This window comes from Tursiops truncatus, chromosome 3, assembly GCF_011762595.2.
Source record: "Tursiops truncatus isolate mTurTru1 chromosome 3, mTurTru1.mat.Y, whole genome shotgun sequence".
NCBI classification, from domain to species: domain Eukaryota; kingdom Metazoa; phylum Chordata; class Mammalia; order Artiodactyla; family Delphinidae; genus Tursiops; species Tursiops truncatus.
In genome coordinates this window covers 41,573,108-41,717,286 of record NC_047036.1, presented here as the reverse complement: position 1 = coordinate 41,717,286, position 144,179 = coordinate 41,573,108, and the positions used below count along the sequence as shown (strand labels likewise).

The 144,179-nt window shown below is 43.3% G+C and overlaps 2 protein-coding genes and 1 long non-coding RNA gene across 7 annotated transcripts; 1 reads left to right on the top strand and 2 right to left on the bottom strand.

Moving 5' to 3' along the window:
- Positions 1-23,428: 23,428 nt before the first annotated feature.
- SNX18 (sorting nexin 18) lies at positions 23,429-112,764 on the bottom strand. 5 transcript variants are annotated; one of them, XM_073802117.1, is made up of 2 exons: positions 110,934-112,761; positions 23,429-23,835 (listed from the first exon to the last, which is right to left on the bottom strand). In XM_073802117.1, the coding sequence occupies exons 1-2, from the start codon at positions 112,555-112,557 to the stop codon at positions 23,822-23,824; spliced, it is 1,638 nt and encodes a 545-aa protein (XP_073658218.1). In that variant the 5' UTR covers positions 112,558-112,761; the 3' UTR covers positions 23,429-23,821. The 5 variants fall into 5 exon arrangements, with proteins under 5 accessions (XP_073658218.1, XP_073658215.1, XP_073658217.1 ...); XM_073802114.1 differs by lacking the exon at positions 23,429-23,835 and adding an exon at positions 59,578-60,910 and having other exon boundaries at positions 110,934-112,764; XM_073802116.1 differs by lacking the exon at positions 23,429-23,835 and adding an exon at positions 62,489-62,962 and having other exon boundaries at positions 110,934-112,763.
- Positions 33,928-40,346, top strand: LOC141278274 (uncharacterized). Its single transcript, XR_012330673.1, has 3 exons — positions 33,928-34,185; positions 35,967-36,053; positions 39,751-40,346. It is a non-coding gene; the product is annotated as an uncharacterized lncRNA (long non-coding RNA).
- LOC101329544 (elongation factor 1-alpha 1) lies at positions 40,701-44,382 on the bottom strand. The gene has a single exon (XM_019929162.3). It carries the CDS (start codon positions 42,470-42,472, stop codon positions 41,084-41,086), a length of 1,389 nt encoding a protein of 462 aa, XP_019784721.2. The 5' UTR covers positions 42,473-44,382; the 3' UTR covers positions 40,701-41,083.
- Positions 112,765-144,179: the final 31,415 nt, after the last annotated feature.

Sequence of the window (144,179 nt, the reverse complement as noted above, 5' to 3'; positions counted from 1 at the left end):
TGCTTGAAGATATATCTACTTTGCAGCCTATCCCTGACTCTTTGCCAATTTTTTCAAAATCTTATACTTTATTTTTTAAAACATAAAATCAAGTGTTATTTTTAGTACGTTTGAAATCTTTCACTGGAAATACCCATCTTTTGATTTGATGTTGGAACCCATCAACACTGATTTTTTAAAATATACCACCATTTATTATTCTCAACCAGTATATAAAATCTACAGCTGGAGGGAGGTGGAATATCAAGGATGAAATGGCATTTATAAGAAAGTTTAGAATGTCTTGAAAACAGATGTTTCTTTTCCCACATGAATATGCAGTTTTTTTAAAAAAATAAAAGCATACAGTTTAAACAGTGAAGTAAAATAAATCAAACAGCATTCTACAAGTCTCCTAGAATACATGTGTTCAGTATTCCAGATCAGCAGGATGGTGGGTTCAGGAGAAGGTCAAAACTTAACTTTTCCAAAATCTGCTTTTTGTTTGTTGGTTATCACAACACTGCAATATTCTTTCTTTTGAATCAAAAATTGTTCTTACCTGTGATTTTTTTCAGTTTTAGTGAACTTAAATATCTACTGAAATGCTATGATGCACATTCTAACAACAGCCACCAGCATCATCCTTAGTCTTTTATATGTGCTGTTATTACTATGTCAGAAACGTAGACAGATATGGAAGGGGTGCAGTGTGCTGTCATCTCCTGGCGGCTCAGTGGATGATACAAAGGGTCAATAGGGATCAACCAGCACATGATGACGTTCAGACAGAGAGCAGTCAACCTATTGCTGGTGCCTCAGCAAGTGATGTGCTCTGGGGTCCACTTCCAAGGGATAAACCCAGCACCCCTGCCCAGCCTGCTATTCTTTATGAAGTGGCTACTCTCTATTTTTGTTTTATTTTTATTTTACTTGTTAATTTTAATATTCCTTATCTTTACCACAAAATCTTTTTAACTATAATATGTAAAAGATACCATCCTTCCTAATTTATTCTTTCCAAAGGCAACAAGTATTAAATGCTTCTTTGGGGTCTTTTCAGAATTGCCTTTCTATGTTTATAATGAATTATTGTATCAAATCATAATATACCATATCATATCTGTTTTCCCCTTGTGAATGGTCTACACTGTACACATTGTTGGACAATTTACATTTTTCACTTTGCTCTGTACCCTGGGCAACCTTCCGTGGTAGCAAGTCAGCATTTTGAAAGTGCCCCCTGCAGAATCGCAGACCTCATGGTTTCTCTGTGGTTCACTGCTTGTGTCTAAAGAAGAAAGTTACTGAAATGTGTCCAGACCACGGTTTTCAAGAGAAAAGAATCCATTGTATATGTAACAACTGACTTCATCCCAATGTATGGTTTTGCTTTGGCATTTAGCATATTATTTTCCTTATCACATCATCTGAGATAATTAAAGGACTTTGAAATATCGCCTTCGTTCCTCTTAAGGCTTGTGAACAAAACTCTCACAAGGCTTTCAAATTTGTCGTTTCGACAAGTATCCATTTTGAAGGCCCACATCAAGTAATTTCTCTAAGAGAATATGTAATAAAATGAGATACAACTTGAATCCATTACCATAAATTATGAAACAAAGGGGTCACCATGCTTGTCAATTTACAAAAGACTTAGAAAAAAATCGGTATGAATATTTTTTCATAAATCTAATAAGGCGATAATTTATTTGCTTTTAGTGGCATATGAAAACAGAGTGAGTTCTCCTAGTATATTCTATGATTCCCTCTTCAAAGAAGTACCGGCGACTTCAACTAAGGGATTAAATTAAGATTTCATCAAAATTGCATAAAGCATGGTTTCAAAAAGTGATGGATCTAAATAACGTCCAACAAGATAGTGAATTTTCCCATTTCCCCTTTAAGCAAAGCAGGCTTTGGTCTGGCCTTTGTGCTCTGAGGAGATAATATGACCCTCCATGGAAGACACATCGCCCAGAATACAGGAAGGCAGAACTGACATCACTTTGTTTCAGACCCTGGCCTTGGAACTTTTTATAACTAAATTGATAATATACGTACACTCTCCTAAACAAGAAAAATGTAAATGAGGACAATCCACTTTCTTGCTACCAGTTAAGCAAGATATTTCCTAGTATATATGGTATGTAGGCTTTATTATCAAGCAGACTTCTTTCATTTTATTTTATTTTGTAAAAGCTTTATTGAGATAAAATTTGCATACCATACAATTCCCCCACACTTAGTTTTTAGTTCAAGTTTCTCAACTTCACTAGGCCTTAGTCTTTTTATCTGTAATATGGGAATAGTAAGACCCACTGATTTGTGGTGCAAATTAATGTGTTCAGGCTGTTCCATGGCACATAGTAAGTGCTAAATAATGAAATCACAATAGAATAAGAAGATTCATTTTTGCACGCTCAACTTTGTCATTGAATTTATAATCAATCATGTCTCTGATTCTGATTTCCTACTTTGACAGGGGAACCTTAATCCTGTTCATTTACAGTAATTTCAGGTACTGAATTTAGCTCAATTCAGTACCTTAATTGCCTCTTCTGACTAGAAATGCAGTCAATGAACGACTCTTCTCCTCCCCTGTTTTGGGATACAGCTAGGTTCACCAGGGGCCCTTATGACATCATGGCTGGTCTGCACCCACTAGTACTGCTGCCGTGGAGACGCGCCTCTCTTCTCTTGGGATGGCAATGCAAGGAGATGGATGTCTGCAAGGGACCTTGATGGTCTCCTCTGCCATCCTGGGTCCAGAAGCCACTTGCTGCTACTTTGCTGCCCTCCAAGTGTTCGGTGGAGCTGGGGCATCTTCAGGGCTTCAGATCTCAGGAGACCAAGAGAGGAAGTGGAGCAGAGACTCACTGCCACCATTCAACTCCAAACTGCAAGCCCCTCACTGCACCCCGTGGAGGTAGGAGGGGAAATCAGGGTGCTCAGCCTGACTTTCTTCCTCTTTCCAATCTCGCTCTACTGTCCAATCCTGTTCATGTTCACTAGACAGAGAAGAAGCTAGGCTCTTCGTTCTACTTGTTTCCACTGGCATCCTATATCAATCCCCACTCCAACCCTGGGCAACTGGAGATCTGAAGGGATGGTGAGCCTGAGAAAGAAGATAGGACCATCCATGCAGGTCGGTGTGTCCAATGAGTCACTATAGGCATGAGGTATTCCGTATTAATCTATATCCCTCCCAGTCTAACCTTACCTCATCACCACCAAAACATCCTCCACTTCCTTCTCTGGGTGCAGGTTTGTTACTTCTCTCTCTTGAAAGATGAAATCTGAAGCGCTTCCCAATTCTAGGTTTACTTCTCTATGTCCTTGCTTCTTGCTTCCATTCTTTGGTCTCTGATACCTTGTACATGAAATGCTGCCCTAAGTGAAATGTTATAGGTTAAATAATTTTCCCTCCTCCCCAAAAGTTACATGTGGAAGTCCTAGCCCCCAGTACCTCAGAATGTGACCTTACTTGAGAAAAGGGGCACTGCAGATGGAATTAGTTAAGATGAAGTCATTCCATTAGGGTGGTCCCTAATCCAGTATGACTGGTGTCCTTATTAAAAGGGGAAATTTGGACACAGAACACACAGGGAGATAAAGGCAAGATTAGGATGATACTGGTACAAGCCAGGAATGCCAAAGACTGTCAGCAAACTACCTGAAGTTGGAGAGAGGCCTGGAACAGATTCTCTCTCATAGCCCTTAGAAAAAACCAACTCTGGGGAATTCCCTGGCGATCCAGTGGTTAGGACTCAGCTTTTCACTGCTAGGGCCCAGGTTCAATCCCTGGCCAGAGAACTAAGATCCCACAAGCCCCTCGGCTTGGCCAAAAGTAAAAAAAAAAAAACCAACTCTGTCGACACCATGATCTCGGACTTTTAGCCTCCAGAACTGCAAGACAATAAACTTCTCATGTTTAAGCCTCCTAGTTTGTGGTGCTTTGTTGCAGCAGCTCTAGGAAACTGATACATGGGACATATTGTATTGCGTTGTCTTTCCAGCCTGCCGTTGTTCTGGGAAATCTCCCTCCCTCCCCACCTCCCACAAGAGCAGCCATGTTGAACAATATGATCCCAATCCTGTCTGGAATTCACTGGGAACTTGCATTTGAGACCAGAGAACAAGTATCCAGTGACTGAAGCTGAAAAATATAAAACTTGGCAATGGCCAAAAACTGTGTTTTCCACAACAAAGAGAAAGCCAGTCTGCCACAGGACAAAGCTGGCACCCAGAGAAGCAGAGATGGGGCTGGAAGAACTGGAGGCTTTCCAGTCCTGGCTCTGTCGGTGCCCCAGGCTCTGGCTCTCTCGGGACCTGGCTGTGACTTGAATTCCAGGAGAATGCAGTGACTATCTGGTAAACTCTTTTTGCTCACGCTGATTTATATAAGGTTTGTGGCACTTGTTACTCAGACTTCGAGTTAATATATCCTCCAAAACTCATGCACTCTTATTTTTAATAATAAGCGGAAGATTACTGCTCTAAGTAAGAAACTATGTTCTTACCAGACATAGGTGCACAATTCAGAAGGGAGCCTTAATTAAAAATAAACTCAGTGAAAAAAGTATAGAGTAAGCTTTGGGCTTCCCTGGTGGCGCAGTGATTGAGAGTCTGCCTGCCGATGCAGGGGACATGGGTTCGTGCCCCAGTCCGCGAAGATCCCACATGCCGTGGAGTGGCTGGGCCCGTGAGCCATGGCCGCTGAGCCTGCACGTCTGGAGCCTGTGCTCCACAACGGGAGAGGCCACAACAGTGAGAGGCCCACGTACCGCAAAAAAAAAAAAAAAAAAAAAAGTATGAGTAAGTTTTGTTGGAACATTCTTTGTTCAATGAAACTTTAAGCCATTATAAACAGCAAGAAATTAGATTAATTTCTTTACCTTTTAGTTTAAAACAAAAAATATTTCAGTAACAGGCAACTCTTATCTTTCTTTATCATATTGGAGTGTTTGTTAACTGATAGACACAGCATAGTTCCTTCATTAATTAAAAGCCATTTTGCAGAGCTGACTGGGATGGCTGTGAAAGAGTCATTTTAACTATTATGTTTTCATTAGCTTTATTTTCCAAAGAATATATTAGTCCTGTGATAAGTTTCAAGTGCCTGGCATTTTGCCTGAGAAAATATTTGCTACTTAGTGTATTAACAATAAGCTCTTTTCCTGTCTACCCATTACTACATTTTATAAAATTTCAGAAAAAAATTACTTAGTTTTAATCCTGATTTACACACCCAATGGCTTCTGTGTCCTAGGGATATAATCTCAAAGGCTACCAGCTTTATGTGAGAAAAGGAGAAGAAAATGAAATTTGATGTTGGAAATTAAGAAATAAATTCGGTAATTCTTATGCTATTTTGCATACTGATTGGGGAATATATTAGTTTTCTGTTGCTGCATAACAGTTAACTCCAGAACTTAGTGGCTTCAAATGGCATTAAATATTTATTATCTCACACAGTTTCTGTGGGTTAGGCATTTGAGAGTGGCTTAAATGGGTAGCTCGGGCTCAGAGTTTTGCATGAGGTTTCAGTCAACATGTCAGCCAGGGTTACAGTCATCTGAAGGCTCGACTGGGGCTGAGACATTCACTTTCCCAGGGGGGACTACTCATATGGCTGGCAAATTGATGCTGGCTGTAGTCAGGAGGCCTCAGTCCTCAACACCTGATCTCCTCACAGTTCTGGTTATGTGTCCTCATGACATAACAGCTGGCTTCCCCTAGAGTGAGTCATCCAAGAGAGAGCAAGGTGGAAGATGCAACTTTTATGATCTAACCCTGGGTTACACACTGTTAATTCCACAATATCCTGTTACATGGGCCAACCCTATTCAATGTGGGAGGGTGAAAATACTGAGAGGTAAAAATCACTTGGACCCTCCAATCATCTTAGAGAACTTCCTATTTTATTACAAGTATTCATGAGGAAAATAAAATCTTTGTAAAAAAGAAGTACAGAAAATTCTTTTCAAAATGAGCCTATTTAAGAAAATATTTTAAATATTTATAATGTATAATAATTTATAATAGAGCCACAGAATTTTAGAATCCGAAAGAAAATTGGATATCAACCACTCTAACTTGGTCATGGAGACTGAGACCCAGAAAGGCAATGATGCTTTTCTAACTTCACATAGCAAATAAGTGACTGAATCAGGGTTAGATCCAGGTCTCTTTACTGTTAGGGCTTGTGATGAATAACCTGGCCTGGAAATCAATATCCATTGCAACCTCCTTCCAATATGCCTTCCTACTGCAAAAACGGGAAAACCTAAACACTAACCCCAACACCTTTGCAGCTAGAGTTCTGGATATGATTTGATTCAGGCAATCAGATTGCTGACTTGAGATCTGGAAATTGGAAGTGATAGAGAGAATGGGCTGTTTGCAACTTGTGCTGCTTCTGTTGGCAAAGGTGGCTGCAGAAGAGTTGCATTGTCCCATGGCCGAGGTAGCAGAGGTACCCATGCTCTGGTCACCAGCATGGTAAGAGCCAAGAGGCAGGGCTCAAATGAGTTAGAATGCACCGAGCAGATGTGACATGGTTTCAAAGCTGAGAAGTTGCAGCAATGGCTTCCTGATCTCTGAAGAGTACATAAGCTAACATATTCTTGGAGTGAACAACTTCAGTAGCGATTGCTACAACCAGGAAGGTGGGGAATTAAGTGGTTAGCAGCTCCCCTGGAGAACTAGTTCAGTGGGGTGATTCTTGAAGTTGTTCCTGGATTCTAAGCCCAGAACCATTACTTCAGTTCATCCAACAATTTTGTAAGCACCCAGTTCCCTGTATTAATTCTCATTCTCTTAAAATGGCTCAGTGCCTGTTATCTGCACCTAAATTCTATTATAGAGCATGTTAATACATAAGAATGAAAAAAGCAGGGCTTCCCTGGTGGCGCAGTGGTTGAGAGTCTGCCTGCCGATGCAGGGGACACGGGTTCGTGCCCCGGTCCAGGAAGATCCCACATGCCGCGGAGCGGCTGGGCCCGTGAGCCATGGCTGCTGAGCCTGCGCGTCCAGAGCCTGTGCTCCGCAACGGGAGAGGCCACAACAGTGAGAGGCCCACGTACCGCAAAAAAAAAAAAAAAAAAAAAAATGAAAAAAGCAGCCTGACATGGAAACTGGGCTGACACTTACAGCTACATTTCACAGTTGTTAGGAACTGACCTGGCATTTACAGATAAGCCATGTGTTCTCCAATTGAATGTAAATAATTTCTCAGAACATCAGCTTCAGACAAGGTCCCTCTGTTGACTTTGATGGATCAACATAAAGACCACTCTGTGTCATGTCTGAACGTGGACAAATTATGAACATTGTCCGTATCACAAAAATGACCAAACATGCCCCTATTCTTGCTCATCTGAGTGACTGCTGCTCTTTTCCAGTGATAACCTTAGCACTTCCTCTTCCTGGATAGGATTTATTAAGATGCCCAATCATAGATTTGCTCCTCTTCCTGACAGCTTTCAATCCAAACACAAGCCCTGTTTCCTTTGCCTTCCCCATGTCAGCTAACACAAGCCCAAGTCCTCCAACTCCTTTGGAACCCCCTCTTACTGCTGCATGGTCTGTTTCCCTGCAACAAGTCATAAACCCAACAGATGTGTTCCTGCTGATCTTTAGCTGAAAGGCATTGACATGCATAATTTGGTTTGAACACCTCATGCTGTTCTAGTGGTATGGACTATTTATACTGGTTACTTGCTATGAATAAGTACTTTCTATGAATAAATGAATGACTTGATGTAGAATTAGTATTCCTTTTCTGCTTTTTCCTCCCTTGTGCCTCCTTATGAAAGCCAAAAAATGCCATGGTAACAGTTTTATGTCACCAAAAGCCCAGAAATTATATGTATCAAATGATAAAAAGAAAATCATGAAAGAAAGAATAGACAGTAAGCGTACAAGGCAATTGAACATTAGAGATAAGCAATTATATAGTGAATTGGATGATAATACAATTTCTTGAATGCCCATAACATGCCAGACACTTGTGACAGTAATTTATTATCATTGACATCACAGCTATACTACAAAGTAGGAATTTTTTTAATTCCCATTCCATACAGGAGGAAAACTAAGGCCCTGGAGCCTAATGACCTGCTTGGTACAGTGCTCCCACCTACCAAGTAGTGCTGGTATCCAAACTTGGGCTGCTAAAGATCATGTGTTTCCAGGGCTTCCCGGGTGACACAGTGGTTGAGAATCTGCCTGCCAATGCAGGGGACACGGGTTCGAGCTCTGGTCTGGGAAGATCCCATATGCCGGGGAGTGGCTGGGCCTGTGCGCCACAACTACTGAGCCTACGCGTCTGGAGCCTGTGCTCCCACAACAAGAGAGGCCGTGACAGAGAGAGGCCCGTGCACCGTGATGAAGAGTAGCCCCCGCTCGCCACAACTTGTGAAAGCCCTCGCACAGAAACGAAGACCCAACACAGCCAAAAGTAAAAATAAATTAATTAATTAATAAACATCATGTGTTTCCACAACAGAACTAGAGATAATGTGGACATTCCTGAATGAAAACAAACGACCATTCTTTTCTAAGTATTAGGTCTTTGGCTTTGGTGTTATTTGTCAGAATAGAAAACATCTATTAAATTATTTGAATGTGTTTTAAGAATCCCTGATTGAGTGCCCATTTCCTATCTATGGCTGAAAGCCTCACCATAGAGTTAATGATTTTTCACCTTCGTCTTGGGAAAAATATAAAATCTATAAACTGAGAACAGTTACACAAAAAATTGCATGCATCTTTCCTAAAAGATAAATTTCACATGAAGTGGAAGATAATGTACCCCCTAAAGAAAAGAGAGTGATTTACTAGATGGAGGAAATTCCCTTAATACATATAATGTTGAGTCCATGATTGAATGTTGTTACTACCGATCATTTCTGCCTTAGAAGAGGTTATAAAAGAGGTTAGGTACTTCTGACTCTTTGACATAGTCACCCGGTTGTGAGTAAAAGCCTCTGTAACGAACCCCTCAAATTTGAAAGAGGAGGAGAATATCCAGGTCAGCTCAGATATTTGGGAGAAAAAGATTTTTACAGACAGAACAAGGAAACCAGCACAATTAATATTTGAACTTTGCATTTTTATGTTGAGAAAGAAGCATGATTATCTTTTGACTGACTCTTGTTATCCTGAGACAATAGGACTTGTTCAAGGAGCTACTGGCAATTCAGTGTGACTGGAGGGAAAGGAGAATGTGTGGAATTGTGATGTATTACTTTGGTTGTAAGTGACAGAAATCCACTTGCTCTGGCTTAGGCAAAAAGGGGGGGGGGGGTTATTGGTGATAAAATCAATAAAAGGGTAGCAACAAACTAAGATGCCAAGAAAGCAGGGATGCTAATGAACTTCAGGAACAACTGAACTAGCACCTGGAACATAGTAACATTCAATAAATATTTACTGAATGAAAGAATAAACTAGAAATTGGAATAATGCTAAGACTCTGCCTGACATCTTCTAGCCTGGGAGAAAATATGGCCATTGACAGATAACAAGGCTTCCATCTTACGGTTTCCGCTATCAGAGAGGACTAATATCAAGCTCTCTTGGTTTCACGTGGAAAAATTCCAGAAAAGCGTTTGGATTGAGCTGTCTGGGGTCAGATGCCTGCTTCCAGATTGATTAGCTGTGGTCAGCATGGCAAGGTCACATAAGAATATCAAAGTTCCCACAATTGTCATGTGAATTCGGGTGGAAGGTGGGAAAGGAGGAGGTGTGTACCTTAGGGTGATGTAATCTGCCTGCGAAGAGGAATGCCATTAGATATATCCCTTAGGAAACTCATAACTGTGTCTGTATTATTTTGGTAAGGCTGCCATGACAAAGTGCTGCAGACTGGGTGGCTTACACATGAGAAATTTATTTCCTTACATTTCCAGAGGCCAAAAGTCCAACACCAGGGTGTCGGCAGGGTTGGTTTCTTCTAACGCCTCTCTCCTTGGCTGCCTCTTGTCTTCACGTGTTTTTCCCTCTGAGCGTATGTCCCAATCTCCTCTTCCTCTAAGGACACCAGTTATACTGAATTAGGCTCCACCCTAATGGTCTCATTTTAACTTAGTTACTTTCTAAAAGACCCTGTCTCCAAATACAGTCACATTTTGAGACACTTGGAGGTTAGGACTTCAACATATAAATTTAAAGGGCACACAACTCAGCCCATAATAATTTCTAATAAGAATATTTTTGAGGCTGTTCATTACATAGTATTTTCTTTCTGATCTGGGTATCAGAAAAATTGTGTGGCTTATTTTTAGATTATTGTCATTTGGTTTACCAGATGGTCATGTTTTCTCTTTCTTCATAGCTTTTCTGATGCTTGTTGACTGATAAGTGACCCATTTGGAGGACTTCACAGTATCAATTTCTTTTTAGTCCTAATTTCCACAAAACATATGTTTTATGTTCTTAACTGTGTTTCCTTTTCTCTTTCTCATCTATTTATAATTTGTGTTATCTTGTTATATGATGTGAGTCTCTGTATACTCTGAATGTATCCATAATTGTATTCCATATGTTTGATAGATAAATAAGCTCTTACTTCATCAGCTGTATTTATATAAGTAGAACATCATCAAGGAAAAGCAGAGGAAGCTTACATGCTAATAATAAATGTCCTTTGTAATAAATCATCTCAAATCCTCAAATCTTTTTTTGGAAAGAAGCAGAGCCTATAAAAGAATATATAAATTGGGTAAAAGCAAGATGTGTCACAAAACTTTTTTTTTAATCCAACAGTAATTAGGCAAATCAATGCTTAAATTAGCACAAACTCATGAAAATAAGCATCCTTAAACTGATTTTTCCATTTATTTGCCCAGAGGCAGACACAGTATAGGAGGAGTTGGGTTGTTGCCAGACCTAAAGCATTTTTCTGAGCTCTGTCAACTTCTATTAATGGGCAGTGACGCCATTCTGGCCCTGAGCCAGCCGGCTCAGGCACTTAGATTTGTTCAACAGGCTGGCTGGAGGCAAGCATTGCATCAGAAATGTGGACCACACACACCACTGATTCAAAACAAACACCTCCAAAGAGAACTGACTTCCTGTGACGCCAGCAGAGAGCAAATGGCCTCTGTCCAGGTACCCTCGTGCTGAGGAGGGGTGAACAGCCAGCAGCCCCTCCCCAGGTCTCCACAGGGCCTCTGAGTCACAGAACACCCTATGCTGTGAACAGCCAACATAGACATTGACCCAAAGAGCCTGGGTGACTTTAGTTCCATTTCATTTAATTAATGTGGTGAACTCACAAATGTATTTTTAAAGGTACGTTGCCCCTTTCTGAATTGTCTGCTTCCCCACTCTCCTAAAGTCCATTCAGTGGGTTTTCCCAGCATTAATTCCGTAGTGGCATGTGCCCAAAGTGCTCCTAGGGTAGCAAAGGTATCAGTGCCCCTAAGCTGCCGTGGGCCTGTGTGCTAGACATCCACTTTCCGTTAGAGCATGGGAGAAAGGAGGGAGAAAGGGATGAAGTGAACACGATGTGACACAGGCTTCTTAGACCTGAAAAACTTACATGTAAGGGATGAGATGGAGCGTTACATCCCTAAGTCCACGAAGATTTTTAAATGCAGAGTAAAATATACCTCCAATAGGCTCATGGAACAGAAAAGGGACATTAGGGAAAAACCAAGAAAATCTGAATAAAATATGGACTGTATGGTTAATAATGTATCAATGTTGGTTCGTTAATTATCACAAATGTAATTACTAGTGTAAAATGTTAATGATAGGGGAAACTGGGTATTTAGATTTTAAAGAAATCTAAATTCTTTAGATTTAAAACTTTCAAAATAAAAAGTTTATGTAAAAAAATATATTTTAGGGAATTCCCCGACGGTCCAGTCGTCAGGACTCTATGCTCTCAGTGCCAAGGGCCTGAGTTCGATCCCTGGTCAGGGAGGTAAGATCCCACAAGCCATGCAGTGCAGCCAAAAAATAAAATAAAATAAAAATTAAAAATATATTTTATATATATAATTATGTAATATTTTATACACTACATATGTAGTATATTTAATCTTCAATAGATTTGTTTCAAAATAATCTATAATCTGAGGGACAGGGGGATATTGGCGGCAGTATAGAGGAAATAAAATTGGCTATAACTTAATAATTGCTGGAATTGGGTGATGGATACAAGGATGGGTATATTATATTATCCCTTCTACTCTACTTTCATATATGCTTAAAATCCTCCATAATAAAAAGTTCAAAAATATATACACTCATGACCAGTTTGCAGGGCAGAAATAGAGACACAGATGTAGAGAACAAACGTATGGACACCAACCGGAGGAAGTAGGGGGGGAGGGGGGGCTGGGTGGGATGAACTGGGAGATTGGGATTGACATGTATACACTAGTATGTATAAAATGGATAACTAATAAGAGCCTGCTGTATAAAAAATAAATAAAATTCTAAAACTCAAAAAAATATATACACTCATTAAATTGAGAACTTAGAAGAAGAATTATAAAGTATATAAACTGTAGTCCTGGCCTCTTTTTTACTCTGTGAGTGTACACATAACTTGCAGTTGAAGGGTAGCATGTTTTATTAGTGCTAAAGAGTGTGGTCTTCCCATTATGTAGGGTAAGTCAATGGTATTGACGTGTGTCACAGCATGTGCTTCCGAGGCTTTCCTTTCAGGGGGATGCATTATGTCAGGCTGACCCACCAACCCACTGCCCCCTACGAGCAATGGCAGACACTGCCTTCTCCAGACTGGGTCAGAGCCAACGGAGCCATAGTTTTGGAAGGATATTTTTCTCTGTGTGATGATAGAGTAGGCAGCTCAAGTTCTGGGTCTGATCTGGGTAAAAATTCTTCAGTCATCTGTGACATGAAGTGGGGACTGATAAGCTCCTCTGCACTTTGCCTGCCACACCTCCCACTGCTGCCAAAACAGTACCATAAACAGACGGTAGCCATTGGTAAGACAGCGCCCAGCATTCTTCCTCTGAGAGTACCCCCATTAAGCACCTCTTCCCCCTGCATCCCTCTTAAGTGAAAAGTACCGGCAACCATCCAGGATCCCAAACAAGACGCCCTGGAGCCATTCATCCTTAACACCCAAATCTCTTCCTCTTCTAGAATCCCACCAATTCCCAGATTCTACCACCTTCTGCAGATCCTACCACCTTTTCTTCTCTCAAATCTATTCTCACCTCTTCAGCCCTGTTGCCTGTTGAAAGTTCAAACACACTCTCCATCACCTGGACTATTTCATGGTCTCCTACTGCTGTTTTCAACACCTGCAACCCATTCTGATGCTGCCATGAGGATGAGTAATGTGATCGTCTCACTTGTTTTCTGGGAACCCCTTCAATGTTGCCCTACAACCTTCAGAATGAAGGATTTTCTTCTTAGTTTGGAACACAGGGTCGATTACAACCAGGCCTCTGCCTACCTCTCCTTCCTTTTATGCCCCGTCCCACCAAGTTCAACTGCTTGTAGTACCAGGACTGTGCCAGGTGGTGTCATATCTATTTACCTTTGCTCCACGGTCCCCTCCTCCTGGCATGCTGTTTATACCTGTCCTCTCAGCAGACACCTCCATATCTTTCAAGACTGAGCTCAAGCACCACCCCTGAAGAAAACTGTCCTGATCAGGACTTGCTGCAGAGGTGAGTGTGGCGTCAACACAGCCCATACTCCACTCACCAAATCCCATGTTCTGGGGTAGAGAATACCTGAGCCCAGAGGATGTGGGTCTGATTTACAAAAAAGTACTGTATGTACTAGCTGCAACCCTTCTGCATAAGTGGAATCTACTACTCCCTTTTTTGCATTCCCACTATACTCCCTACATACCAGCGGTCACTTACTGAACTTGTAGTTTAGTGGAGAGAGGGGAGACGGAGATTTGAATCCTTGGCCCACTTAGGACAATGCCATCTCTCTTCTGACTTGTAACTGCTGCACGTAGCACAGAGCCTGGCCCATATTAGGCCCTTAATAAACGATTATTGAGTAAATGAAGCCATAAATAATGCACTAGTTCAGAGCACTGTATTGTTTTATATTTTATCAGCATATTTATTTAAGGCACAATCTGCAAACAAGCAATGTGTTAGAACATTAGAATTTCACATCTGACAAAGCACGACCTGGTTCAGTGAGCCATGTTGGTAAATCTCCAGCTCGTGACTAATGATCTCAAGATCCTCGTTAGAGGCGTCCTCGGGAAGAGGCAGAGGCCACGGCTTCGAACCACCAGTCCCCAGCTCACTTTCAGAAAGGCAGCACAGCCGGGAGGACTCATAACAGGAGGCCTGTTGAAAACGAGCTGTGGTTTCACCCTGTGTTTGGATTTCTGTGCAGGGAAGGGCACTTCCTCTTGCATTTGTTAGAGCCAAATAACACATTCTGGGTAGAAAGGACTGCGGGTGTAAACCTAGTGCTGGACATAGGAAAAGGTGGCACCGTCCTAGAACTGGCTGAATACGTAGCTTGGAACAAGAACTTGTGTGGCAGACAACCAAGGATTGGGGATTGCTTTTGCTACACCATTTTCTGCTGGGATTGCAATATGAGGGAGGCCTTGTTGACTTGTGTATAGTTTGTTATGCTTGGCAATACCCTCTAGTTAGCACTGGTTGAATACTTGCTAACTTGTGAATTCTTCAGAAGAGAGGAGAATATAAAAATATCCCAAGGCTCTCCTGTCTTCCCCTCGTTGCAGTTAACTTAGGGCAGTGAGAAGCAGTGAGCTGTGGACCCAGGCACTGTCTAGAGAAGTAGACAGACCATGAGTGTGAGGCAAGCTGAGTCCTTGTCTGTTTCACTTCCATGATGGTATTCCCCAACAAGGCTATTTTAGTCTATTTTAAGGAAGAAGAAAATCAGACCCTAGAAAACCATTTCAGAAAAGTAGCCGGAAAAAAGGAAAAAAAAAAAAAAAGGATTAAAGTCACATCTCTTGGAGAGAGAAATAAAAATTTGGGTTTTGTTAGAAACAATGTTCCCTTTCCCAATACTGTCAAATCCATAAAAATTGGGAGAAAAAAAAATCTTTCTGGGTTTTTGCATGCACAGGGCATTTATTCTCCCTCCCATTTCTTAATTTGGCATTTTGTTTCTTCAAGTACCAAATCCAGTAAATGTTCTTTAAATGGAAAGAAAAAAAGCATTAATGAATGCCAGAAAACAGTTTCCCAGCTAGCCAGCCAAACCACAAATATCCAAAAATGTGATTTCATTTTAAAAAATGTAATGAACTGAAGAATATCAAATAGAAATATAAAGAAAAGGGGAAAATGTATTCTAAATACCTGTTAAAAGGATTTCCAACTTCAGATTATACAGAAATACAGATGAAGAGAGATAGCTAATCAACAATGGAAATCAAAACCCAGTGTTGACAAAATTGAGATGATATCAGTGGTCAATGAACGCTGAAACCTCATATGGGCTTAATCCGTCACCTACTCTGAGTTTCTTGAAATACACTCACTATTCAGTGTCTGCATTTTCCTCGACCGTAAAATGGAGTCAAGGAGTCCATATTATGAACCAACCGAGAAACTAAAGGTGGCATACATTGAAGACATTAGTGTTGGAATCTGTGTTTCTAAGCATCAACTCTTCCTCTGGGGAGGCTGGTAGGCTTCCTTAAGTCCAAAGAGGATGGCCTCTGCATCCCTGAAGCTGGGAGAAGAAGCAAGATCACCCATAACTACTTGGGTGACTTCTCTTCCAAGAAGTTTTCTCTGATATGCTCCATGGCCCAGGAGGGAAGGCTTAGCCTCCTAGTCTGTTTTCCCCAAACACCTGGGCATATCTCTCTTGTTGCATGTAAACAGTTATTGTAATGCAATGCTTACATGTATCCATTGTTAGATATCTCTGGTGCCAAAAGTAGTGGCTGGAACATGAATTAACTAATTTACACAAAAGCTTCATTTCTTTGTATGCAAAGAGCTCAAGTCTCTTTAGTTGTTCTACCCCATGATTATGTAATTCTAACTATGTTTTAGTACTAGCAAGTAGGATGCATTATTCTTATATCTCTTATAAACAGAGAAACTGGGGTACATATACCAACTACATCTGGATTGGTGTTTCTCCAACTTCAGTGTGTGTGCAAAGCATGTGGGGATTTTGTTAAATGCAGATTCTGATTGAGTTGGACTGGGGAGGGGCCTGAGATCCTGCCTTTCTAACAAGCTCCCAGGTGATGCCAAAGCTCTTGGTCCACAAGGCAACAGTGAGTTGGTTGAGCCAGACGGAATTTACTGTTCTCTCCTGCAAGTTAAGTCCAGAGATGAGCAGCTGACGCTGCTTTGGAGGTTCTGCTATGTTATCACCTTCTATCTCCTTTACTATCCCCGGTGTGCTTTACAACCCCAAGGTCTCCTCTTGTCCTAAGATGGCAGCTGCCACTCTGGCCATCACATTAATACTATAACCAGGAGAGAAGAGGAAGCACCAAGGACAAACAGGTGATGGTTATCGGTGATGGATTCAACCTCCCAGCCCCTGTCCCCACCCCTGAGGTTAGGGGTGGGACTGAAAGTTCCAACCCTCTAATCACAGGGTTTGTTCCCCTGCAACCAGCCCCCATCCTTAGGTGTGGTCCAAAAGTCACCTCATTCACATAAACTCAGGTGTGGTTGAAGGGGGTTTCTTATGAATATCAAGACACCTTTATCACTTAGGAAATTTCAAGGGTTTTAGGAGCTCTGTGCCAGAAATGGGGATGAAAACCAAATATATATATTTCTTAATATAAATCACAACATCACATTCACCTACATGTCAATGGCCAAAACAGCGTAGCCACCTGTGTAGAGGAAGATCGAAATGTGGTTTATCAGCTGCGTACACTGCTGATAACACTGAATTGAGGTTCTCTTAGTAAGGAAGGAGGGGAAGTGGATGCCAGGCAGGTAGCAGCAGCCTCTACTAAAGTCATATGAGATCATCATGGATCCCCTGTTAGTCACCCATAGCTTTAACCTCTGCTGTTACCCTGCTCAGGTACACATGAAAAGTCAGCTATCTTTGTGGCAAGTTCTGCCTTATATGCTCCCTGACTTCACTTCTTGACTGAAGCCATCATCATGCTTGGCTCTAAAACTTGAAGAAAGTTGGGGGGAATCAGCTCTTCATACTTCTGCTGCTTCACCTTTGGAATAACATTAATATTCAATGTTTCATTTGGTTCGGCCTTTTTTTACATTGGTTCTCAGGTGCTAGGGAAGCACTGTTACTGTGACATCAGCCGAGATGCTGGCTCAAGGATACTGTCAGGCCCTCCAGCTATTGTCCCTGAGGTTATGGCTTATAAATCAAGGAATGAATCCAAAGGGGATGTGCCGTCTTCCCTACTCAGTGCCAATGCAGTTCATTCCTTGAGTAGAGTCACCCAAGGAGAAGAAATGCCAGGCCATTGATTTTCGCCTGAGCAATCACATTCTTTTCCTGACTCTTTGCCCAGGACCTCCAGGGAGAAGGCAGGGGCCAAGAAGCAATATACATTCCTGGGCTTCCCTGGTGGCGCAGTGGTTGAGAGTCCACCTGCCGATGCAGGGGACGCGGGTTCGTGCCCTGGTCCGGGAGGATCCCACATGCCGCGGAGCGGCTGGGCCCGTGAGCCATGGCCGCTGAGCCTGCGCGTCTGGAGCCTGTGCTCCGCAACGGGAGAGGCCACAACAGTGAGAGACCCGTGTACCACAAAAAAAACAAAAACAAAAGCAAAAAACAAAAAAATATATACATTCCTGAAAGGGAGGTTTCTTGTGTGAATAAAATGATGCCACCTGTTGATGGCTCAAGGCAACGATAGAGGACACAGGTGGGCTGCTCTCCGAGATGCCTATCTCAAGGAGTTAACTCCTCCAAAATTTCAGTCTTCGGATAGTGAATAGCTATCGTGTGTTCATCTATTACTACTAGTGTTACTAGGACTTCATTCCTTAAAAATAATTTATGCAAATTAACCAAAAGCAGCTTTTATTTATAAATGTAATATGATCTATCTGTATTTGTTCCACCATCAGATTTGGGTGGGGGATGGGAGAGGGGAAGAGAGTAGTCCATGAATCTATGTTTGTGTCAAGCATTGTTATAAATCAAATGTTTTTCATATATACTTATTACTATTTTTCAAGTGCTATAGATGTAGTTTTGAGTAATAAAATGCAAATTTATTTTTAAATGTGACTGAATTTTTAATTGAGAAAATATATTATGGCAAAAAGCAATGACTGGATACTAAACATACAACAACCATTATGTGACAATATGCCAAACTTTGAATATTAAACAGACATCCTTATACTTGGACATGTTGGGACCCTCTATTCTGTACTATCAGGGAATTAACATCTCTACACATTTTAGGGATTTTTTTTTTTTTTTTTTGTATTGAGTTGGATCTAAAAGTTGGTCTTTCTGTCCCATTCATCTCAAAGAATGTGGAGTAGATTGGTGGACCCTAGTAAAGGTATCTACAGCTGAGAAAAAAAAATGTTTAAAGTTTGGAAAGTCAAAGAAGTTGATACCTGATTCCTTTTGGCCCATGGGCCTGAATTTCACAAAGGATTTGCAGAGAAGCATACTTCATACATTCATAAACTAGTTATTGAGTGTGTACCACTTACAAGGTATTGTTCTAGATGCCTAGAATACAACAGGGAATAAAAGAGACAAAAATGCCTACATTCCTGGAGGATAAAGTCTTTTTATGACTTGGTAGGTGAGAAAAAATGCTAACCAAGCACTCTTCATATGATGTTTCCCAGCTAAATCACCTCTCCAACTTTGGCAGTAAGGTGAAGACTTTAGGACCAGAAAATGTTTACACATGACTGAAGGATTCTGCAAACCCATTGCTAAATCTTGGCATGCGATAGCCAGCTGTCATCTTATTCATTTATCCCTCAAAAAATAATAAAACTAACTCTGAACACCTAGAATCACTGGAAATCTCATCACCCCCCTCCAGAATGACGTTAGACACCATCAGATGAAATATTCATTTCTGAAGACAACACTAATTTTTTTTAAAAAGTTCACCTTTATTCTCAGAAACTTGCTACAGACATTTTACTTTGAAAAATATCCCATAGGGTCTTGTGAGGAAGTCCATGAGAGCCTTTCAGAGTGAGCAGTGACTTGGGGCAACTACCCTACATTCTACCACATGGGGACTCCTGGCAGGAGTTCCAAGAGGTATTTTGTGATGATAGAGGATCCAGAGAGCTGGTTCTTGAATGGAAGAAAGAAAAGAAGAAAGAAAGAAAGAAAGAAAGAAAGAAAGAAAGAAAGAAAGAAAGAAAGAAAGAAAGAAAGGAAAGAAGGAAGGAAGGAAGGAAGGAAGGAAGGAAGGAAGGAAGGAAGAAAGAAAGAGAAAGAAAGAGAGAAAGAAAGAGAAAGAAAGGGAGAGAGAAAGAGAGAAAGAGAGAGAGAAAGAGAAAGAAAGAAAGGAAGGAAGGAAGGAAGAAAGAAAGAAAGGAAGGAAGGAAGGAAGAAAGAGAAAGAAAGAAAGAAAGGAAGAAAGAAAGAAAGAAAGGAAGAAAGAAAGAAAGGAAGAAAGAAAGGAAGAAAGACTTGAGGTTCAGGGACAAATACACGACCAGCCCATTAATTAGCATCAGTATCAGTCATCAACCATAGAAGGAAGAATGACAAACAGTTCATAGAAAATAGGTTTGTTGCCCACTAGCTTCTCCTATACTTAAAGACATTCACTTTTTATTTTTATTTTTTAAAAAAATTTTTTAACATCTTTATTGGAGTATAATTGCTCTACAATGGTGTGTCAGTTTCTGCTTTATAACAAAGTGAATCAGCTATACATATACATATATCCCCATATCTCACCCCTCTTGCATCTCCCTCCCACCCTCCCTAACCCACCCCTCTAGGTGGTCACAAAGCACCGAGCTGATCTCCCTGTGCTATGTGGCTGCTTCCCACTAGCTATTTTACATTTGGTAGTGTATATATGTTTTAAAGACATTCTTCATCCCCACCCTGAAGTCCCCGCCCTATTGCCAAAGAATGTAGATGTAACTGCCCCATTCCTTTCTTCTTCCCCACTTCATTCAACAAGTGCTGAACAGTCCAGGCCTTGGGCTAGGCCTGGGGATACAGGAGCCCAAAACAAAGGATGGGTCTTCCCTCAGAGAATTTTCATTCCCTGCTGTCTCTTCAGGGATGACCCTCCTGGGATGTCCCCAATTCCAGCCCTGCCTAACTCCCCTTCCCGCCACCTCCCCTGCCCCCCACCCCGCCCTTGCATCTAGAGAGCTCCCCTTTACTTTCTGTGCTGAGGTTTCAGACATGATTTCATTCAGGGAAAAAAAATGTTCTGCTTTTAAATAATATTATTGAGGGACTTCCCTGGTGGTGCAGTAGTTAAGAATCCATCTGCCAATGCAGGGAACACGGATTCAAGCCCTGGTCCAGGAATATCCCACATGCCATGGAGCAACTAAGCCCGTGTGCCACAACAATTGAGCCTGAGCTCTAGAGCCCGCGAGCCACAACTAGTGAGCCCGCATGCACAACTACTGAAGCCTGTGCGCCTAGAGCCCACGCTCCGCAACAAGAGGAGCCACCACAATGAGAAGCCTGCGCACCGCTACGAAGAGTAGCCCCTGCTTGCCACAACTAGAGAAAGCCCCCACGCAGCAACAAAGACCCAACACAGCCAAAACTTAAAATAAATTTTAAAAACTGTAAAAAAAAAAAAAAAAGATCATCTGAAATGTCTTTTAAAAAAATATGCTATTGAAAGCCTCTGGTCTTTTTTATAACCCTTGGATTTGAGGGATATATATACACACATAGTGTTTTCATAGATAATATAATATATAAACAATAGTATTATTAATATATTATATATAACATATAAATAATAGTATTATTAATGTATTATATATATTATATATAATATATAAATAATATTGTACATAATATATAACAATAGTGTTATTTATAATAATACATCAGGACACAACAGTAATTCTGAGCCAAAGTGGACACTGTGCAGGCCACACCTGTGGAAGGACCCACCTGCACTGCCCTGGCCTGACACTGGTGAGGAGCAAGGTGGTGTTGAACCCCTGGATGAAGTCTCATGACAAGAAGCAGAGTGGTGGATGTACACTGGGCTCTGGGACTGCTTTGTATTTTTGCCTGATTTTTTTTTAATCAACCTGATTTGAATGGACAGATTTCCAGGTTTTAATTACACATCCCCACCCCACCCCTGGAGGGCTTTGGGAGAACCTTCTCTTGGGTTGCCACCACAAGTTCCTTTCTGTCATTATGACAGTCAAGGAGAAGCTGGGAGACTTTATGAATCTTTTTTAAAGTCCATCCAGATGGTTTCCTGCTGGGAGGTACTTTTGCCGTGTCTGGATTGTTCTGGGCAATCCAGGACCTCCTAGAGGGCCAGTACCTAAGATAGGACACCCTATTTCTACTGACAGTGGTGATCCTTCTTCTCCCAAGGCTGGGCCTTATAACTCAAGGAGGTGTTTGAGGTTGGGCTTCTCTTACCTTCTCATTCTGCCGGGGTACATATTGGACACCATATTGAATTTAGATACTGACAACTGAGGCCCATAATCACCATATTCCAAGTTTCATTCACTTTTTTTTTCCCCTCCCCTCATCCACTTTTAAAAGCATATTTCCAATTGGATTCCCTACAGAACTCTGACAAAGGAGCACCACCTCCATCAGCCACAGGAAGTGACAACTCCCTTAGTCCCCAGCCTGGCCACAGCCCATCCTCACTCATGGCCCAACGTCATTTTGCCCTTGCATAACCTCATTGGTCAGCCTCATCACTAGACTCCAAGAGGCCCCTCCAGAATGCCTGCAGACCACTTTTTTTCTGGGAGTGACTAAACAGAGCTTAATCAGGCCCAGATGAGCTTTGTTTCTTGGAGGGGACTTGTCCCGGTGGATCCCAGGATAAGCCCCAGGCTATAGGGCCCAAGTTTAAATCGTGGGTATACAACTTACTTTGAGTAAGTGTGAAATATCTTTGGTCCCTGTATTCTTCTCTACAAAATAAAGATTAAAAGTAGTCCTTACTTCCAAGGGTTGCTTGAGGGTTTGAATGAGTGAGTGTGCTATATATTGAAGCTATACCTGACACATAACAAGTCATCAATAAATATTAGATATTGCTGTCTTGGCCAGTGCTGGTATTGACATTGGCTTTGCCAAACTCATTCATCCATCTGCTTATTTAAAATGTATTTAGGGAATTCCCTGATCCCGGCACTTCCACTGCAGGGGGGCCCCGGGTTCGATCCCTGGTTGGGCAACTAAAATCCCACAAGCCGCGTTGCATGGCCGAAAAACAAAACCAAAAAAATGTATTTATTGAGCACCTACAATAAGCCAGCTGTTACGATCAGCCAAAAATTAAGGACAGCCATTTTACATAAATTATAAATACATATACAGATTCTAAAGTGTTAGTTTTTCTGAAGGTTTTTTTTAACATGATAAGGCCTGCAAAAAACCTGGAGTTTTAAAATGCTCACCTCTCAGTTTCCTGCTTTTAAAGTTTTATTTCCTTGGTTAGGAAAGCCTCTGGTAGCCAACCCACCATGACTTCTGAGAGCAAATTTTCACTGTCAGCCTCAAGAGGACCGAGTTAGGAAATTCGTGGCAGGACTTTTAAAATTTTGTTTCCAAATTAGATTTTCCAAAATGTAGACATGATTTTTGTCCACATTTATATTCCCCTCTATTGAGATGAGTACTGTCTAAAATGAGACGTATAAAAATAAAAGGTAAAAAGATATTTAAAAAACAGACATTATATCTGGACAGATTTACTGCTCTGGCAGCTGGTCTGGGGGGAGGAGAGAGTCCCCACTCCTGGCCTTCAAGGGACTCTCACGATTATGAAGTCAGGCCCTAGAGGGATGTGACGGGGTTCAAATCCCAGCTTCTGCCATTCTTCCCAGATGACCTTAGGGAAGTTGCTGACTCTATGCTCCTGTTTTCCTGAGCTATACGGGTGGGAAATAAAAATACCTACCCTGCAAGATTGTTATGAGGCTGAAATGAAGTAATACATCTATCTAAAGCATCAGTAAATGTGTAATAAATATTACCTGTCAATGCCAGCCACTGATCAATAATTCTTCCCCATGAGCCAGTCTTGTAGATAGATTTCCTCCTAAAAAGAAATCTTTACTTTTTTAAAAAGATTACCAGGTAATGTCAACTGTCCTGTCCTGACCCTCACTCTACCCCTGCTTATGTCCTCATTTGTCATTTTTGTTGAAACCTGGGGCCTAGTATGTGCTGTTTGTACGATAGTTTTCATCTCCCCTTCCTCCATTCCCTATCCCTGAACCTAGCCCACCTCCCCCTACCCCACTCATTCCTCATTGCTGGTGTCAACCAGAAAAATCTAAATGTATTAGGAAACTTCTTTCAGTAAATTATCTGAAAACCCACTCTTCTGAACCACAGGGGTATTTGATTAAAGTGGGTTTCTTACCAAACCAAACTTGGGTCTGCTTGCCCACTTGCAGTAAAATCAATCTACTGACCCCAGGTTGTGGTGACAGAAAGGGCAGCGTTTATTGCAGGGCGCCAGGCAAGGAGTCCAGACAGCTAGTGTTTAAAAGACCCAAACTCCCTGAAGGCTTTCAGGGAAAGATTTTTAAAGACAGGGTGAGGGAGGGAGGTTGTGGAATGTGTGGTCAGCTCGTGGACACTCTTCTGATTGGTTGGTGGTGAGGTAATCGGTAGTCAGCATCATCAATCTTCTGGTTCCAACCAGTCTGGGGTCTACATGCTTGTCGGCAGCATACAGTTAACTTCTTCTACCTGGTGGGGGCAGAGGGTGAGGTTCAGTATCTATCAGACAGCTCAAAGGACATGACTCAGAATTTTCTCTATAGTCCTCGAGGAGGAATGAAAGGTCCTTGACTTTTTTTAATGGCTGAATTATTATTATTTTGTATTCTGACTGCTTTCCTTTCTTTCTGCATTTTCTCACTTCTCTATTTAAATATATTCTTTGACTAAAGTTTTTCTACAGACAAAAGGCAGGCGGAGGAGGGCCTGGGGGGAGGTCAGTTGTGGGAAGGCACCATAGGGTCCTGCTCAGTTACAAATTCTGATATCAAACATTTTATTCATGATGAATTCATAAGAAAATTATAATGAGATTCCTCTCTGATAGTTCTGCCTTTGTATTCCATTTCCAGGCTCAAAAGTCTCAGATTTCTTCTCTCAGTCCTCGTACATTTAAGCACTCTCTATGGTGTTTCTTCTCCACAGATGTTCTGCTCATATTCTTAGTGTTTTCCAGATTGGACAAATAAAGTTCATTTATTAATTGCCCCATGTCAGCTGCTCCACAGTGAATTCCACTTGCATCTATCAGTGAGTAGATTTAATCAAGTTGTATATTTGGACATTGCCTTTCATTAATCCATCTTAAACTCTATATTTAAGGTAAAAAATAATGCATTTGGGGCTTCCCTGGTGGCGCAGTGGTTGAGAGTCTGCCTGCCGGTGCAGGGGACACGGGTTTGTGCCCCGGTCCGGGAAGATCCCACATGCTGCGGAGCGGCTGGGCCCGTGAGCCATGGCCGCTGAGCCTGCGCGTCCAGAGCCTGTGCTCCGCAACGGGAGAGGAGAGGCCACAACAGTGAGAGGCCCGCGTACCGCAAAATAAATAAATAAATAAAAAATAATGCATCTGGTGACATCCTCACCATCTGATTTGAGGACACATGTGCAGGTGACACAGTGGTTAGGAACACAGTCTGGCTGGGTCTGAAGCATAGCCCCAACCCACTTGCATTGCAAAGTAATATTAGGCAAACTGTTTAACCTCTTTGTGCCTCAGTATGTTGTGAGGATTAAGTGAGTTAACATACGCAAATATATTACACATTATATATAACAAATACAAATACATTACACATGTTTATCACATGTGTCAGGTATTCTCTCAAGTGAGATACATATATATGCCATCATTTTTGTCAATTTAAAATTGTCTGTTTAGTGCACTGTTTAGATGGACACTTCACTTAAGTAATAATAAACTGTTGTTTTATCTTTTCTGTCTTTATTTTTTCCGTAACCCTAAGAACAGGGGTTGTGGTTGGCAACAGAGGCAGGTTTGGGACGAGCAGCAGAGTAGAGTTGGGGAAAGGTGCGGGGTTGAGGTATGAATGATGCACATGTTTATTCGGTAGTTTTGTCAAAGTGCTCCTAGGAGAGAAAATGAGACATGAGTTGATCTTTCTGTCGTGCACATTACTCAGAATTTTTTCCCTGAAAGTTTGATTTTTTGATTTTTTCCCCAGGCCAAAATGTCCCAGAGTCAAAACGGCTGCACCAAGAAGACCTCATCAAAATGTCACGTGCCCCATTCTTTAACAGGCGAGGTACTGTTATAGTGTGAAAGTATGAAGTTGAAATGGGTAGATTCAGAAATCCACATCCTAGTGCGGGCCCACGTGTGAGTGTACATGCTGGTGCAAAAGGCTGGGAGCAGAGCATGCCCCAGCCTGGGTCATCAGCAAAAGCTCCAAGACCTAGAAAGTCTAAACACAGGCTTCCCTTAGACCAGCTTATTTTATGAATGAGTCAATAATTTTTTTAATATTCCTAAACGGAGTGTATTTATAAAATGGGTTACAATGTATCATGTGTGTTTCAGAATTGCAGTGCATTTTATTCCAGTCTGAAGTTTGATTCCCTTTTTTCATCCCAATGTTTGCAGGTTTTACGTGTGTAATTCTGAGTGAAGTTGCTGAGTGAAGTAGGTGCTCAGAAACGGTTTTACCCTCTGGGACTGTGGCCTAAATTGTTTACAGGCTCCAATCTACTAAAAACAAACAAACAAAGGGAAACAAGTACCTCCATGAGAAAGAGCCCCGAGGCTCTGCCTCTCCTTCTTGAGCCTCAATTCTATGCCAAGGCCATCCTCTCAGAAGTCCTAATTTGCAGGAAAAAGCCAGATCTTGGATTTCTTCCTCCACACCACCCTCTACACCCAGCAGAACCTGATTTAATGACAGCTTCCTGAGGAAGTTCAAATAGTTAGAATAGACATCTTCTGATTGGAGGAAGTGTGTTCATGTGTACTTGGAGGAGGGACAGGGAGACCCTTATGTTCATTTCACTTCCCCGCTTGGCTTCTAAGGGCCTCCAGAGAACCCCACAAGTCACTGAGTATTGAAAACCACTCTCCTAAATACTGCCTGCTTTTTGCACAGGACTGTTGTCAGGATCAAAATGAGATTCTGCCATGAAAGCAAAGGAAAAAGGATTCGAAGGATTAACAGATTCTTCCTTTGTTCAGAGTTCTTTGTACAATTACAGGCAAGGAAACCAACAATAAAATGCCTATCTCCCAACAAGACTAATAGCTGCGTGAAGGCAAAGTATATGCCTTTCCTCTGCACCTTTGTACCAGGTAAAGCCTTAGTAAATATTTGTTGACTCTAAAAGAACATAGCATACTATCCCAGCACATGTAGTAAAATGTACTTTCAAGCCCTAGGGAAGGTCTCAGTGATTAAGCTGGAAGGTCTTCCAAAGGATCATCTGTAAAACGCGAAATGCATACTAAAGCCAACATTTGTTGAGTGTTTCTACCAGGCAGGTGAGATTCTAAGTTCTTTACATGCTTGTAACACCTGGGAGGAATATCTAATTATTATATTCCCTTTTAGATGAGAAAATTGAGACATAGAGATGTTAAGTAACTTGCCCAAAGTCATACAGCTAATGGGTGTCAGAGTTTGGTTTCAAACAGGAAGGTCTTGCATCAAAGCCTAGTTTCTCAACCACTAAACCTCAGCAAAATAAAAGCAGATGCTGGTCACTGGCTCCTGGAGCCCATTTCCCTTGATGGGGGTCCTCTGTTCAACCCAGACAAAACCGGAAGAATTCTTGGTTCCAATTGCATTCAACCAGTCAACTCTACCCTTTTGAAAATGCAAAAACAGAAGCTCAGATGTATAAATTGTCTTGCAACAATTTGTCGGGCAACTAGCTGAGGTAGGCTGGTACCACTGCAGTCACTGAACTATTTAGTATCTAAATTATCACAGGGTCTCAGCTTCAGGATCTAAATATGTTTGGGGAAGTGAATGAATGTCTTGAATTTCATTTAGGTCTTCTGGAAGCCACCATCACTGCTTGGTATACAAAACCCAAGCTTCACAGTCCTTCTATTTGTAACTAGAGGCAGGATTTTTACTTATCTAGGGCAAAGGACTCACATGGGGCACGCGTTAAACTTTGCAAATTTCCCAAATTATCTCAGATTCAAGTTCACCAGGCCTGAAGTTTTTAGCTTTTTTAGCTAGCAAACCAAGTGATTCCAGTATCAGAAAGACACTGCCCTGAATTTGGAAGGGATACTTCTTATCTGCCTAAGGCTTGGCTAAATAGAAAGAACTTGTGTGTTTTCTTTTTAAAGAAACCAGGACAAGTCTCCTTATTCCTCCCTGGCCTGAAGCAGCACACAGCTCAGCTCCCCCTGTGACTCAGTCCCCTTCTCCATCGTTTGGCTGGGCTCCTGGGAAAGGCCACACCACTGAGAGGGAGCCCCACAGCATCCTGCATCCAGCCCTCATTCATCCTACACATGTGCCAGGTTTGAATGCATCCCAGACAAGCTGGGATTCAGTTTGCAAGGCCCGGTTTCCATCCCCCGCTGGTGCCAACAGCTCACTGTAGTCATAACCCTCTGGATTCATTCAGAGGAAGCCACTTATCTACTACACTTCCTTTGTTCTTCAAGGCTCTATCTTGGCATCTCCGCCAAGGACATGTTTTGGCTGGATCCACTACCCTGGCCTCTGCATGTCTCTGGGAAGCTGAGCTAAGAGAAACATGACCCAGGAGGTAGAAGGAGAGGGGTGGTGCGGGGGAACTGTCTGCTTGAATGCAGGACCCTACAAGGGAAATGTGCTCCAGGGACCAGGTGCTCATTGGACCAGTGACCAGCATCTTCCCAAGATTACCGTGAGCCTCCCTCAACCTTTTCAGAGACCAGACTGCTGGCCAGAGCAAGGACATGCCAGCCTTCTCGGGATCTCTGGTTAACTTCTCCCTGTGCAACAGGAGAGAGGTAGGAGTGAGGGGTCTTCTTGTCTCTGTTAAAGAGGGTCAATGTACAGTGCATTCTGTGCTGACTCTGTTTGGGTTCTGCAGTGGGAGCTGAAACTTACAGGCCACAGCCTTCATTGACAATGAATAGCTACGGTGAATATGGCTGCTCCCCCAAGTGCTTGTACAGCATAATCAATCATGTGCGGCTCTGCAGATGTCACATCTACTCAGGAAAGTCCTGCACGTCATTTTAAGTCCGGTTCCAATCTCTCTCCTCTCAGATACCTCCTCTGACCCCTAGAGGTTCCTTCAGCTAGCAGTGATTATCGCATGGCTTGTTCAGATATTTTATATGTGGTGGTACCTTCCCAATATCTTCTACAGAAGAGAAGGAGTGTCTTTTTCACCTTTCCATTCACCATAGCATCCAAAATTGAGCCTTACATGCAGTAGGTACTCAATAAAATTTACATTAATAACAGCCTTGTGTAGAGGAGAAGAGACTCAGTCATGTGCACTATAATATTCAGCATTTATTTACTGGCAGAGAGACAAGTGAAAAAGGAATTGGTCGGATTGTTTAATTTGGAGCCCTTCTAAACATATACTAAGTGAAACATCCACTGAAACAATAACCTGGTTTAATGATAATGAACTTTGACTCCGTGATAACCGATTACCCTTAAAACCATCCTGGATTTGTTTCCCTACAGAAGAGCTGGAGACTGAGCACAGTTCCATGAAACATTCCTTAGAGAGATTTCTCAGCACTAAATAAAAGAGTGGCTTCTTAAAGTTGCAAAAGAAGTCCAGCTGTTAGTTTTGGCCGGGGACAAGCACTGAGCTGGCTCCAGTCGGAGAGGGCAGGAAAAGGTAAACATGGCTGTATGATGTCACTGAAATGGCCTTATTTTCATCAGAAGCTAAATTCAAATACCCTCAGGGAGATGGGTTGTTTTGTTTTGTTTTGAATTACTACAGCTTTCTAAAATTCATTTTTACCTCTGTAGGCAGTGGAATTGTCCAATGGATTCCAAGTTCCATGAAGAGAAGCTTGGAAACCTGTACTCCTCTGGGTGCCTGGAAAGAGTGCTCACCAATGACTGTGAAGCAATAGATTCGCAGTCTGAGCCCTGCTTCCTGTACCATATCTTGACTGGTATGTCTTTCAAAAGGCAATGAGGTTCTGGATTCAAGTGTGGTAAATCAGAGGTGGCACTTGGTTCTCAGCAGAGTCAAGGAATCCAGACCAGAGAACTCAGTATTTCTAGTGACTAAAGAAATGGTAGGTGAGCTTTCAAAATGAGAAGAAACTCTAAGAAGAGTAGTGAGGGTGCAGGGTCCCCCCAAAGTATCTCCTTTCTCACCCATCACCCCCCAACACATACATGTAGGTCTACTCCACCTCTCTCCAAAACCCAAATCCATCTTGTGTAAGCAGTCTGGGGATCCTAACTTTAGAAGGAGAGCTAATCCAGATTATCACGTCAATTCTCCCACCCATGTTCACAGAACAGGGACTGGGGGTCTCAAAGCAAAGCAGAGCTGGGGCAGATTTGGCAAAACATTCATCTGCCAAGGTAAGACCTGATGATGCTATCATCAGACACTGCCTGGTTTACAGAATGGGTTAACTGAGTGGAATAGGAAGTCAACTCTCTGAATTCAAATCCTGCTGCTGCCACTCCTCTGATTCTGCTTTTTTGTGCTTTAGTTTCTTCCTTCATAAAATGTGATTACAAATCCTAACCTCAAGGGACTCTCTAAAGGATTACATGAAGTATTCCTTGTAAAGTGCTTAACATGGAAAGAGCTTAATAAATGTTGAATTATGTTATTTCTTACTTGGTCTTAAAGGAAAGTTTAATTTTCCTCCATAATGCAAGGATGGATTGATCTCTCAACTGAGAGTTGATCTTGCCTTTCTATGCTCCTAGTTTCTAGTCGTCTCTTTTAGTGATTTGGACTAGTATTTTAGTCCTACTATAATAGGGGGGTTAGATGTTCACAAACTATTCCAGGGAGAGCCAAGCTTTATACAACTTGGATAACACAAACCACTGTGTTAGTTGCTGTGGAAAACACACAATAAGCATTTAATCAATGTTTTAATTAAATTATCTCCTAGTTTCAACAAGAAGGAGACTCACCAAAGGTAAATGTAGCACCCTGGGCACAGTGGCTATAATAATCACATCACAGATGGCTTTATCTATGTGAAAGATTCTAACACAGTGACAAGAATCCAGTTGTCCTTTGGCTTTGTTAAACTGTATAAGTGTGATACATTCAAATTCGTTTCAAACAGTACAGTGATGTACATTCTACACAGACAACACCTGAATCTGAGTGAATGGAAAAGTGGAAACTGAAATTTTAATTTGGTTAATGGTGATATAAAGTTATCAGTTTTGTCACATAGCACTTGCACTTGTTACTTATGTAAATAGTCATTTTTCTCTCTCTCTGTTAGAGAAGCAGCTTGAAGACAGGAAGAAGAACATGGACTTTAATTCACAAATAAGTATGATTATACCCTGATATATCAGGACACTAGGTTCAAAGATATGGAGGGACTTTCTCCATATCTTTGAGCCAGGATGCAAGTCTCAGAAAAAAGTGTTTTAAGTGAGGCAATGTTTTTGAAAGTACTTTGCGAGCAGCAAAGTACAAAACAGCATCTTGTAAACCACAGGCATTTAATAAGCAGCTACTCTGCCCTAGTGGCCATTTGGGCACTGTAGGTTGAAGACATCCTGGCCTTGAAAAAGTTTCCAGTGTAGAGGACACAGGTGGACTGAAGAAGTGTGTTCAGGACACCGCAGGGTGCTGAGGTGGGAGTGGCCACTTCTAGAAGGTGAAAGTAGAGGGTTTTCTCAAGAAAAACCCTCACATGAGCTGACTCATAAAGATGAATAGCTAGATGTTCATCAGAAGGACAAGGTGGAGGAAAAGAGCAACAGAGCAAAGGAGTGGCATGGGTTGGGGAACAGCATAATCAGACTTGTGGTTTCATATTCTTTGGGGAAGCTGCCTAGAGAAGGGATTGAAAGCAGGGCTACACTTCACTGTAATATACCAGCCAACAGATGAGGCGGTGGACTGAGGTGGTGAGGTCTTCAGGGTGAGGAGGCAAAGATGGTAAAAGAGGGTGTTAAAGAGGTAGAGTTGACAGAATTTGGTCACTCTTTAAGCTTGGAGGGGAGAGAGAAATGGGGGTCAAGGATGACATCCAGGTTTCCAGCTTGAAGATGGGTGACTAGTGGTGTCATTCACTAAGAAGGAAATCCCAGGAGGGGAAAATCATAATATAGTTGGCTCAATAATGTCCTCAGGTAGCTTTCCTAGAACTGAGACATTAAGGATGACTTCTCAGAACTCATCTTTTTGATTCAGGGTAGTTTCCTTTCACTCACCTTGCCAGGATCTTAAGTAATAATTAACTGCAAGAGGGGAAACACAACATCTCAGCTCTATTTTCCAAATGATTAACCTGCAGTAAAACCAAAGGCAACATGAACGTCAAGTGGAAGACACAGGTGCATGCTCTTAGCGAAGTGTCCACGTAATTTGTATTTCAGTACATGTCACGGCCTAAGAAGCACCTGCTATATTTTTATGGTTGGGTAGTAGGATTTAACAGGACCCTGCTGAGATGAAAATTATACTGCCTGTGAACCCAGACTGTAGGTGTAGATAATGGAAACCTGCAATAAGGCCTGGGCTCCAGGAGCTCAGGGACATCTGCATGCAGGTTGAAAAATTTCTATCAGACAGCCTTAAGGCAGCTTAGGTAGGAGACCTCATGATGTCTGCTAACCTCTGTTGAAGTCAGGGGCTTTCCTGCTATCAGAATGTAGCTCCACAGGGAGCATGGCTTGGCTAATTGTCAGTGTCTTTGGTGAACATAGCTCTGGGTCAAGCACACAGCTTGGGACAGAGTGCTTGGGCTGGATTCTAGCCCCATTGGTCCCCTCATGTGTACCCTGATGCTTGATACAACTGGCCACCACCGTGCAAGGCAGCCCTGGAACCTTGGATAACTGTCTTTAACCCTCCTACAGTCCCCAGCCTGCAAGAGGGAGTAGGAGAACATATTATTGGCCATTGCAGAATCTCTTATAACAAAGCACGGTGTAAGGGGTATTGAATACCCACTGTGTGCTAGGCACTTTGGGGAATATGCAAGCATTTACTGAATTAATGAATAACAAATGAAAGAACATGTCTCTATTTATGGCAGTCCTATATGGGGCTTAAAACACATCCCTGGGAAGGGATGGAAGCAGAGAAGCTAAATACCATCTGATCATACAAAAACTAGATTTCTTACTAGTACAAAGAGTAGGGTTATGTTTTTATTCCCGGTTTTTCCCTTCAAATCCTAATGTCATAGATTAAAATACTAATTGCCCCATTTTCCAGCTAGAAGAAAAAGCCCTTAATCTTTAAATTCAGGATCTCGACGTAGAGTTGTGTCTGTAAGCATGATGTGGAACCAAATCCCACCAGAAATCCTAAATAATTTTCTGTCATTACTCAGCATCTCAGAACATCCTGAAATGGAAATCTTTCTGTTAGAACAGAACAGAGCATGCAAATATATGCCTAAGGACTCCATTTTTAAACAGTTTTGAAAAAAGCATTAGATCCCATTCTCTGTTGTATTACTTTCCAAGCTTTAGGGTCCACCATGGGAGGCAGGAGGAAGACAGACTCTCCTCCAAGTCAATACATTCTGACATCTTCAAGCTTGAACCCTCTTGTATTATTATTTAACCAGGAAAAAACTAACACCATCTTTGAGTGTAATTTGCTAAGTCACCCACAGATGGTTTAGAGCAGGATTTCTCAACCTCAGCACTACAGAGATTTTAGGTTAGGTAGTTCTTTGTTGGGGTTGGGGGGAGGTAGTAGTCCTGTACATTGTAGAAAGTTTAGCAGCATCCCTGACCTCTACCCGTTAGATGACAGTAGCACATCTGCCCCTTTAGTTGTGACAACCAAAAATGTCTCTAGAATTGCCAAATCACCCCTGGTTGAGAAACACATTCAGAGTAGCACTACCTCTCAAACCCAAGTTCAGTCAGACGCAAGGAGCCAGATGAGCATCTGAAGAGCAACAGAGAACTACTCTACTTGCTGTTGTGATGACAAGGACTTAGGACAAGTGAGTTAAAACTCTCTTATTGGTCCAGGTCCCATAAATTTAAGGTACTGAGCAAATAGTTTACTACAAATATAAGAAGTGATTTGATCTATCAACACTGCCCAACTCTAAGATCTTGCTGGTTCTTTTTTACCAGGTAGAAATTTCTAAAAACAATTATAGTGTCTTTTCATAATATATCTGTCTATCAGTAGTCTTAGTAGCAAGTGACAGAAACCGAATTCAAAGCGGCTTAAGCAAAAAAGAGAAGCTTTTCATTGGGTTTCATGTAACACGAAGTCCAGGGATAGAATTGTATTTAAATACATCTGGATCGAGGTATTCAAACAATGACACCAAGAATATTTCACTTTCATCTTTTAGTTTTATTTTTCTCTGTGTTGGCTTTATTTTCAAGATGCTTTCCCAAGATGGTGACAGAGACAGCCACTGAAGGTGGTTTCTCTTAGAAACCGCCAGTGGAGAGAGAAGGTCTCTTTCCCAAGTGTTCTGGCCAAAATTCCAGGGTTAAAAGTCTCATTGGCCTGACTTAGATCAGGTATCCATCGATGAGCCAATCATTGTGGCCAGAGAAATAGAACACTCCACATGATTTCCCAGGCTTGTAAGCACACACTGTGGTACACAGCCTCTAAGACGGCCTCCATTGGTTCCTGTCTCCTGGTTTTCCTGACGTCATGTATTCTCCCCTTCTTGAATATATGCTGGACTCACTTCTAATGAATAGAATTCAGCAAAAATGATAAGATGTCACTTCCAAGATTGTTACAAAAAGACCGACTTCTGTCTCATTCACGCTGGCACATTGTGAACTGCACTATGAAGAGGCTGAAGTGGCAAGAAATTGATGGCTGTAAGAGTCATCTAGGACTCAACACCTGCCAGCAACCATGTGGGCGAGCTTAGAAGCAGATCACCCCCAGGTGAGCCTTAAGCTGTTTTTAACACTGACTAACATCTTACTGTCTTGAGAGAGATCTTGAGGCAAAGAGAGACAGAAAAAGCTACACTCGAATTCCTGACCCTTAGAAGCTATGAGATAGTGTTTTTTGTTCTAAGCCATTAAGTTGGGTTATTTGTTACATAGCAATAGATAACTAATACACACATACACACCCCTAGGAATACATGATGGGGACCTTTTCACCAAACACCGTGGCCTGAGATTGGGTGAGACCATAGCTCCAAAGGAATTCTGGTGCTCAAAAATACATATTCATTATAACATCCAACGTAGACTGCATTGATTGAACATATAAGCTTCAAAATAGAAAAAGAAAGCCCTCTTCTAACCCCCTAGCCTTAGAGGGAAAACTCATAGGCTTTCAAATGACTATCAGGAATCAGTTTGTCCTGACCTGGCTCACAAGAGACTTTGCAAAGCCACATGTCCTGGGGGCAGCAGGGGCAGCCCAGTGTTGACAGCTATTTTTTCCTCCATTAACCCTGGAGATGGAAACTGCTGGAGAGAAAGTTTAAGTGGAATTTTTCTATTGTTTTAGACCTGTCTGTTCTGGATTTTTAGTTTCCATTATCACATAAGCTCTGAAGTCTCCCTGTTGACAAAGACAGTTTTTGTTCCCATTAAACAGGAAATTGAACAGCCTAAGAAGAAGCTGACATATCGATGAATCGTCTGCCACAGTATCGTACATTTGTAGTTCAATTTTGAAATAGTGGCATTGAGGTCTTGATTGAAAATTTTCTTCCAAAATGTCCTGGAAGCACTAAAAGAAGTTACTTGTAAGGCTCTGAATTGCTTCAGGTTCTCCAGCAAACATGATATGTGGAACAGAATTCTTCTTTTCTCACTTCTATGTCCTAGTTTACCATTCCTGGTTCATGGTAAATACCTTGGAAAAAATAACCCCCCTGTCCAGCATTTGATCACAGTAAGAGTGAAAGTTAAATAAAGTACTAAGGAGACAATGACTGGCTAATGATAACCCACTGGAGCCCAAGACTCTCTAAATTGCCCATGATGAAAAGTCACATAGTGGAGAGAGTTTAGGAAGTGACTTGAATACTGGGAGAACTCAATGTCAAGTACTATTAGAACCATTCGAAGTATATTATTTTATGTAGCTTCTACAGAGTGTGGTATTTGATTGATACTATATTGCATGATTAATTTATTTTTGAATAGTTTGATCTAGTAAAATGCTGAGCATAACATTGAGGGATTTAGTCAATGTGTGTTTTCAGATTAATAGCTGCTCAATGGGCTACTGGATGTCTGTAATCCTTCCATTAGCATTGAGATTTTTACTAACCACATTTCTTTATAATGAACTGAGCAGTTTTTTTTTTTTTTTTTTTTTGGCTGTGTTGGGTCTTCACTACTGCATGCGGGCTTTCTCTAGTTGCTGCAAGTGGGGGCTACTCTTCTTTGCAGTGCGTGGGCTTCTCATTGCGGTGGCTTCTCTTGTGGAGCATGGGCTCTAGGCATGAGAGCTCAGTAGTTGTGGCTCACGGGCTTTAGAGCGCAGGCTCAGTAGTTGTGGTGCACGGGCTTAGTTGCTCTGCCGCATGTGGGATCTTCCTGGACCAGGGATCAAACCCGTGTCTCCTGCGTTGGCAGGCGGATTCTTAACCACTGCACTGCCAGGGAAGTCCCATGAACTGAGCATACTTTTAAAGATCTGCTTACTCATAGGTGAGGTTAAAAAAAAATTTCTGTTCCGTTCCTATGACATAACTTTAGTGAAAGTTCCAGATGCTAAAAATCGGGGAGAAGAAAGGTGTATCAGATGAGATCTTTGAAGTGCCAAGCTTTCCATCCAAGGCCCAGGTAAGAAAGAGTCTTATTTGTCTTTCTCAAAAAAAAAAAAAAAAAAAACTGAAAAACTTTTTTTTTAAGTGTATTTTCTTAATTTACACTGATCTGCATTTCCCAAGACCATCATAGTCTCAGTAATGTCAGCAGGACAGTATTTCTCTAGCTCCAACCTACTCACACATTTTTGGGGAGTCTAGCTCCCTCTGAATTCTCCCAAGTAGCTGAGGAAGTTCCTGGGTGTATTAAGTGAATGTAGGACTGGAGATGATTTGATTATGAATAGAAAGAACCATTCCCTCCTGCAAGTTCTTTTTTTTAAAAATTATTTATTTATTTATTTTTATTGACGTATAGTTGATTTAAAATATCATGTTAGTTTCAGGTGTACAGCACAGTGATTCAGGTGGATAAATAGAGAGATAATAGATAGATAGATAGGTAGGTAGATAGACAGATAGAGATAGCTATATTCCTTTTCAGAGTCGTTTCCCTTATAGGTTATTACAAAATATTGAGTATAGTTCCCTGAGCTGTAGGTCCTTGTTGGTTATCCCTGCAAGTTTTTGTAGTTGCAGCATGTAACCTGCTGGTTCCTTCTCTCCTGCTTTGAAGACTGCTGCCTCAGTGTCAGATAGGACAGATCCCACCTGCCCCGTTCCAGAGACATGCTGGCCTCTGTGTCATATGCTCCAGCGGTTCCCTCACTGAAGTACAGCAGTGCCTTCTGCTTTCAAGCTCCTACAGAGACGAGCAAAAAGGCCCCTGGCTCTTTTAGTTTTACTACTTCATCTCCCTAGGACTCTGGCACATGTTCTGGGGGATCTGGAAAATGAGCAAATCCCAAAAGTTGTAATTGAGCTTTCTCCTGAAGCTGGCTTCTCATCCTTGAGCCAAGTTTGTGTAGAGGACTCTCTCTGCCCTAAAGGGTGAGTCCTGCCACCCCACTGGCCATCCAGACTTGTCTGCAAACCTAAGATACAAGCTTAGACACCCCAAGTTCTCACACCAGGTGGTAAGCACTGTAGATATGAGTTAAGTAAGACTGAGCCCACATGTGAAATATAACACAGTGTGTTTGGGGATATCCAAAACCATTTTCTTATATTTCTGGTATTGATCTTAATGACAGAAAACTCAGGAAACAATTCGCCTTGACTATGGAGTATAAGCAAACTAATTAAAGAATTTAATACTTATTTTTCTCTGCTACAAACATGGCCTAACTTTAAAGTATTTTAGCTTGTCACGAAGAACCAGGCTATGAAATCAAACCACCACTGGGAAGCTATGTAAATTCACCTTGTCACGTAATCTCCCAGAGCCTCAGTTTCCCAAATTGCAGAATGGGGATAACACAGCCATTATCGCATTGTATTATTATCAGGATTATGTGAGCTAATGAACATAAACAGAGCACAGCACATGGCATAGAGTAAGCACCCAGCCAAGCTTTCAGCTGTTATGTGTATGGCTTGTGTGTGGACATCGAAATGTCTTTATATTATAATACAGACGTTTAAAAGCATTTTCATAGTCCCACAAGGTCAAAGTATTTATGAAAAGGCTTGTTGCTATTTTAGAAAACCGACCTCAATGCTTGATGAAGAGTGACATTTCTAATTTTTCCTGCTGGTCTGTAAATAGCACAAAATTCCCACAAATAAATAGCCTCATTTTGTATAAACATTCCTAGCTTTCTCTGCAGTGGAGGGCAGCTCCTCACAAATTCTGAGAATGCTCTGGCTTGTCCCAGAATCAATACCTGCTGAGTTTACTATTCAGACCAGATTATTACCAGGCAGTTAGAGTGGTCAAATTCCCACAGCCAATTTTCTATAAAAATCCCAAGTAATTGAAATGGGAGGAAGGTACCCAATAAAAGTCAGTGTGAATAATTTAGCACAGTAGCTGTCTGCAGCCTCTGAGGTAACACATTCAAGGCATTTTATTAGAGGAAGCCACTGTTGTCTCCAGAGCCTCCTGGCTGCAACCCACCCATCTCATGAAGAACAAAGAGAGTGGGGAAACAAGCAAGCCTGGGGGGTGTAGGATTAATCCTTCTCTGATACCTGAGAGATCCTGTGAATGTCGAATGTGAACAGTGATGTTGTACATAATATTTTTCTAAAGGTCAGTGTTGAGAAGCAGCACGACTGGCTGCAGTGGTCACTAAACAAGGGCCCTGTGTCCCTCCCTGGCTCTGTCGATCCCTTCAAGGGGTGGACACATCTGCTGGGGACAGAGATAGGCTGGTTGCTGTTTCATAAAACTAGCCTCAAATCTTGATTAAGAGTGACATTTCTGGGAATTCCCTGACAGTCCAGTGGTTAGGACTCAGCGCTTTCACTGCTGGGGACCAGGTTCAATCTCTGGTCGGGGAACTAAGATCCTGCAAGCTGCATGGTGTGACCAAAAAAAGAAAAGAAAGGGAGATTTCTAATTTTCTCCTGCTCCTAAGTAACTAGAACAAAATTCTCACAAATAAATGCCCTATAACCCTAGTCAGGACCAGTCAGAAGTTGGGGACACAAATGGCAGGAACCCAACTTAAATTCAGTAAAAAGGGAACTTGACATGTACTACTTATAAGAATAGAAAGTTACTCACAGGACTGAATGAATCTCTAGGTTAGAATAAAGTTCACTGGTATGGAATGAGTTTACTTTAAAAAAAAAAAAAAAAGAAGTTCACTGGATCTGATACCTGGAAATCAAGGACCCAGGTCAGAGTCTCCATGTCTCAAGGCCTGTGGTCAGAGGGGCAGAGATGGACATCCAATGCCAGAAAAAGGTGTTTGGAAGAATAATGTGATGAGCAATGAAATCAAAATGAGAGGCTCTGGATATTCTGTGAGCTATTCCAATTACCTACATGTTCACAGAAGCCATTTAAAGTTGGTATAGGGGACTTCCCTGGTGGTCCAGTGGTTAAGACTCCAAGCTCCCAATGCAGGGGGCCCAGCTTCAATCCCTGGTCCGATCCCTTGTCAGGGAACTAGATCCCGCATGCCACAACTAAGATCCTGCATGCCCCAACTAAAAAGATCCCCCACATGGCAACGAAGACCCGGCTTGCCACGACTAAGACCCAGCACAGCCAAATAAATAAATATATTTTTTAAAAAGTTGGTATAAAGCATATTGCCAACTGTTATGGATTGAATTATGCCCCCACCCCCCCCACAACGTTCATCTGTTGAAGCTTTAACTTTCTCTGTCCTTCTGAGTTCTTGGCTGAGACCCTGTAATAAAAGATGAACAACAGAAGAAACAAACAGAAGTTTATTGACTTGTATACATCATGTATATGTGGGAGATACCCAGTGAAAAAGGAGTAACTCTCCAAGGTGGCTTAGAACTCCAGCTTAAATTCCATCTTCATCTAACAACAAAAGAAAGAAAGATGTGGGAGGAGGCCAGTTCTGGGAAGTTATCTGGAAAAGCAAGGTCAACAGGAAATAGTTTGTTGTACAGATTTAAGCAGACACCTTCTCCATCCGTAAGGTTCTCCTGTGATTCAGTCATCCTTCTCTTCCTAACACAGAGAGGGAGATGCCCTTACAATGGAGAGTTCCTTTATAAATGCAAATGTTCCTTACAAAAGGCTAACTTCTACTTCTGTGCTTGCTGTTTCTCAAAATAATCCTTATGCCAAAGAGGCATATTCTGCTACCCTTCAATATTTATTCCCCTAACTCTTTTCCTGCAAGGTCACCTTAGGCTGACTGTGCCCCTCAACCAAAGATTACATCTTCTCTCAAGGCAGTTTGTTCCTACATGACGCTCTCCTCCCCTCAAAGCCACAGGCTTACGATGGAAACAGCTCTGCTGGTAGCAGCCCTGGGACACTGTACTATCTCTTCTGCTTTTTTTGTGACCACACTTCTGCAAATAAACCCTTTCCAAATCATCCTAATTTGAGTGTGACATCTGCTTCTCAGACTGATAGAGCTCTCTATAAAACAGAGGTGGAGAAACTGAAGGACAAAACCTTCTTTTCCCCTCCACCCAGAAAAGGATCACAGATAGTGTCTACAGTACACTGGGCCCTAACACATAAAGTTCATGTCAGATGAGAAAATTTTTTAAATGTGCCGTCTGTCATCAGAAATCACTTACTTAAATAATAATGTAGGCATTTTAATTGCTTTGGGGGGTCTTTTTCACCTTTGTTTTCTAATTATACTTATATCTTAGAATCTGTGGCCGCAGTATTGAGGTCAGCTCATTAACTGGAACCCATCTTTGTCCGTAATTTTTTTTTTTTTTTAGTTTCCAGCATCTTTTGTTTTTCCTAGAATCTGGATACAATAACTCTAGCAGGGCGGTGCTCAATACTATTTAGGCTTCACATTTTAGGTTAATTACTTGAATATTGTAAATGTGAATGCACTTTCCCATAACTGGGAAACTAAAATTTGACGTAACTCATTTACTCAATACTTACGTAACCATGCAAAATTTTATACGCAACATGAGCTTTCATATTATAGAATTTGACCTTCTTACAAACTGGCTTACATAACAGTTACTTTGCTTATCTGTCCTAACCTGTGAAGTGTTGTACCAACGCTTTTCTATGATGTACTTAAACAGGTGAATTCTCCTTACATAAGAGTAAGAAACCTGAAGCTCCAACCCAGAAATATAAAATTCTTTTGTTTCAGCAGACTTAATACCAGAAACAGATTATGGGCAACTCTTACCTAAGTAGTAAGTACTATAGGAAGTTACAGTGTTGACCAAAAGAAAACACAGGCTTCTCATTAAACTTTTTAATAGGTCTCAAATTCTGTGACAGATTTTTGGTCAAGTTGTTTCCATGAAAAAGTACTGATTCTAAAAACTAATAACTTAAAACTGCCACACACAAAACAAATGGTCCACAACACAGTCTCCTTTCCTTCTGAAGGTTTTACGATGCATTGTTATCATTAACCAGTCTTTTGCTATTAAACTTAAATGGTCAATTGAGACAAACAGTCCTGAGACCGTTCTTCCACCACTGATTAAGACTGGGGTGGCAGGTATTGGGGATAATATTCATTTAGCCTTCTGAGCTTTCTGGGCAGACTTGGTGACCTTGCCAGCTCCAGCTGCCTTCTTGTCCACTGCTTTGATGACACCCACAGCAACCGTCTGTCTCATGTCATGAACAGCAAAGTGGCCCAGAGGAGGATAGTCAGAGAAGCTCTCAACACACATGGGTTTGCCAGGAACCATATTAAAGATGGCAGCATCAGCAGATTTTAAGAATTTGGGGCCATCTTCCAGCTTTTTCCCAGAACGACGATCAATCTTCTCCTTCAGCTCAGCAAACGTGCAGGCAATGTGAGCTGTGTGACAATCCAGCACAGGTGCACAGCCAGCACTGACTTGGCCTGGATGGTTCAAGATAATCACCTGAGCTGTGAAGCCAGCTGCTTCCATCGGTGGGTCATTCTTGCTGTCACCAGCCACATTGCCACGACGAACATCTTTGACAGACACGTTCTTGACATTGAAGCCCACATTGTCCCCAGGAAGGGCTTCACTCAAAGCTTCATGGTGCATTTCAACAGACTTCACTTCAGTTGTCGCGTTGACTGGAGCAAAGGTGACCACCATGCCAGGTTTGAGAATACCAGTCTCCACTCGACCCACAGGGACAGTGCCAATACCACCAATTTTGTAGACGTCCTGGAGGGGCAAACGCATGGGTCTGTCAGTTGGGTGAGTTGGTGGCAGGATGCAATCCAGAGCTTCAAGCAGTGTGGTTCCTCTGTCGTTGCCATCTTTACGGGTGACTCTCCATCCCTTGAACCACGGCACGTTAGCACTTGGCTCCAGCATGTTTTCACGGTTCCAGCCAGAAATTGGCACAAATGCTACTGTGTCGGGGTTGTAGCCAACTTTCTTAATGTAGGTGCTGACTTCTTTTACAATTTCCTCGTATCTCTTCTGGCTGTAGGGTGGCTCGGTGGAATCCATTTTGTTAACTCCAGCAATTAGCTGTTTCACACCCAGAGTGTAGGCCAGAAGGGCATGCTCACGGGTCTGCCCATTCTCGGAAATACCTGCTTCAAATCCACCAACACCAGCAGCAACAATCAGGACAGCACAGTCAGCCTGGGATGTGCCTGTAATCATATTTTTGATGAAGTCTCTGTGTCCTGGGGCATCAATGATGGTCACATAGTACTTGCTGCTCTCGAACTTCCATAGGGAGATATCAATGGTGATACCACGCTCGCGTTCAGCTTTCAGTTTGTCCAAGACCCAGGCATACTTGAAGGAGCCCTTCCCCATCTCGGCAGCCTCCTTCTCGAACTTTTCAATGGTTCTCTTGTGGATCCCACCACATTTGTAGATCAGATGGCCAGTAGGGGTGGACTTCCCCGAATCTACGTGTCCAATGACAACGATGTTGATGTGGGTCTTCTCCTTTCCCATTTTTGCTTAGGTTTAGCGGTGGTTTTCACGACACCTGTGTCCTGGCAGCAAACCCGTTGCGAAAAAGCTGTCCATAATTTTGACTGCTCAGGATTTCCATCTGTGACATGGTCAGCAATGTGTCATGCTTTTATTTTTGTTTTTTCAGAGTTTAATATCTGAAAAGTAAAGAAGTCTTCTCTACAGTGGTGAGGATTTAATCTCCTGGGGAAGCACTACAAGGTTTAAAAATTTGGGATTCCTGGGGTTCCCTTTCCTTTTGCCAGTGACCTCAACTCCTTCTCTCATTTCACCAGCTTCACATTTAATCATTCTGTACTTCAAAGGCAAATTGCCCATTTGTTTAATGCCTACTATCTACAAGGCACTGCACATGATTTTCCTTCTTAGAGCAACCAACCCTATGAGCCACATCTAATCATCCCATTTTTATAACCAAGGAGACAAGCTTAGGAAGGTGATCCCTTCAATATGACCCAACTTGTGAGTGGCAAAGGATGGGAAGGCACCAGGTCTAAGTGATCGCTGAGAGCATGATCCACGCCACCTGGGATTCTGCTGCTGCCTGCTGCCCTTTGACCCGCTCACTCCTCCCACCATGTACCTTCACCTGAATCTGTAATACTTCACCTGGAATGCTGTGCCCACCGTGATCCTCCCCTCCCCCTGATTTAGACCTCACCTCCAGCATTTCCTCCATGGCTGACTTTACCTAACGGTGGGGCATGGCTACTGGCAGATTAATACACAGAGATACGAACAAATGCCTTCCAGAATTCACTCAGAGATATAATCATCTTGTCTGTGGGGTATTTTTGTCTCCTAAGCTAGAACTTCTGTTTCTTGGGCACCTCCACCTCACCCTCCCCACAATCTATTTCGGTCCTCTGCACACAGGACATCCTCAACAGATGCCACTGACTGACCGGAGAATTAAAACACTGGAAATTTCGAAAAGTCTTGCTTGTGAAGGGGAAGTACACCATTCCTCCCCTGCTTTTTAAAGAAATATTTTCTGAAGAATACTGTATTTTCCCTTGTGATATTTTCCCTTGTGATTTCCCTGAGGAACTAAACAGGAGCTGTCAGAACTGCTGGCGGAGAGATTTATTTGCACTCAGTGCTCTGTTCTGTCTGTCTGTTGTGCTTTATGAATTTTAAAGGAAAGGAAAGGAAACCTTTAGGCCGGGAATTCACCTGTTGAAAGGCTTTGTGCTACAGCCTACGGGAAGGAGAGGCCTTGTGGCTTCATCAGGAGTCAGAACGCTGCTCCTGTGTTTTGCCTGATCACTGGCTTTCTTAGAAGGGGGCTTTGGCAGGGTCGTTTACTCTCACTCTATGCCTCAATATTTGAATCTCGAAATGAAGAGAGCTCCTTCTTGTCTAAGGACATGGGGTGCAGGGCAAAGGGAGTCTGCTCCTCAAAAATACAGCCAGCTTAATGTGATCGGAAGGACCCTGGAGAGATTTCCCAGCCCCCCAATATCTCCCGTTGGCTCGCTCCAGGACAGATAAAGGAGCCTCACGTTTACCTCATCTCCATTTAGGCAGTGAGAGCCTGGTTAAAATACAAATGTGTCATCTAGGAAAACGTGATACTGTTTTGTTTTTATTCCATGATGCACATTTCACCCACATTTTAATGTTTCTGCATCGAGATGCGTTTTTACAATCGCTGTGACTCTGCAATGTAGTAGCTCTTCTTTAGTCCCCCTGAATTGTTAAGTTCATTGCTATTAAATATATAAGAACCTCTAGAAAACTTGCTAAAACTTGAGACACCTGGGACCCACAGGAACAGGTGCCAATTCAGGAGGTCTGGAAAGTGATGAGGAATTTGCATTTGCGACAAGCGCCCCGGGTGATTCTGAGCAGGGAGCCCTGCTTCGAGAGTCCCCAGTCATTTCCTTAGTTCAAAGAATACGATCTTTATGGATCTTAGTATTTCGTAAGGTGTGTCCTATGGAGGCTGCCTGGGTCCTCAGTCACTGGGTGTGCAATTCAGAACCAGGCCCTGGGGAGAGAGCCGCCCTTTAAGCATGGCAAGCATGGGTCCTGCATTTTCTCAGTTCCGCTATGCTCTGCCATTTTTCCCTGAAATGCTCATATTTTGACATCTAAACTCCATCTCCCAGATGCCTTTCACTTTCAGACATTTCACAGATACTTCCATAAATTAGGTAAGTTTCTGCCCTTGAGAAACTCACACTCTAGTGAGTGGGTCTTGCAAACTGACCTGAGCAGGATTACTGGTGCTAAAATGGGAGCCATCCAGGAATTGTTCAATCAAGGGTCAGCTACTCTCCTCTACAACTGTGTTACCTGATCGTGATCAAAGCAAGCCACCGGCAAAATTCCGCTGCACTACAGACACTTACTAATAAGATTATGCAACCTCGCATGCAAGGTTCTCTCAAAACAATTACCAGAATTCCAGAGGCGGGATCCTGTCACCAGTATAGCCACCATGGGGCAACTAGAATCCTCCAAAGTTCATGGCTGGACCCAAAACCAAGTAAAGTCTTACCTCAGGCAGCATTCTAAGGGTACAGGCTATAATTCTAGCTGAATGTGTATATCCTGTTCATGCACGAGTGGAAGGTTTCTAAACTATTTTAACTTAGGCACTTATCTTGAATATCTTTATATTCGTCAAGGAGATCCCGTTTCTAACTTTCATCATGTTAATCAAATGCCACCAATTTCACCAATAAAAAAAAAATTCTGACACAAACTATGCTAATTGGCAAAGTACCCATATTGATGGAGATGTGAATAACAGAAGTTCTATGCCTCTGTATTATACATTCTTGATTAGAGTCCAGAAACATTTGGTTAGAACCTAAACTAGGTGGCACACACATAAGACAGCACTGTATATTCAGAAGTCTTTAATAACAGATCTCTTAAGACTGCATCAGACTCACACACACATCGTGGTACAAAGCAACAATGCCTCTTGGGAGAAGTATGTAACGGAGCTCTGAGGACACACACAAGAGAGTGACTAATTCTATCTGGCAGATGGGAAGTGAGGGGGTAAGGACAGAATATCCTCACAGAAGAGATGGCTGAAGCTGAGTTTGTTTAAATGGGTAGGAATGTATCAATCAGGCAGATTCGGGGTACACCCAGCAAAGGGAAACAGCGCAGGCCTAGCACAGAGTCTTGAGAAGTTACACACCTCACATGGGGCACCTGATGGGGAAGATGGGCTAGAACTGTAGCCAGGAACTAGACAACAAAGAACCTTCTAGATCCTGCTCCGGGTTTGCTCTTTGCCTAGTGGGCATCCAGATGTGAGACAGCAATCTCTTATCTATTCCAAGTTTGTTTTGTTTTTTTGTTGTTTTTTTAAAATTTTTGGCTGCACTGCACGGCATGTGGGATCTTAGTTCCCCGACCAGGGATAGAACCCACACCCCCTGCATTGGAAGGCAGAGTCTTAACCACTGGACTGCAGGGGAAGTCCCCTTACCTACTCCACCTTTGGTTCAGAACATAGAATCAACCTGGTTGGTTGAGACCAGCATAGATCCAACATGGGTCAGGCTTCTTCCCAAGCCTTTCTAACTGAAGTCCCAGAGGCCTGAATATCTACTCCATCCATACTGTTTTTTTCCATAAAAATCCAAGTAGAAAGACCAGGTCCCTAGAGTCATTTACTGGTTGGTTGAAAGGGTGACTTGAGCAAGTTTCTTTATCTCTCTGACCCTCAGTGTCCTCATCTGTAAAATGGGGGTAATTATACCTACTTCTAAGGATTGTTATGAAGATCAAGACAGAGCCTGATAGAGAGGAGATGCTCAAGTAATTTTATTTTTAGTGTCTATGTCTTTTAAATCTTTATCATTATTTTTCCTTGTTTATGAATTCTTAGAAGGAATAAGATCTATGTTATACAAGTAGTATTTTATCTCAGTATAACTGGAGATTACCACTCACTGACCTTGTGCCATAAATCTCACTCTAAACCCTTTAAAATCTAGACAATTAGTCCTAAGGCTCCCAACCCTACTAAATTCCATAAACCTCTCTTATCTGTCTATTGGTCTTATCAGGGTGAGGCTCTCTTGTTGTTTCCAGAGAAAACAACAAGAACTATTTTCTATTTCTAGTCCCAAATGCAAAAGAAGATCACAGATACCAGCTCTCAAGCTCTTTTTCCTTCCTGTTTTTGTGTCTATTCATATATATAACAGCTCTAAGCTTTGAGAATCATGATGGCCAGTGGGCTGGCAGGGCTGCCTTCCACTATCTTAACAAAGTTTAACCTCAATGCCCTTGGCAATTTTTCCTGCGGGAGGAGCATCTCCTTTTCTAAGGACACCTCATTAGCCCTAACAGGACTTTCAAAAGAAGGTCAGAAATTTCCCCCACTCACAGTCTCATCATCGCTTACAGCCCCTCCCCTCAACAAAACAAACTTGGATGATTGAAACAGGGCTATGTCCTTTTCTCTTACTGATCTGATTCTGAGCAGGATTTTAAAGATCCACTTTTCTGCTTTCCTTAAAGAGATTAACACTTTAATCCAGGGCAGCAAACTGCAACCACAAGCATTTTGAATCAAATTTAAATTCTGAGGGCTTTTGCTGCTCCTCAATTTGCCATTGGCTCTCCTCAGCCCTCCCAATTCTGGTACAGCCCTGCACCACACAGTTACCCACCTGCTCTTGAAGCCATCTGACCAACCCCCATCCCAAGCTCTAGTCATTATAACCCTTGCCACATTACAGGCCCCTTACCCCATTAACTAGTTAGTTGTCAAGGCCAGGAATGTTCATCCCATAATGGAAGTTTCTTTGTGGGGGGAGATGATAAGGGGAAGAGCAAAATTCTCTGACTGTAGGCCTGGATTAGGAGCTCTCGGGTAGGGAAACCAGTGGCTGGGGCCCGAGAAACGCTGGTGTGTGGAATGTCACTGACTGAGCAAAATGATGACAGATGGCTTCCATCACCTTCCCCAGAGGCACTGCTTGCCCTGGCGAAAACTGTAACAAAGACAGCCTTTGTCATAGCCAGTGTTCAGGGACAGGAGAAGGAAGAGGGACCATGGCACAGGGCTCTGGGAAAAACAGAAACGTGATTCACCACTCCTTGCACCCTTGAAATTAAGAGGACATTGTTTTGTTTTCTGGTATTTATGACACACATAAACCCCAGGGCATTTGCTAATAAGGCCCAAGTTTAAAATCCCAGCTTCCAAGAGGAGAAGTTAGAAAAGAATCCTCTCATCAATTGCTCTTCCACCAAGACAGTAACCTGGACTGTCCTTATTAGAAATGTCTCATTACTGCCAATAATAGTAATAATCACAATATTAAGTAATGACTAAAGAATAAGTACAAGCAGACTCCTTGTTCATAGTGGCTCCTGGTGATAACTGTCTCTGATAATCAAAGCTGAGGATCCACATTTCATGATGGGCTGCTCCAGAGACGCTGCCTCACCCCCAGCGTTGTAACAATCCACACTCAAGCGGCTTGAGTTTGATTCTTTTGCAGGTTGGGGCAGACAGAACAGATTCGTGGCTCTTTCTGTCTTTTTTGAAAATTAATACCATCGTAGAGGTTGTGTGATATCACCACACACCTATCAGAATGACTAAAATGAAAAATAGTGACAATGGACTTCCCTGGTGGCGGAGTGGTTAAGAATCCACCTGCCAATGCAGGGCACACGGGTTTGAGCCATGGTCTGGGAAGATCCCATATGCCACGGAGCAGCTAAGCCCGTGCACCACAACTGCTGAGCCTGCGCTCTAGAGCCCGTGAGCCACAACTACTGAGCCAGTGTGCCACAACTACTGAAGCCCACGCGTCTAGAGCCTGTGCTCTGCAACAAGAGAAGCCACCGCAATGAGAAGACTGCGCACCACACGAAAGGCAGCCCCAGCTCGCAGCAACTAAAGAAAGCCCACGCGCAGCAACAAAGACCCAATGCAGCCAAAAATAACTAAATAAATTTATTAAAAAAAAGAAAATAGTGACAACACCAAGGTGTCTAGTGGTTACGGCTCAGCGCTCTCACTGCTGAGGGCCTGGGAACTAAGATCTCGCAAGCCATGTGACAAGCCAAACACACAGACACACACACACACACACACACACACACCATCGACTTCTTGGATGATGATTGCTATATGACTCATACATACATCCATCATTGGTTCGCTGTGAAAAGTACAGCCACATTTTTCTAAGACCTTCAAATGAAATCTTTTTTAAAAAATGTCTAGGGCTTCCCTGGTGGCGCAGTGGTTGAGAGTCCGCCTGCCGATGCAGGGGACACGGGTTCGTGACCCGGTCCGGGAAGATCCCACATGCAGCGGAGCGGCTGGGCCCGTGAACCATGATCGCTGAGCCTGCGCGTCTGGAGCCTGTGCTCCGCAATGGGAGAGGCCACAACAGTGAAAGGCCCGCGTACCGCAAAAAAAAAAAAAAAAATGTCTGAACTCCAACTTTGAGTCTTTGCTCATACTACTCCTTCCATCCGGAACACTTTCCTCAGCCTTTCTCCCCATGAATCTCTAGCTATGGCTTAAGTCCCAAGTAAAACGCTACCTCCATAAATCCATCTCAAACTTTCTGAGTCAGAATGTATTTCCCCCTTCTCTATATCCTTAAACCTACCTCTATTTTAGTTGTTATCCTCCCACTTAGGTACACAAGTAACTCTCAGAAGGAACGTGTGTACATGCCTAATAGTTTAGAAACACGATGGTTGTTTCCATCTTCCAGGTATGCTTTTCCTTCTGATTGCCCGTTGTTTGCTTCTTATTCTTGATGTTCAAATCTTAGCTTAGATAGCACCTCCTCAGAAAGGCCATCTCTGGCCACCCAACCTAAAGTCAATATCCAGTCACTCTCTTGCCCTCTTTAAGTTATCAGTATGGCATTTTTTTTGTTTCTTTGTTAGTTTATTTATTGTGGTAAAATATACATAATATAAAATTTACCATTTCAACCATTAAAAAAATTTATTTATTTTATTTTTGGCTGCATTGGGACTTCATTGCTGTGCGCAGGCTTTCTCTAGTTGTGGCGAGCGGGGGCTACTCTTTGTTGCAGTGCGTGGGCTTCTCATGGCGGTGGCTTCTCTTGCTGCGGAGTACAGGCTCTAAGCATGCGGGCTTCAGTAGTTGTGGCACATGGGCTCAGTAGTTGTGGCTCACGGGCTCTAGTGCAGGCTCAGTAGTTGTGGCACATGGGCTTAGTTGCTCCACAGCATGTGGTATCTTCCCAGACCAGGGCTCTAACCCATGTCCCCTGCATTAGCAGGCGGATTCTTAACCACTGCGCCCCCAGGGAAGCCCTCAACTATTTTTAAGTATACAATTCAGTGGCATTAGGCACATTCACAGTGTTGCACAAGGATCACCACTATCCATTTCCAAGATTTTTTCATCTTCCCAAACAGAATTGCTGCACTCATTAAACAGTAACTCCCCATTACCCCTCTCCCCCGCCCCTGGTAACCTCTGTTACGCACTCTGTCTCTACAAATTTGCCTACTCTAGGTCACCTCATATAAAGTGGGATCATACAATATTTGTTCCTTTGTGTTTGGCTTATTTCACTTAGCATAATGTTTTTAAGGTTCATCCACGTTGTAGCATGTGTCAGAACTTCATTCCTTTTTAAGACTGAATAATATTCCACTGTATGTATATACCACATTTATCCATTCATGCATCAAAAGACGCTGTGCTGTTTCCACCTTTTGCCTACTGTGAATAATGCTGCTGTGAAGATGGGTGCATATATATCTGTTTAAGTCTCTGCTTTTAATTCTTTGGGGGTTTATACCTAGAAGCGAAATCGCTGTATCACATGGTAATTTTATGTTTAACTTTTTGAGAAACCACCATACTGTCAGCCTGGCATATTTAAAATGCATTTGTGTGTCTGCTCCACTGAAATGAAACCTTCACGAGAGCAGGGATCACATTTGTCTTTTCCCCCCCTGCATTCCCAGCACCTAAAATAATTCTGGCACACAACGGACACTCAGAAGCTTTTGCTGAGTGAATGAATGAAGTAGGTCCTCAGCAATTGTTAGTGTTCTGTCTCCTTTATACTCTTAAATCAATCGCAAACTACCTGAGGGCAGGGCTAGGTCTCATCATCTGTGTGACCTCAGCACTTAACACACTGAAGACACCCAATAAATACTTGTAGAGCTGAAGTATCAATAAATCCCCATTATTTGCTTACAGTTTGGTTTTCTCAGTTGAGTTCTCTAGATTCAGGCTGATGATTATGGATTAGGAGGAATGGAAGGCTTTCCCCTGGCTTTTTAGGGAGCAAAAGAAAAGGCCCACTGAGGCCCACATGCCAGTGCCTCCTAGGCTTCTCTGCCTCACTTTTTCTCTCATCCTTTTCCCTTTGATTTCTGGATTCTAGCACTTGCCAGAGCCAGGACTAAAGGAAGCAGGATCAACTGAGAAATCCATTAAATTACATCATCTGCCTCTGAGAATTGAGGCATGCTGGCTGAGTCTTTGGTTCAGATAAAATACAAGTTCTGATATCCCAAGACTTCCTAAAATTTCAAGCAACGTTCTTTGGAATAAAAATTGTAATGACTTTCAAGTAGTTCTGAGCCTGGTAATTCTGATTATATATGCCATATACAGATAACTAGTACATTTTACCACCCTGTATAATATATAATAAATTACACACACACTGCACATTGCACTTTATGTATAATAATGGGTCACTACATGGGGATGGCAAAACCCAAGTAAAAACGCCCCTGGTACCGGGAACCATTTCCATGGATTTTCTCCCCAAATCCTGTCAGCCTCCTTTACTATTAGGAACACTCTTGTTTCAGCCAGCAGTTTTCGAAACAAAGGAGGATAAGAGAAACCTCCTAGAATCCCAACAACAGTAGGCTCCAAAAGGCTGCCAGACTACAACTATTTTCCCAGTGGCTCCACCAACCCTCCCAGCTCTCTCCTGCCCTCTGCATCGGGGCCACTGGCCTTCACCCAGGTCCCGCCTCCATAGTCTGCTGCCTGCGTGATTCCCAGACAGGCGGCCTCAGGTCAACCTTCGATTATAGATCCTCAATCGCCCCTCCATTTCTGCATCTCCCCACATTAAAAAACTTCTTAAGGCTTTATCACTGCCTGGGCTCTGCCTCAGGTGAAGGCCATTCTAGTGGGGCCGTGATTCTTGGGGGGCTTTGCTCACTTGAGGAGCACTAAGTCTTGGGTGTGAGGAGGGTGAGTAAGATTACTGTCTAACCAAAGGAAATGCTGGATTCAGAAACTTGGCTCACAGTTAGACAGAGAATAGGGAGTTTTATAAAACTCCAGCCGTGCATTGAAACCACACCCAAAATCTGTCTCCAAATCCCTAGTTTCCAATGTGCTCTTTTTTCTTTAAAAAAATAGTTTGAGGATAAAGAAGATGTGGCACATATATGCAATGGAATATTACTCAGCCATAAAAAGAAACGAAATTGAGTTATTTGTAGTGAGGTGGATGGACCTAGAGTCTGTCATACAGAGTGAAGTAAGTCAGAAAGAGAAAGACAAATACCGTATGCTAACACATATATATGGAATCTAAAAAAAAAAAAAAAAAGTTCTGAAGAACCTAGGGGCAGGACAGCAATAAAGACGCAGATGTAGAGAATGGACTTGAGAACACGGGGAGGGGGAAGGGTAAGCTGGGACAAAGTGAGAGAGTGGCATGGACATATATACACTACCAAATGTCAAATAGATAGCTAGTGGGAAGCAGCCACATAGCACAGGGAGATCAGCTCGGTGCTATGTGACCACCTGGGGGGGGATGGGGAGGGTGGGAGGGAGACGCAAGAGGGAGGGGATATGGGGATATATGTATGTGTAGAGCTGATTCACTTTGTTATACGGCAGAAACTAACACACCATTGTAAAGCAATTATACTCCAATAAAGATGTTTTAAAAAAAAATTGTTTGCAGGGAATTCCCTGGTGGCCCAGTGGTTAGGGCTTGGGGGCTTTCACTGCCAGGGTCCAGGTTCGATCCCTGGTTGGGGAACTGAGATCCTGCAAGCCAGTGGCGCAGCCAAAAAAATAAAAACTGGTGTGCAACTTTTTCCCAATCAATCATGTGTCACCTTTATTACCTCCTGCTGGAGCAGGCAGATGAGGGAAGAGGGAAGTGGACCACGTCTCAGCTGACAGATGAGTGAGAAGGAAGTGAGCAGAGTGAGAAGGTCAAAGTCAAGAGGAGCAGAAGGCAGAGGTGGAAACCAAGTGGGAGCATGACCCCAGGTGAACTTCATCTGCCGTCTCTCCTCCCCTGTCAGTCCTTTCTGCTGCTGCCAGTTACTGGTTACTAAGTGTCCTGGAGCAAAGGCTCTCTAATAGGAACAGGACAGAAGGGTGCTCAGAACTCTCCTGTCAGGCCAGGCTGCTCCCTGCCCCCAGGCCACATGTAGGTTCTGGTCAAATTATAAGGACAGAAATGCCTGCCAGGATGTCCCAAAGGAAGGGCTAAAACAAAGACTGTCCTCAGGCTCTCTCACTGCTAGAGCCTAGCAAGTGCTCAGGCCCAGAGGAGAGATACAAAGGGCCTCAGAGTGCCTGGGTACCCAGTTCATATGTGTCAGATGAATGCATTGAGAGAGACAAGCCATATTGGGTTGGCCAGAAAGTTCGTTCCGGCTTTTCCATAGCATTGTAAGAGCAGAAAAACCAGAACAGACTTTTTGGCCAACCCAATACATACATACATACATGTGTACATACATACATACACACGCAGATAGATACAGAGATGATGGATGGATAATAGGAAGTTTCCATAGTTCATCCCTTTTTGACCTACTCACTTGAGTCTGATCTAGGGCTGTTTCCAGTCACCGGTTCCAGCTATTCATTCATACCCAAGTACACACTACTCAGGTCGCCACTGCAGGAATGGGAGGGGAAGGGGCACAGCCATTCCTATTAGAAGCTCCTCACTGTGATGGCAGCAGTCCCATAAAAACCTGTACAGAGGATAGAGTAGGTGTTATCTGCCCCAACTGCAGATAAAAGTGAGACACAGAAAGTAGGCTGTGACCATAGAACAGGCAGTTGGTGGCTGCAGAAGGTCTTAGAACCCAGGACATCTGGCCCCTAAGCTGGAACACTCTCCCACAGCCGGCCTCCACTGCCATGGGACAGAGCGAATGTGAACTTGACTTCACTTATGAATCATCCAGCCTCCACTATCTCTCACTGTTGGGGGAAGAGCTCTTTCCTGCTTGTTGTCCTAAGGAGGGCAAACAACAACCAAATTAGCCAAACAGGCCAGCCCTGAACAAAGTTCCAAAGCGAAGGCCTTTGTTTGCTTGCTGGCTGGCTTTCAGCCTGTCCCAGGACCCTTCATGTCCATCAGGAATGCTCTCCTAATTCCTGAAGAGTCTTTTTGGTAGAGATAGTGGAGGAAAGAGAGAGCACTGGCCCTCAGGCAGAGATGCCTCTAATCAACTCATTCATGTTGCTGCACAGTTTCCTTTAAATTAGGCAACATCCTAAGAGAAGTCTTAAACTGGGTAAATGATTGTATCCTCTTTTTCACAGGCATTTGCATTTCAAAAGCGGAAGACCAAGATTCTGGAATGGCCTTCTCCAATAGCAGTGCTATAGGCATGACCCAGGGAAGAGAAGGGACAGAGGTCAGAGGTGGAGGTCAGAGACCTTTCCAGCTACTGGTTGCCACCTACTCCAACCACAAGGCCAGTCTAGCAGCCCAAAGCTTTGGGAAGCAGGAGGGGAAGAGGGCGCCCACTGATAGAAGCATCGCACTGGGGAGTGTCACCTTCCCAACTTAATCGCTCTGACATGCATCCTGGTTGGGGTGGGAGGTAGGTGGAGTGGAGCAAAAACACTTTGAGAGAAGGCCGAGGATCTATCTTGCTTTCTGAAATCAAAACTGAAGCTGACAACATTCAGTTAAGAGGAAAAAAAAAAGGAACATGGCCGTTAACTGATTTCTTCTGAATCGCTGACGAGCCACAGGTTCTTTCTCACCCCTCCTCGCCTTCAGTTTTCTGGAGGCTGTCTGCTTGTGTCTTATCTCTTCTCCCTGCATCCAGAGACAGTGCTTGCTTTGCACAATTCTTGACTCCTGACCAAAGCTGGGTGGAATGCATACTGCTGAGAAAAGCCCCTCTTTGGACCTAGGACAAAGCCCTGCACCGGGGATAGGCTCCTCCCCCGGCCCCTGCTACCTGCCCCCGCAAGCCTGAGATGACAGTGTCAGCCCCTGACGCAAGTGAGGCCAGCCTGACGGTCCCTTGCTGCCTGCTCCATGGGCCAGTTCTCTTTGCTCTTTCTTCAAACTGCCTCACGAGGTTTGCTATTAAACTCTCCATGATTTTAGTATCACCTGTTGCCAACAAATGTGAGACAGGAATAAAGTTGACCAACAGTTCCAGCCTTTGTCACTGAATTTCAACCAGGAGTTGGTCCCAAGTCCAGTGAGAGGTGTCCTTCTAAAATACACAGAGGAGAGACGGGCACAGAGAAGAGGAGGAGGAAACGTGACCATGGAGGCAGTGATCGGAGTGATACAATGGCAGATCCAGGAAACCACCAGACACTGGAAGAGACAAGGAATGGAATCTCCCCTAGAAGCCTCTGGAGGAAGCGTAATCCTACTTTGTCCTTATTTCCAACTTCTGGCCTCCAGGACTATAAGGGAATCAATCTCTGTTGTTTTAAGCCACCCAGATTGTGGTAATCGGTTGTTCTGATAAAATACAAGTAAAAGATGGTACCGTTGCCCAATCTGAATCCAAGGTTTGAGAAGCTGTGTGGTGCCCCACAGATACACACATCTCACTAGTAAGTGATGGTAGTTATTTAAGAATGAAATAAGAGTATCTTTATTTGTACTGGTTTTTCAGGTGGTGTCTATGTTGTTAGGACCTAAGTACATATTAAATTATTTGGATACAACTACTTAATAAATCGAATTTTTAAGCCTTTCTTTCTGGCCTAGGGATACTGTGAAGAAATCCCTGAGACAGTGTGCTGTGAAATAAGGGGAAGTGTAGGACACTGGGTGCTGGTGTCAGAAACTCAGTTCCCTGGATTTTGCTGCTTTGCATCCCTAGCAGGTTGCCTTCTTACAAATAGTCCAAGAGGCCCTCTACCATGAAAGGGAAAGGGGCAAAGGAGGGCATACTCCTTCTCTTTAAGGGCACATCCTGGCAGATGGCTCATCACATTTGTTCCCAATGCATTGGCCAGAATGAAGTCACATGGCCATGCCTAGCTGCAAGGGAAGCAGGGACATGCAAACTGTCCCCTAGGGGCCATGTGCCAGATAACAATGGGGGGTTTATTAATGTGCACAAGAAGCAGAGAATGAGTATAGGGGATAAACTTGCAGCCTCTGGCTCTGACATGAATGGAAAGTACGGAGCTGTATTCCTTCTCTCTCAATAAGTGGTGATGTTACCCACAGTAATATTCATCGCTCACTGGTCTGAAAGAGAGCAGGAGACTCTGGGAGCAAGGAAGGGCACAATAAAACAGGTTGGAACCCTGGCAACACCAATAAAGAAGGCACACGGCGTGCAGGTGCATGTAGTAGGCACCGTGTAGAGACAGCACAGTAAGAGTTTTATTGTTTTAGTTTTGTTTTTTGTCTCTTAGAAGTTATAAACAGTCTTCCATCTACAGAGGTAAGAACATTTTGGAGAACAGCCCTTTGTTCTCATAAGAGCTACTCCCTTTTTTAGGGCAAGACAGTAATAGATTGTAGCTTTGGTTTGACCAGGCTTGCTATTACTATTAACTGCTTCCCTAACCACTTGTTTACATGCCAGTTTTAACATAAGAACAAACAATTCCCTTCTTTTCTTTTTTGAGACTTAAAATTATTAAAAATATTGGATGGACTACGATAGCCTAGACCAAAACTTGATGACAGGGTAAGGCAGTGGGTTATCAGATTTTAAAAATTCATTATGAGAGTAGAGGTTGACTGGATGAGTAGGTTGGCTGTTCCACTAGCATTTGGATACCCAAGGGGACCATTTGTCTGGATGGGGGAGGCTTCAACCCTACCACCTGGAACACGCTTCCCCACTAGAAGAGGCGCTGCAGTCAAAATAGTTGGCCATCACCTTACAAAGTCCCCTCCTTTTTCCCCAGCAAGGGTCCCTTCCTCCGCTCTATTTGCGCCACATGCATATATGTCTGTTCACACGCCACACAACTACGCTTCTATATCATAGGCTCCTTCCAGCCTTGGCTTCCCCTGGATTTGCTGCTGGCCTCACAGACGGGTGACATGGGCAAGCTACGTCCCGTGACCAGCTCTGTCCCTTATTTCCCCACAGCCAGACTGTAGATGTAGATAGTTACTAGTGAAGGGTTTGGGAGTGGCTGAAGGACATTACAGTGTAAAAGAACTTACAGCCTGACACAAAACTTGGCCATTTCCAGAGTCCCAGGTCATGAGACCTTTGTTTATGCTCCTGTTACACTCACATCCTTACTAAATAATTTGTCCCTCACTCTAGGGACATTCTCCTACCAATCCCTCACAAGCTGGGCTCAGCAAATCACTCACAGTGGTCATCTAACTCAGGGGAAGTCCCATGTCCTTTTTAAAAAAATATTTCTTTATTTATTTTTGGTTGTGTTGGGTCTTCGTTGCTGCGCATGGGCTTTCTCTAGTTGCGGCAAGCAGGGGCTACTCGTCGTTGCAGTGCACAGGCTTCTCATTGCGATGGCTTCTCTTGTTGCAGAGCACAGGCTCTAGGCACGCAGGCTTAGTTGCTCCACGGCATGTGGGATCTCCCCAGACCAGGGCTCGAACCCATGTCCCCCGCATTGGTAGGCGGATTCTTAACCACTGCGCCACCAGGGAAGCCTCCATGTCCCTTTTACTTAAGATCACAGAGGCCAGTGTGACAGAAGACCAAGAGCGTGGAACAAGGCCTCTGGCTCCCACCCCACCTCAACCACCCAGCACAAAAGGATGCACAACCTTTGAGCCTTTCTGCTGCCTGATCCTGTGTGGCCAATTCCCCAGGCAGTCTCCCAAGTAGAAAGCAGGAAGCTCGTCAGGAAATGTAGATCATCATATGACTGCTTTACCTTCTTACAAAGGCTCAGGTACATAATCGAAGAAATGTGCCAGCCTCCCAGCCTGGCCTGTCTGGCCCAGGAAATACGGTCTCGAGTAACTGAGGCATTTCCACAGCACAGCCTGGGATGGGTCTTAGTTCTTGGGGTTTGGTCACCTTCCAAAACAACCCACTCGTGTGAGGAAAAGCTGGGCACCCTCGTTCTTCTGGTGGTTAGCTACTGGAGCACACACATAAAGCTCCCAGTTCTAAAGAAGAGAAACATTTTTCCTAAGTGCCATATAATCTGTAACGATTCCCCTACCTGTGGAAAAGCTAGGGACAGCTTTTTATTGTTGTTCTTGCTGTTTCTGTTGATATTTCTGTATCCCAAACCCACATGTCCACTTCCTAATCTGGACATGTGGGCTCTCAAGTGGCATATCCAGAGGCAGCGGGTGGAATTGCATTACCTACATACCAACTGGTGAAGTGGGACATATGGTTCTACATAATTTATTTTATTCCTGAAAAAATGTTATGAGGTGGTACTATTTTTATTCCCATTTTATACACAAGGAAAGTACAATTTAGTAAAGTAGCTTGTCCAATGCCACACAGCTAATAAGTGAGCAAAATTAGATCTGAGCCTAGGTTGCTGACTGTTCTTAACCAGTATGCCCCCCTGCCGGTCGTGGCTGTCAACAAGGAATGATTGGCATCATCATGACCTACCTCCACATGTCCAGCTGGACCACACTGAGCCCGAGCTTCCCCCTGCAGTAAAGGGAAGACCCAGAGCCAGACCTGGCTCCTGAAATGAGCCCCACTTAGATGCTCAATAGTATTTTCTTTCAAAAAGTGCTGATCAAATACACTGAGTGCTGATGCACTCAGGAACATGCTCAGCTTTTAGGAAATAACAGGATCCATGCTTTCTAAAATACCTTGCCATCTGGTTGGGGGAAACAGGAGCAGCACATATAATGGTAAATGATACAGTTTACAAGGAAGGACTAAATTGTATGGTACTGACTATAATTTTTATAGCTGTTCAGAAAAGAAAGAGGTGAATTTGGCTGTTTTAGAAAAGGCTTTATAAAGAAGAGACTTGAACCAAACTCTCAAGGACAGATGAGATTTGGAAGGATTGGAAACATAAGCACCGTTACTAACCCTCTCCCCTACAACCAGATATCATGGCTGGTTTTTTCTTTTAAAGCCAGTGATAATAAGTTATGTATTTTGCTTTTCTTTTTTCAACTTCTAAGTAGATTCTACATTTAGAACAAAATGATATAAACACAAAATTTTTAAAAAACACGTTACCATTGAAACCATATAACTTTGTGTCCTGAACTTTTCTAGTTAATGCTCATGGGATGTCTTGTGATTTCTGACCCAGTCACAAATAATTTCAATTTAAGACACAGGCAACTGCTGCCTTCTAAGAGATTTTTTAAAACATAATAAATGATACAGGATTAAGGTGTCTAGTTCCAGGGGCCTGTTCACTTTCCTAATTTTTAACAAGAAGACCAGAAGCTTTGAAAGCTTTGAAAGCAGAGTTTTAGCCATGACCTGAGTTTTACTCCACAAAGCTCTCTACTTCCCATTTCTATGGAGGCCCTGTGCCCAGGCCTCGGCAAACTCTCACAGGCAACCTGAACAATGTGTTGGCTTTCTTGGCTCTCAGATCCCTGAATGATGCCCTACAAAGAGCCGGAAATGGCACTGCCTTGGCAATGGCCCTGAGCTCAGTCTGGTGAGTAAGTGCTGGCTGGAGGTGATTGTGGTGGTGTCTCTGGGTTTGTCTCTTAACACAGCATGCTCTGCATCTTTAGATCCAAACAGGCATTGACAGTTGGATGTTTTGCTATGTTGGCGATAGTAACTGAACAGAGATTGGGTTAAATAAAACTACCACCACCCGGGCCTTCCCTGGTGGTGCAGTGGGTAACACTCCACGCTCCCAATGCAGGGGCCCCGGGTTCAATCCCTGGTCAGGGAACTAGATCCCACATGCATGCTGCAGCTAAGAGTTTGCACGCCACAACTAAGAAGCCCACATGCCGCAACTAAGACCTGGAGGAGCATAAATAAATAAATGAATATTTTAAAAATAAATAAATAAAACCACCACCACCCGCATGGAGGACTTTGATAGGGAAGATGGACAAGAGATCTGTCTGGACAAGAGATCCCCAAATGGCCAGCTGCCCACAAGTCTTGCTAGCCTTTACCAGACTGGGGATCTTTTTTTGTTGATTGTTGATTGGTGTAAGCAGGAAGCTGCCCATGCACCCCAGTCCCCTGTACAAGGGAGGGAGAAGGGAGCCCTGGGAGCAGGGGGTAAGCCCACAGCGCAGAGGAGAGCCTGGGAAGAAGCAGACGAGACATCCATCCTCATTTACACCCAAGTGGACCCAGGCCAGGCCATATTCTTTAAATTTCCCCTTTCAGCATGATGTTGTTTTGGAATCTATAACCCCAGAGTGAGAAAGCAATCCCAGCCAATTTCCTAAAACACTCACTCCTTTCCTAGACAATTGCTCCTAGATGGTCCCCACCGCCCACCTCTAGTGTCTTTCTCATTCTGATCTTCCTACACAGCGAAACCAGATTCGTCTTCCCAAATATAACTCTATTTATTCAGGGTTTATTCACATTACACCTTGGCACAGAGAGGATATAGAAGAGAACTGAAGTGGACTCTAGGCCATGGAATACAAAGATACACCACAACCTTCATTGGCCGAACAGGCCGCTCTAATCTGATCTCCCACAATACTCTTTAAACAACCCTCTGCTTCCTTGGGACTAGGGGGTCAGCTTTTTTGATAGGCCTTTACCCTTTCTCTCTGCTTTCCTAGCTCCAATGCTTCCTTAGTATCCTTTCTGAGTTCCACCTCCTCCATTAAGCCCCCTGCATGGCCCTTTCCTGGGGAACCGCTGGCCCCAGCTTCACACCGCTTAGGACAGTCAGTACTCACTTTTGAGCAAAGTTTCCCCCAAAGCAAAAGTCAAAAGTTCTAAGCTATCTTCTACTGTGTCATGGGAAATTGGTTTTTGAATGTCCCCAAGAAACACGTCATACTTCTACCTTGTCAGAATGCCCTGCTCATGAGTTCCCTGCAGTCAGAAGTGCTTGGCTCTAGGAGCTTTAAAATCATGAACATGGGGCTTCCTCGTGGAGCAGTGGTTGAGAGTCCGCCTGCCGATGCAGGGGACGCAAGTTCATGCCCCGGTCCGGGAGGATCCCACGTGCCACGGGGCGGCTGGGCCCGTGAGCCATGGCCGCTGGGCCTGCGTGTCTGGAGCCTGTGTTCCGCAGTGGGAGAGGCTGTAGCGGTGAGAGGCCTGCGTACCACAAAAACAAAATAAAACACACAAAAAAATCATGAACATAAATCATAAATTGTAAAAGTAGGCTCCTAAGAAAAATGAGAGAGCAAGAGAGCAAGTGCAGTCCTGCTGAAAAGCCAATTAGCCCATCACTTTCTTAATCTATAAATTCAGACTTTTTTTATAAGTACCATCAAAAAAAACCCTTTTGAGACCTTCTGCTAAATGTGGCAATCCTTCAAAAATGAATATAAAATTCAAATGTAAGTCCAAGCTTAAGAAGGGGAAATGACAGAGGCTAGCATTTGTTAAAGCTGTACTTTGCAGAGCTGTTCTGTAAATGCTTTTTATTTTATTGACCAGTTTTATAATCCCCATCAGGCAAATGCCTACCTTGGAACTCTGTGTGTGTGTGGTATGTGTGTGTGTGTTTTGTGTGTATGTGTGTTCTAGCCAGTGTAACCTGAGCCAGACTGTATGAACTCGTTAAATAATTAAATGTGTCTACATGTGGACAAACAAATGCATTATTGACAGACGACTATTGAGTCCATCTGGCAAATGCAAAATCATATCTTGTTCAGAAGGACAACATATTTCTTTTGTTCAACTCCTATAGTTAGAAACTACTGTTTCTTTGTTTTTCAAGAAAAATAATTTCTTGAAAGGGAGGAAAATGCACTTTGCAATACTCCTAAGGCCAGCCACACATACACCCTAGCTACACCCAGGACCTTACCAGTGAGTCCTCTTGGGAACAATCTGAGGTTGTTCCCCATCTTTGATTAATTTCCCTTTCCAATCCAGAGTCCTTCTAGTTTCTCAGTATCATTGATTTCACTCCTAAAATCCTCACATGGGTACCTTCCTCTGCATCCTACTAACTAGACCCTTATATCACCTTCCATTTGGGGAGTTGCAGGAAGCTTGAATTGGTTTAGCTTCTCCCAAGCTCTCCAACTCCAAGCCACTCAAACCAGATGGATTAAGTGAACCAGTGACTGATAAATGGATGAATGAAGGAGGGAATAAGTAAAATTTGCATTTATTAAATAACTGGATTGGCTCTTGATTCTGTAATCACTTTTTTTGCTATTTAAGAAAAAAAAAAGTTATTATAATTATTGGCTAAAATACGTCTGATACTGTCCCAGTCACCATTAGGGGGTGCAAAAATTATATATGACATGGTTTTTGACATCAGGCCATTTTCAGTCCAGTTAGAGAGTAAAGATGAACAAACTTTGAATAATTAGTAAATAATAAACTGGTTAAATGATATTGTAAGTGAAACAGGACGGTAGATAAGTGTGGGTGTACTTATGAAGGAACAAAAGACATGGAGGTTATTTCAAAGGGATCAATTAGCTACCTTATGTTGATCATTCTTTTTTTTTTTTTTTTTTTTGCAGTACGCGGGCCTCTCACTGTTGTGGGCTCTCCCGTTGTAGAGCACAGGCTCCGGATGCGCAGGCTCAGCAGCCATGACTCACGGGCCCAGCCACTCCGCAGCATGTGGGATCTTCCCGGACCGGGGCACGAACCCATGTCCCCTGCATCAGCAGGCGGACTCTCAACCACTGCGCCACCAGGGAAGCCCGATGTTGATCATTCTTGACTCTCTCCAGAGAGCCTGGAATTGCACGCAGTAGGCATCTTAGTAAAGAAAAACATTTGGTTGCAGGAGATAGAAACCTCTCAAGCTCATAGAAATGAGGAGGAAATTATTCTAAGCGTTCAGGGACATCTTGCAGGACCAGAGCAGGAAGTACAGCAAGCCTCGAGGGAAGCATCTGCAACCAGGTAACTTCTCTCCATCACCGTCTCTCGCCCTGGGGCAGTAGCACCTCTCGCTGCTGCTGTACAACTGATTCATTCTGGTCTCTCCGGAGATCAGTCAAAAATGCAGCTTCAGCTCCTTGGTCTACATGGCTTTCAGCTCACTGCTTATCGCTTCCTATTCCCAAGTACACACACAGCTGGAGAATCGGCTGGGCTCCCCAAGGGCTGACCAGCTGCTGCTTTGGAGGCAGGGTGGTCGGGGCCTTGGGGCCTCTGCTGTGGGTCCTAGGAGCAGAGAAGAAATGATTGGCATCTCCAGCACAGAAGCCAGTCAACACTCTCAGATCCTATCTTCTGTCTCCGGTTTTACAAGGGAGAATGTTTCTGTTTAGAGAAAGGCTTAATTCTCCTTTCTTCTCTGGGCTAACTCCCCTGGCACTTGGGAAGTGGAAATGTTTGTGATGTATCACTTTGCAACGGATGTGTTTGTTCCTAAAGTAAATTAAGTCATCAGACTTGATTAATGGGCTTAGGTTGAAGAGTTGAGAGGCATGGAGCTCACCTGACATCCAGAAATACCGCATTGATTTTCCACCAGCCATAGACCCAGCCCCTCCTGAAGAGCTTTAATTACAGATGGGAAGGAGGTGGGACCCAGCAAGCCTGGGAGCAAAACAGGGCATTTTGTGTAACAACTTGCAGATCTGTGGCATTCTTTCTGCTTTGTGTCAGGCTTGGATCTGACCCAGTTTACTTCACACCATGGGCTCTCAAAATTCATGGGAGTTTCAACAAGCACACATGGTGTTGTAGCCACTTGCTCAGTTCCTGCACACAAAACTCAGAAGGAGACGGAAGGAAACAACTATGTGTAACTCCTTCCCCTTCCTCCTGGCCTTTCCAGAACTTCAGCCACCCTGTCTCAGTTTTGCACTTGCCTTCAGGAAGGCCAAGCCCTCAGCTCTTACAGGATCCCACTTCATCCCTACATCTGCTTTAACCTCTTGCATCCCTTCTCCTGAATTACTTTGTGCAGCTTAATGTGGCTGAAAGAACAACAAGGACTTAAATACAAATCCTAGCCCTCCCATAAATTAGCTGTGTGACTATGGGCAAGTTGCTTAATCTCTCTGGGCTCCAATTTTCTTCTCCATAAAAATGAGGCCCTACCAAAAGCAAAGTCCTAGCCCTAGGATTCTGCTCTGTCTCCCCTGAGCTAGTTTCGATTTGCCCTTTCCAGAATACATTGCCTCTTAAGTTTTCTCCTGCCATTGCTAGAGCAGTAGGAGGTGGGAGAGGGGCAGAGTCTATTTTAATATGGATTCACGAAACATCTAAATGTTCCTCATCCTCATACTAATTCTGTGCACGGGTTTTCTCATCTCCCTTCTTACAGATGGGAAACACTTTCTGAGAAGATGAATGACTTGCCAAGGTGTCCTGGCTTAGCCTTGATGGAGTTAGAGGACTGAGGTTTAAAATCAAGCTCAGAATCGAATCCTCATTTAGAACAACACAGCTATTTGCTCCACACCAAATAAACACCAGGCTCCAGGGCTGCTGTGGCCCCATTAGGAGGAAGGGGAATGATCCTTGCGTCGTTCGGCCATGGTTTGAAGTTCATGCTGCTACTCTGATGAATTAGATGCTACTCTGAGGATCAGAAAGGGAGGATGGTGCTGAAGCAGCCAAAAGTCGTCAACAAACTGTTCTGTCCTTGGTCCTCACCAGTACCATCAGGGCAAAGGCTAATGATCCCAGCGGGCTGAGGTCTATTCTGATTGAACCCAGCCACCTAGTCCAGATGCGGAATCAGAGGCTGTGAAACTCTCCAGGGACTTCATTCCCACTGGCCACTCTGCTGAGAGGAGTCCAAACTACTACATCCCAAGGACTCCAAGCCTCAGGGATACCTGCAACCCACAGTTGCCTTGTGTTCCAGTCACTATGGTTACATAACCCATCCCCACAAAACTTAGTGGCATGGACCAACCACTCATGAGGCCCATGGAGTCCATGGGCCAGGACTATACACGTGGGGAGGTGGCTTGTCTCTGACGTACCTTGTCTACAGCCTCGACTGGCAGACTCGAAGCAGGGGGGTGGGTGGCTGGAATCATCCTAGGACTCGTCCACTCAGACATTTAGCACCAGGACTAGGGAGACTCAGACAGCTGGGTTCACTGGGCACCCCTCTCTTTCCCCCCAGCACAGCGGCTGCAGGGTGGCTGGACCGCTCACAGGACACCTCGGGACTCCAAAGGCATGTGTCCCAGGAGAACCAGAGCCAGGTGGCAGCCAGAGCACCTTTCATGACCCTGCTCCAGGAGTCACACAGGATCACGTCCACCACATTCAGTTCATCAAGCAGTGACAAAGTTGGAGGGGCGGGGGCGGTGAGGGGCTTGAGGAGCAGATAGGGCTGAAAGTCTTGCTGAGACCAGTCTCATAAACTACAATCTGCTATCCTTAAGATCAAGATTCTGGGCTTCCCTGGTGGCGCAGTGGTTGAGAGTCCGCCTGCCGATGCAGGGGACACGGGTTCGTGCCCCGGTCCGGGAAGATCCCACATGCCATGGAGCGGCTGGGCCCGTGAGCCTATGGCCACTGAGCCTGCGCGTCCGGAGCCTGTGCTCCGCAACGGGAGAGGCCACGACAGTGAGAGGCCCGCGTACAGCAAAAAAAAAAAAAAAAAAAAAAAGATCAAGATTCTTCTGAACAGTTACATGGCCACCTCTACAGGAGGCTGGCAACATGAATAAATCAATCACCTAGGGCTGAACAGGTTGTCATCTCCATCCACCCACACACACACAAATTAGGGCTCTATTAGCAAAGAAAGGAGACTAGATCTTGGGGAGGCACTTAGTGACTTCCCTCCAGCCGGCTTGGTTAACTGTTTGATCCTAGGGTGTGATACAGAGTAGGGGCCCAACAAACACTCAGCTATCATTTGCAGGGGAGTAGAAAGGGCAAGTGTGCAGCACCCAGTCTCCCTCCTCACCCTCCCACCCCACCCAAACACAGCCTCACAAGGAGGGACTTCCGGCCTGCTGGGAGCCAGCACAGTGGTGAGCCACAGGGGAGGCCCTGCCCAACCAGACACAGAACTCAGCCTCTGGGAGCAGCAAAAAGAACTCTCCATCCAGGTAGCAGATACATTTCCATTTGCCCCGAGGGAAATGGGGAGGTCTCTCTGGGGGCATTTCCCGAGGACACCACCTCCCAGATATTCAGAAAATGTGAACATTTCAACCCATTCCAATCAGGTAGCCCTCAATGAGCACCTACGTGTGCAGCACGATTTTCTTTGGATTTCCATACTGAGCTAAGGATTCAGGGCAGTTTTTGTTGCGCTCCAAACAGTTGTCCAGACCGTTGTGTTCAGAGAAGCTAAAGACTTCTGGAAAATAGCAAAAGCACTGCCAAGCATCTTAGAGTTAAAACAGGCTTTATTTTTTTTCCCTACAGGCACTTTTGGAGAAGACTCGTGGTCTATGGAAGAAAAGAAAAGAGGAGCTTGGAAGGGCATGCAGCCTCGTAATTTACAGAAATAAGCACTCCACCTGCTGCTCTGACTTGACACCGTGAGGGACAAGGAGGGTCACCGTGGTTCCCTTCCAGGTTTGCCCCGTGCCCGCCCTTCTGCGTAGAGGAAGTCACAAATGGAGCTAAGAAACAAACAGAGAACTGAACTCGAGAAGGAAAACACAGGAGGCCTCATCCAACCCAGAAGTCATAAAGAAGCAGCAGAAAAGGTCTAGAACGCACAGGGTACCTTTCTTTAGTCGTCTGCCAGGATTACATTTGAGTCATTTCTTAACACTTGGCAAAGAGGCTTAGATGTTTAAAACTCCTTTTGTGGCTGGGGAACTGGAAGGATCACATCAGTAAAGAGCAATGGGATTTAACCTTTTCGTACTACAATCACTTTCACTTCAAAATATTTGATGTTTTATAGGAGTGCTCTGTTAGGTTGAAGCTTTAACCTGTTCCTCCAGTCACCTAACCGAGCAGTTTTCCAGAAGGGACAGGACTTTCCTGAAATCCTTAATATCCTTAATATTTGGAATCCTTTAATATAATACTTGTAGGTGATCAAACTTTGTATTTTCTGGTACTCTCTTGCTGGTGATTACAAATTAATTGATATGTATTGAATGCTAGGTCCCTGTGGAGGAAACAAAGTAAGTCTGTGAGAGAGATTATGTCACCCACTTATTTGCATAGACTATAATCTCATGCTAATTATTATTATTATTTTTTAACTTCATCGTTTTTTTTTTTTTCTATTTTTATTTATTTTTGGCTGCGTTGGGTCTTTGTTGCTGCAGGCGGGCTTTCTCTAGTTGCGGCAAGCAGGGGCTACTCTTCATTGCGGTGGCTTCTCTTGTTGCAGAGCACAGGCTCCAGAGCACAGGCTCAGTAGTTGTGGCGCACGGGCTTAGTTGCTCCGCAGCATGTGGGACCTTCCCAGACCAGGGCTCAAACCTGTGTCCCCTGTACTGGCAGGCAGATTCTTAACCGCTGCGCCACCAGGGAAGCCCCATGCTAATTATTGAACGAAATTTCTTAGACCTATCAAAGATTGATTAAGTAAATGATGATTAAGCGTTCTATGGTTACTGTGCAACTATGAAATTATGATGCAGATTTATGTCGATATGGGTAACTGCGTTTTCTTCCTAGGGTTGTTGTAACAAAGTACTTGTCATAAACTTTGGTGGCTTAAAACAACAGACATTTATCCTCTTACAGCTCTAGAGGACAGAAATCCAAAATCAAGGTGTCAGCAGGAGCTTGTTCTCTCTGAAGGTTCTAGGGGACGGTCCTTCCTGGGCTCTTTCCAGCTTTGGGTGGTTGCTGGCAATCCCTGATATTCCTTGGCTAATAGATATATCACCCCCATCTTTGCCTCCATCTTAACATGGCATACTCCCCCTGTGGCTGTGTGCCTGGGTCCAAATTTCTCTCTTCTCATAAGGACATCAATCATTAGATTCGTCATTCGCTTCAACTACCCTGCATCTATCATGTTGTGAGGAAGCGCAAGCCACATGGAAAAGTCACATGCATGTACTTTTGTCAACAATTGCAGCTGAGTTCAAAATCTCACTGAGCCCAAACCAGGTGCTAGCTCTGTGAGCGAAGAAAGAAGCCTCTAGGTATTTCCAGACCCCGGATGTTCCAGTTACTCCCAGCCATTTGAGTTTTCCCAGCTGATGCCCTGGACTTCATGGAGCAGAGGCAAGATATCCCAGCTATGTCCACTCCAAACTCCTCACCTAGAGAATTCATGAGCTGTAATAAAATGGTTGCTCTTTTATACCTCTAAGTTTTAGGTTGGTTTTGTGTGGCAATCGATCAGATGGTTTACAAAACATCATGAATGGTACAGTCACATTTTTTTTTTAAGTATGAATGTATGTGCATGCATAGGAAAAGCCTAGAAAGTTTGACCCCCCAAACTGTTAACCAAGATTATTTGAGGGCAGGGGTGGGGATGGATACCCTCTTCTTTACACCCTTCTGTATTTTCTCAATTCTTTCTACGATGAGTTCATATTACTTAGACAATCAGGAAAAAAGAAGACACTTTTTGTTTAGAAAAAATGTACCACTTAAATATGGGGGTTGTGTTTCCAGCCACAAGTAATGAAGGTGGAGGCCTCTCTGTACCATAACCATAATCAACACCCAAATTATTTTGCAACCAAAGCTCGTTTTAGCTAAGTCACTTGGCACTCCCACGGCTAAGTCTAGTCTCTTCAGGGCTGGGTTATACGGAGGTAGCAGGAACTAAAAAAGAGGTTTGGGCACTTTCGTGGGCACTGTCCTCCTTCAGACCCACAGCTCCCCCTCCTTTGGGAATGGGGAGGGCAGTGGTTGTGCAGAAGTTTGGGGTGGAGAGAAGGTGGAAAGGACAACAAGAGAAGTGGGAGTGTCCACTGAGGGCCTGCCGATGGAGACCAGGTGATGTGGCAAGGGCACAGCTCATGCATCTCCATGGCTCGGCATGGGGTTGCCCACACATGCCACGGAACCGGGCCTGTGTACTGCTGTTATTTCTACCACCGCCAACAAAGTCTCTAACATAAAGTGTGTCACTAGAGCACATCAATTTCCTTCAGAGATGTAGTATTGAAAGGTTAACAACAAGTCCTGCCAAGAGCACAGACACAAATCTTGGCTTGACAAATGAGGCCTTGGCCCTCTTGAATGGTCACACTTTGGAGACCGAGGGAATGCGGGGAGAAGCAAAAGGCCACAATTAAAAAGAAGAGTTCTTGTGACTTCCACAAAAAATGTGTCAGGATGGGGCCAAGGGTGAGTTCAGTATTATATGCATGGTTTCTAAGGAAACTTTAAAAGCAAATAGTACATTAGGGAGGAAGGCACTCATTACACACAGGAGAAGTTCCCAAACCCAGGGACCAACATTCCCTTCCAGCAGCAACTCCCCACTTCCACAGAATATTCCACGCAGAGATCCCAGGCATAACTGGCACCCAGCGGCCTCCACAGACGTGGAGGGAGCCCCAAGACACCAGGCAAGAAGTGGGTGCCAAGGTGCTCTGAGAGGCTGGGCCAGCATGGGATACTTCCCGAGTATCCTCCAGGGTGCCACCACTCTGTTACAGCCAATAGCCGCTTCTGCTAAATCTGTGATCTTGTCTGTACTCACTTGCCTATTAGCAGATACTCTGGTGGTTTAGAGTGAACTACTTAAGTGGCTCTGGTTTCTATAAAGAGAGTAGGACATGCAGTGCAAAGCAAAACACATCCTCCCAGCACCTTCCTTTTGTTCTTCCCTGCCTTTCCTTTTGTTCATCACATTGCCCTGACGTTTTCATAAGAACAAAGGGAAACATCCTCATCTCCCAGCCAAGGCAGTTTAGGGCTGGGGAAAGCCCTAAATCTGCCTACTTCAAAATTTATATGATACTCTCTGCCTGCTTCAGGTCTCCCTCTGTTTGGCCTTCACTGTACATACAGCTCCGACAGGATCCTTCACACTCTACTCTTCCCCAACCTTTCCTGGGCCAGAAAATCCTCACTCTAGTTCATTTCCCAGTGACCTTTGTCCTCACACACAATTCCTGAGGACCAAAGCACACCATACACACACACACACACACACACACACACACAATAAAATCCATGCTTCTGCTTAAAAAAGGCTAAGTCACCTTTGTTCCCAAGTCAGCAAAATTTGATTGTACTTGCCCAAGTTTGACAAATCTAAAGAAAGAGTGTGGGGTGGAATGGAATGTTTTGTCAAATCCTAGAGAAGAAAACTAGAGAAGCAAAATTATTTCTTTTCCCAAGAGTATAACAACATTCCAATAAATGTTCATCTTAAATGTTGATGGTTTATGTTTTGTAAATAAATCTGATCGTAAGGATTTATAATTTTTTAAGGATTATAATTTGTTTTTTTTCAAACAGGAAGCAAATTGGTCCCAATTTATTTATGAATAATGATATCTTTTCTGCAATGATTTGAGGACCTTCTTTTGCATCTACATGTTTCCTTTAAAATTAAAATCTATTTCTAGACTTCATATTCTGTTCCATTGATCTGTTTAGTTCTGTCTCCATATCATACTATTGTAATTAGTGTAATTTTATAATAAGGCTCGATATCTAGAAGTCGAAGAAATTTCTTTTGTACTCCTCTAGGATAGCACACTTTAATTACTAGATAAAGTTTAGCATCACTTTAATAATTTTCTTCAAAAATTTACTGGAGTTTTGATTGTGTTTATATTGAATGTAGAGACCAGAGGAAAGTTGTATTATTTTTAAGAGTCTATACTTTAAAAAAAATTATATCTCTCCATTTATTCACCCTCTGTAATAGTCTCATAAAACTTCATAGCTTATTTTTATGTGTTTAATGTTTTTTCCTATGTGTTCAATTTTTGCTACTATTGTGAATGCTGTATTTTTTCTCTCTGTTTTATAACTGATTATTATTTGAATATAAGGAAGCTGTGTTGAATTTCTTTGATAATAGGTTTTTTTCCATCACAACTGTTATCTTCCAAACCACAGTTGGGGAATGCTACAGAGAGTTTCAGAAAGAGATTATTAGATGTGGTGACAGTATAATTCTTTATAAAAATATGAATTCATAGTAGAAAAATCTGCTTTATTACACATTTTGATACATTACACTATAAGTTTCTCTGAGCTTGAAACAGCTACTGTTTTCTTATTACAGAACACACCATCCATTTTCATAGTGTAAACACAACATTAAGATCTAATAATGGAGTTGCATATCTCTTTAGAGACTGAACTTCTTTCAGTATGCCTTTGCACCTACAAAAAACGGAATCCTAATGCACTCATGCTTGTAAGTAAAAAAAGAGAGGGTCTCTATATGGTCCATCATTCACTAAAATAAAATAAACCTTAATTGTGGCTATTTTCGAACATATAGAACTTCTAGATCAGAGATAGTATATTTATTTACCCACACCAATCCTATTTCGAAAACCTATGAGGAGATCAGAAGAACGTGCACAGTATACTACCATTTATGTAAAAAGGAGGGACACATCTACACATGTGCTTATAAATGTATGGAATATCTCTACAATGATATATAAAAACCTGGCATCAGTGGTTGCCTCTGGAGGATACAGGTAAGCAGGAGACTTACTTTGCACTGTGTACTCTTTTGTAGCGTTTGAATTTTCTATCACATGCGGGTGTTGTATTTATTAATCTCCGATGTTAGAAAGACGTTGAGGAACAGTAATACTCCATGCTAGCAATACTGTGGTGAGAATGAGATGGGAATTTTTCAAATTTGTAAATGGGATATAAGTTGGTACAATTATATTCGACATGTCAGAAGCTTTAACATTTTCCTTTATCTGCATCTCTGCTTCTTTCTGCTGGATGGACTCCTCAAAGCAGAATTATTGCATGTGGTAGGCGGAATCATGTTTCTCCCAAATGGTCCCCGCACATCCTAATTCCTAGAACCTGTGAATATGTTATGTTACATGGCAGGGAGTCAGGCTGCAGGTGGAACTGAGGTTGCTGATCAGATGACTTTGAGACAGAGAGATTATCAACGATTACCTAGGTAGACCCAGTGTAATCACTAGGGTCTTATAAGTGAAAGAAGGGGACAGGAGAGTCAGTGTCAGAGTTATGCAGTGTAAGAAGGATTCAACCAGCCATTGTTGTCTTTGAAGATGGAAGGGTCCAGGAGCCAATGAATGTGGGCAGCCTCAAGAAGCTGGAAAAGGCAAAGAAACAGATCCTCCCCTAGAACCTCCAGCATGAATGCAGTCCTGCCAACACCTAGAATTCAGCCCAGTGAGGGTCATTTTGGACTTCTGGCTTCCCAGACTTCAAGGTAAGTTTGTGTTGTGTTAAGCCATCAGGTCTATAGCCATCTGTTACACCAGCAATAGAAAACTAATGCACTATGTCAAAAAAACTACTCATTTATAAGTGTAAAAATATGAAAAGAATCTAAATGTCCATTAATAAAGGAATAGAAGATAAATGATGCTACATTTATATGAAGGAATATCATACAACTAGTGAACACTTAATTGTAAAATTTGTTAAAAGTTATGAGAAAACAGTAAGTTGAAAAAAGCAATTTGTAAACCTGTATCTGCTTTCAAGTATAAAAATTATATATGCATATAATAGTTATGTCACATAAGTCCAGGCTTCAGCTCCAGAAAAGAGAAATTATTCAAGCTATTTCAAACAGAAAGGGAAATATAAAAAATCAGACCCATACAAAATCATGGGGGAAACTGTAGGAGTGGACTTGCAAGGGGTCTCCTAAAAGGTCAAACCAGCCCTGCCAGGGTTAGCACTACCTCGACATGGATCACAAAGGGGGAGCGTCAGGTAGAGTCCTAGCCTGAGATCGTGCAGCCAAAAGGCAGGGGAGGGACTTCCCTGGTGGTCCAGGGGTTAAGAATCTGCCTTCCAATGCAGGAGACATGAGTTCAATCCCTGGTCAGGGAACTAAGATCCCACATGCCGCGGGGCAACTAGGCCCACGTGCCACTAGAGAGAAGCCCACACGCCACAACTAGAGAGGAGCCCATGCACCACAACGAAAGATCCCACGTGCCACAACTAAGACCTCCTGACACAGCCAAAAATAAATAAATAAATAAATATTTTTTAAAAAGGCAGGGGAGAGGAGATGGTCCCTTTTCTTATCGCTCCCTTTCTCATGACCATTCTACTCAAATGGTATAAAGAATATTTAAATCTAACGCAAAATTTTTCTGCCTTTATAATATTTTTAGAAGACAAGCCAGAAAGAAACACCAGAGACTCTATTATCATTAAGAACACAGGTTCTGGAGTTAGATGACCTGGATTTAAATCCCTCTGGCCAGTTACCTCACTCATGGTGCCTGAGCACCTTTGCCAGTAAACGGAGTAATATCAGTGCCTACCCCGCAGGGCCGTCAGGAGGGAATGAGCTCATTGTTACCAAGCACTGAGCAGGGAGCTTCATCCGTAAAGGAAAACTGCTCAATAAATGGGAGCGATTGTCTTTATAATACTTATACTTATCAGGTATTACTTATCATGTATTAATTTTATCATCAGAAAAACAAAAACCTCATTTCAGAAAAATCCAAGCTGGATGTTAAGCTTCCCCAAATAATCATGGTCTGATGAAAAAAATATATAAATTTTAAAACTTGTTGCCTTGTATCAGGTTCTTTCCTTTGTATATCTGCTTCCTGTTGATAAGGGGAATAATAAAGACACACAAGGTCTATTTAAAAGTCAAGATTCAAAAGACCCTGAGTATTTTCATTCTCAAGGCCATTAATTCTATCCAACAAATGTCACTCTCTGTTTGTTGCATTAAAAGCAGCCTATTTCAGCATTTGACAATGAATGAATAAGTTTTGGGGGACAAAGGGAAAAGTTCTGATAATCAAAGGGGGTAAAGGAGATGATCGGTTTTCAGTGAAGGTTGAGTTACTAGTTTGACTCTTGATCATAGAGCCATCTAACTATGGACACTTATAACTGATTAAATGTAAACTTCTTAGAGGCCATCCTCTTGGTAGTGGCTACTGAATAAGCAGCCTGGTCTCCTAATGAAGAGCACAAATTCGGGCTCCACTCTCCCTCCTTATGGGACAGGGACCCTGAAGGAACATGCTTGATGGTTCACACTTTCACATAGAGATTTGTCATTCGGTGCCACGGCCTCCCTTTGGGAGAGGCAGCTCCAGATTCATGAGTAAGGAATCCATGATTCTCACTGAATTTCAGCATGTCATGTTTAATGGCTTGTTCTTTTTCTACATCACACAATCTCATGGTCCCCAGGGACAAAAAAAAGCGTCCAAGTACATGAACTTTAAGGGACCTAAGTGTAAACTCCAATAGGAAGTGATTTTACTTTTATTCCTAAATTCCATTACACACAAGTAAAGGAAGTAAGGCTAATAATTTAGTCAGAATTAGAGATAAGGACCAAGCAGGAAATGACTTTTTATGTGATATCATCCAGGGCCCACATTAGGGGAGGAATGGGCAGGGCAAGCCCTTTGTCCCTTACAGATCTTTCCAGCCCTCTCTGAATGAAAGAATGGTACGGGCAGGGGCAACTTTAATGATAAGTTACCTCAACATAGGTTGTACTGCTCTGTGTGACCGTGATGTAGACATTACTCTAATACTGAAACAAAAAAAGAATGAAAAGAGGGAAGGAGGGAAGAAAGGAAGGGAATTAAAATCCTAATTGTTTAGTAAGATAAACCTCAGCTGGGGAAGCCAGTGAATGTTTCTAGGAATTTTATATTCCAGTTAAGTAATTGTGTCCTTGTGTCACTTTTAATATGGGCATGTCTACCTTAGAGAATATTTGGGATGGTGTTCACAGTGCAAAACACTTTCATCTCACTCACGCATCTTTAATTATTGGGCATGAGGGCGCAGGAGAAAGATAAATCTGGCTCAAATCCCAGCTTGTGTGACTTTGGGCAAGTTACTTAGTCTTTTCACCTATGAAATAGATCAATTAATACCTATCACAGAGGGTTGTTGGGAGAATTAAACAAGGTGATGCATGGAAGTGCCCAACAGAGTTGGCACTCAATAAATGTTTGCAGTAAATTTCTCCTATGACTGCTTAGTAGATAACTATTTTTTAGACTTTTTAAAGTTGTGGTAAAATACACATAACATAAAATTTACTGTCTCAGTAATTTTTGAGCGTACAGTTTAGTAGTATTTAGTACCTTCCCCTTGTTCTACAGCTGTTCTCCAGAACTCTATTCATCTAGCAAAACTGAAACTCCATAACCATTAAACAAGTCCTATTTCCCCCTCTCCCCAGCCCAGCAACCACCATTCTACTTTCTGTCTCTATGAATCTGACTACTCTAGGTACCTCCTATAAGTGGAATTTGTCTTTTTGTGACCGGCTTATATTAGAAAATCAAGTTTTTAGATTATTTTTTGAGACAACAAATTTTTAAGAAACAAAAGTTTTGGCAACTGCATGTAATATTGATACATTGCCTGAATATCTAACTATTTAGGTAAAATCATAAAGTTTTCCAAAATAAAGGTGATCTATTATAATGTTAAATCATATAAATTGCAATGGATGAATTTTACACAAGTACAGTCAATTCTCAAATCTCCTACCATGTACTGGCACTTGTGTCTTATCCTTTTTACTGTTTTGGAAATTCTTGGAAGTCAGGTAGTACCTGGCATGCATTAAGAGTATATTAAATACTAATGGACTAATTAATAAACCAATGGCTTCAGATCCTATTTTATGAATTGCTAGCAAGAAAATGTCCATCATAGGGTATTTCCCTTCCCATTGATTCTGTGCCACATCTTTACTCACTGACTGATGGTACTTAGAGAATGCAAAACTATTTAAATATTAACCTAAGCAAAACACAGTTACAAAGATGAAGTAGATGAAAAACACCTGCATTAGTCCTTTGAAATGCAAACTCAATCAACTTTTGGATCAAAAACACTTTTGTGTCCCATCAGCTTCTTTTCATTAAAATATTTTTTTTATTTGTTGGCTGTGTTGGGTCTTCGTTGCTGCATACAGGCTTTCTCTAGTTGCGGCGAGCAGGGGCTACTGTTCACGCAGTGCACAGGCTTCTCACTGCAGTGGCTTCTCTTGTTGCAGAGCACACGCTCTAGGTGTGCGTGCTTCAGTAGTTGTGGCATACAGGCTCAGTAGCTGTGGCTCGCAGGCTCTAGAGCTCAGCCTCATTAGTTGTGGTGCACAGGCTTAGTTGCTCGGTGGCATGTGGGATCTTCCCAGACCAGGGCTCGAACCCGTGTCCCCTGCCTTGGCAGGTGGATTCTTAACCACTGCACCACCAGGGAACTCCCCATCAGCTTCTTAATGTCAATGCACATGCCAGATTTGCTCAGTTTTCAAATTCTGTAGTACTAATTGACTTTTAACAGTAGGATTGGCAAATATTTAAAACAAAATATTCAGGCCTTGGGAATTCCCTGGCGGTCCAGTGGTTAGGACTCCAGGCTTTCACTACCAAGAGCCCAGGTTCAATCCCTGGTCAGGGAACTAAGATCCCACAAGCCACATGGCACACAGCCAAAAAAAAAACAAAAACCAGTACTGGTTAGGGTGAGGGCAATAAGGGCATGCTAGGGGAAATCTAAACCTTTAAGAGGGCAATTAAAAATTTTTGTGCATTCTCCCCCCACCTTGCTCCCCCCAGCCCTGCAAGTTCATTTCTAGTTAATTTATTGCACAAAGACAGTCATACAAATGTTCAAAGATATGTAGCTGTAGTAAGGTAAACAATGGTCACCCAAAGATGCCTACAATTTAATCCCCAGAACCTGAGTACCTGTGAATATCTCATGTTCACGGCAGGAGGTGATAAAGGCTGCACATGGAATGAAGGTTGCTAATCAGCTGACCTTAATATGATGCTCCTGGATGATACCAGACGGGCCCAATGAAATCCCAGAGGTCATTTAAATGTGGACGAGCGGCAGCAGCACAGTCAGTGTAGGAGTGATTCGATGCTGGTGTGGGAAAGACTCAATCAACATTTGCTGGTTTTGAAGAATGGAAGGGAGCCGGGAGCCAAGGAAGGAAGCAACTTTTAGAAGCTGGAAAAGGCAAGAGAAAGGATTCTCCCCTAGAGTCTCCACAGAAAAATGCCGCCCAGCTGATACCTTAATTTTAGCTCAATGAAATCTGTTTTGGGTTTCTGATCCCCAAAACTGTAAGGTAATATATTTACGTTTCAAGCCACCAAGTTTGCGATAAATTTGTTACAGCAACGATAGGAAACTAATGCAATGACTAAAGAAGCTCACTGCAGCATCATTTGTGACTACCCCCCCCAAACTGTAAACCACCTAAACACCCATTAATAAAAGCCTGACAAAATATTGCATCATTACCACGGATGTTGAAGACTTTAGGCTTTCATCAAAGAGAGAGCTGCGGGAGATAACCTCTCTTTCTGCTTTCGTGAGGGCTTGCCAATCAATTTAAAGTAAAAGGGAGGGAAAATATAGCAAAGAGATTCCAGTCAATAAATTATAAATGCATAGCAAATAGAACACAACACTGAGATTATAGTACTTTGGGGTCACCCAGTCTTATTTCCTTCTCACCATCAACCTATAAATATGCCAAGCACTGTGCTAAACACTGGAAAATATAGAGAAAAGCAGCTCACTGACTAGAGGAGAAGAAGCAAGAGAAGTATACCAAGTGCAAGACATGGCAAAGCAGAGGAAAGCATGGGTACCTCGCACAGGGAGCTTCTCATGCGGGAAGTCAGGGTGGGAAGGCGGGACAGGACAGCTGCCAGGAGGAAATGCCTGAACCCAGTCTCAGGGGAGAAGCGGGATATTCAGCCAGACAAAGAAGACTTGGAAGGCCGTCCGGGGGGAAGAAACAGCTTACACTAGGCTAGTTGGTATGATGTCCAATGTGGGTGGGGTAGCATCTGAAAAAACCAGAAAACTTTAAAACCCTACACAAGGACTTTTACATAATTAGCTTTTTTACATTCTCTGAACCTCAGTTTCCCCACCTTCATCATAGAATCATAACATCTTCTTTTCAGGAGAGAATGAAGGGATCAGCGTCTCAGGGCCAGAAAAGGAAGACCTGGCTCCTGGAAGTCCCTGCCCTGTCCTCTTCCCTCCAGGCCGAAGCCCCTCAGCCCCAGGTAGGCTGGAGCCACTTCTGGTTCTTTAAAGCCCTGATGCATTAAAGAAGGAAAACCATTTTGTGGTATATTTTAATCATTTATATTTAACAGATCGTTCCTTTTAACACATACAAAATACAATGAAATAAAATTATGTATTCATTCAAAGTTCAGGACAGAGCATGTGTTCTGGAACTGAAACAGAGATTTGAATTTATATAATGAAGGTTTTCTTCCTTCAATCCCTTCCCTGGTTATGACTCTGTAAGACCTCATGTAGAGGGAAACTTTGAGTGCCTTGGTGAATGAGAAGCTGCAACAGCCTGCCGGTGCCAGGCCCTGTTTATGTTGACGGGAAGAAAGAAAGCCAAGTTGTGCATCAAAATCATCTGGGGAGCTTTTAAAACAGGCTGAAGCCTGTGCCCCACTCTCTAGATTCTGATTCATTTGGTCTAGAGTGGGGTCCAGGCTTCTTAACACTTTTTAAAGTTCCTCAAGTGATGATAATGTAAAACCAGGGTCAAAAAATACCATAAATGAAAGTAGGAGAGACTGAGACAGAAATCCCTTCAAGTTTTATCAACTCATGTACAGATATTTATTAAAAGACAAACAATGGTAAAAAACGAAAACAAAAGACAAAGGAACAAATGGGAGCCAAAGGAAGCTTCAGTAAAAAGGCTCACCAAGGACAGACAGTGGTACTGCAGGGGCACCCTGGGCACCCGGTGGGCAGAGCACAGAGCACGGTGCAGGCCCAACCATGAAGAGCAATGCACGCAGTGTTTGCACATAGTTGCGTAGTGGGAAGGAATCCAAAAGAATTGTGAACAGTCTGTTAAAGTTTGTCAATTCAGTTTGCAAATATCACGTGACAGCATCCTGACCAGGCAGTTAGGAGGTCCCCAGGGTGGATGGAGAGGCAAGCGCTCGGTCCTCAACCCCTATGTTGGAGACACCAGCACTGGTCAGAGGTAGCCACCATGGTGACCAGGCAGACATCACGGTACTGAGAGAGACAAGATTCTCAGGCCGTGACCAGGATAGCCAACCTACTGCTGTAATACAGATGCATGCACCCAGAACCATGGAAGTCAATTTTCTGTGTCAGACCTCTAGTCAGGCTCTTATACTTGGGGACAGTGATGGAGGGGCCCCTAGGGACTTAAATCTTATACTTAAGATATACTTATACTTAAATATAAATATATATATATATATTTATATATATATTTATATAAATATAATTATACTTAAATCTTATACTTAAACACTCTTATTTAAGAGTGTTCTCTGAGAGCTGAGTTACAAAATCAATGCTTAATAGAAGAGCCATGCTAAGGAGAATGAACGGTCCTGAAATCAGAGCAAGGCAGATGGTGAAATTATAGAGTAAGCAGTTATCTAATTAGAAGGGGTGGTCATCCACCATATGGGGGCATAGGAAACAAGGAAGACACTGTTCCTGGGCTTGCTAAGCTCTGTACTGGTGATGTGGCGCCCTGGTCAGGAGACTCAACCCAACTGTCCTCAGCCTCCGCTGCCTCCATTTTACTGTGGCCCCCAGTGTGTCTGGATTATCACAAAGCCTCCTAACTGGCCTCTCTGCTTCTGCCTTTGCTGGCCCCAGCGAGCAGCTAAGTTACCCTGTCAAAACATGAGGCGGATCATGCTCTTTTCCCCTCAAACCCTTCATTGGCTCCCATCTCACTCAGAGTAAAAGCCAAAGTCCTCCCAACAGGGCTTCCCTGGTGGCGCAGTGGTTGGGAGTCCGCCTGCCGATGCGGGGGACGCGGGTTCGTGCCCCGGTCCGGGAAGATCCCACATACCGCGGAGCGGCTGGGCCCGTGAGCCATGGCCGCTGAGCCTGCGCGTCCAGAGCCTGTGCTCCGCAACGGGAGAGGCCACAACAGTGAGAGGCCCTGTTGATGCTCTGGAATGTTCTTCCCCTACGTATCCACAGGGCTCACTCTCAAGTCCTTCAGGTCTTTGCTTCAGGTTGGGAGGTCTGTCCTGGCCACCCATATTTAAAATAACAAATTCTCCCACCTCACACGACTCATTCCCAACCCCACTTTTTCTTTCTCCATGCCACTTATAATCATCTAAATATCCTATATTTCACTAATACATGTGATAATTATGTCTCCCCCACTAGAATGTAAATTCATGAGGGCAGGGATTTTGGATGGTTTTTGTTAACTGCTGTATTCCCAGCGCCTAGAACAGTGCCTGGAAAATAGGCATTCAGTAAATATTTGTTCAAACAAATGAATAAGCATCCAGGATATCTCTATTGTACCAATGGCTTCATCAAGTTTTCGAAGGTAAGTGATTCAAAGGTGTGTTGATGTTGGGGTTAACTACCTTTTTCACAGCAACCTTTTGATGATGATTTGGTTTCCCACAGAGTAAAGGAGAGAGGATGTGCTGGTCAGAAGGCATGTGGTCTGGTTCCATTCAAAGTTTTCGTATTGAAGGAGTGAAAGAACCAGCATGGCAACTGGTGACTTGTTCATCTTATTTAGGGCTTCAGACTCCCAACAGCTTCCATGATGGTGAGTTCCTGGTCTTGACCTGTGAGACCCCCTTGGCCATCCACTCGGAGGACAGCTTTCCTCTTGATTCCTGGAGCTCAGCTTGTGCCTTTCAAGCTCTGCCAGTTGTGTTTAGGGAGAACACACAGCAGCAACCTGGCATATGTGGATCTGAGAGTCAAAACGATGGCTGATCACAAAGGGCTGGGTAGGGAGTGACATGCGACCATGGGTCCTGCTGCCCAGGTGCTGATTCGAATTGGACGGGCTGCGTGGAAGCAGGCCCGCAGCTGAGCAGAGCCGGTCCGCCTGCGGCCGACACCTCTGTTCTCCTGGAACCAGAACACAGGTCTGTCTTTGTGGAAAACAGCCCTCACAAGAAGGCCCACTGCTTGCGCTGGTGGTGCGAACGCAGAGTTTTGGCCTTTCCTTTCTTTCATAAGATGCTATTTAGTGTGATTCACAAACCTGGCGAGTCCCAGAGGTCCTGTTCTCCAAGCACAGTCCTCCTGCACTTAACTTCCCAGGCCTCGATCACGGCCAGGTCCCGAGGCAGTGAGGACAGGGGACAGGGCTGGTTCTCAGAGGGAATATCACCGCCACCTCCTCCTCGGCTCAAGCACTTGTGCCTCTGTTCTCAAATAGGAGTAACCCAAGCTGTGGGGTCAGCTGACCTGGGTTCAAATCCCAACTCTGCCTCTTTCTGGCTGTTGCAACCGTCATGGAATGTCTGGAAGCCTCAGTTTCCTTGTTTGTGAAATGGTTTTGTAATTGAGTTCTGTAGATAAAATAATGTACGTAACGGCCAGTTATAGTACCATACCTAGAGCAGAATACACACTTGAAATCTAAGTGGTAGGAAAAAGAAATCCATCTCAGCCCAGGATCCATGCGTGCTTAGTTGCTAAATGTCATCACAGAAGTGACAGGGGTGCAGAGAAGGGACCAGACACAGGGATCAGAGCATTGTGGAAGGTTTCACAGGGCAGGGAGGAAGACAAAAAGAGTAACCTGTACCACAGAAAACAAGACTACGGTTTGGTCATACATTTCTCGACAGTCAACTTTACCCATTCTGGTAACAGTACACTTCCTAATAATGCTGTTGGATTTCAACAAGGAATAACACAATGAAGATTGATTTGCTCACTACTGTGAGTCCACTGTTCACATGCGATCGTTCGTTCTACGTTTGGATAACCTGCTTCCGGGTCTCAGAGGCGCTGGCACAGAGCTATGGCTCTATCCTCCTTTGTATATCTTTTTTTTTTTTTTTTGGCTAGTCCCTCTGTCAATTTTAAAATTTATCCTTATTTTTATTTTTAAAACAAAAAATACATTCAATCATTCAAATTCAAACATATACAAAGGCATGTAAATAAAAATCTCCCTCCCACCCCTAACCCCCTGCTGCCCAGTTCCCAGAACCCAAAGCAAACAATGTTACCTTGTTACTAATTGTTTGTCTCTACTTTTAGAAATAATCCAGGCATATATAAGCAAACATAATTGTTTTCTCTTTTATTCAAAGGGTAGCATATAAAATATGATTCTGCCCTTTTCTTTTTGTCATGTAATTTTTCTTGGGAAAATTCTATATTGGTATCTGAAAATCTTTGGGTTTTTTTTAGATGATTGACACCTACAGTTTTTAATCCTTCAGATAACTGTGCAATTTATCATGGGATCACCTGTCAGCATGGGTACCTAAAAAGTCAAATTTTCTTCCCATGGATTCTAGAATAGGAGCTATTACAAAGCACCACATGTTAAGAAAACTGCCTATTTCCCCAGGATTACAGGTTTCACTTTCCTCATGGGTATTTTTGTTCAAATACAGGACAGCAGACGTCAATAAAATCATTATTAATTTGGTAAGCAAAAACAGAATTCCAAGCTGTCTTCAGATATTCTGGTAGAGAACAACTTCCTGAACATACTGGTATTTAAACTCTTTAAGAGCAAGTTGGGAGCCTTATGGAAAAGGGCTGATCTCTGGAGAGCTGAGCCCCTGCCCACCCCAGCAGGAGAAACTTGGTCGGTCTGAGCAGCAGTGAATTAGGCTTCGAGTCAGAATATGCAAGGATGCTGTGCCAGGGTTCTGGAACCAGGATGGGGGTTTGGACCTGAGGCCGGGCTGGATGGGGAGAGCTGGCCAAGACAGGTGCCAAGGTGAGAGCGCCGTGGCTGACAGTGGGACCTCCCGCCTGACGGGGACTGGAGCGTGGATTCCTTACAGCTGATGAGAAGTTCTTATTATTTAAACCCTTCATCTCATCCCTTCTCACGTAATCACAGGGGATCTTTATTGTTCTTACTCTTGCCATGCATTGGGCTCAGGGCGTTTCATATGTCATTCAATTCTTGCAGTATTTCTGAGAAGCAGATACTCTATCCCACTATGGATAGAAAACTGGCTCAGAGAGATTAAGTGACTAGCTCAAGATCACACAACGTTTGGGAACATTGCTATCATTTATTAAGTACCTACTTCTGGAATTTTTATCACTTCCTATGGTTATTCAGAGAGGGAGTACTGCCAAATAGTTAAGGACTGTACATACTAGTTAATCTAATACTCTCTAATAAAATCTAAGTAGGCCTATCATACAAATGAGGAAACTGAGGCTCAGAGATGGGTTGGTGAGTTGCCTGAGGTCATTCAGAGAGTAGACAAGCTAGAATATGACCCCTGGCTCCAATGTGTTGCCTTTCTCACCGATATGCTGGGTCAGCTTCCCCACTATGCTCACAGAGAAGTCCAGCAACTCAGCAGTTGGTTAAGTCCTGAAAGCCATTTCCTCGAGTGACTGAAAATTTAAACCACTAGAAAAATAAGATCTGATGCGTCTGACCATTTCAAACTTAGAAATCATTTCCAGATAGGCTGATGGGACCCACAGCAAAGGAATACCATACACACACCTTGTGTGTTTCTAAGCCTCTTACAAGTTGAACTGCCTTTAATAAAAGAGGCCACTTTTGGAAGCTCCATCTCTGCCACTGGAATGATGGGATTGGGACATCCTAGGGTCGGGACCAAGTAGGAGGAACTGATGGTCCCTAGAAAGGCTTTAGCTATGATCCAATCCTAGATTAACTGCCCACCAACTCAGAGGCCTGGGATAGACGTGAATCCTCAGCTGGGTTTTCCCATGTTCCTGCCCCCAGACCCCTAGCATGGCACCCTTCTGCACTCTGCCTAGAAATCTACTCCACCCACCTCAGACTCACCAGAGCCTACCGCGTGGAGCATTGTTAGAATTCTAACAATGCTCCACGTGGTAGGTAGAAGCAACCTGTGACCAAGGGGAACTTGTCATGGCTGATTCTGACCCTGACCAAGTGGAATTAAACCTTTGACTTGACATTAGCTCCTGTGGTTTCCTTTCTTCCCTCAAACACCCTCTAAGAGAACCTCTCCTTCTCATGCCCCACCCCCTAATCCCAGGCCACAGCTGATTTGTCCAGCTTGGGTCAGGTGTCCGCCACTGGCCCAAGGAAACTTATGAACTGCAAGATGGCTTGGCCGTTTTAGATGTATTAGAAGGTGCTGAGAAAGCCTAGCCACAGGAGAAGAATAAAATAGACCCATAAAGAAAAGAAATTGACAAATTAAAAAGCCCCACGTAGAGGGCAAGCTTAGTTCTTGTTCTTAGTACTTAGTCCCAAAAGATGGGACTTTTGGCCCCGTGTGGGGTTCGCCAGGTTCCGGTACCCACCCGTGACCCTTTACATTCTGGATCAGGCTGGTTTGAGCTGGCAGCCAACAGCATCAGTTTCCAATGGAGACAGCGTGTGAAGTGCTTTCCTTACGTACCTACTATGCGTCAGGTGCTGGGCTCACGACAACTATTATTTCAAAACGTCTCACTCACAATTTATTGCTATAAGCTTAATAGTTACTGAAGTTACTAACATAAGCAGATACTCAGTGGGACCGCCCAAATGGCTTATAGATTTAAATTAATCAAATTTACTACAGAATTTCATGAACAATTTATATGGCAACTGCAGATGGAAGCTTAAGACAGTGAACTCACTCTTCTATCTTTCTGTTTAAGTCTTTCACATTAAATAAATGCCTCCTTGACTACTGGAGAAAAAATAATTATAATATTCCATTGAAGCTGAGAAATAAAGCAACCTTCGTTTATTTTTAAAAGATAAACATGGCTGATCTGCACTAATCGTAACATTTTGAAGGAAAAAAACAATATTCAAGATTTTTAGCCTGTAAATAAATAGTATCCTGTTTTACTTATTCTGTTAGCCAAAGATAAGGTTGGAAATGAGAAAACTGGATAATGCTTATGGATTTAAAAGTATCAGACATGGTATTCGATTCTGAGGAAATAAGGGCATAAATGGAAAAAATGGCTTAGTAAATGAATAGAAAAAATGAACTTAGGAAAGAATGACATTTAAAAGTTTATACAATAAACTTTACATGCTTGACTTGAGAGACTAAAACATTTTTTCAAGTCCTTAATGATGAGAACAGCAGCAAAATTCAAGACAATTAAAAATCGGCATTTAAGAATCTGCTGTATTGTCGTGAATAAATCTAAGACGACTGTATCAGTGAAGCCTAAGAAAATCCCAATTATGACTCTATTCAAGCCAAGGAGCACTGACTTTCCGTTTCATTTTCAAATGTGTTCCCTTATTCCAGTTTTAAACTGTACCTTCAGATACAAAAGCCTCGAAGAGAAACAGGGTTCCAATGCACGGCTGTAGAACCAGTCTCGCTGCATTAGACTTGCAGCATATAAACGACTCTGTCTCTAATTAAAATAGCAAAGCCAAGCTCAAGTGCATGCCCTCCTGTTCTAAATACATCATATATCTGAAGTATAAATTATAGAAATAAAGACAAATAATGGCATGAAGGGCATGATAGTTTATTTTAAAAAACTGTACCACACTGATCATAATGACCAGCATACACATTATGATGGCTTTTCTCTTGGGTATTAACATTGCAGTATTTTTGTATACTGAAATGTTTCAATAGGACCAAGAACGTTAGAGATATAAAGATCTTAGATGAAAATGAACACTAATAATTCCGGTGTCCTACCCCACAGAATTAATTTAAACCCCTTATGAATCAGTGGCATTATAATGTTATATAGTTATGAAGGATGAAAGTTTTCTTCTAAATAGGCAGCATGAACTTATACTTCCTTTTTCTTTAATCTTTAGTTTTTATAATTTAAGCTATGTCCACCCTGGCCAAAGCACAATCATACAAGACACCTCAGATAATTTCAATGCTACCATTGCAAAGTTTAGTGATTTTTACTTAAACAAACAAACAAAATCAAACCACTGCCAAAAAAGGAGGCAAGTAAAACTGATTTTCCAATCATTTGAAAAGCATAGTGCTTATTTGTCCAATACAGACTCAAACTTAAATTAAATGCTATCATTATAATCTCCAAACTTCTGCAATAAAATTAACATTTATATATATATATATATACACACACATATATATATATATATATATACACACACATATATATATACACACACACATATATATATATATATGGGTTTTGTTTATAGAACTGTATTTTGCAATCAACAAGAGAAAGTTATTTTTTAAAGAACAATATATTTGGTTACAGTTCCACATGTTGGTAGTAGAGACAAAGCCACATGATGTTAAATCTGGCTCTAAGTTACCTAAGATATAAAATTTTGATCAAAATTATGATACTCTGATCTTAAAAATTCAACCCATGTGAGATTACTTTTTAGAGTAAATGTGCTGTTGAGTAATCATTTCAATAACCTTCTCTTTGTATGACTATCTGCAAATTGACCCTTTTCTTTAATCAATGTGACTCACCAGCATTTCAAACTGACCTCTTTACTTCTATGTTACCATTTTTATACCCAGGGATTTCTGAGGCAGCATAAGTTTGACTTCATTAAAAACAGTAAATACTTTAACCTTTCAGTGACAGTTTTTAAATCTGTAAACTCAAGAATCACATTATTGAGCTCAGCAACTAGAAAAACATTGAGATTTTGGCATTTCTAACCAGAATCTCTTTGTGCTTTTTAAATTAAGCTGCTTTTGAATCGTTTTGGTATTTATCAGCCATCGTATTTCCCTTATAATAATAAAAGAATATACTTAAGGTAATTTTTAAGGTTAAATGTTCTGGGGGCTTATCAATACTTAAAAACAGAAACAAAAACAAATACTTTTTTCCGTCAGCATTTGGAATAGTAGAAATTATTTCTGGTCCCTCCTTAGATCAACCAACACTACTTTTCATCACGTATAACACTGAATTTTACAGACATCCCTGAAAAGTTTTTGATAAGTAAACGAGTGAATCACAGTGGAGTCTCCATCAGTTAACAGTGTAGATCCAGTAACAAAACAAAACAAAACAAAAATTACACTGAATGTTAAAAGAAAATCTTCAAGCTAAAAAAAAGAAAAGAAAAGAAAACCCTCCTTAGAATTAAAACCGAGTGTGTGTTGTCACTGATTCTGTGCTCGTGTCTCCAATTGATTAGACTCCTTCTCTGGGTTATAAGACATGTTCGATGAAATCTCCACACCAAGTTTCCAGGACACTTGAGTGAAGAGGCTATGCTACTGTAGCATCTAAGGGAACAGAGTGGCACCGTTTTCTTCCCTAACAGACACCACATCCAAAGATGAGCATGCGTGTCCCTCCACTGTGCTCACCAGCATGTATCAGGAGACAAAACTTGCTGGGCAAACTGATGACAGCTGATCCTCCCACCCCACCCCCCCAGCATCAACAGGAGGTTCCCAGCAGTTTGTCATTATGTGCACTGGCCTTTCACTCTTTCAGTCAGAAAAGTTGTGGTTACTTTAAAAAGGGGGTGGGGGGGTGGAGAAATGAAAAAACCAAGAGTCTAAAGGCACAAAGTCGCATAGCTGCTCTAGTTGGAGTTTGTAAACAGAGAATAAGTTGAATTTAGGTAATCCCAATCTGTGAGAGTAAAAAGGCATCCGCAGCAGGCTTTTATCCAGCCAGCTTCTTTGAGACCCTTCATGGGTTTTGAGGTCTACAAAGTATGCACTAAAATACCCATACTTCAAAAAGCAATAAGGCAAATAGTATAATCATTATTCCAAAAGTTACAATGGTAGTGTAGGCATACATAGTATAATTTAGTTACAATGTGTGGTACTGTTTCTATTATATAACCATATTAACTGCTTCTTTCCTACATAATTATATATTCAGCCGAGTTTCAGTTGAACACAAAACCATCCTTGTACCACTGCTGACAGTTGGCAATAGCTCTTTGATAGCAGTTTTTATTCTGCTGTAGAAATTATCCTTGAACTGAAAAAAAGTCCATAATCCAACCTCCAGTCATTAAACACTATCATATTTGTGAAGAGCCTCTTCCAACTTCTGCGTCACTTTTTGGAAAAATATTATTTGTTGTTGTAAGAAATGCTGCATCTGTGATTTAAAGTCTCTTACTCGAATTTGATGGAAGTGGTGAATTTCTGCCAAAGTGGCAAAAGAAATAGTGTTACAGCGATCCTGAATGCCATCAGCCTTTTGGATCTCCATCTTCCCTTCTTCCACGTGTCGCCTACTCTCCTTTACTTTGGTAAGAGCTCCTGTAGTTAAGACAAAAATTAATTAAAAAATATGTATGTATCCCAGTGGTTCAGCTACATAGTAAACAGAATGCTGGGCATTATAAATACTTGCCTGAACTATTTTAAAGTCCTTTGGCGTTTAAAGGGTTGGCCATAATCACTTATTAAAAAAGAAGAAATCTGGTAAAGTTCCTGAAAACACCTCCATTGCTGCAACTTCAGTTATCAAAACCAGCTTTTGCCATTGACCAAGTAGCTATAGCATGTTTCATCTCTTGCAGGCAGAGAAACTATAAATGACAGATATCAAACTCCAAGGAATTGTCCCTAAAAAGACAAACTAAGCAACTTCGCAGTTTTAACATTCTTAAGAGAAAAGGTGTGACACCATTATATATGCATATATTAAGAGAGACATTTATAAAGGGGAGAATACTGCATGCATGCCTGGTTTTGACTCCACATTCTATCAGGAGACCCGTACCTGCAGCATAATGGCCCTGTGAAGTAAAAATTTGCCTCCTTTTCTTTCTTTTCTTTTTTTTTTTTTTTGGCCATGTGGCATGTGGGATCTTAGTTCTCCAACCAGGGATCAAACCTGTGCTCTGAGCTTCATTAGAAGCTCAGAGTCCTAACCACTGGACCGCCAGGGAAGTCCCTCGCCTCCTTTTCTTTAGGAGCTGTAAAGATCAGTGAGTTTTGAGTCTGCCCTAGTGATGATCTGGGAATGAAGCCAGAAGGTGTCATAGCCTCCAGTCAAGAAATGTCTCACCAGAGGGTGTGTGCAAGGAGGAGGGAAAAGCACGGTCTCTGTGGCAGGTGCCACATGAGGGCAGACCCTCCCCTAGAAGCATAGTCATATGAAAACACAAAAGGTTGAGGATGCTTAGGGGGTAGGAAAAATAAAGACTATTCATGGGTTCGTAAAAATGATAAAGCTCAGATCACTTGAGCACAGCCAGCTCAAGAATTCAGAATACCTGACTCCACCTGGCACCCATTCTACTAAACCATGATGAAAGAGAGAAACGTCTAGGACACCTGGCTTGGAGGTCTGCGGACATGGTGATGCTACAGGGGGGGAAAGGTAGCCTGTTTAGAAGGCAGTGGGAAAGCTGAGCAACTTTGTTGTGGAAATGTTCAGTTTTAGCTGATGGTGAAATACACAGGGGAAAAGCCCTATATCTAAATTTCTTCAAATCTACAAAATAATATAGAGTAAACCTAGTATTAAATACAGCGCCTTTCAGAGCCTAAACAGCGTCTTTTTTTTTGGCACAGCTCAAAGACCCGAGAAATTAAAACCCACCGACAACAAATGTTATAGCTACGTATGTATGTATGTATATTTTCATTTATTTATTCTAAAGAAGATCTTTACCTGAAAAGCAGGTGAGCCCTGGAGTAGAGAAAATGCCCTGCTTCCCCTGTGACCACACAGCGGAGATGCCGTTCGTGTTAGCAGAGCTACAGGAAGACCCCTGACCCATTCCCCTAAGAAGCCATCGCCCTGAAAATACAGCGCTCTTAACATTTTCCCCATGGCGGACGGGACTCGGGAAGCAGTGAAACCTGCCTGCTTGTGGTCTCAATACTAAACAGAGAAAGGGTGCTCCCCCTCAGAGAGAGAAAATAATTTTTTGTAGCAAACTTATGTTCATTATATTTGTACAAGTGTCCTGTCCCGGTTTATATGTAAAAATTGAAATTGAAGAGACCAGGAAAGTATGAGACAGAAAACTAAAAAAGAAAAGAAAAATATTTCAAAAAGATGGCTGAGAATATGAAATTTATGTTTCAAATGGTTGAGGGTGAGAACAAGAAGTCAAGAGAGCCAAGTCTCAGGAGATCTGACTGTTCATGTGATTCGGGGCCGAGGTGCGGGGCCCACCGTGCGAACACAGAGGACAGGCGCCGGCGCCCTGCTCCCGCAGACCCCCGGGCAGCTGTGCAGCAGCTGTGGCCTGTCCTGCGAATATGCTGCAGGTATTACTTGTTCTAGTCACTAGAGTCCAGCACAGAGGAGCTCAGAAACCTGGCCCTGAGCTGTGCCAATGTCAATGAACCTGCAGCTTGTCAGACTCCAGATGAGATCGCCATATTCTCAGAAATGACATTCTATTACACAGAACTGCAGACTGCAGACGTGCATCCATGAAACCAACTTACAAATGAACAAGACTGAAGTTTTCACAACCTGAATCACATCGGCATACATTTTCAAAACTCCTGGACACGGTACGAGTATTAAATCTCTGCAAGGTCTGAAGGCCTTTTGGCATTTGACACCTTTAAGCTTTCTGAGTGTACATACTAAAGGAGCCGAGAATTTAAGACTCACTTTTCTCCCAACTATAAGTTTATTTACTAAATAACACAGAGCCCCAAACAGTTGGGCTCTGGGGCTAGAATCTCAGCTTTACCAACATTTATGGAGGGTCTAGTGTAGAGCACAGAGCTGGCACACGGAGAAACTCACAAGAAATGTTCAAGTCCCCACCCTCCGGAAGCTCTCGAGGAAATCACCTTGCAAAGCACACTGAGGACAGGCACACAACCATGACATGAAGTGAAACAGGACCACAAAGCACAGAATTCTGCATAGGAGCTGAATATGGCTTTCTCCAAGATAACGTGATCGTGTCACAAGGGAAAATGCTCGGAGGGCCTGCTACGTGCCAAGCAGTGCTGTGGACAAAGGGGGGAGGAAGGGCGAGAGGCAGGGAACAGGCGTAGATAACAGTAAATGGTAGCAGCCAAAAATAGTCACAATATAGGCGAGGCACTTTCCGTGTACCAACTCTCACCCTGCTGCTACTTTGCAACAGACATTGCTACTATTTTATGACAAGGGAACTGAGAAAGCCACCCAACCTCTTCGAGCCTCAAAGTCAGCGGTAACCCAGTAAGAGGCAGAGGAGATGGGATCTGAGTGTACAATGACTTCAAAGCAAACACTACAAATATTCAGAAAAGAAACTGGAGCCTGAATAGGCAAAAAAGCAAGGTGGGCGCTGGTGAGCAGGGTGCAGGGGATAAGGGCTGGGCCACTGAGGATCAGCTATCCCCTCTCCTCCCCTTGACCCCAGGTCTCCCCACCCCCTGCCCCAGAGCTGGGGCTCCCGCACTGCCCTTCTCCCTTCCCACCTTCCTTGCAGGTCCCGGACTTTTATTCTGACATGCAAGTCAGAAGACCTTGTGAGTATGTAAAATAAACCATATAGGTTTTGAAAATTTCCCTCTGGAATCTTACGAACCTCATTCAATTCACTAATTGTACCTGCAAAGCCTTTTAATATTTATAAGATGTCTGATTTTAATATTTATAAGATGTCTGATTTTCTTATCTTTGTAGCATATGATTAGGATGCCACAAAACATCGAAAAAGCAGTACATATTTCATTATTTTGAAAATGTAAGCTCAGACCTACATGGGGGAGGGGGGCCTCTCTTCCCCTGCCTCTCTCCCCCCCGACTTAGATCTTACTGGAAAGTTATATAAATTAAGAACTACCACCAAAAATAGTAACATACAACCCCTGGATGGGCTTTGCCTTTGTTTGCTCTAGTGCAGTTGGACATCCCAGCAAAAAATTATTTTGCAAACTAGGAAGGACAGAAAAAAATACTGAGGAGAGTAAGCACCCAAAGGCCAATTTTACTTGGAATTTTGGGTTAACGCACTTAATGCAATTCAAATCCATTAGCATAATGCATCAGGATTGCAAGTAGCAAGGAAATAGGAGGAGATATAAGATATGTTTTTTAAGAAGAGACATACTTCCTATCTTAGGGACTATTTTTTGATGTGACAAGATTTACATGCCTGAAACCATTAAAAAGCTATACAAGGCAGCATATGTATCAAACAGCATTCTATGAATGTACAAACTCTGGTAGAAGAGTGAGTGCTAGGTGTAATCAAAGAAGATCACGTCTCCACAAAACGGGACCCACGAATTTAGAGCAAGTTTTAAAATAACAACAGCAACAACCTCTTTTAACTAAAATGTAGCTAAACTGATTTTCCCCCAGATCCACCTTCAGAACAAAAATGATTAACAATAAAACAGGCTGATAGCAGTATAGTTTTTGGGGGGGGTGGGGCTGCACTGGGTCTTTGTTGCTGCGCGCGGGCTTTCTCTAGTTGTGGCGAGCAGGGGCTACTCTTCATTGCGGTGCGCGGTCTTCTCATTGCGGTGGCTTCTCTTGGTGCGGGGCACGGGCTCTAGGCGCGCGGGCTCAGTAGTTGTGGTGCGTGGGCTCTAGAGCGCAGGCTCAGTAGTTGTGGCACACGGGCTTAGTTGCTCCGTGGCATGTAAGATCTTCCTAGACCAGGGCTCGAACCCGTGTCCCCTGCATTGGCAGGCAGATTCCTAACCGCTGCACCACCAGGGAAGTCCCAGCAATATACTTTTTGAAAAATCATAAGAGTTCCTGAGTTGAGACAGCAGTCCAGTTCTTCTCTAAGCAGCTGGCTGTTAAAGTTCAGGATGACAACCCCAAAGACCTTCAACGCCAAACCCCCCAAAAAGGAAGTTATCTTTTGTAAAATATTATTCAAAGTTTAAAAAATTATTTCCTTTAAGAAGAAAACCATTTTGCTTTTAAATATTCACCTTACAATCCTCTGGTTAGTTCTTCCTATACATTTTAACACTATACATTAACACTTCCTATACATTAAACACTAAGGGTTTAGTGTGTTTGCTTTCTTATGAGAAAGATAAAGTCAAGTCCTTCAGTAAAGCTAATTATGGAAGTTAATTAACTGGTTTACTGTCTGAGAGTGAACAGGAAAAAAAAAAAAGTGACATCCTTTAAACAGCTCAAGCTATCCATCTGAACAAACAGCATGGGTGTTTAAACACTTGGGGATTGACAAACAGAACTATTGGGTTGGGCAAAAAGTTCACTCGGGTTTTCAGTAACATCTTAAGAAAAAACCCAAACGAACTTTTTGGCCAATCCAGTACTTTCTGGAGTTTCCCTGAAGCTTCCCTCTTACCCCCCTTCTACCCACTGCATCTCTAAATTCTGGGTTCTCTCAAGATCAAAGTGGGTACATACTTTTCCAATAGAAATTATATTACAAACATTGGTTTAGATGTAAGAAAAATAGTTTAAGTAATAGAACTAGCACTTGGGTTTTGTCACAAATGGCGTATTCTCGCAGTTTGCCGATTCTCAAACTGGGAATTATCTGTACACACTTCTACGCTTCACATATTTTCATACTTAAAATATTAAGTATCACAAGGAAGGCAGAGATAGCCACATTTTCAATCAGGTTTAGCTTCTAAGGAGTGAGAGTTGGAGAAAGAAAACTACTGGAGCAGAGTTAGATCACTACAGACTTGCTACTTCTAAGATAGCTTAAAAAATTAATTTGTAGCTTAAGAAACAACTGCAGAGGTACAATATAACCAGCTGTAGAGTTGTAACAAAGCATTACAGCATATTTTTAAGTACTCTCTCAGCCGTACTGCATTTTTTACCAAACCCAAGAGGAGTGTAAATAAAAGCTAAAACCATGGCCCAGAATCTAAAGAGCAGAGGGAACACACATTTTTATCATGCAATTGATAAAAAAACAGGCAAGGGTTTTCAAAACCTGTACTTTTTATGTGGCTAATTTAGAAGGTATCTATCCCCTGCCAGGTCTCTCCTCTCATAAACATCACATTGCTATCTTGCTTTCATAACAGAAAAGGAAAAACAAAGAATTAAGGGAGAGAAATGATAAAATAAAGCCTAAGAGGAAAAGTAGTTGCTGTTGTATTAAACAGAAGTCCCCAAAACACTCATGGGTAGGGCAGTGATTTTAAAATGAAAGAAAATTAGTGTCAAACACATAGCTAGTGGGAAGCAGCCACACAGCACAGGGAGATCAGCTTGGTGCTCTGTGACCACCTAGAGGGGTGGGATAGGGATGGTGGGAGGGACATACAAGAGGGAGGGGATATGGGGATATACGTATATGTATGGTTGATTCACTTTGTTACACAGCAGAAACTAACACACCATTGTAAAGCAGTTATACTCCAATAAAGATGTTTAAAAAAATTAAAGAAAATTAAAAATAGGAGAGATCAGAGGGAAACACATTTTAGAATGGGAACCTAAGTACATAACTGTAAAACTGTCTCTCAGGCTAAAAGACAGACATTATATGGAATAATATATGGGCAAAATAAGATTTTACTATGAAAAGAAAATGGTGGAGGCAAGTATTAAATTCTGACATTAAATAAGAAGGGGCTGACAACACAAAGCAGTATTATATTCTTCATTTAAAAAAAAATAACAAGACAAAATAACAAGAAGGTAACAAATGAAAAACGGTTCAGCCTCCCCAAGTTACACAACTGAAAATAAACTCTTAAAGTGTATTTGAAGTACAGGAAAAAGTATTAATGAAAGTGGGGCAATATATTTCCACCACACCCAGGACTTTGCTTCCAAACAGGCAAAAGCAACCCAGCTCCCGTTCAGGACACCGGGCTGAGCTGGACACATTTCAGGTGTTTCTTCCTCAGAGGGTGGCTGAAAGGAACACAGAGACAGCCCCTCCTAAAAAGGCTTACAGGCTGAGAGGGAACCCTCAGCTGAGCACTCAATCTAATTATTAAATCAGTTGGACAAATTATTTAAATTTCTCCACAGGATAGAAGGTTCACCCAGGAACTGATCACCCTAAGCCTTTATTCCAAAGGGTGGAGAAGGAACCCTGAGGACTTCATTCTCATCCATCACTCTGTCCTGGCAAGGCACCCACTGGGGAAGCCGGGAGAGCTGATTCCTCAGTGAGAAGGGCAGAGTTGGGTCCCAGATTTTCTTTTTAATGCACAATAAGGGTTTTTGGTACAGTTTTCTCAGTCTCTCTAACAACAGGCTAAGTGACTTGTCCAAAGTCCCACAGCTAATTCCTGGCAAAGAACCCACCCTTCCTACCTGCCTGCCAGCCCTGCCACTTCCCACTCAACATACCAGGCAGGGCCTCTGCTCCACTCTGCTGAAAAGGGTCCTTCCTTTTCCATGTTTGGAGAGGTAAAAGGAAAACTAAACCAGTATTTCAACTTTGCTTTACGACCTGCTATTAACAAAATCTCCCAGACTCCTTTGGCATTCTTAGCTGACTCTGTACATGCAAAATTCCTAACAGGTTCATCTGTATACTTATCGCAATTGCCCAGTCTCAGAGAAAGGCACTTTGCCTGCTTCACCATCACCAAACCCAGCAGAACTCATGTCCTAAATTCACTCCCAGCCCTCTCCTACCATCCGCTTGGTATCTTACAGTGTGAGCACAGTTTTAAAGCATGCTCAGGCTGGAATGAGCATCCTGCCTCATAATCCGCATGCACTCAATTTCAGAGGAATATTACACGTTGGTGGTGAACATAAAAACATAAAGAAATCAATCATATGACAAAGTTCATTAATATTATAACCTTAAAAGGCTCAAACTCAAACAAACTCATTTTATAGATTAATTACAATCCAGGAAGTCAGCACCATTTTTTCTTTCTTTTTTTTTTAAATTTATTGATTGATCGATTGATTGATTGATTGGCTGCGTTGGGTCTTCATTGCTGCGCACAGGCTTTCACTACTTGCAGCGAGCGGGCGCTACTCTTCATTGTGGCGTGCGGGCTTCTCATTGCAGTGGCCTCTCTTGTGGAGCACGGACTTCAGGCGCGCAGGCTTCAGTAGTTGTGGTGCACGGACTTAGTTGCTCTGCGGCATGTGGGATCTTCCCAGACCAGGGCTCGAACCCACGTCCCCTGCATTGGCAGGCGGATTCTTAACCGCTGCGCCACCAGGGAAGTCCCAGCACCATTTTCAAAAGCATCATGTTATTTACACAGCATGCCATTAAATTACGTACATCAGTAAAACTGTTTAGGAAGCATTTTATTGCCATTTTGGTTTTTCTACAATGAGAGCAGTGAAGCTCTGGTGTCATGTAGTCAATTAGCACATTTTAAGAACCCACTACCAGCTGAACTAAAGCACATTAGCAAATACAGTCACACTACATTAAACTCTGCTGTATCGTTTGCTTCTGATTTGCAGAGAGAAAGCACTTTCCTGGCAACTTCTGACCCAGCAAAACTAGACAGGGGCAAAAAACCACTGCAGTGCCTCAGGCATTTTAACCAGGGAGGCCGTAAATTCAGCTGAAGAAGTTGTCCAGCTTCCTTCCAGTTTCCCTGGTTAAGGCCTCTCCTCCACCTCCCTCAGGCCCCCCAGGGCTTGCTGGCTGCTCCAAACGCTCCCAACCCACCAGTTTCTGCACCTGAACTTTGCCTTCCTTTCTTCAACCAAATCTCTTATTCTCAGTATGCTTTGTCCCTCCTCAGACCAATTATACAAAAGGCCCAGTCACTAAGCAACAGGGATCCAAAAGCTACATTTTCTCCCTTTAAAAAAAAAAAAAAAAAAGCAAGCATTTTATTTAATTTTGAAATCATGACTGTGCCAGAAACATTAACTAGATTTTCTGTCTTCCCAGGGCCCTGCCCCAGAAAACCCAGACTTTGGTGTGAGGGACAGAACAGGAGACGGGCTGAAGGGCACAGGGACAGCTGCGCAGAAGTTGCCTGAGACTGGACTAGACCTGTTTTTCTTCATTCCCTCGTATGCGTAAAATGTTGAAAGAGAATGCTAATTTGGTCAATGTGGCCTACTTTGCTCTTATCCTCTCATCACTGGTACCCACCCCTCTGGGTCCCTGCTAACTCCCCATTAACTCTTTCCCCTCCCCTTTCCTTCCTCCTTTTGGTCTCCACCCACCCACTTGTTGATTCCTCCTTCCCCTCTCTGCTCCAATATTTACTTTTTGATTTTTTTTTTTTTTTTTGAGTAAAACGGCTCAAAAAACAAAGGCTGGCATTACGTAACAGAGACAGGACGGCCGTCCATCCAGGCAAAACAGTCCCACGTGAGCACCTGCTCTATGCAAAAGCTGTGGTCTGCACCTCGCGGGGTCTCGTTTTCTTCTCTCAGAGGTGGCCAGGAAACTTAGACAAGGTAAGCAACTTTATGAGGTGTCAGCTGCACATGAACCTGGGCTGCCCAACTTCCCAGCCCAAGCAGTTCCCTGTACCTGCCCGATGGGGGCTGCCTCCTCCCTGAGATCTCAAAGCCCCATGGACCAGCCCCGGTACACAGCACGCCACGCCAAGTCCTCCAGAAGCCTCATCTCAGGGATAAGCAACCCCTGACCTGCCTCCAGGCCCTCAAAATTCTATTCCTGAATCACATCCTACTAAGTGGGCTCCAGATTTGGACCACATTAGTAAACTCTGGAGGGCACGAATAGTACTACTGAACTCAAGACAGTGACAGCAATTTTTTGAAGGGATTAAGTGTCCTTAGAGCCAAGAACTATCAAAATGCAAAGATATAATTAATTTAAGATTCACTTTCAATTCACAAAGAGAACTTCTGAGTCATTTTAAAAGGAGGGAAGAGGCTCTCGGGACAAGGATCATAAATTGCAAAAAGCAATAACAACAAAAACCTGGTTGCTTGATAATGAAAAAATTAATCATTTAAAGAACTCAAGCCTCTAGGCTTGGTTTGGTCCTGAAGGTACAAGAAGAAGTCGTTTGTTCTAGGTAAAAGCCTTATTATATCCTAATTAAGCAGCCCTTACAGCTTCATTCAGCAATCACCACAAGTGTAAGGGCAGAAGGACATTTCGTATGAATGAAAGCATTCACTTGAGTGCACCACATCTTAAAACATTTGATTACTTTTACTCACTATGTACATACATTCACACAGCTCACCTTGTTCCAAAAATGAAGAGGGAAATCACATGATTGTATCTCTTGTGGCTCATTTGGTAAAATAGGCTGTTCATCGCTAGGAAATTTTACATATAATAAACGTTCTTATGTTTCAGCTGATACTGAATATTAAATCTGTGATAAAGATACTAGGGTGATAGATTCAAGAGAATTCTGCAAAACAGTGTCTTTATTTCAGCAGCGTCTGGATACAATGGTGAAAATGTTGATTTGCCCATGGCCAAGCAAACATAGATAAAGACTTTAAAATCTGAGAATAAGAAAAGCATGTATCATTTTTTTTCTTAAAGGTTTTATACCCAGAAAATCATAATAATATAAAGTAGAAAGAATATCCTTGATAATCATGAACATACAATAAAACTTGAAAAAACAACTGATGTTGTAAAACAGAATCCATATAATGGTTTAAATTCAGAGAATACAGTTGATGACTGAGGTCCATTGTTCACAGTTCCTAATTTCCTAGTTCTTTTGTTTCCTGATATACATGCATGAATATTGGTCTGTACAAATAAAGCGGCATTAGATATGTTCGCAAGCTGCCAGCACTTTGAATTGAAATGGCCTTTGACATACAACAAAACATACATGTACCTAAGAGAAAAGTGAACATTGGAAACTACCTTTAACCAAAGGTAAACCTTAGTTTCTTTCTTTCCAGAAGATAAAGGGAGGCCCAAGCTAAAATAAATCTAATAGAAGCTGCTAAACAGATAGGCCCCTCTATATGGGGCAGGAAGAGAGTGAGGTGGCACCGGCCCTTTAGAATGGAAACCAGGGAGATGTGAGCTACCCGCCCAAAGCCAGGATCCTTGATTGCCACGACTGCTTCTGAGAGGGCTGCAGTTCGTACTACAGTTAGAGTAATATTTTCAAAGACTCTTTCCTTCAAGTATTCTTCTCAAATAATGTCTAGTTTTTAACTTTAGAACTGTAATTGTAAACCCTGGTGTTAACCAACTGCTATTTAAGCTATGGTGGTACCAGTGGTGAGCAGCTAGGCCAGCATTAATCGCTTTCCTTAGTGCCGTCTGCTGTGGCCCTTATGACTGGAACTTCACATGGCTTTATAATCACTAAGCTTTGGAGACAATTTCTACATCAGCGGCTGTAAACTTAGGAACACTCTTGACCCTGGGGTTTTCCTGCTTCCTGACACTGGCAGGGACCAGGTTTCCACTGGCTCTGAGTCTTTACTCTGGCCACATCTGGACTTCCTGAACTAGTTGTAAATAACCAGCTGAAGCCAAAACAAAGCAGCTAGAAATATATCATTTTAAGATAGACATGAAATACAACTCAAAAAGCATGGAAACTTATAGATTACCCATGTTGACATTTACTAGTTTTTAAAGAGGTCTCACTGCAGGCAATAGGTGGGCTTTTGTGAAAATCACAGATGTCAATATAACTAAGTATAATTTTAAAAAAACAGAAAATAGGATTTCTAAGACTCCCTTCAGCCCCATTCCTTCTCTTTCCCTCTAACCCTTCTCCTTTTCTTAACCTGCCTCTTTCTATTCCTGGTATCACTACTTTCTGTCACCCAGACGGAAAACTTCAAAGCCCGCCTCGAGCCTGGTCTACTAATAAGCCTCTGCCCGCCTGTACTCAGCCCCCAGGAGCAGCTTCTTGGGGACCAGGCTGCACTCACTGAGGGATGCCTGCAAGAGCTCACAGTTAGGTTTCTGTGGCTCACTTCCTGTCTGCCAAGTGGGGATAAAGAGAGAATATACCTCAAAATCTCCCATGAGGTTTAAATGGATATAATGCATAGAAAATGTGAAGCATCGTGCCTGGCACACAGGAAGCCCCCAAAGTATGTTCCCTACTTCTATCACAATTCCGATGTCACTCTTCAGTTTCAAACCTTTAGTGGCTGTTGACTGCCTACAGGATAAAACTCAATTTTCTAGCAGATGTACTACTTACTGTAGCATAAAGAGTACTGACCAAGGTCAAGGCAAAAAGTGAACTCAAATGCTGGCTCCTTATTAGCTGTGTGATCCTGGAACTCACTTTACGTCCCTGAGCCTCAGCTCCCACAGGTACCCAGCGGGGGAGTTAACAGCTGTGCTGGGTTCAATAGTATCTACCCCCCCACCCCGCTCCAACAAAATTCACATCCACTTGGAAACTGTGACTGTGATCTTATTTGGATCTATTAGTTTAGGTAAGGTTGTACTCCGTTAGGATGGTCCCTAAATCCAACGTGATTAGTTAGCATCCTTAAAAGAAAAGGAGACAAAGGGACACACAGGGAGAACGCCAGGTGAAGACGGAGAGAGACCGGAGCCAAGAACAGCAAGGAGTGCCGGCAACCACCAGAAGCTGGAGGGAGCCTCCCCTAGAGCCTTTGGAGGCAGTGTGGCCCTGCCGACACCTTCATTTTGGACTTCTAGACTCCAGAACTGTGTGTGAGAGAATAAATTTCTACTTTTTTTAAGCCACCCGGTTTGTGGTAACTTGTTTCAGCAGTCCTGGCAAACAAATACAACAGCTAATAGTTAATGCTTAAAGACATTTGCCATAGAAATGGCAAATGGTCCACCCAAAGAAACGGAGGCTGAGAGGAGCTGCTGGTGGGAACTCAGCCCCACGCAGCTGTGCGTCCAGGCGCACTACCACCCTGCTGCTATACCCACTCCTGAACAGAATGAGACACAATGGATGTGACTGCCCGCAATACCGCTGCTCACAAAGCAAACAGGCCAAACTGGCGGCCACAGCTACACATACACCAGCTACCTAACCTGCTGGACCTCCAAGTCAAGGGTCAGCAAACATTTTCTTTAAGGGTCAGATAGTAAATATTTGATGCTTTGCAAGACGAGGCAAAATCGAGGCCTATATAACCATTAAAAATGGAACCTTTAAAAAATGTAAAAAGCATCCTTCGCTCAAGTGCTATAAACAGACAGGCACCTGGGTGGGCTGGACCCGCAGGCTGTAGTCTGCAGACCCCTGCTCCATCTCCAAGCATCTCCACTGATGGCTCCACAGGCCCTAGTGTGCAGGTCATTTTACACTCCTTCCTGTCCCTTGCCCTACTCCTGTTGGCACACAGCCCCTGTGTCTCCTCCTCCCCACTCCCACAGACACTGCCTCAGTTTAGGACTGCAACGTGTCTTGCCTGAATCACTGCAAGAACTCCCCATCTTGCCCCACCCTGAGCCACCCTTCACACCTGTCTCCAGGACCTGCGCATCTAAAGTGCCGGCCCGACCACATCAATACCCTTGTCTGATCTTCCATGATGCTCCCCCCATCAACTCCAGCAGCACATCAAAATCACGTGAGGACCTTTCTTAAGAACATCAATGTCTAGGCCACACATTCCTGACATTCAGATTCAACAGATCCAGGGTGGGGCCCATGTACAGCTAGCTGCAACCACCCAAGGCTGACTGTGCGAGGCACCCAGAATTTAATCCCTGATTTTTGTACATATGGTTCCCTCTGCCCAGAATGCCCTTCCCTGCTCTGCCTACCAGGCAAACTTCCAACTGCTTTTCAAAACTCTTCTTAGACTGAGCCTGGGAGAAGCCACCCCTGAACTCTCCCGTTCACTCTGCATAGTTAACCATGCCTGCCTCCTCTGTCCTACTTCACACCATGGCACGTGCCCACAACTGCATGAGTCACGCTGTACAGTGACAGCTAACTCACCCTGTCAGCCTCCCTCACTGACCTGAGCCCTGCGCTTGCAGCGTATCAGCTTTCATATGCTTATCAAAGCTAGCCTAAAGCATTCTCAAGATCAACCATGCACCTTCCATCAATGTTCCTCCAAAAGTCAAAATACAATTATCTTTCAAAGGGAAAACCAGTGCTACCACCCAAACCTCTAACACAAATAACAGCAACTCTCCATCCTCCTGACTCCCACGCACTCTTATTATACAGGCACTAAGTTAGATCTACCTCCTATTTCAATTTTCTGCACACACGTCCTCCCTCCCTCATGGAACTGCATCTTCCCTGAGGGCAAGGACCTCCTGCTTAAGACGCTCAGTGCTGTGTGTATCCAAGACACTCAACAAGGTGAATGCACTCACTCTGGATCATATGCTTCGAATGAAGCAAAAGGGACCTTCAGTATTATCATGAAGGCTTACCGAAGAGGAAAGAAGTGTATGATATACAAGTTTAAACACCAGGAATCAATATAAAGTGAAACCCAAGGTACATAATATTAATTTTTCTGGCACATAAAGCATTTTCAAACTTCCTCCCCACCGTCTCAATGAATTATGGAAAGTCATTTCGTAGATACTTAAGTCTAAGACGTTTAAATCGCTCACATGTTAATGACTTCATCCATAAACCATAACCAGATCCTATCTTTATTTCCTGTACACTTTTAAACCCTGTTATCCATCATCATATAAATTGAAAAACAAAAACATTCTATGAATCACAGAAGAAATCTATTTTAAAATCAACCAGAAAATACTTACGGGAGTGACTACTTCATTAATTCAACAAGCATTCATTAAGTACTTACTACGCATGCACAAAACGGTGGAACTTCATACTAGAGGAACGTAAAAACTCTGATCCCCACACACTAACCAAGCAATGTATAGTCTCTGGCACACCAGTCAGCGTTCCATCAGCGATGGTGACTTGGAAAAGGGCTGGGATACTCCAAGGAAGAGAACTCGACCTGAGGCTTGACTGTGCACGTGTTGGGTGGGGGAGATGTGGAACAGAACACAGGAGCCTGTCAGTCTCCAAGCATTACACTCACGTCCTGACGGCCCATCCCCACCTCTGTGCCACTCACAGCCTTCCTCATCTCAGCTGACGGAAACTCCATTCTCAGTGTTGGTGAAGCCAAAAACCATTCACCCTTGATGACTCCTCTTCCTCTCAGGTGCCACATCTGATCCCTTAGGAAAACCTGCAGATTCTACCTCCAAAACATACCTGCAGTGGGACCCCTCCTCACTGTCTCATCATCTCTCACCTGGATTATTAGATTATTGGCTCCCTGCTCCTGCCTTTGGCCCCCTCCCCCCTCCCCATCCTATTCTCAACACACCAACTGGACTAGGTCTCTTCCAAGGCCTATTGGGTACATCATTCCTTCGCTCAAGACCTGCAATGGCTCCCTTCTCACTTGAGCTTTTACTCCAGATCCTGACAATGACCTCTAAAGCCCTGTAAGCCGAACCTTCCGGGACCTCATCTCCTACTCAGACCCTCTTAGCTCCAAGCACCTGGCCTCCTCCTGCCTGGCCAGCACACACCCATGCCAACGCCTTTGCTCTAGCTGTTATCTTCTGCCTGAGAAGCTCTGCCCCATACCTGCTTGGCTAATGCCCTCACCTCCTGCAGGCCTCGGCTGAAATCTCTCCTTCTCAGGGAGGCCTCAACGATCACCCTTTTCATTCTGCCCCATCCCCACTTGAACCGTTCCACTTTAATTTTTCCCCCTAACACATATCATCCTTTGACGTACATTATAATTACATTGTAATTACGTACTGTGTGTTTCCCCTTGTGGCTCCACCCTGCTAGAATGTAAACGCCACAAGGGCAGTGACCTTTGTTTTGACTACTGATGCAACCCTAGCATCTTTATAGTGCCTGACCTATGATGGGCACTTCAATATCTGTTAAGTAAAATCAGGTTTATCTTTCAGAGGATCCCATGAATAAATCGAATGATGTTAAGCTCCCCTCCGTAACCACTGTCTCCGACCCGCTAAATAACACATAAAATTTCTTTATCAGAAGAGAAAAGTCACATCACAGTAAGAGATGTAAAGTTCTAAGAAAAGGAGCAGAAATGACATGGACTAAAACTCGTCCACACTGAAGTTTAACCAAGCTACAAATCCAAGACCAACAATGCAAGACTGGTTCTACTTCCGGAGAGGAGACAGCACTTAGAACTCAAAGCGAAGTACAGTCTGTAGGAGGGAAAAAGCCCGTCACACCTTCTCTCTCTCGTGGCCCTATTAATTACAACCTCACTGGGGTCGGAGGGAAGCTGCTCCGGCACCCAGCTTGCCTCGGCTTCCGAACACCTGGGAGCTCTCGCCCGCAGGCAAGAGGCCAGGTAGTCATCACTTTCACGTCCGCAGCACCTGGCAGGGCAAGCCCTGCATGCACGTTTGCTGATCCAAACTAAACACGCATGACTCTTCTTTCACATCAACTGATAAAGGATTTTCACACTCCTAGATTGCACAGTCTCGTAAGCAAATAGAACGCTACTCAAACTAGACTGAAACAATGTCGAAATGTTCATCATATACTTAGGAGTATTTTATTTTCAATGCAGGAACGATGCTATTAAAGTCAACCAACAGAACGATACCTAGGAAATCATGAACCTCACATATACAGATGAGGGAACTGAAGCTCAGAAATGCCAGTGCTTGGTGCAGGCCACAAGTAATTTGGAGGAGGAGAGGGACTGGCGACAGCAAACTGGTGACCCCACTAACACTGACGTTTATTCCTCTGTTACCATTTCTTCTGGTGTGCAATAGAGAACAGCTGAGTTAAAATACAACGCTCAACTGCTATACCGATGCTCCCTTGGCGTTTCATCCTTTTGCCTGCAATTCTGGTGGTAAAAGGCCACCAGGAGGGATGATAAGATCCCTGGAACTGCCTTTTAAGGGACAGTACCTCCCATTTTAAAGGTACCATTTTACTTTGCAAAAATAAAGCATTTAAGTGAGCAGTTACTAAGAACCATAACATTTGATCCTCATGATAACCTTATGAGGAAGTGTTCCCACTTTGTCAATTCAAAACAAGGCTTACAGAGGTTAGAACAGCTTGCCCAAAGCTCCGCTCACATCACACACTGGTCGCCCAGATGCCAGGCTGGCCCACAGTGGTGAGACTGTGCCTGTGGGGCTCTAGAGCTGACTCAGCTCCCTGTCAGAACTGGGCCAGCCCCATCTCCTCTGTGTAGCCCTGAGGGCTCTCAGCAACCTGGCACACAGCTTCTCCGCCACTAGTCAAAAAACTCCATGAGGGGACTTCCTGGTGGTCCAGTGTTTAAGACTCCATGCTTCCACTGAAGGGGACACGGGTTTGATCCCTGGTCGGGGAACTAAGCTCCCACATGCTGCTTGGCGCGGCCAAGAAATAAAATTTAAAACAAACAAACAAACAAACAAAATTCATGAGGATCAGAGTCCTGTCTGTCCCTCCTGCAGACACGAATCGAGTCTCTGTAAACGCGGGATGACAGACAGTACAGGTCTTCCGGGCACTGTCTCTCTAAACAGATCTAAGCATTATTGTGCTGTGTGTGTGTGTGTGTGTGTGTGTGTGTGTGTGTGTGTGTGATCATCATAAATTGATGGCAAATCAAATCTAACTTGATATTACACTTTGGTTTTAAAACACTTTGAGAGACAATATAGCAGATTTTTATTCAGCCTGAAAAGAGGGAATGTAGTTTAAGAAAAATGTCATGTTTGTATCGGTTGTTTGGGTTCCACACAGTCTTTGGAAATCCAAAGATGACCAGACAGGAGCCTGTGAGGAGGATACTTCTGAATAAAGAGGAAAGTCCAGCTGAGTCCAAGAGTCCTCAGAAGACCATGGGTGGGAGTGTGGGTCCCCGCCTCCTTTGGGCTCTGTGGTGACCAGCCTAACAGACTGGGCTTCCCGGTGTGATTCTCACGAGGGCTTCGTGGCTCAAAAAAGAAGTCAGAGAAACCAATGACAGGGTGATGTGAGCAGTATCCCCATCTAGATCGTGACCAAGACTGTTGGTGGCCAGTCATGCTGACATTTTTTATTTTTTTTTTGCGGTGCGCGGGCCTCTCACTGTTGTGGCCTCTCCCGTTGCGGAGCACAGGCTCCAGACGCGCAGGCTCAGCGGCCATGGCTCACGGGCCCAGCCGCTCCGTGGCATGTGGGATCTTCCCAGACCGGGGCACGAACCCGTGTCCCCTGCATCGGCAGGCAGACTCTCAACCACTGTGCCACCAGGGAAGCCCCATGCTGACATTTTAACCAAGGAATTCAGTCATCTATAACAAAAGCCCCAAAGGTAACCTCATCTTCACTAAGAAAATATAGTTGGACCAAAGATTAAGGCCTGGAACTGAAGTGTCCTTAAAAAGTAGCTGGGAGGGCTTCCCTGGTGGCGCAGTGGTTGAGAGTCCACCTGCCGATGCAGGGGACACGGGTTCATGCCCCGGTCCGGGAAGATCCCACATGCCATGAAGTGGCTGGGCCCGTGAGCCATGGCCGCTGAGCCTGCACGTCTGGAGCCTGTGCTCCGCAACGGGAGAGGCCACAACAGTGAGAGGCCCGCGTACCGCAAAAAAAAAAAAGGAGCTGGGGATGGAAGGACAGGAGAGGAGAAATGGGTGCAGTTAAGACGGGGCTAAAGCAAAAAAGATGAATGACCTCGGTTTCTAGCCGAGGTTTCAAAATAAGGATGAGCTTGTAAACAGCCCGCCTATTAGACCTTTTCTCTGTATTCCTGGCACCACCCTCTCAGGGCTATTTTTAGCTACAGGAGAAAGGGGAGCAGAGAGGGAAGGGCTCACGGTGGCCCAGCCTCACCTCGTGTGCCCTGCCGGGACTCCGGCTATCTTTAATTAATGTCTGAGGGACATAAGACCGACCCTCCCTGTGCTGAAAGGAAGCACAATGGTGAAATTCTACCCCACAAGACTGATAGGCCCACTACTGGTGTACCATTCCTGAGGTCCCGGGGCTGTTTTCTGTTCAAAAGAAGGCTCCATCTGGAACGTTTACAGAGGGCAGTGAAGTAGACCCTGCCTGCATGTTTAATTTACAAGTACAGAAAACAGCACTGCCTTGTTTATATATCTAGTTCTGCATCCTCACTTCACACACTAAGACTACATTTTACCAACCAATCACTTTTACATGATTTTATACCTTTTCTCTGGAATACAATTTCATAAATGCCTCCCTCTGGCTATCTAGTCCAGATTCATAAACAAAGATGAAACCAACATTTCTCATCATCTAACATTACAGCCTTTCCCTTTCGCAATATTCCCCAAGAGATAAGCCTAAAGCTTTTAAACCACCACAACTCACTGCCATTCAGATTAAGCTTCATTAAATATTAGAGGTTAATTGTATCTTTGGAAACAGAACTGAATATGCTAGGAAACTGATAGTGAAATATATTCTATGTACCACCCCAAACTCAGCAAGGCCGGCATTATAAAGACATACTGCAGGCAGGGGCGATAAAGAGGGAAAGGATAAAAGGCTGCCATTTCAAGAAAAGACAATCAAGACCACAGGGTTACAAAGCTCAGTGATAAGACCTGTGTAGACTGCTTAGTCAGCGAACAATGAACTGCCCATGAACAAAGAATTTAAGGGACTCCTGTGAAGACAAAGCAAAATATGAAGAAAATTCAAACAGGTTCTGAATTCCACCTACTGTACTTCAAACTACAGCGAACTGCCTTCTTCCCACACTCAACTCCATTAACAGAAATAGGTCTGTTTATTTAAGACTTCATCAGTTAACGAAAAAAATCAGAATTCTAACCATTCCCTTTTCGCTGAAGGAAACACAAGGCTCTTTTCACTTTTGCAGAAAGTACTTATACTAAAACCATTATTAAGTTTAAGCGATGGTTTCGGTACTAAGTAGAGTCAGAAAATCCCAGTCCACCACATTTGAGAGTATCTGAGTTTTCCACCCTCTTTCTGGAGCTGGTTCCTCACCAGCCTCAGATGTCCATCCTGAGACCAGTTGCATTTTCTTAATGGGACATGAAGGCAGGCTGCAAAGCAGGTGGACATCCTCACACTGCAGAAATATTACTCACTGGTTGAGTGCCTGGGAAGTTCTGTAGAGAGGGATCTAGCAGGACCTGTTTCCCCTCCCATTTTTTATCACCTAAGTCTATATGGAGAGGAGATGCCAGGCGATGACCAAGAAAAAAGCAAACTATCTGGAAAGTATGTGAAAAGATCATCAATTTGCCGGGCAAACTTATGACAGGACTGACAGTTAAACTATGGCCAACGGTCCAGCTCCACACTCTCCAATTAGAACCTGCAGTGGGGATGGAAATATTCCTCACCTCTGTTGTCCAATATGGTAGCCGCTAGCTATAAAACACTTGAAATATAGCTAGTGTGACTAAGGAACTGAACTTTATTTTAACTAACTTAAACAGTCCCACGTGGCTTGCAGACCCAGCATGGAACAGCACAGGTTCAGGACGCTAGGAAAGCTGGCTGATGGCAGCAGTCTCCTGGATAAGAAAAGGGCTCAGAGGAGCCTACTGTTCCTGTCCTTTCCCCCAGAATTAAGGGGGGAAAAAACTAATTAACTCTCCTTCTTAACTGCTTTAGTAATTAAAAAGCACTTTCTAATCATTTTCTGACTCAGCTGAATGTGGGTCTCTTAATATATGATTAGAACATGTAAAATGTAAAAGTGGTGAAACTGTTTTTCTCTTACTGTAAACAATGAAGACTTCAGACTTGAAATAACTATTTTGAATTTTTAAATTTCTCCCAAGTTGAAATATAAACTTTGGACCAAATACTTACAACAAAAGATTGTATACGCTGCTTAAAGATTTTCACTTTTTTTTTTTTTTTTTGGCTCTCCTCTCAAAAGTCACAGTAAGGCCACTGATATGATTACACTTTGAGGCCTTGGAGGAAAAAACAACTTGCAAACAAAATCCCCAAGTGCTCAGACTAAGAACGATTCATTCCAACAGCAACTGTGTACGGGGCTGTGGGGGGAGGTGTCTGAGCTGCTCTTTACAACCACGTGAACATCCAGAACATGTTCAAAAAGCTTTAGCCTGGCTAAAGCTCATCTGCATTCCTAAAAATGCCAGCACTAGCATCCTTGATAAACGCTGGCTGTAAACAAGTGCTTTTAGCCTTATGTACTGCACACTATAGCTTTAAATGGCAGTACATTCTAAAGACACGTCATCTAGGGACACAGGTTCCCTGTACGTTACACACCAAGGATACCCCAGAAACAAACTACGTTGAACATCAACTGGTGTTCTTTTCCGAAGTTCCTAAAGGTTATGTTTAGTGCCCTTGAATTGTTTAAACAACGTAAAAATGGTACTGGTTTTAATGAAGGAAGTTTCTCAAATCCCAGCAGGAAACAATTTTAGTTCTAGAGTTAAAAAAATAAACTATGTATATGGTTTAACAGGCTACATATAAACTCAAAATAGACCTTAGAGCAAACATCACACCTTTTCTAATAAATAATTTCAACGGCAGAGCACCTGACAAGACTGAGTGTGTGGTCTGATGACAGTAAAACCAGTGAATGGATGGATGGATGAAACCCTGTAGTAGCCAGTCACCCATGTGTGGCTGCAGGAGTCTGTCCTGGCTCCACCCTTTCAACTACTTACCAACAATTTGCATAAACTTACAGAAACAGTTAAAAAGGCGGCCAGCACTGATGTAACACAATGGAATTTAAATGTAAGGTCCTGCATTAAAGGCTCAAAGAGCCAGTTGCACCAGCACCATCCAAAATGTCAAGGGTTCACAGCAATTTATGCAAAAAAGCATAAGGAATGTAGATGCAGCTTCAATGCAGGTCCAAAGCGATATGGCTGCTCAAATAGCTAATTCAGCCTTACACTGCACTTACAAAATGTAAATTGCCAAGAAAGTTACTGTTCTCTACTAAAACTAGTACTGCAGATGTTTGGGGTGCATTTTATCAGAGGCTAAGCCAAGATCAACGTGTCTGAAGGACCCCCCCTTTGGTAAGTTAGAAGACTGTCACATACTTGGAAGGGGAAGGACTGCTGCAGAGGGGAAGGAAGCTGCTGTCCCCAAAGGTCTGAAGGGCTGACATGTTGGTAAGGAACAGACTTATTTTGTGTGGTTCCAGGGAACAGAAAGAGAATCAAGAGAGGCAAGTTTTAGTTCAATACCAGGAAGAATAGGTCAAAGATCAGGGCTGTTGGTAAAGGGACTGGCCCACATGGCAGGGCAGTGAGCATCTCATTACTGAAGGCGAGACCTGGTGGCCCAAGGTTTCCACCACCTCAGGAAGGTAGTTAGGTGACTCCCTCTTCCCTCTCCACACTGAACAGAAAACATTCACAGGCAAGGCTGCCTCCCTAACTCCACCCCCTCCCCATTCTCCCTCACTCGAGGCATGCTATCAGAAGTTAGTGACTAATGTTAAGACAGGAATTACTAATTTATTTATTGCAGATTGTAAAAAAACAATCTGCAAACTTCAGTGCTTTAACAATAGTTGGGGACTCTAACAGCTACTAACAAAACAAGCTCTGACAGGCAGCTAGGCAGCTAACTCACTGGGATACCAGAAACACTGCTCTCAGACACAATACTCAGAGATTCTATACGTTCTACATAGCTTCCCTGCATCATTCTCCTAAATAATGTTCTTAATTTCAGTCTGTTAATAGACTCCAAACTCAAAATGACCGAACCTAAAGAGATTAATTTTCTTAAAACTTCCTGAAATTAGAGTGGGTCTTTTACCTCATCTCACAAAGGTTGCAAGCAAGAAGCCTGTGCAGACAATTCCTAAGCTGCCCCAGCCAGTACCTCAGAGAACTGACCCTAATGTCTACCAACGCAGTGACTGAGTGGTGTGCAGGGCGAAAGCAGAACTTACCTTTATTTGCAGATATCCATTCCCCCCCCTTATTTCCACACTTCCGGAAACCCACGACTAAGTGACACTACCAGTGTCCAAATGGATGCCTAACATGGTTTGGGTCCCCTTCTAATTCTACCCTAGACACAAGATTACAGATTCCAGAAGCTCATTGCCCGACTATTCAAACTCTAAAATGACAGCACTGTCATCAAAAGTACTCTCAGAAACTCCTCTGAAGAGTACCCGCGCCCTGTCCGCAAATATTTTAAGGAGGAAGCTACCGGCCCCCAATCCGCCCTATGCTCAGGGCACCGCTTGGCTGTCCACATCCCTGCTGTATTCCCGACCTGTGGGATATTAATCTGAAACAGACGATGGTAGTTCTGTCAAAGTCACCCTTTCAGCCTGAACAACACATTCCACACCACCTGCTCTAAAGGCCAGGCTTTACCTTTCTGAACGTGGATGATGTCGGGGAAGTTGGCCAGGTGCCCCTGATACAGCGCTAACAGGTCCATGACGGGGTCCAGGTCCTGCCTGGGCTGGTCGGCGAAGAGCTCGCCGATGGCGTCGTAGGCATCTCCGGTGAAGGCGATGGCCTGGTTCAGGCCGGCCGAGAAGGCCTGCTGGTCCAGCTCAAAGGCCTGGCTGAGGCCGCGGAAGGACTGGCCCACCTTCTGATACTCCTTCTTGAAGCCCGTCACCTGCTTGCGCGCGAATTCATTGGCCGTGTGGTTGAGCTGCAGCGCGCTGTCGTCCATCTTCTTGGTGAAGCACTTGAAGCCGTCGATCTTGCTCTCCACCTCCTGCAGGTCGAGGGCGGCGGCGGGGGGTGTGCTCAGGGTCAGGAAGAAGTTGGCGCCCACCATCTCATCCTTCTCGGCCTTCCTCTTGCCCTGTTTCCAGGCCTTCTCGTCGGTGCTGCTGGGGCAGGTCAGGAAGTGCTGGAAGACGTCGCACTGCGCCAGCACCGGGTGGCTGGCCATGTGGTTCATCCACCAGATCAGGCCCTTCCTGCGCTTGGAGATGAAGTCCTCCTCGAAGCGGCCGGTGGCCTGCTTCTCGGGCAGGTGGGGCACCGAGATGACGGGGAACTTCTCGGCTAGGCGCGCATACAGCCAGTCAAAGTGCTTGTAGCGCCGGTGCACTGGCACCTGCGTGTGCGTGGGCACCAGCTTGTAGGAGATGTAGCTCTTCATGCCCTTGAACTTGGTCTGCTTGGTGGGGTCGTCGATGGTGCACTGGAAGGGGTAGGGGTTCTCCTGCCACTCGGGGCCGTAGGGCCCCAGCACCACGCACAGCTTGTCCCCGTCCTTCACGAAGCCCGACGCCTCGCCCAGCACGAAGGCCTCCCCGCCCGACTTGACGAAGGTGGAGAAGCGATTGAGGTTGCGGCTCACGGTGGCCGAGCTCTTGGCCCCCGACGGGTGGTGCTGCGGGGGCGCCGAGCCGCCGCGGGAGCCCAGCGACAAGTCGGTGCGTGTGGACAGACGGTAGCGGCCCGCAGCGCCGACGCCCCCCGACGACGAGCCGTCGAGGTCCGGGTACGCGCCGCTGCCCAGCACGCCCGGCTCGTCAGCCACCGTGGAGCTGTCGTCCCACTCGTCGTCCCAGTCATCGTCGCTGCCCTGGCTGGCCTGGTAGCCGCCGCCGTAGAGCTGCTGCGGCGACGGCTGCAGGGCACCCCCGCCATACGAGAAGCCAGCGCCCGGCGGCTGGAAGGTGCTCGGCGGCGGCGCCTGCTGCGGTTGCAGCAGCGGCTGGAAGGCGTCGGGCGGCGGCTTGAAGGAGGCGGGCGGCGCGGCGGGCAGGGGCTCGAAACCGCCGGGTGGCACGTTGGCGTAGCGAGCCGGGGCGCCCGGGCCGCCGTCGCCCGCCGGGCCGGGCTCGGGGGCTCGGATCACCTGCACGTACGAGGCCGGGAAGAGGCCGCGGTCCCCGCGGCTGTTGATCCCCTCGAGCCAGCCCTCGATGTCCTGCTCGCTGCACAGGCTCAGCACCTCGTGCTCCCGCAGCGAGATCTCGCCCGGGTTCTCCGACCTGAAGTCGTACAGCGCCCGGGCGCGCAGCGCCATGGTCCCGGCGCCCCGGAGGGCTGCCCCCGACTCCTGGCGCCCCGAGCCTGCTGCCGGCCCGAGGGGGCCGCGGTGGTGCCCGCGCCCTGGCGCGCGGAGAAAAGCCCCGAAGGCGGCGCACACTCCTGTGCCCCTGCCCGCCGGTCGCACCCTCCGCGCCCTCCGCGCCGCTCGGCTTGTAGCGCTGACTGCCGCGCTGGGCGGCCGCCGCGGCCGGTTGGGGGCGGGGCCCGCGGCCTCCCACGTCCCCAGCTACGCTAATCCACGGCCGAGAGCCGCGCGCCAGGCGAGAGCAAGCGATGGCCGAGCCGCCGCGCCCGCCCCCGGCTCTGACTCCGTAGCTGCCACTGCCGCCTTGTGGCCTGTGACGCGCAGTGAGGCTCAGGGGTGAGAGCTGCGGGTGAAGGTTTCTATTCAGAAGTAAATTGTCTGAGACTTTTTTAGGCTTTTAAGTTAAAAAACGTATCCTAGAAAGTAAGTAAATGTTTGCATTGCTGATAAGCGTTCCCACTCTGAGCGCTCATTGAATACTCCTGCGATGACTTAACCCATGCGTCTGTTAAAGGATTTTCAATGAATATTAGCGTTGCGCTAAGAAGAGAGACAGGATGCCTGTGTCGGGGCTGTAGACGGACGGAGAAGCTCCCTTTCATCTTCTCCCCACTGGAGGCTTTTTGTCAAAAAAGGGAGAATGACAAGAGCAAAGTAAGGAAAGGCGCTGTGTTTGACCAATTAAGAGGCTAAGGGTGGTGTGGGGAAGGAGGCACTGGAGAGTTTACACTAAAAGAAGTGTGCAGAGAGAGCTAGCATTTTGCATGTGTCCCTTCCCCTCCCTAAGCCACATGAATGAGACCTTAAGCTTCCGCGCCAGGCTGCTGGGTTCAATCGGCCTCCTGTTAATACCTATCTGTAAGACCTTGAGCAAGTTACTTACTGGACTCCTAGGTTTGCTGTGGGGATTTGATAATCATGTAATCCCTATTTATAGATGAGGAAAATGAAACAGAGCTTAATATATGACTAGCATTATTCGTGGTAAGCACAGTTTAAGTGTTTGCTGCTGCTGTTGCTGTTGTTATTGTTATTTTGGAAAGCAAAACCTCTGTCCTCCTTCATAAAGATAATGGGCGTCCTAACTTACAATTTTGGGGTATATGCCCCAGGAAGGGTACCAGTGTTCACACCCCTGCTCCTAGTCTGAGATCAGTGACCATCCCTCTCCATTCATCTCTGCCTCACTATATTTATATTATTTTTAAGATAAGTAGATAAAAAATCACTTCCTGAAATATTAATCAACTCCAGTCTCCTAGAGTTGCCTTGTTTCACATCTTCTTTTCCTTCAGTGTATAATTTGCCTAAAGCTTTTTCTTCTCAGAACCCCCTCTTATTGTCTAGCCTAATTATTCTTTTGAAGATACCTCTGATTGGGTGTTAGCATTCATATGTCATTAATTTCATCCTGTCCTCTGACCTTTTTCAAGCAAATCTGGGAAACAAGCCAGAAGAGTATACAATTATTGTAAGAGCTGTGGTATTCTAAGCATTCTGTACAAAACCACCAACCCAGTATACCAGAATCACTCCCATAGTGTTTATCCCTAATGCAAAACCTTAATTCAATGCAGTAAGCAAATTCTGAATTACACCATTTGTAGCTGAAAATTCTGGGTTAGGACAATTCTCACAGTAAGTAACAGAGGTCATTGAATTTCGGCGTCAACAATTTATGTGGTCAGAAACATGAAGGCAACATTTGTGAAACATCTAGAATACAATTTATTTTACTTAGTAACTTCTGAGAAGCTAATCTAGAATATTTCAGATAAATACATTTAGTTTCATCCTTACTATTCATCTGGTAGTTACTCCTTAGGTTAAAGAGTTAAAGTAGCAGGAAACTTGCAACGTTTCAGGCTTTCAAATAGAGAGGGAGACTGAAAATCTATTTTGGGTGTGAAACTTCCAGGAGTTTGAGAGTATGGCATTTACAGACAGGTTGGACTGCTCTGTAGAGCAGTGGTTGAGGAACCGTTGGGATTCGGAGGTTGTTTGCAGCGCCAGTGCACGAGCAAATGCTCGGGGTTCATGAAGAACAGGGATGTGGTACCTGGCCCTGTGGCACCCTAATGGCAGGAAAGACCCTACCACTTAAGGGTCTTGGATATCTAGAAAATATACTCCAGTATTAGAAACTTAAAACTGTTCACTTACAGAAGTAGATACAGTAATAACATTTTTAAAAGATTTCTCTAGAAAATGGAGCATATTATTCATAATTCAATTTACAGAATCATCATTATAGCCATCAACTATTTCTATTTTATTATGCTTTTATAAAGACAAGTCATTAAGGGACACTAAATGGCTCCAAACAACTGCATTTTCACACTTCTTCCCTTGGCCTGAGAGGTGGCCAGGCCCCTGCCTCTCTTTCCATCCCTCTCTTCCACTAGAGAGAAACCACAGTGGTTTCTTTGCTATTTCTGGAACAAGCCAAGCGTGCCTTTCATTTTTTTTCTTTTTTTTAGTAGACTTTTTTTTTTAGAGCAGTATTAGGTTCATAGCAAACTGAGGAGAAAGTACAGAGATTTTCCATATGCTCCCTCCCCGCCACACACACAGCCTCCCCATGGACACATCATTATCACCCGAAGTCCATAGCTTATGTCAGGATTCACTCAGTGTTGTACGTTCTATGGGTTTGGACAAATGTATAATGACATGTATCTACCATTATATTATCATACAGAATAGTTTCACTGCCCTGAAACTCCTCTGTCTATTAATCCCTCTCTCCTTCCCTCCTAACCCCTGGCAAACACTGATATCTTTTCTATCTCCAAAGTTTTGCCTTTTCCAGAATGTCATGTAGTTGGAAGCATACTGTGTAGCCTTTTCATATTGGCTTCTTTCATTTGGTAATATGCGTTTAAGGTTCCTCCATTTCTTTTCAATGGCCTGATAGCTCACTTCTTTCTAGCGCTGAATAATATTTCATTGCCTGGGAATGTCACAGTTTATCCACTTACCTACTGAAGGACATCTTGGTTGCTTCCAAGTTTTGCCGATTATGAATAAAGCTGCTGTAAACATCCTTGTGTGGGTTTTTGTGTGGCTATAAGTTAGCCACTCCTTTGGGTGAATATCAAGGAGCACGATTACTGGATTGTATAGTAAGAGTATGTTTAGTTTTGTAAGAAAATGCCCGTGGTCTTCTGCGGTGACTGCACGACTTTGCACTCCCACCAGCAATGAATGTGAGTCTCTCTCGTTCCACGTGCTCACCATCATTTGGTGTTGTCAGTGTTCCGGATTTTGGCCATTCTAATAAGTGTGTAGTGGTATGTCACTGTTGTTTTAATTTGCATTTCCCTGATGACATACGATGTAGAGCATCTTTTCATGCGCTTATTTGCCATCTGTATATCTTCTTCAGTGAGGCGTCTATTAAGGTCTTTGGCCCATTTTTAAATTGGGTTGTTTGTTTTCTTATTTTTGATTTTTAAGAATGTTTTTGTATATTTTGGATAAGAGTCCTTTATCAAATGTGTCTTTTGCAAATATTGCTGCCAGTCTGTGGCTTGTCTTCTCATTCTCTTGACATCATCTTTCACAGAACAGAAGTTTTTTGTTTTCTGGGTTTTTTTTTTTTTTGTGGTATGCGGGCCTCTCACTGTTGTGGCCTCTCCCACTGCGGAGCACAGGCTCCGGACGCGCAGGCTCAGCGGCCATGGCTCACGGGCCCAGCCGCTCTGTGGCATGTGGGATCTTCCCGGACCGGGACACGAACCCATGTCCCCTGCATTGGCAGGCGGACTCTCAACCACTGCGCCACCAGGGAAGCCCAGAGCAGACGTTTTTGATTTTAATGAAGTCCAGCTTACCAATTATTTCTTTCATGGATAGTGCCTTTGAAGTTATATCTAAAAAGTCATTGCATACCCAAGGTCATCTAGGTTTTCTCCTATGTTATCTTCTAGGAGTTTTATAGTTTTGCATTTTTACATTTAGGTCTCTGATCCATTTTGAGTTAATTTTTGTGAAAGGTGTGGGGTCTGTGTCTAGATTCATTTTTTTGCATGTGGATGTCTAGTTGTTCCAGCACCATTTGTTGAAAAACCTATCTTTGCTCTTTTGTCAAAGATCAGGTGACTCTGTGAGTCTGTTACTGGGCTCTCTATTCTGTTCCATTGATTTATCTGTCTCTTCTTTCACCAATACCACACTGTCTTGATTACTGCAGCTTTAGAGTAAGGCTTGAAGTTGAGTACTGTCAGTCCTCTAACTTTGTTCTTCTTCGTCAATATTGTGTTGACTATTCTTGTTTTTTACCTCTCTGTATAAACTTGAGAATCAGTTTGTCGATATCTATAAAACAACTTGCTGGGATTTTGATTGGAAGTGCATTGAATCTATAGATCAAGTTGGGAAGAATTGACATCTTAGCAATATTGAGTATTTCTACTCATGAACATTGAATATCTATTTGTGTAGTTGTTCTTTAATTTCTTTCCTCAGTTTTGTTGTTTCCTCATGTAGATCTTACACATTTTGTTAGATTTATGCCTAAGTATTTCATTTTGGGGGGTGCTAATGTAAGTGGTGTTGTGTTTTTAATTTCAGTTCCACTTGTTCATTGCTGCTGGAAAACAGTTGGCTTTTGTATATTAACCTTGCATCCTGCAACCCTGCTATAATGTATTATGAATTTCAGGAGGGAGTTGTTGTTGACTCTTCCAGATTTTCTGCATAAACAATTATATCATCTGCAAACAAAGACAGTTTTATTTCTTCCTTCCCAATCTGTATAACTTTTATACCCTATTCTTCATTGCCTTAGCTAGGACTTCCAGTATGATGCTGAAAAGCAGTCATAAGAGGGGGAAGGACAGGGACAAGCTGTGTGGTACTGGGGGTCTACAGCCACAAGTGGAAGGAGAACCCCTTTTTCCAGTGTACCATAGATGACCCCACCAAGCAGACCAAGTTCAAGGGCATGAAGAGCTACATCTCCTATAAGCTGGTGCCCACACACCCTTTCCTCAGTCATGTGCAATCTACTATAAATTCATCAAAGGCATTCTTCATTTCTCTTACAGTGTTTTTGATCTCCAGCATTTCGTTCGGTTCTTTCTTAGAATTTCCTCCTCTCTGCTTACACTGCCCATCAGTACTTGCATGTTGTCTCCTTCATCCATTACAGCCCTTAGCCTATTAATCATAGTTGTTTTAAATTCCTGATCTGATCATTCCAGCATCCTGGCCATCCATGAATCTGGTTCTGTGGCTTGCTCTTTCTCTCTTCCAACTATGTTTTTTTGCCTTTCAGTATGCCTTGTCATACTTTCTTGATAGCCAGGCATGATGTACTGGGTAAAAGGAGCTGTTAGCAACAGACGGTAAGGTGTAGGAGGCTGGGAAGCTTTAATATAGGCTACGATTAGGTTTCATGAGCTTGTACCTCTGCATTGTAAACTTCACGTGTTCTTCTCTTAGGTGGGACTGGATGGCTAGAGGGGACTGGAGTTGAGCCAGTTCCCTTCCCCTAGGTCAGCTGGGCTCTGTTAAAGCCCAAACAGGTTAGGCTTTGGTTAAATAGTTTCTCCTGAGGGCGGGCCTTGTTAAGAAGAACAGAATACTCTGGCATATTTCAAAATGGTTCCTTTTTCCCTGCCAGAATATTCCTCCAGCATGCACTGTGAGAACCTGGTAGAGATCCAAGAGGCAAAACGCACACAAGTGTGGGACCCCCGATGACTGGGTCTCCCTGGAGTTTGTAACTCTCGGAGTTGTCCACGCTAAGCCTCCAGCAATTCCTGAATTACAGTTCAGGTTTTCCTACCCTGGCACTGGTTCCTGTGGAGGTTTCTCCTCTTGTAAGTTGTGATTCTCTATATTCTCCTGTGGGTCTCTCCAGTTTTGGAGGGTTTGTCCTGTGACCTCACTTCTTTTATGGATCTAAGAAGAGTTGTTGATGTTCCACGTTGCCCAGCTTTGCTGTCTTTGCTGTTTTCTCTTTCTGGATTCCTCCTCCCCCAGAGATCCACCATGCTGCACCTGCCCTTCAGAGTCTCTGTGGCTCCTCCATCTCTCCCTTCTTCTCCTGCCTTGGAGAACCCGGAAGTAAGATGGACGGAGCCTGGGCCCCTGAGTCACCAACCCCAGTTGGATTTTGTGAGAGAAAAAGCCTTTGTTTGGTAAGCCAGTGAGATTACATGGTTTGTTTACTGAGACAGCGGGCTTTAATTACTCTGATAAATACCATCTCCCTTTTCCTCATCTCCTTCCATCATCCAGTGCCACTTTCCTTCATAGCACTTACTACCTAATATAAACACATCGATATATTCACAGTCTCTCCCTATTAGAATGTAAACCTTTTTCAGGGCAGCAAGTCTGGGGGAGTGAGAATACAGCAATGAACAGAACAGACATGGTAGGAAACCCACAAATATTTGTTCCGTGCATGAATGAGGGAATGCCCACTTATTATCTCCCTGGAGGTCAGCTCTTCTTAGTAGCTCTTGCTGTGTCTGGCTCTATTTGCCTCAGCCTCTCGGCTGCCAGTTATAACTAACTATTTCTAAGGACAGCTAAATGACACTTCTCTAAACCAACAACCTTGGGCTTCCCTGGTGGCGCAGTGGTTGAAAGTCCGCCTGCCGATGCAGGGGACACGGGTTCGTCCCCCGGTCCGCGAAGATCTCACATGCCGCGGAGCGGCTGGGCCCGTGAGCCGTGGCCGCTGAGCCTGCGCGTCCGGAGCCTGTGCTTCGCAACGGGAGAGGCCACAATAGTGAGAGGCCCGCGTACCGCAAAAAAAAAAAAAAAAATCAACGACCTTAAAGCTAACTCAACCACCCGGAACACCACTCGATATTTTCTGAGATTACTGGAAATTTCACAGTTGGCTAATTTATATTTGGCTCTTTGTATACTATTATAAAAATAGCACTATATTTACAATTTACTTGAAAGCTCTTTGTTTACTGTATCAAGAATTACACAAATATATACATAGGATTTTACAAGCACTTCCATCTTTTAAAATCTTATTTGCTGCTGTATTTTCACAGCAGCTCTTCCATGGGCAGAGCAGTGTCACAGAGAGCAGAGAGGGTTCTCTGCCGAGGTCGCGAGGCTGGGGAGAGGGCCAGCGGCTACTCAGTTGTCCTGAGAACTTCCACTGTCTGGGGCGCAGGTCCTCCCCCTGCTGGCGCCTCAAAACTGCTGTTATGAAACAATAGTGACCACTTGCTAGAAGTTTTGTAGCTGAGATTTAATAGGAGGACTGGGTGCAAGGGCAGCTTTGTGTCTGAAAGGAAGGCTATTTACTGTGTCTCTGTGTCTACCTGGTTTCACCAGGACTAGTAGCTCCATGAGGGCAGGGATTTTTGTCTGCTTTGTTCACCACTGCATGCCCAGCATATTAAATCAAATAAATATTTGTCAAATGAATGAATGAATCAATGAATGAATGAAGCTTTCTGAACACTAGTTTCTTAGTCTGCAAAGTGGGAATAAAAATAACTCACTTCATGGGTTTACAGTAGTATTTAATGAAGTACTGAGTTTGTGTAGTATTTTATAATGCTCAAAGTGTAAAAGTAATTTTAATATAATTTAAAACATAGTCCAATTTTTTTTAAAAAAATTTTATTTTATTTATTTTTTTATACAGCAGGTTCTTATTAGTCATCCATTTTATACATATCAGTGTATACATGTCAATCCCAATCTCCCAATTCATCACACCACCACCACCCCTCACCGCTTTCCCCGCTTGGTGTCCGAACATTTGTCCTCTACATCTGTGTCTCTATTTCTGCCCTGCAAACTGGTTCATCTGTACCACTTTTCTAAATACCACATATATGCGTTAATATACAATATTTGTCTTTCTCTTTCTGTCTTACTTCACTCTGTATGACAGTCTTTAGACCCATCCACATCTCTACAAATGACCCAATTTTGTTCCTTTTTATGGCTGAGTAATATTCCATTGTATATACGTACCACAACTTCTTTATCCATTCGTCTGTCAATGGGCATTTAGGTTGCTTCCATGACCTAGCTATTGTAAATAGTGCTGCAATGAGCATTGGGGTGCATGTGTCTTTTTGAATTATGGTTTTCTCTGGGTATATGCCCAGTAGTGGGATTACCGGGTCATATGGGAATTCTATTTTTAGTTTTTTAAGGAATCTCCGTACTATTCTCCATAATGGCTGTATCAGTTTACATTCCCAGCAACAGCACAAGACGGTTCCCTTTTCTCCAAACCCCCTCCAGCATTTGTTGTTTGTAGATTTCCTGATGATGCCCATTCTAACTGGTGTGAGGTGATACCTCATTGTAGTTTTGATTTGCATTTCTCTAATAATTAGTGATGTTGAGCAGCTTTTCATGTGCTTCTTGGCCATCTGTATGTCTTCTTTGGAGAAATGTCTATTTAGATCTTCTGCCCATTTTTTGATTGGGTTGTTTGTTTTTTTAATATTGAGCTGCATGAGCTGTTTATATATTTTGGAGATTAATCCTTGTTCCGTTGATTCATTTGCAAATATTTTCTCCCATTCTGAGGGTTGTCTTTGTGTCTTGCTTATGGTTTTCTTTGCTGTGCAAATGCTTTGAAGTTTCATTAGGTCCCATTTCTTTATTTTTGGTTTTATTTCCATTACTCTAGGAGGTGGATCAAAAAAGATCTTGCTGTGATTTATGTCAAAGAGTATCCTTCCTAAGTTTTCCTCTGAGAGTTTTATAGTGTCCAGTCTTACATTTAGGTCTCTAATCCATTTTGAGTTTATTTCTGTGTATGATGTTAGGGAGTGTTCTAATTTCATTCTTTGACATTGTAGCTATCCAGTTTTCCCAGCACCACTTATTGAAGAGACAGTCTTTTCTCCATTGTATGTCTTTGCCTCCTTTGTCATAGATTAGTTGACCATAGGTGCATGGATTTATCTCTGGGCTTTCTATCTTGTTCCATTGATCTATGTTTCTGTTTTTGTGCCAGTACCGTATTTTCTTGATGACTGTATCTTTGTAGTAGAGTCTGAAGTCAGGGAGTCTGATTCCTCCAGCTCCGGTTTTTTCCCCTCAGGACTGCTTTGGCTATATGAGGTCTTTTTATCTCCATACAAATTTTAAGATTTTTTGTTCTGGTTCCATAAAAAATGCCATTGGTAATTTGATAGGGATTGCATTGAAGATGTAGATTGCTTTGGGTAGTATAGTCATTTTCACAATATTGATTCTTCCAATCCAAGAACATGGTATATCTCTCCATCTGTTGGTATCATCTTTAATTTCTTTCATCAGTGTCTTATAGTTTTCTGCATACAGGTCTTTTGTCTCCCTCGGTAGGTTTATTCCTAGGTATTTTATTCTTTTTGTTGCAATGGTAAATGGGAGTGTTTCCTTAATTTCTCTTTCAGATTTTTCATCATTAGTGTATAGGAATGCAAGAAATTTCTGTGCATTAATTTTGTATCCTGCAACCCTACCAAATTCATTCATTAGCTCTAGTAGTTTTCTGGTGGCATCTTTAGGATTCTCTATGTATAGTATCATGTCATCTGCAAACAGTGACAGTTTTACTTCCTCTTTTCCAATTTGTATTCCTTTTTTTTTTCCTTTTCTTCTCTGATTGCCGTGGCTAGGACTTCCAAAGCTATGTTGAATAATAGTGGTGAGAGTGGACATCCTTGTCTTGTACCTGATCTTAGAGGAAATGCTTTCAGTTTTTCACCACTGAGAATGATGTTTGCTGTGTTTGTCATATATGGCCTTTATTATGTTGAGGTAGGTTCCCTCTATGCCCACTTTCTGGAGGGTTTTTATCATAAATGGGTGTTGAATTTTGTCAAAAGCTTTTTCTGCATCTATTGAGATGATCATATGGTTTTTATTCTTCAATTTGTTAATATGGTGTATCACATTGATTGATTTGTGTATATTGAAGAATCCTTGCATCCCTGGGATAAATCCCACCTGATCATGGTGTATGATCCTTTTAATGTGTTGTTGGATTCTGTTTGCTAGTATTTTGTTGAGGATTTTTGTATCTATATTTATTAGTGATATTGGGCTATAATTTTCATTTTTTGTAGTATCTTTTTCTGGTTTTGGTATCAGGGTGATGTTGGCCTCATAGAATGAGTTTGGGAGTGTTCCTTCCTCTGCAATCTTTTGGAAGAGTTTGAGAAGGATGGGTGTTAGCTCTTCTCTAAATGTTTGCTAGAATTCACCTGTGAAGCCATCTGGTCCTGGACTTTTGTTTGTTGAAGATTTTTAATCACAGTTTCAATTTCAGTGCTTGTGATTGGTCTGTTCATATTTTCTCTTTCTTCCTGGTTCAGTCTTGGAAGGTTATACCTTTCTAAGAATTTGTCCATTTTTTCCAGGTTGTCCATTTTATTGGCATAGAGTTGCTTGTAGTAGTCACTTAGGATGCTTTGTATTTCTGTGGCGTCTGTTGTAACTTCTCCTTTTTCATTTCTAATTTTATTGATTTGAGTGCTCTTCCTCTTTTTCTTGATGAATCTGGCTAATGGTTTATCAATCTTGTTTATCTTCTCAAAGAACCAGCTTTTAGTTTTATTGATCTTTGCTATTGTTTTCTTTGTTTCTATTTCATTTATTTCTGCTCTGATCTTTATGATTTCTTCTGCTAACTTTGGCTTTTGTTTGTTCTTCTTTCTCTAGTTCCTTTAGGTCTAAGTTTAGATTGTTTATTTGAGATTTTTCTTGTTTCTTGAGGTAGGCTTGGATAGCTATAAACCTCCCTCTTAGAAATGCTTTTGCCACATCCCATAGGTTTTGGATTGTCGTGTTTTCATTGTCACGTGTCTCTAGGTATTTTTTTTTTTCCTCTTTGATTTCTTCAGTGATCTCTTGGTTATTTAGTAACGTATTGTTTAGCCTCCATGTGTTTGTGCTTTTTAAGTTGTTTTCCCTGTAGTTGATTTCTAATCTCATAGCGTTATTGTCAGAAAAGATGCTTGGTATGATTTCAATTTTCTTAAATTTACTGAGGCTTGATTTGTGAACCAAGATGTGATCTATCCTGAAGAATGTTCCATGTGCACTTGAGAAGGAAGTGTAATCTGCTGGTTTTGGATGGAATATCCTATAAATAATTAATCTATCTGGTCTATTGTATCATTTAAAGCTTGTGTTTCCTTATTAATTTTCTGTTTGGATGATCTGTCTATTGGTGTAAGTGAGGTGTTAAAATTCCCCACTATTATTGTGTTACTGTCAATTTCCTCTTTTATAGCTGTTAGCATTGCCTTATGTATTGAGGTGCTCCTATGTTGGGTGCACATATATTTATAATTGTTATATCTTCTTCTTGGATTGATCCCTTGATCATTATGTAGTGTCCTTCCTTGTCTCTTGTAATATTCTTTATTTTAAAGTCTATTTCATCTGATATGAGTATTGCTACTCCAGCTTTCTTTAGATTTCTATTTGCATGGAATATCTTCTTCCATCCCCTCACTTTCAGTCTGTATGTGTCCCTAGGTCTGAAGTGGGTCTCTTGTAGACAGCATATGTATGGGTCTTGTTTTTGTATCCATTCAGCAAGCCTGTGTTTCCGGTTGGAGCATTTAATCCATTCATGTTTAAGGTAATTATCAATATGTATGTTCCTATTATCATTTTCTTAATTGTTTTAGGTTTGTTTTTGTAGGTCCTTTTCTTCTCTTGTGTTTCCCACTTAGCGAAGTTCCTTTAGCATTTGTTGTCGACCTGGTTTGGTGGTGCTGAATTCTCTCAGCTTCTGCTTGTCTGTAAAGCTTTTGATTTCTCCATCGAATCTGAATGAGATCCTCGCAGGGTAGAGTAATCTTGGCTGTAGGTTCTTCCCTTTCATCACTTTAAGTATATCATACCACTCCCTTCTGGCTTGTAGAGTTTCTGCTGAGAAATCAGCTGTTAACCTTATGGGAGTTATGTTATTCGTTGTTTTTCCCTTGCTGCTTTCAATAATTTTTCTTTGTCTTTAATTTTTGCCAATTTGATTACTATGTGTTTCAGCATGTTTCTCCTTGGGTTTATCCTGTATGGGACTCTCTGCACTTCCTGGACTTGGGTAGCTATTTCCTTTCCCATGTTAGGGAAGTTTTCGACTATAATCTCTTCAAATATTTTCTCAGGTCCTTTCTCTCTCTCTTCTCCCTCTGAGACCCCTATAATGCGAATGTTGTTGCATTTAATGTTGTCCCAGAGGTCTCTTAGGCTGTCTTCATTTCTTTTCATTCTTTTTTCTTGACTCTGTTCTGCAGCAATGAAGTCCACCATTCTGTCTTCCAGGTCACTTATCCGTTCTTCTGCCTCAGTTATTCTGCTACTGATTCCTTCTAATGTATTTTTCATTTCAGTTATTGTATTGTTCATCCTGTTTGTTTGTTCTTTAATTCTTCTAGATCTTTGTTGAACATTTCTTGCATCTTCTCAATCTTTGCCTCCATTCTTTTTCTAAGGTCCTGGATCATCTTCACTATCATTATTCTGAATTCTTTTTTCTGGAAGGTTGCCTATCTCCACTTCATTTAGTTGTTTTTCTGGGGTTTTATCTTGTTCCTTCATCTGGTACATAGCCCTCTACCTTTTCATCTTGTCTATCTTTCTGTGAATGTGGTTTTTCTTCCACAGGCTGCAGGATTATAGTTCTTTTTGCTTCTGCTGTCTGTCCTCTGGTGGATGAGGCTATCTAAGAGGCTTGTGGAAGTTTCCTGATGGGAGGGACTGGTGGGGGGTAGAGCTGGATGTTGCTCTGGTGGGCAGAGCTCAGTAAAACTTTAATCTGCTTGTCTGCTGATGGGTGGGACTGGGTCCCCTCCCTGTTAGTTGTTTGGCCTGAGGTGACCCAACACTGGAGCCTACCCAGGCTCTTTGGTGGGGCTAATGGCGGACTCTGGGAGGGCTCACGCCAAGGAGTACTTCCCAGAACTTCTGCTGCCAGTGTCCTTGTCCTCACAGTGAGACAGAGCCACTCCCCCCTCTGCAGGATACCCTCCAACACTAGCAGGTAGGTCTGGTTCAGTCTCTCCAAGAGTGGAGTCTCTGTTTCCCCCAGTCCTCTCAAAGTCCTGCGATCAAATCCCGCTAACCTTCAAAGTCTGATTCTCTAGGAATTCCTCCTCCCGTTGCCAGACCCCCAGGTTTGGAAGCCTGACATGGGGCTCAGAACCTTCACTCCAGTGGGTGGACTTCTGTGATATAAGTGTTCTCCAGTCTGTGAGTCACCCACCCAGCAGTTATGGGATTTGATTTTACTGTGATTGCGCCCCTCCTGCTGTCTCACTGTGGCTTCTCCTTTGTTTTTGGATGTAGGGTATCTTTTTTGGTAAGTTCCAGTGTCTTCCTGTCGATGATTGTTCAGCAGTTAGTTGTGATTCTGGTGTTCTCGCAAGAGGGAGTGAGAGCACCTCCTTCTACTCCTCCATCTTGAACAAAATCCAGTCCAATTCTTAATTAAAATCAATTTCCCAAGTTGTGCATTTCATCCCTGAAATGAGCAGAGAGCTCATCGACTTAGACACATTTTCATATTTGGCTTCTATGATGTTTGCTTCTTCTGCATGGTATTTATAGCTGAGAATATACCACAAGGACCTAAAACACTGTCTGCCACTATTGGACAAATCGCTTGTTTTTTAGTACTGGACCCCTTTCACACACAGGTGATTCCTACTCCAAAATCAAATCAAGAACCTGATTCAATATTCTTTACCTGATGGCTCCCTTTATAAAATTTCCACTTTCTTCAAACATGTGTTTCCTAAGTTAACTCAGCTATTGATTGATGAGGGCATTCTTATAGATACATTTCCTCATTTGATTTTTTACTGTCCTCTTTCAAATTGTGACCTCTGTTTCATTGTCAATATATACACAATTTGATAGTTTAGAAGTCAACATTCCTCAGTGTTTTGTACCAAAGGTCACAGTTTGTCAAGCCAAGGCCTGAATCTGGCCTAATGTTTAGTTTGACCAACATTTAAAATGTAGGAGATTTTTCATTCATCCAAAAATATAGATTTCTGACTTCTTTTGGAAAAAAATCAGAAGATCTGACTACACTGGGCAGCACTTCCACATAGCAATTATTGGCTTTTCCCCTTTAGATAAGGACGTTCATGCGAGTCCTTGTTACTCTTTGGTACCTTATACCAGAGACCAACTTCCATCTCAGCTCCTATAGACATAGGAGAGTTCGTCCCTCACACATCTTCCAGGGCAAAAGCAATCACCCCAGTGGCATCACCATAGATAATTCACATCCCTGTCTGTCACAGATTTCTTCCAAGCCCCACACTCATTTTAAAATATGTTTTGGATGTCTCTCACAGAATTCCTATCAGTTTGTCTTTCCTTCTTTGCTTCCTTCCATCAAGCAAGTAGGCACTATGATATTACGAAGTACCTGCTTCATCCTTTAGGGAGCTGGTGGATGAACTCGGCATGGAAGCCGTATGCTATGAGCTATGGTTAGGATGTATGCAGGAAATTATGGAACTTAGCAGATCTTGGAGGGATGTGGGGTGGTAGTTAGGGAAGTCTTTCTGAAGCAAATGGTGCTTGCTTTGATTAATTCAGACCAAAGTGGGTTGGGAGGATGACTTTTATTCCAGGAGGATTGACAAAACTCAGAAACCTAAGGAGCCAATCTGCCTCCTTCATTTGTTATACCAATACATGTCTGCTATGTGTGGGCCACTCACTATGTTAGTGGTAACCAAGATGGACATGGTCCAGTGGAACTTAGAATTGAGAGGAGCCTGGGTAACCAAGTGGATAGAGGGGTCATTTGCTGAGATGAGACATACATGAGAGCAGGTTTGGCTTGGGAAGATGAGAGTGTAGTTTCAGACACTGAGTTTGAGGTGCCTACAGGACACCCAGGTGGAAATGTTCAGTAGGCAGTTGCACAAAAAGGTCTGGAACCCAGAGAGAGATGAAGGATGCAGACTTGGAGTTAGAAGTCACCAGTTCATAGGTAGTAATTGAGGAGCTGTGAAATGGGAAATTACCGTAGTGAGAGAGTGTGGACAAGAGATAGGAACAGTAGCCAACCACAGATAACCTCCTTCAGACACCCCTTTTCTTCTGCATGCCTGAGAAGGAGGGATCAGATAGGTAAGAGGAAATTCAGAGAGTGATGTCTTAGGAAATAGAAAAAAATTCACAGAAGAGAGAGAAAAAGTCACATTGGCAAACGAAAATGAAGAACATCCATTTGGATTTAGCCACAGAGGTCATTCAACGGGGTCACGGTATCCAAACCCTGCTGGCTGACCCCAGACCTGCCCACTCCTGGGTTTTCCTCCTCTGGTGATGGTGTTAGAGTACAGAGATACTCCCAAGATGGAAACTTCAGTTACCCTTAACTCCTGTTGCCCCTTCCTCTCTTACCTGTATCTTGAGGTTAGCCCCTCTCCTCCATCCATTCCACCACCACCTGAGTTTAGGCTCATTTCTTACTATAATGGACTGTTGCAAATGCCCTGGTATTATTTACTTTCCACTTTAGCCATACTAGCTTTCCCACTGTTTCCTCAACAGGCTACGTGCCTGTCAAGACTTGGGACTTTTACATGGGCTCTTTCCTCTGCCTGGAGTACCCACCTCTCTTAATCTGTTTGGCAAAACTGTTGGTCATACTTTGAAATCCTGTTAACCTTCCCCCAAGAAGCTTCTCTTGGCAAACCTGGCAGAATAATTTATTCCTTCCCTTGTGTTCTCACAGTATTCTGTTCATATCTGTTTCATGGCATCTGTCCCATTGTGTTGTGGATTTGTTACCAATCTGCCCCCTTTACGTGGATTTCAGAGTGAAAATTCCAAGAGTTTGAGGTGATGGTTCTTACAGATTGACATTATCCTTGGTTCACACATATATTCTCTGTGGCTATCCTAATGGCAGGAATACAGGAGGTACTGAAGTAGTTCATGTTGGAAGTCAACAAATATGTAGCAGCTATAGGAAATATAAGCATGTTACAAAGTGGTCATTAGCCCACGTTGCGAGAAGAATCAAAGGAGATGTTTGGGATAAATACAGTGAGTTTCAGTTCTTGGATATGGAAGTAGGAAGAGTCTTCCATTTTCATCCCTTAGCTCAGAAAAGAAAAAAGTCATCTCTAAAGTTAGACTATATGAGATCAAGAAGAGAAGAGGAACAGAGAAAAGTAAAAAAGCATCCTGTTGAGAGAAGCCCTTGATTTCCTCAGACGAGGGTGGCTCTCCCTGGAGCAGCTGTGTCCTTCTCTCTCGCCTATTAATTCTCATGAAGCCTTTATCTCATTACCATTTCAGAACTGCATTCATCCACCTTTGCCTGGAGGTCAGAAATTGCAGGAGAATCTAAAATTCAGAGAAGTAAACCAACAAGCAAACCTAAAAGAAGAAACTGCCAAACAAAACCTAAGTGAAAATTTATTCAGGGTCGGTTTTCACAACATCTTAATAAATCCCCCAAGACACCTATCAAAACACACTAACAAATGTCTCTAAGACAAGGAAATGAGTTGGAAGGGAAATGAATATGCATGCAACAGACAGAACATTCATCACCCTGAGAACTTAATATATAGCATTCTAGGAGAGCACTGCCATTTATAATACAATCTAAGGGTAAAACGATGTGCTAATCCAGTAATCTGACTTACGTGAAGTGGGTTCAGAGCAGACCTATTATTTAAATGTGAAAGATAGATGCTTAAATACGAGAGAAAAATAACATTGTAAGTAAGAAGTCATCAATTCAAATGCCCATGTGGGAAAGAAGTAACATAAATGGGACTGGTGGGGACGGGGCGGTGGTGAGTGGTAGGAAGTTGGGGGCCTGTGGTGAAATGAGAGTTTGCCCCGTCTACAGGGGACATTGACACACAGCACTGTCCCCTGGGGACAAGCTGGAATATGGGCCCTGTATTGCCATATGCCTTAATTTTTCTAAGAAGCCAGAAACCCTGATCTGTATGTAAAATGTTCTGATTCTGAAAACATTATGTGAGTCTGATAACATGTTTCCACGGGCAACATTTCCTCTATTGGCTTCCAGTTTGCAGCACCTGTTTTGAAAGTCCAAGTTACTTCTTACCTGTCTGAATCCTGAAGAGAGAAAGAGCATCTGAGCCCTGTGAAGTAAAGCTGGAGCATGAACTATACTTCTCCTGGAACATACAGGTATGTATTTATATCTGTATCTGTGTGTGTGTGTGTGTGTGTGTGTGTGTGTGTGTGTGTGTGTGTGTATACAGTTGACTCTTAAACAGCACAGGTTTTAACTGCAAGGGTCCATTTATACATGGAGTTTTTTCCAATAAATATAATACCTGTATTTTTATTTTAAAGATCTTTATTTTTTAAATTTTATATTGAAGTATAGTTAATTTACAATGTTGTGTTAGTTTCTAATGTACAGCAAAGTGTTTTAGTTATATATATATATATATATATATATATATATGTGTGTTTTTCCATATTCTTTTCCATTACAGTTTATTATAGGGCATTGAATATAGTTCCCTGTATTATACAATAGGACCTTGTTGTTTATCTATTTTAGACATAGTAGTTTTTATCCACTAATCCCAAACTCCTAATTTACCCCTCCACCACCCCCTTCCCCCTTTGGTCACCATTAAGTTTGTTTTTTATGGCCATTTTAAAGATCTCTAAATGAAGTATGGGGACAAGTTTGTTTTCAGTTAGAGATCACAGCATCTGGAATCAACGGAACTAGGGTTTGAGTCCTGGTTCTATCCAAACTGTTTCAACTTTCTGCCCCTGGGTGAGACATTTATCAATTCCTTTGTTTTTGAGGCAGAGATAGCAGTACTTGGATTTATGACTGCATGGGGTTTCAGCGCCCCTAACCCCCATGTTATTCAAGGGTCAACTGTGTGTGTGTGTGTGTGTGTGTGTGTATACATGTATATACACAAACACGCATATGTAGGTATATGTAAATATGTATGTATAAAATGTCAAGTGCTGATTTTATATAAAGCATTGTGTTAATTACATTACAAACATTATCACACCTAATATTCATCTAAAAGGGTTGTTTTGAGGGTTGTTATTCCCAAATTATAAAGGAGGAAATTGAGACTCAGAGAATACATGACTTTCCTAAGGTCAAAAAGCTGGTAAGTGGAGCCATGGGATTAAATCCAGGTTTGCGGGATGCCATGCCTCTGCTCCCAGCCACCACACTGGACTTCCTCTCATATGAAGGAGACATAAAGGAACAGAGGTGCTGCTTGAGGTTTTGGTTTTTATTTTGTTTTTGTTTTAAGTCTTTTGAATAACTCATCTAATTCAACACTCAACAACATAAAATATACAGTGGAAAGTCTTGGCCATATACTGTCCTCTCTACTTCCAACCCTCTCCACTATTGCTGTCCAAAAGCAAAAACTTTTATAATTTCTTGTTATCATTCAAGAGTTTCCTTACACAAATATATTTATCCCTCCTCCACCTTTACACAAAGGTGGCATATTGTATACATTGTAAAGCAACTTTTTTAAACAACATATCTTAGACATATTTCCATGTCAGGATATGGAGCATGTCCTCATTCTCTTTTACTGTACCATAACATCACACTGTATGGATGTACCATAATGTATTGAAACGTTCCGTTCCCTATCTGATGGATGTTTCTGGGTACTATTTTGATCAGACTACCTTACTGAATTCTCTTATTGCTTATAGTAATTTTTCTTTTGATTGTTTTGGGTTTTCCTGGAGTATAATACCATTTCCAACTTTATACTCCTAATTTCCTTTTCTTGTATTGCATCATTCGCTATTACCAGACCTGAGTTTTTAAAGGAGTAGGGCTTAGTCACAGAGAGGATTGGCATTCCATGTAGGAAGAGCAAAAGAGACCCAAAGATGTAAAACACCATGGTGGGAGCTGAGAAACACAAGAAGTAAGTAATAATAACACAAGGTGAGGTGTAGAAGGACTTAAGGATCATGCTGTAAGGAGATCATGTAAGGATCATGCTGTAAGGAGACTGGACTGGACGAGGATGAGAGGTATTTGAAATGAGGGAAATGAAAAGACCAGGCAGTAAGATGGTTCCACTGAAGGGTGGTGAGCCTGATGCTAGAAGCTCCTGAGGGAACTATTGAGTGATTCCAGGTGGAACATGATAAAGATGAACAATGTCAGGGAGGAGAGTGAGTAGAGGATGATAAGAACAATACTACTTAGAAGGTAAAGCTGGCAAACCGGAGGCAGAGGCATGGGGGACAAGAATCTGGACAGGTAGATGGTGTCCCTACGTGAGATAAAGAATGCAGGAGGCAGAGGAACACGTTTTGGGAGGAGGAGAAGTGTGACTTGCAAAATGATGATCTTGAAGTGTATAAACAAAGGGAAGGTACTATGTTAGCCCAACTTTGAATTACCTGATGGGCTTTTTGGTCTCTTGTTTGGTAAATGGTAGAGCTTGGACCTAAACCCAGCTTTCTTAATGCCAAGATCCGCAACCATGCCACTGTGCACGCTGCTTTCAAAATCAGCAGAGCATGCAAAAGAGCATAATTGAAAACAAGCACAGCTGAGTGAAAGGAGGCAGCAAACTTCAGGAGACAGCAGTGGTGGAAGCCGTGCTAGCTAGCCGGACTGGGTCCCCCAAAATAGCAGAACCCTAACAATTGGGGCTTTGACTCCCATTGTTGGAGACTACAAATGGAAAATAATAATCTTTTTAAGACTGTACACATTTTAAGTTATCCCCCAACACCACCTCCGTGGGGAAAGTTATTCTACCATGAGCCCTGAGAGGCCCTGTGCATTCTTGCTGGGTGTGGCAAGAAGGCAGGGCCACGCTTCTCCTGGGTCTTTTCTCAGGGTTGTGTCTGCAAAGGGCAACCTTGAGGAATGAGATAATGTGTCCCCCCTGGGACAAAGCGGGAGGCTGTTTACTGCTGGCTCGAAAACACTGGACTCCCCAAGCTCAGTGTCCCCTCCTGTAACGCAACTCACCGCACACGCAGGTGGCCATCCCAGGCCCCCTGTGTTACCCCCAGGGGACTTGCCGGTGGCAAGAGGAGTCCATGTCAATGTGGTAGTGGTCATGCTGTGCCATGAGTGTGGTCAAAGTCCCTTCTCTCTGAAGCACAAGTCGATGTCTTCTGCCAGCATTCGTTGAATAGTAACAGGCTAATTTATTAGCTTAAAAATAGGACAAAATCAAATCCCAGATCCTGAACATCCCCACCCCTGCCAATTTTTATTTTTTACTGTAGTATAGTTGATTTACAATGTGTTAGTTTCAGGTGTACAACAAAGTGATTCAGTTCTACATATATTTATACTTATTCTTTTTCAGATTCTTTTCCCGTTTAGGTTATTACAGAATATTGAGTAGAGTTCTCTGTGCTATACAGTAGGTCTTGTTGCTTACCTGTTTTATATATAGTAGTGTGCGTATGTTAATCCCAAACTCCTAATTTATCCCTCCCCCCCTTTCCCATTTGGTAACCAGAAGTTTGTTTTCTATGTCTGTGAATCTGTTTCTGTTTTGTAAATAAGTACATTTGCATCTTTTTTTTGGATCTTAGCTCCCTGACCAGGGATCAGACCCATGCCCCCTGCACTGGGAGCATGGAGTCTTTTTTGGGGGGGGAAGGGCACACCGCGCGGCCTGCGGAACTTCCCCGACCAGGGATCAAACCCACACACCCTGTAGTGGAAGCACAGAGTCTTAACCACTGGACCACCAGGGAAGTCCCTGTATCATTTTTTTTAGATTCCACATATAAGTGATATCATATGATATTTGTCTTTCTCTTTCTGACTTACTTCACTTAGTATGATAATCTCTAGGTCCGTCCATGTTGCTGCAGATGGCATTATTTCATTCTTTTTTATGGCTGAATAATATTACATTGTGTTTATGTACCACATCTTCTTTATCCAAATTACCTTCTTTAAGCTAATCGATTATTAAAATAGGATCAAATCAAATCCCAGACCCTGACCATCCCCGCCCCTGGCAATTTTGAGTCATGGCACTCAGTTTGCCCTCCGCAGCTCCTGGGAGCCCCCTTAGCAGCCCAGAGATGGTCTGGCGGGAAAAACAAGGTCAGGGAGCCCACTGGCCTGGGCCCTTTTGTGCTTGAGCAGGGACCCTCCTCCCACCCTCATTGTCTCTTCGTGATGTGACAAGGATGTCACAGCTTGTGGTACCCTCATTACTAATGTTCACTCTCTGAAGCAGAGAGTGAGGTTAGATTGTTCAGGGTCTTTCTAAAAGCTCAGCATTGAATTTCCACTCATCCATTTCTGTACTTCCCTGTCCAGTTTACTGGTTGTGTCCTCACCCTGACCTTTCACCTTGCCACCTGCCTCGGTCCATAGCCCAGAATCACAAGAGTTGATAGAACCAACTTGTGATGAAAATAGCAATCCATTCGTTGCTTTCTCATTATTTTTATAACATTTTTCCATGGTAAGTAATCCTTTGCTTTGGCCTAAGACCCAAAAGTCCTCTCCCACAACCAGAGGAGAAAGAGTAAATCCGAAATAACCCAGCTCATACCAGGCTTGGTTTATCATCACCTGGTAGTTCAGAAAACCTCAGGCCTTGAACTTGAGTTAAGCTGATCCCAGATTGCCAGCACTCCCCAGAAACAAACAAAAGTCTTTTTTTGAGGATGATTAACACAAGTCTAGGCTTCAACATATTTCCATAACTTATTTTTCATATACAACCCCACCTCTCAATGATTGCCAGAAACATGAGGAGACAAGGCCCTGAATAAGAACCAACAGAAACAACAGACAACAGATCCACAGGGAATCTAGCTATTGGAATCATCAGACACAGACTGTACAGCACAGTGTTCCCTGCAGAAATGTTCAAGCTTGGCTGATGTCATGTTAATGTAGCAGAGACTTTCTCACAGAACCAGTCACTTGTCCTCTCCTCTCCAGCCCTTCCCATCTCCTTCTAAGAGCTCCCTCCCTCATTTTATCTTTTCCAGAGTCTTCTCTCTTTCCCGAAAGACATCTTCTCTTCTTTTTTTCAAGGTTCTTAGATTTGCCCATAGTGGTTAAACAGGCAGGCTCTGGAAACAGCCTGCCTGGAATTTACTCCTGGCTCCACAATTTACCCAGGGCAAGTTATTTAACCTTTAAGCCTCAATTTCCACATCTATAACCTGCACCTACCTCATAGGGTTGTTATGTGGGTTAAATTAATTGACACAGGCAGTGTATATAAGAGGGCATGGAGTTAGACAGTGTTCAATAACTATTAGCTATTAAAACTCCAGATCACTAAGCTTACTGTTAGGGTTATATAGTCAGGGCACACAAGCAACTGCTTCCCTACCTGAAGCTTCTATTATGGGCTTCACTTCCCCTTGGGCTTCAGTCATGTCAATCCCCCCATGACCACCAGCCCCAGGGATCCACTTCCTCTCTAAAGCTGTGACATAAGCTTGGACAGAAATCCACTCACCCCACCCAACACCATAACACCAGTGTCACATGCAGGGGTTTCAAATGTCTTTCTTAATTTATCAAAATACTGAAAGAAAATGAAAGCGAAAGTATATGAAACATGTAAACCCTCTGGCTTAAATGGTAGAGGTCTCTATTCCTACCATAACTCAGCCTCCAGCCTACCTGGCCTTGTTCCACTCTGCTCCCCGTCTCAGTATTTTTCTCGCAGCTTCTAAAGGGTGTTGGGAGGTGCTCATGGGCTCCTCTCCTTGACCCTTCACTCTCTACTTCTCAGCCCATCTCCCTCCATCTAGGAGAAACCGTGTGGCCTACCACACGAGAGCCACCATTAGGCGTCTCGATTCTTCTGGAACTGAGGTTGAAGAATGAGTCTAATTGGTTTCTGGTAGAAATGACTTCACCCGCAGGTGGATCTTGGCTCTTCTGTACAAGGAAGAGACCGTCCCCATGATGGGTCAAATGTTATAAGAGCACCGATCAGGTCTGATACATGTTTGCCCTCAGGTGCCCCCCTGGCCAGTCCCCTGCTTTGCCCTGTGTCCTGGGGCCTGACCGCTCCTGGGTGCATTTCCCAGGCTCCCCTGTCAGTGAATGCCCAGCTGGACTTGGCCATGGGAGGTGCTGGAGGGAGACTGGAGTGGGCGGAAGGGAAAAGCTAGAGTCTATCTGCCCCGCTATTCCCGGGATGCTCGGGCAGCAGCTGCACCTCTTCTTCAGCCAGTTTTCCCAACAGGCCCACCATTCCCAGTTTCTACAGGTGAAATTGGCCTCTGAGTTCCAGTGATCTGGCCTCTTCTCTTTGACCCTATAGACTTGGCAAGGAAGTGGCTTCCTGCTGTTGCTAATTTCTAGGTTGCCTCACGGTCCTCAGTTTGGCTTTTTGACTTTTTCTGTCACCTACATAACAAATTACATGCATTAAATCTCCCTGTTTCAAGTAGTCATAGTGGCTTCTGCTTTGCTGGTGGGAACCATACTGATACAAAGATCTTAATAACGTAATCACGGCATTTTACAGGAAGGATCAAACACCTATGATACCGTGGGCTGTGTGTTCTGTTAAGTTCTATCTTAAAAGACCTTTGAAAAATCTGCTTCCCTTTCCTGATTTCTTTTTATTGCCCAGCCTCTCAAAAGTGTACCCCCTCAGGGCTTCCCTGGCGGCGCAGTGGTTGAGAGTCCGCCTGCCGATGCAGGGGACACGGGTTCGTGCTCTGGTCCGGGAAGATCCCACATGCCGCAGAGTGGCTGGGCCCGTGAGCCATGGCCGCTGAGCCTGCGCGCCCGGAGCCTGTGCTCCGTAACGGGAGAGGCCACAACAGTGAGAGGCCCGCGTACTGCAAAAAAAAACAAAAAAACAAAAAACTGTACCCCTTCACCACCACCACATCATCTTAGCCAACTTAAAAGATGCCCTGTGCCCTGGGAGGGTGGAGAAGTCAGAAGCATGACAGGAACCAGGTGTTCCTTTCCTTACCCAACGTACTAGTGATGGAAGGGAAGAAACCAAGCTTCATTTCCTCTCTTCAGTACTTTTCAGCTCACTGTTTAATCTCCTGGCTTCATACTTGTACTCATCTTCTACCACCCCTTCAGAGTAGCCGGCCGGGATCTTCTTACATTGTGCAGATCGGCTGACTTCCACAGCGCTGAGTTGCCCAAATTCCCTCTTCCATCGGTATTTCTCTCCATCCTCCTTTGGCAACTTTTTTTCAGGGAGCTTCACATGTCGTGGTTTCAGCTCTTAAATACATATGAAATCTCAAACTCATACTTCCAGCCTTGCTTGTCTTCTAAGCAGACAGCTGGAAGGCAAGAATGAATGAGGATGTGTTTCACGGGCCCTGCCCATCGGTGGCCCAGCCCATGCACAGAGGGATCAGGTGCTGGTTTTGTTCTGCCATATCCTCATATCTACGTAATGTCCATTCAACCAAACTGAAACCCTTGAAGCCTTCTTTGGAACTACTGTGATGAACAATATAGAATTGTTCTTGAGTGGGCGGAGCATGTTAGGGTTAATCCTGCCTTTTCTTTTTATCTCTGCATCCAAACCTCTGGCTTTCCAACCCCTCTATCAACCAGCCCCACCTACCTCTCAGCCTCCCGTTGCAGCCTCCGAAGTCCAAACCTTCGCTCCGGTCAGGCTGGTCTCTTTACTGACCACCTTCACAAGGAAGGCTCACCCCAAACCCCTCCCTTGGACTGGGAAATCACACAGCAGACTGAGGTGAGAGAATGGAGTCTGGGGTCAGACTGCCTGGGTTCAAACCCCTGTTCTATCTCTTACTGATATTGAACAAATGACCACTCTCTGTGCTCTGGTCTCCTCAGCTGTAAAATGGGGGACATAATAATATCTAGATCATAGGGTTGTTGTAAGGAATAAGTGACTAATATGTGTAAAGTACTTAGAACTTTCCCGGCACTTGGGTCACACGTGATTGGAAAATCAGGCAGCGAGGAACTACGTCACCTATTTCTCTGCCACAGCTTGGCTATGGTACCATGTAGTCATCAAACAGAAAATGACTTTCTAATTTTAACCAATATTTTATATTTTATTCCAATTGCATAGAAGTGCAAACTGCTGCAAGGTTTAGGAAAAAATTGCTCTGCTTGCAGAAGGATTCTTTTTTCCTCCCTCCTCCCACCCAAATTCTATCCCATTCTTTAAGAGCCAGCATAAGTCCCGTTTCCATGAAACTCTTTTCTGTTGCTTCAACCTACACCAGATTCTCAGTTCTGGACAGGTTTATATGGTAGGTCCACACCATACAGGTTAGTATTGACTTGCTTTTATGGATCAGTGTGTTCTGTTGGGGTCTCCAAGGGGGTCCCCTCAATAAATAGCTGTCCAGTTCTCAGACTGAGTTCTGAACAAATGGAGAACTAGACCAAATGGTTGGCTGGCAGAATCCAGTCATCACCTGTATTGTTGACCAAGCTAAGTTGGAGGATGTGCTATAGAGTGAGGGTCAAATGAGCCTGTACCTGTGTTAAAAAGATGCACCTCTTCCTCATGGGGTTGTCCCCAAGGTCACCCCACTCCAACTGAGTCACTCCACTTCTCGCGGGGAGGACAAGAGTATGAGTGGCCCTGGATATGTTTCAGGAAAAGTCCTCCCGTTGCAAACCAAGAAGTGGGGAAAGACCCACCCCTCTAACAAGGTCTTCCCATGTAAATCATAAACTCTTTGTGGGCAGGGCCTGGATCTTAAGCTTCTGCTGCATTCTCTGTAATACTGAGAAGGAAGGGCACATAAGAGCTGTGCAATAATAGTAATTCCAGGATCTGTTCTAATCACTTCCCACATAAGAACTTAATCAATCCTTAGAACAATCCTACGAAGCAGCTGATATTAACACTGCTGTTTTCTTGATGAGAAAACTGAGTCATAGAGCTGAACCCAGTCTGGCCTCAGAGTTCTTGCTTTTAACTACTAGCTGACACTGCCCTGATTGAACTTCAAGGGCAATAGTGCTGGTAGAAGTGGAGATTCTGAGAGTTCAGGAGCTAGATGGGAGCAGCTTCGTTAATGTCCAGTTAAGGGAAGTTCTGTATCAACTAATGCTTAGAGAGAATCATTGGAGAAGATTATATAGCCCAATTCCTGTTTTCTAAACTGTCAGAGACTACCAGAAATCCTGTGAAACGATCAGTGAACTGGGAAGGAAGTCTGTTAATTCATCCTACTGAACTAATTTCTTTATGTAATACTTAGTCATGAGTGCAAAAATGAATCAAAGTGGTCACCTTTGATTGAAAAAGAAAATAGTTTCTGGCTCTGATTCTTTTGTCGCTCATATGATTAAACTGCGATTTGTCTTATAATAGGTAAGGTTTTCCTTCATTTCATTGTTTTATAGGATGGTGTGAAAGTTAAAACCCTATCCAAATATTAATTATATTTGACCCCATGATTTTACATTCTAGGTATTTCTGTGACTTCAGTCTGAATCCAAGTAAAAAAATAGATGTCCTTCAGACGTTTTACCCGTTTACCACTAGAGGGCACTATCTAGTCTTTTATCTCTGAAACAAGCCCTAAGTGTTCTGCTTTGTTTCCCACACGTTTCTCACATATAGGAGGAGCCGTAAAAGGCTGTTATCAATCTGTCTCCGATTTATTATCGGGAAATCGTTTAAAGTAGGAATACATTTCAAGTCAAGCCCGCTGATCTGCTTTATTTAGTGGAGACACCTATTGATTCGGGCCTATTATGGCCTAGCACAGAAGTGCTAGGTGCTTTAAATACATTACTTCTGAATCTCACATTACCCTCCTTTTACAGATGAGGAAATCGAAGCTCAGGAAAGTCATATAACTTCCCCAAGGTCACACAATTGCACAGCAGTGACTTCATTTAGGCTCTGAACCTAAATCAGGATTGAATACAAAAGGAAAATTTCCACGATGCCACTGACTGTTTCCTGAACTGAGAAGAGGCCCAGAGAGTTTCGTCCACCTGGTGGTTCACTCTGATGATGGGAAGTTATAAGGCGTTGAAGATAAATGATAGTAACAACTCTAAATGTAATTTATAGCTAACAGATTCTAACGAAACAGCCATGGAGATGCACTAGACCCTTTGTTTTAAATTCCACATAATCTAATCTGTTCCCACCCTGCTTGCTTGAATGTAATTAGTGGGATCGTTTAAGGGGCCAGATAAAACAAGGCAGTTTATTTCATAAAGGAATCGTGTATTCTGCCTTAGACCTGACCTTCTGCTGACCTTCCTCAGCTACTCTTTCTTGGGTGATCAAGATACAAGTGGGGCCTTCCCTGGTGGCGCAGTGGTTGAGAGTCCGCCTGCCGATGCAGGGGACACGGGTTCGTGCCCCGGTCCGGGAAGATCCCACATGCCGTGGAGCGTCTGGGCCCGTGAGCCATGGCCGCTGAGCCTGCGCGTCCAGAGCCTGTGCTCCGCAACGGGAGAGGCCACAACGGTGAGAGGCCCGCGTACCGCAAAAAAAAAAAAAAAAAAAATACAAGTATAAATGCCTAGGAAAGGGACCATTTTTAGTGGTGACATCTATGGGTCTTGATAGTACACTTTCTGTTATGAAGCGATACTGTAATGACTTCCTATATTTCCACAAGCATGGCTGCATTTGACAGTGATGTGCATAAATTTACTCATAAACTCACACTAAGTAATGACTCCATTGAAATTGATCAGGCATGCACTTTATAATCATTTCCGGTATTGTCCTGAATCTAAACCTGTTCACTAAGATCATAATGAGCTTAGAAGTATTATAACGCCCTTGCATTTCTTGGTCTAGGTGCTGTTTAATAAGGTGCTTATATTATTTTCTATGAGGAGAGAGAAAATAAAATTTCAGTCCTGACTGTACCAATTATATATAGAAAAAGGAATCCAGAGTCATCCTGTATGAAGTACATCCTACCGAGAGATAAAACTATAAAACTGCTTAATCTTCAAGGAAAAGAACAAAGAGCACACATTATCAGTGAGAGTTGTTTTGTATACAGGGCCGAGAATTATCATTTTTGTTCTGTAATCTTAGGCTACCAAGCCATTCTATATTTAGCCTGTGAAATGTAACATCATAGAGCTAAAAAATCTGAAGAAAAAAAGTTCATGGAAACTTTATACATTCCACACATATTCCAAACACATTTCAATTGAGTTAGACATCAGGCACTTTCAGTCTAGAAATGTCTTCAGCTGGGATCAGGTTTTTAATTCCCCCTTCTCTGGAATCTTGGAGCAGCTGTTGTTTCCCAAATGAGCTTGTTAGTGTAGATTTGTTTTTTAAATTACTACTTTAGTCTAATGATAAATAAGCTAGTTAATTCCATTAACTAAGAGCCTCTGAAAGGAAGCAATAACATCTAAGGATTTTTTATTATTGAAATATAGTTGATGTACAATACTGTTAGTTTCAGATGTACTACATAGCGATTTGACATTTGCATATATTACAAAACGATCACCTTGATAAGCCTAGTAACCCTCTGTCCCCATACAAAATTATTACAATATTATTGATCATATTCCTTATGCTGTATATGATATCCCTGTGGCTTACTTATTTTATAACTGCAGGTGTGTTTCTTCTTAATCCCCTTCACCCTCTGGCAATCTAAAAAACAAACAAAAACAGACTCATAAATACAGCATCTAAGGATTTTAAGATCTGTCTGTAGAAGCATGGCCTGCCGTGCAGAGCTGTTCTATCACAATATCAGTGCAAGGAGTAGACCGAAGTGTGCCTGTGAAACAGACCCAGTTATGGTCTATTTTGGTCACTGGCATTCCGAGGCCTCAGGCCCCTCTCCTGGGCCTGAGATTCATTCTTCCTTATTCAAGGCAGCAACAGCTGCGTTCGACAGAAGCACGATCCAAATCATAGCAGATCAGGTGACTCAAAGTTTTCATTCTGATGAGATGAGAATGCAAACTAGCTCAGCGATTCCTGGGGAACTCTGCATCACTTTTAAAGCTTCAGGTTCAATTATCATAAGTGGAATGAGTGGAATATGAATAAGGGAATGCGATTTTAATTGCATGTTTTATTTTGAAATGATTGAAGATTCACATGCAGTTGTAAAAAGTAGTTTTCCTGTACCCTTTTCCTGTTTACCTCTGGACATCTTGCCGGACTCTAGTACAATGCCACAGTCAAGATACAGAGCTGAATATAATTTCCTAGGAAAGTAATACTCCGGGGATCAGACCCGTGGCCTCTTTATCTACGATCTGTTAGTGGCATCAGGGACACTATGGGAGAAGAGAGGAGTAGTTTCTCTCAGATACTATCCTTAAAACTTAAGTATACCCCAACCTTTGCAGTTATTTTAAATCGCTTCTAAGAGGGAGCTGGTCATGAGCACATCTAATTCTTGTCTGCTGAACACCTTTCACTTTTGCCCTTGCAGAGCCACTTTCCAACGTCCTCCGCCCTGCCTTGTGCCGCCGGGGCAGCCAGCAGGGAGCTGACTTGTGTGGGCTGCACCAACGACTCCTGGACCGTCTGGCTCCCAGGTGGGTTTGGCGGAAACCCAGAGGGCAGGAGGAGAGTGAAGCCAGCGGGTATGCCCTTGGCCCTGCCAAGCATCCTTGGATCGCTGGGTCCCCCTCGGAAGGCCACGGCTCCCGATGGACAGCCTTTTCCACAAAGAGCCTCCCCTGTGTGCCCTCCCTGCCCTCACCCCTGCAGGCCTGGTGGCAGGTGGTGCCTCAAGGTCCCTCTGGTGCTCCCCCCAACCCTGGCCACAATTCTGTCAAGAGTTCCTTCATCAAGCGTTTTCTGTCTCTCCCCTTGAGTCTGTCGTCTGTTTTCTCCCGAGACCCCAACCGTTACATTCAGCGACCACCACCTTCTTCCTATTTCTCTCCTCCTCCTTGCTTTATGGACACCAATCTCCCTGGTTTTTCTACTCAGACATGGAGAGGAAGTCAAGAATGACACCCCAGGAAACCCCAACATTTAAAAGGAGAGCAGTGGTAACGAAGAGAATAGGATGCATGGCGGATACTCCCAGACTCTCAAACTCTTGAGTCCTAGCTTACCAGCACCTTTTTTGTGCTCCAGAAGCTTCTTTCTGGAGGCCCATAGAAGCCCCAAACTAAACACTTCATGGTGAATGCTGTGATGAGCTGCCCAGATCCCTCCTGAGGAATAAAGGACTGAATCACCCAGCTGGGGAGAATATTGTTGGTAAATAGCCTTCAGCGGACTGCCCTCTTCGGGGGCTGCCTTAGCTGAAGGAAGCGGCCTCATCCAAATCCTCCTCCTCCGAGGAGCGGCCTGCACCCCATGACTAGTCAGCGAGTCAGATATAAAGGCCTGGCCTCCTTGGCCCAACTCAGGACAACTCTTATTCCTTATCTATGGCCACATGACCTCCAAACTAGCAACTTAAAACAACATTTATTATCTCACATTTCTGGAGGCTGGGAATGAAGGAGTGCCTGAGGTTCTGTCTCAGGATTTCCCATGAGGTCGCAGTCATCTGAGAAGGGCCCACTTCACTGTTGGCAGAAGGCTTCGGTTTCTCACTACCTGGGTCCCTCCTCGGGGTTGCCCACGTGGCAGTGACTGCTGCGTCAAAATCCCCTTTCCCATGGAAAGTGGGCTTCCTTAGTGATTTCAGCCCATTGCTCTAACTTTCTGGCCCTCTCAGTTCTTAGAACTGTTACTTCCAGCTGTTAAAACAATGACTTCCTACCCCCAAGATTCAGTGTCTCAAAGCTCTAGTTTCATCCCCAATCACTGTCTCTCTTCTCTCCCATCTCCTCTCCTGACCCCGCAGCAGAACAGGGCTGTGGATGCGGTCTGGCCCACACAGACCTGCCCATGTCTTTCCATCACATACCCCTCTGATAGAGCTCAGGAAGGAGGGTTAAGGAAGGGAGAGGGGACTTGCGGGACCCAGCTTACTGTCCTTGTGCTCAGTGTGGGCAGATGGAGGCTGACACATTCATCTGACAAGGAATTTGCTCCCAAGCAGCAGCTCTGGGTGTTAGGGGTCCCTCACGAGAGAGCTTCATTCTCAGCGTCAGGCCCAGCCCCTAAGCTGGCAGCCATATACCCCATTCCTCTTTGCTGTGGCTTTCTCAGGTAAGAACAGCGCTCCAAATATGACCTACTCACCACAGCCAACTCCTGCGTCTTCAGGCACACGTGGGATCCATCTTCCAAACCTGAAGGTTCAACCTGCTTCACCCAGCAGTCCCGCACCATAGCATCTCTCCCCCATGTGCATTTCCTCTACCCTGGTAGCATGGGGCCTGCACAGTGAGCCTGTGCCCTCTAACTGTCCAGACAGGGACCGGCACAGCCGGAGACCCACACACCTGTGAGCAGTTCTCTTGTCAGCTCCCCCCCTTGGCTCTGAGGATGAGAGGTAGCCCAGAGCCACCCTGCCCTGTTCTGGAAAATAAGTAGTTCTACGTGAGTAACGTACTTCTACAAAAGGCAACAGCCTTCTCCCTTTCAACCTCATATTAGGGTGGGATGTGGCGGTGCTTGTTCTGCTTCCTGGTTTCTCTTAGCAAGCCCTGCTGAGGATGTATGGCCCTAACAGCTGTGATTCTAGGAATTTAGAATGTGGGGTATTTAGCTCATTTG

What these genes read in the sequence shown, in the direction of transcription:
- SNX18 (XM_019930044.3), bottom strand. Translation starts at nt 112,557, where the DNA reads ATGGCGCTGCGCGCCCGGGCGCTGTACGACTTCAGGTCGGAGAACCCG. An exon ending in CATCATCCACGTTCAGAAAG is followed by an intron (nt 88,057 to 110,933) that starts GTAAAGCCTGGC and finishes TCTTAACTACAG; the next exon opens with GAGCTCTTACCAAAGTAAAG.
- LOC101329544 (XM_019929162.3), bottom strand. Translation starts at nt 42,472, where the DNA reads ATGGGAAAGGAGAAGACCCACATCAACATCGTTGTCATTGGACACGTA.